Genomic DNA, 144179 nt, shown 5'->3' with positions numbered 1-144179 from the left:
GCATGTCCGGCGCTGTTCGGTTCTGTCCAGAGACGGATTCGTTCGGCCATGGAGACTCCCCGAACGGAGCAGGAAAGTGGAATCCCCGCTACAGATGTGAAACCACCCTAAAGTCTCCTGATGTTCCCAATCTTTGGTGGGCAGTGGCAGATTCCCAGAGTTACCGGGCACATACCCTGACTGGGGTCTTTATTGCTGCTCCCCACTTTGTCTTCCGTGTCCACCGGCTCCGAACAGTCCATGTCTAGTAACGGAGAAGAAACCAGAGCGTTCATCAGAAGGTCCCACCACACTCTCTGCTCCGAGATGCGTACCTACCGGACTCCTGGCTGCTGACGACGCTCATCATCTCCTGAGTGTTGCATCCTGCAGCCGAAAGGAGACAGCGCACATTGGGTTAAAACGTTTACCAATCCCAGAGTTCTTCATACTTAATAATGGCAAAGCAAAAACTTAAATTGTGCCATGAAACGCATTAGAAGGCTGCGAAGGACAAGACGGGAAAACTTATTTTGCACTTTCAAGGCGGAGCAGCTGCGAGCATTCTGCAGCTGAAGAGTCAAGAGTCAAGAAAAGCAAAAAAGTGGATAATTGACTGAAGCTTCATCACATTTGGGACCGGCTAGGAGAGGCTTCAGCTCATTGAGATAATACTTGGGAGGGTGGAAGGATAAAAACCACTAATGACAAGATAGAGAAGACAAATGAATGGAAACAGCGCCAGAGCGCCCCTTCTGGTACCGTGTTTTCCTGAATAGAAGACCCAGTCTTATATTAATTTTTGCCCAAAAGAGGCACAGGGTCTTATTTTCAGGGGGTGTCTTATACTCACATCGCAGTTGTCATTCGGGTCCCTCTCTCTGGGCTACGGTGCTCATGCAGACTTACATGTAGTCCTCAATGCCAACGGAGAATCTCTTGCTTGTGACAGGGCACCGCCTGAGCCAATAAAAGCCGGCGCTCGATGAACCAATCATAGACATTCAATGAATTGCTGTGATTGGTTCATCGAGCACCGACTCTAATTGGCTCAGGCGGTGCTCATGAACCAACCAGAGCAATCTCTTCCTGGAGGTGGAGTATTTAAGCCCCGTCACCAACAAGAGATACCCAGTCAACATTGAGGACTACATGGAACCCTGCAGGAGTGTGGCAGCCCAGTAGGGTACGGACCCGAATGGCAACTGCCAGGGGAGTATCTTTTTTTTTTTTCATGTAGTGTAGCTAGAGCCTATTTTCGGGGTAGGGCTTAAATTTCAAGCACACCTCCATCCCCCCCCCCCCCCCAAAAAAAAAAAGAAGAAAAAAAAGGGTGGGGCTTATTATTAGGGTAAGTCTTATTTCTGGGGATGCACAGTATTACCATGGAATGCACCCATCCATCTCAAATGGTGTCAGCCTTTTTCAAGGCCTTTTGCTATGGGACCCCCTATCCCACTCTGTTGAGTAGGTAAAACTAGTGGTGTAACTAGGGGGAGCAAGTAGGGCATGTACCTCAGGCGTGGTTAGGATGGAGGGCAGGGGGCACAGGGTTTTAGTTACTTTAAGATGAATGGACAATCTTTAACAGCCGCCTGGCACATACTTATAATTCACCGATATGTAGGTGTGCCGGTCCAACTGCCGCAGCAATTAGCTGTTTTCAGCATCTGAGAGTGATGTCACATAAGGGCATATTCACATGGCCATGATTTTGGGTTGGGTGCCGTCCGTGTATTTCATAGTCTATCAGGTTATGCACATGAGTTATTTTTCACACGGTCCAGGTGAAAATAGTCTCTGCATGTCCTATTCTTGTCTATCTTCATACAAAGTGCACGGTCCACGCAGGTCAGACAGCACATAGATGGGTGTCTGTATGCTGTCCGATGCAGGGTGCACAGAAAATTTTAGGATGCAACTCGCAACAATGTGAATCATGTTAAGGGGGCATATAACGATGGGAGGGCAGGACTGGCAGCCAAACGATGCCTCCTGTGTGTGTATACATATATATATATACACACACATATACATATATACACACACACACACATTTATCTGTGTGCATGTATATTAAAAGGAGGTGTTCCAAAATAGACTTATCACCTATTTATAGGTGTAATCCATGGGGCTCTTACTACTGAGACCCCCACCAATCCTGAGAAATAATAAAGTGGCCATTCAGCATAGTTAAAGAGCCAGACCAGCAAAAACACATTTTTCCATCCCTGCACCCCTCACCAGATCACATTCTGGAGGTTTCCTCTGTATTCCAGCCATTTATCTGAAGTACAGCTGCCTCTCTGATACTTATCAGGCACCATATTGATGGTGAGTTTTTTTGGTTTCACTTTCATATCTACCCCATAATGAATCAGGACAGCATTAGCTAGAGGCTATACCATTTCTGCCTACTGGAGGGACAGTTAAATTATTCACTACCTTCCTAAATAGGCTATTAACCATAATTATACAGTCAGGCTGATGTGATCTCCTATAGTATACCTGTGTGACAGGAGTTGTGTGATTATCAGCAGTAACTGTGATAGGCGTATTTGTGCTCCCTTCTAGATCGTTTCTGTGGTAGGGATCATGCAAAAGCATTACACAGACATTTATTACTTTCAGACAACATAAAGCCAAGTAAATCTGAACTGGGCTATTTGAGGAAAGAGGCCTGGAGTCTTAGAGAGAAAGGAATAACTAACCAAAGTAATACCAGCTGACATATTATATTATGATCTATATATACATATACAGAGTGATAGCTAGATTGTGGGTTAAAAACAAAATCACTGATGTGGCCCTTTAACTTCAGTTCCTGGTGTCTTATAGAGGCCAGGAATCATTTCTCCATAGTGATGTGTGTTCTGTTTAAGTGTTCAAACTCCTTGTGTTACTGTAGGTTTACGCGTTTTCACCATTTGATAAGACCCTTATTGATATCCACATAGCAATTAGAGTATTTGCAGAACTGGGGGTGATGTTTGCTCCCACAGCGGTCCCCATAGTTTACAACATTTTGTAAAAAAAATAAATAAAACTGTGGCAAGAATTGAATTTTTGTTTTGTTATCCTCCACAATTCCCTGATGTGTCTTCGGATCTTTAGGCATCTCAATGGTAATTTCAGCATTCTTTAGTTTAACTAACTGAAGGTCCTATTTACCTCCTGTGTGATCGCTGTACGCTTCTGAGCAATCCATCTCTAGACCTGTATGACAGATGAGCAAAAATACAACATGTGGTTAATAGCATCAGGTCCAACAGCTGGGAGAGTAACGACTGGGTAAGGCAATATAACATACTGGATGGAAGGCTGGCGCATGACTCTTTCGTCTCCTGGGAACTCTCCCCTTCTTCAGAGGATCTAAAGAAAATGGATAAAAACTAGAGATGAGCGTGCGTACTGGCTAAGGCAAACTACTCGAGTGAGTAGTGCCTTATGCGAGTACCTGCCCGCTCGTCTCTAAAGATTCGGGTGCTGGCGGGGAGCGTGGAGCGGTGAGCAACAGGGAAAAGGGGGGGGGGGAGATCTCTCTCTTACTCTCTCCCCTCCACTCCTCCCTGCTCACTCCCGCAACTCACCGCTCCCCCCCCCCCCCCCGAATCTTTTGAGATGAGCGGGCAGGTACTCGCATAAGGCACTACTCGCTCGAGTAGTTTGCCTTAGCGAGTACGCTCGCTCATCTATAATAAAAACCAATAGCTGGCAAGTCGTTAGGGAAAGTAACTGTTGATGGAGCGGTGCACAATAATGCTGTGTGTTACCGCAGCTCTACTCGTTGCTGGATGATGTTCTAATTAAACAAACTGGATCACAAAAGAGACTCTGCGACGCGTTCTTGTAGTTACTTTACGGGGTTTTTCCTCGTCCCTAAATAAAGCATAATCGCTCTATAATGATGAGTTCTACAGCTTTCTAATAGATTTCATGCTTCAGTTGCTCAACCTTTTCAGGAGATTTGCTTGCTGCCAATAAATGAGTTAACGGTTACCATTCAGAGACACTAATCCTGTATATATAAATTCTACTCTCAGCTGGGAAGTGGATAGTTAGTATCCAGTGTAGATAATGACCTATGAGATAAACATCCTGGACGACAGACTGATACATTGTAGCAAACTAGCACAGAGATTTGTCCAGCATCTGCTGAGCTCACAGAGCATTGTCTACACTGATACAATTGTATCCACTCAGCTGAAAGCAGGACCGGTTATGTATTGCAGGGTCTTCATTCATTCCCAACATGCACTTTTCTTGAAAATGTTAAGGAATTCAATCATAAAATATATAGGTTGAAGAACTTTTCATATATGTAGTGATCCCGGCCTACATGACCTCTGACTACACAATCTCAGACTACCTGACCTTATCTACACGATCCCTGAATACATGACCTCTGGACTATATGTCTTCTGACCCGTCCAGTTTCTTACTACATGATCTTGGACTTCCTGACCTTTAACTATACGATCTCTGACTACAACCTACAACCCATATGATTTCTAACTACGTAATGTCTATTTGACCTCTAATTACAGAATCTCTGACTACACAATCGCTAACTGTATAACTTCTTAGTACATGATAATAGACTACATGACCTCTGACTACATGATCCCTGACTATATAGTCAGTGATTATGTGACCTCTAACTTTATAATCTTTGACTAGATGATCCCCGACTACAATGATCTTTGACTGACCCCTATGAATTCTGACTATCTGAATTCTAATTACATAATCCCTGACTACATGATCTCCAGGTATATGATTTCTGGCTACATTACCTCTAACAACATACTCTCCGATTATATGATCTGACTACTTGATCTTTATTTACATAATCTTAGAAGATCTGACCTCTGACTACATGATCCCTGATTACATCATTGCTAACTACATGATCACTGACCGCATAATCTTTCATATGATCTCCAACTACATGATTCCCAATTACATGACCTCTAACTACATGATCACTGACTTCTACCACTCGTATCTTATATCTTGCACTCAGGAGGCTGAAAATTGTGAAATGAAGGGAATTTTCTAATTTTTTCAGGGGTTTCTAATTGTCCTGAATGGTAGGGATCAGCGGCTTCAGACCCAGTGCAAATAGTGTGAGAAAAGAGCCCAGGAGTCATGTCCTAAGATCTCAGCCGTTTTCTTCTCTCCCTGGCAGATTTATGTCCCTTTATGTCTACAATCCCAATTCCCAAAAAGTTGGGACACACTATATAAAATGTAAAGAAAAAAAAAAAAAAGAATACAATAATTTAGAAAATTCATCTAACCATATATTATTTACAGTCCAGTAGAACATTGAACACATCAGAAGTTTAAGGCCTCCTCATGTCCACGGCAAAATAACATTTAAAATCTGCAGCGTTTCTCCCGCACGCGTGATCCGCGCCCCATAGGGATGCATTGGACACCCGCAGGTAGTTAAATACCTGCGGATGTCATTTTCCCCTGAGGCGTGGATTGCGTGTGCGGGAAAACACCCGCAGCATGTCCGCGGGAAAGGAGGGACCCGCTGCGGGATTCTGCATAGAGAATCCGCGGCAGGCCTGATTTTCTCCGTGGACATGAGGCCTGAAGGGAGATATTTTTCCATTTCATCTTTTACAAAAGTAACTCATTTAGAAATTGAGGGCAGCAACACATCTCGCAAAAGTTCAGGAAAGGGTAACAAAAGGATGGAAAAGTAAGGGATACTAATGAAAAATAGTTGGAGGGTCAAGGTTCTACTAAGTCACATGACTGTGTAAATGTTAGAGAGGTAGAGTTTCTCAGAAGCAAAGATGATCAGAGGAGATGGATCATCCATTTTATCAGCCCACAGTTCAAAAGCCTGCATCTCTGATGGTATGGGTGGCATTCGTGCCTATGGTATGGGAAGCTTACACATCCTGAAAGGCACTATCAATAGTATATAGAGGTTGCAGAACAATATGTGCTCCATTCATCTCTTTCAGGGACAGCCTTTTATATTACAGCAAGACAATGCTAAACTATTTACTGTATCCATCACAACAGCATGGCTTCACAGAAGAAGAGTCCGGGGTGAACCGGCCGCCTACAGTCCAGACCTTCCACCAATAGAAAACATCAATTTCTAAATGAGTTCCTGTCTCCCTCCCCCCTCTGATGTGTTCTGTGTTCTCCTGTGGGTAATATATGGTTAGATGAGATTTCCAAATCATTGCGTTCTTTTGCTTTACATTTATTTACATGTTGCACAGCATCCCAACTTTTTTGGAATTGGGGTTGGACTTTGCTATTGTTTTTGTACGAGAGAGCAGCCGCTTATGGAAACAGACAGAATAAAGAGATCGCCAGTTTGGGTCTACAAGCGCTTATTTTTCTTATAATCTGGATGCAAAGAACTAAAAGTCTTCTGGACAAGAAAGGGTTAAACAGGAAGAGAGGTTTTGCTAAAAGCATATAGAATCAAGTTTCTATATGTGTAAGTGTGTGAACCAGGATGTGAAAGTGACATCTGGACAGAAGCTCTGAAACGCGTCTCAGCTCATGGCACGGCGGGGCCGGATCTGCATTTCTCTCTCCCAGTTCTTTTCTCTGTAAACAGGAAAGACGGCAAACTTCTTGGCGCCATTTTCAAATCCACAAGCGCTGCAGGTCACACGTAGCCGATGACGACTTTCATTTTACCACTTACCTTCTGTTGTGTTGCGCCAGAAATTCCAGCGTCTTTTACAGGCGAGAGAAGGGAATTTGGCTGGAGGTGCATTACTGCGCTCGTATCCCAGCGTCTATACCTAACTTGCAGTTACTTTCATTTTTGGGAAGATTTGTCTTCCAGTTTCCAGGAAGTCAAAACAATGCAGGCATGGACCGGGCACAGAGTAGCGATGTTAACCCTTTTTCTCCAGGTGCAGTTATTTTACAGCCAAATCACAGACAGGTTTGCAGGCAAATTCAAATTGCACCCAACTTGCTTTGCAGTTTATGAAGACAAAGTCACATGTGACTTGTGACCAACAGTTTGGGATTTTTTTTTTTTTGCAACTGTCATGTTGCGATCACTAGAACAATATGGGAAGGGAAGTAAAAGGTCAGGTAAATATACATAATTAAATTAATACATTTGAGAACCTTGCTATTAGAAGGGGAAAGAAAGAACAAAGACAGACAAAAAAAAATTCAGAAGGAAAGTAGAGGAGCAAGAGACCCCGATCACAAACTAACATGTTTTTACACAAATGCCCAGAGCATGGGAAACAAACAAGGAGAATTGGAGCTCCCTAATACAGGAAGAGACATATGATGTCATAGGCATCATGGAAACTTGGTGGGATGATACACATGATTGGAGTACAAGGCTTGAAGGATACAACTTACTTATAAGAAACTGACCTAATAAAGGGGAGGAGGTGTTACATTGTATGTTAGGAAAACATTCATCTCCACAGAGATTCAAGCTTCAGAGAATGGGTGTTCATGGGTAATAAATAATACAAGAAGAGAAGAACAGAAAGGATAACATTGTAGGCATTTACTGTAGGCCGCCTGGACAAGCAGAAGATATGGATGAACTCTTTCTACATCAGATGGCCAAGCTCTCAAAAAAGCACAACATAGTGATCATGGGAGATTTTACCGATCCAGACATTTGTTGGGAATCCCTCTCAGGTAAAAGTAATGGATCCAACAGATTCTTATCCGCTCTTGCTGACAACTTTATTTTCCAAAAGGTCAAAGAGAAAACAAGGGGATCTGCTATCTTGGACCTAATTCTTACCAACAGGGAGGAATGGTAAGAGTGGCTGGGACCTTAGGAGGCACTGATCATGCGATCCTTAGAGAAGGAAGACCTAAAAAGACTCAAAGGTTGAGGTTAGATTTCGAAAGGCAGATTTTAATGGAATCAGAAAAAGGGTAGGAAGAATCCAATGGCTGGATGCTCTTAAGGACAGAAATGTCCAAGAAGGTTGGGATGTATTGCAAAATGAGAATCTCAAAGCACAATCGTTAACCATCTCTAAAAGAAGAAATAATGTGAAGCATTTAAAGAGACCAAAAAAATAGGGTTATCAAATGGAAAGAAGGGGGGGGGGGGGGGGGATATCTAAAGAAGAATATAATGCGGTCTGCAGAAACTGTAGGGCAAGTTTCAGAATAGCTAAAGGTAAGAATAGGTTTGCAAGAGAGCCCAAAAGCAATAAAAAAGGATTTGGGGGTGTATGTCAAAAGCAAAAAAAGTCAAAGATGCTATAGGATGTTTACAAGATGAAAACAGTGAATTGGTCCAAAAGGCTGATCCTTTGAATTCCTATTTTGTATCTGTTTTCTCTCAGTAAATAGATGTAACATCACAGCTGATCTTCCCTGTGCTATTGGGGGAATAAAAGAATGCAGGCTATCTATAAGCAGAGAGATAGTGAGGGAACACTTAACTAACCTAAGTGAATTCAAGTTTCCAGGTACAGATGAATTACATCCTAGAGTACTGAATAAAGCAGCAGAGGCAACTGCTGAACCACTCGCCATAATCTTTGAAAATTCACAGTGAACATGAGAAGTCTCAGAAGATTAGAAAAGGCCAAATGTTGTCCCTATCTTCAAGAAAGGGAAGAAGGTGGATCCAGGAAACTACAGGCCTGTGAGCCTGACTTCTATACTGGGAAAGATTTTTGAACAAATTAGTAAACAGCATGTATGCAAGTACTTGGATGAAAATGGAGTAATTAACCAGAGTCAGCATGGGTTTGTAACAAACAAGTCATGCCAGATGAATCTAATTTTCTTCTATGACAGAATCACCGACTGGGTGTACCAGGGAAATGCGGTGGATATAGTATATCTTGACTTTAGTAAAGCATTTAACAAAGTATCTCATAGCATACCTATTGAGAAAATGACCAAATGTGGGATTGACAAGGCAAATGTTAGGTGTATTCACAACTGCCTGAGTGATTGTACTAAAAGAGTGGTCATAAATGGCTGCACCTCCAAGTGGAAGAATGTACCAAGTGGGGAACTACAAGGCTCTGTCCTAGGCCCAGTGTTGTTCAACATTTTTATAAATGATCTGGAGGAGGCAAATGAGGAGAAACTGATCAAATTTGCTGATGACACAAAGCTAGGGATAGCTAACAGAAGAGAGAGTAAAGATCTAGACAAGCTTGAACAGTGACGGCGACTAACAGACTGACATGTAACAGGGAGAAATGCAAAGTCCTACATCTGGGCAAGAAAAATTAAAAAAAGCACATACAGAATGGGAGGAATTGGGCTAAGCAGCAGCACATGTGAAAAAGACTTAGGTATACTAATAGATCATAGACTGAACATGAGTCAATAGTGTGATGCAGCAGCCAAAAAGGCAAACACAATTCTGTGATGTATTAAGAGAAGCATAGAGTCTAGATCACGTGAGAAGGAAATCTTTTAATAAAGTATATTTGGTCATATTAAGGTCTCAGCCCAATATGAATTATATTTTCAGAATCAGGCGGCCCAGCTGAATAAAACGCACCCACGCACTGTTTAGTATGGGCTGCTGAGCACCCTCAAACTGCGTATTACCATACCCGGTTATAATTTATAGGTCACAATATCAATAAATAGATAAAATCATGACCAGAAATATGACGGGCATATATTCCCGATGGGAGGACCTCATGCGAAGATATGGCCGAAATGGGGAATTATGGGTTTACACAAGTGTATATGCCTTTACCACACCCTTCTTTGAATGATCTCAGAGGGGGCGGGGGGAGGTGTGTTCCGGGAAAATGTTAAAACTAAGGGTGTCAGAGAGACCCAGGGCCAGACCACGGAGTATGCTGTTGCTTATAGACTGTCCTATTTGTTTCTAGGAACTCCGCCAATCAGACACTTGGGTCATGTATCCCAAATCTGGTATCTTTCTTTTAGGTTATTCCTATTTATTTTTACTGTTTTGTTGTGTATACCTATATACTCTTATACTCCCGTGTAACAACTTCTTTTGTATATCCTTGGTATATATATCTGCACTGTTGGTCTTTTTCTAGAATAAACCTACAATTTATTAGTCAGCCTTGTCTGTTTTAAAACGAATGATAACTCCGAAGATTGTGTTCATAATTCATAAGTCTGGGTTCAAGTTTACCTGTAACAAGCTGGTGGCAACAGCGTGCGTATTGTGCGCCGCATTGTAGAGCAATGGAGTGCGTTAGAATGGATCAGGTGGCGATTTGAGCTTTCACTTCGCAAGCTGGGTACAAATCAGCCTGTATTCTACCGACTCCAGGCTTGCAATCCCGCTAGAGTGATCGATCGCAGCTCGGCCATGACAAATTGGTAGCAGTGAGGCACCGTAATAGTGGATCTGGGAGTAATCGAGGACAGAGGCGGGATCGGTTGGGATTCCCCCTCTCCCTGTCCATGACAGTCTTCAAATCATGTCCTATGAGGAACGGTTAAAGGATCTGGGAATGTTTAGCTTGCAAAAAAGAAGGCTGAGAGGAGACTTAATAGCTGTCTACAAATATCTGAGGGGCTGTCACACTGCAGAGGGATCAGCCCTATTTTCATCTGCACAAGGAAAGCCTAGAAGCAATGGGATGAAACTGAAAGGGAGGAGACACAGATTAGATATTAGACAGGGAGGGTGATCAATGAGTGGAACAGGTTACCACGGGAGGTGATGAGTTCTCCTTCAATGCAAGTGTTCAAAAGCTGGGATGATTTAGTGAATCCTGCACTGAGCAGGGGGTCGGACTCGATGACCCTGGAGGTCCCTTCCAACTCTACCAATATAGGATTCTAGGTTCCTACTCTAGGTCATATTGCTGTGCTGCTGCAGCCAATGGCTCTTCTCATCCTCCTCATCCATTGGCCACGGCTCCTTACATCCTGCATCTGCTCTGCATGGCAAGAACAGCATTGCCTCTGTCACTGTCAGTACTCCACATAGGATGCATGCACAAGGCCGACCAGGCAATTAAAGGGGTTTTCTGACATTTTTTTTCTATTAGTGGCAGTTGGAGGAGGAGTTGCGTATAAAACAAGAACTCACCTACCACTGCACATTGCTCCCTGCTCACACTCCTATGTTTACATCAGCCAATGGGAGGGCGGCAGGTAGGTCATCGGTGACATCCTGTAAACCTTCATCGGGGCTTCCATATTAGAAGCCCATGTGCCAGGTTTACAGGATGTCATCCACTCTATTGGCCAGATGTTGCAGCGCCTGACTGCTGAACCGGCGCTCTGGCACTGTGGGGAGTAGATTTTCTTTATATAGTTTTAGGCAAGGGAAGCCCCAAACTGTATTTAGAAAAACTCAGAAAACCCATTTAAAAGGCCCTGTGCGCACCCAGCCAATCCGGATAATCCTTTGCTTACTTAAAGGGGTTGCACCACAATTGCAAGTTATTTTGTGTCCACAGGATGGGGAATAACTTGCTAATTGCTAGGGGTCTCACCACTGAGACCCCCACCGATATTAAGAACTGGGTTCCCAAGAATTCCGCCTGTCCTGATCCCAGCCTGTGTTATCGGCTATGACTCTGCCTGTCCCTCCGGTACTGCGCTACGGTGCTTCTGACCTGTCCGTGGTGGCTACCACTACACCGAGGCTACTCTTAGGGTAACGGCCTGGAGGCCCCTGCAAATAAGACCAGATTCCACTTGGAGAGGTGAAAGGGTGAAAACCAAGGGACCCCGGGGTCCGGCCTTAGTGACACAGCAGGTCCACCTTTATGAGTACACTTGGCATCCTGCAACACGGCGCACGGATCATTACGGGACTAGCTGATGAAGAGCGCAGATGTCATTAAAGGGTTAACATGAAGAAAAATTGAATACTCCCCTGTCTCATGTCTAGGGCTGCAGCCCCGATGCCTGCCACACGGAACCCGGAAGCAGCAGTGGTCGGTCACATGCCATACGTTGTGCACATAACCACTGAGCCACTAACAGATTTCTTCCACATCGGCTGAAGACCGTTAAAAAAAACCCCAAAAAAACCCACCATATATGCATGTTGCGTGATGCGGTTTCTATCGTTTCAGTTTCGCAGACGGATCTCGCGTGAATACACCCTGGTGATGTAGCGTTTACATAGACAACGCTTTCCCGCATGAGCAGCTACTCATGATCACTTACCCCATCCTAGGGTCACCCATCGGCAGTCTGCTCCCGCCTACTGAGCACGCACACATCAGGCGCACCATGTTCTGCGCGCTCCGCTCCGGCTCCAGCCTGATCTTCACCTTTACTTCTGCTCTAGCCATTTCTGCAGCCAGGAAGCACTATGGCGGTTAGTCAGAAGTAACTGTCATGCATGCACCTGCCAAGCAGCGCCAGGCGGGACCGATGTGGGGGTCTACTGTGCAGCTCCCTGCCAACATTACCGACCCTTGTTGACCCTTTTTGGTTTTTTTAACCTGCGTACATTTTTTACAAGAGTTAACATTTTTCCGGTATCTTTAAGGCGGGGCTGACGTCTCATCCTGAGGGCGCACTAACACAGGCGTATTACGCGGCGCTAAAAGCTCATTGATTTCTATTGGGCCCCTCCCACCTGCATTTTTCTGTTTCGAGCATGAGAAGAAAAAAAAAAAAAACGGTCCATTTTAGTGCATGATATACACCAATATATAATATCCATAGGCAGCAAATACGACTGTACGTGTGTATGTGCTGTGGACTGCGCACTTTACATGCATGAAGAACACACAGGGCATACACGCCCGTGCGAGTGGGCCCTAATACTCGTACACTGTGGTATGCCTGGGGCCTTACCTAGGACTCTGGCTACCACGGTTACCCATCGATATCCAATGATTGCATTTGCAGGGGGTCAATGGGGACAGAGGGAGCAGCCTCCCTCTGTCTAACCACCTAGATGCCGTGGTCACTACTGACTGCGGCATCCAGGAAGTTTAATGACAGGGATCAGAGTTTACTCTGATCCTGGCCGTTACAGCAAGAGCAACACAAGGCTCTTGCAGTGATCACGCGGGCACAAGAGCCATGATATAAAGGTCCATCGTAGAGGCTTAAGACAGTCCAGTGCATAAAGTTCATTTACATCATGGAGGCTAAACGGGTCAAAAAAAAAAAAAAAAGAACTAAATAAGTGGCACCTTAATGTTCCAGGCTTCATAGAAAATCTGCGGTGGCAAGCTGTGTGCCACCCAGGAGTCTCCCCTCCTACCACGGACAGTTCGCTGACCCCTGCCTACTTGTATTTGCCCCACTTGCTGCTGTTTCTTGGGCCCACCTCCAACATGGAACCACTTCGTAATTTTTTCCAGAGCCACTTTGGGTTTCCAGTCCGCCCCTGAGGAAGCCCCCTAGTAAGACATTTGTAACCAACGTCCTGGAATATACTAGCCATTGAAGACGGCTGAGCGCACTCTAGGCTTCTATCTACGGGGCCAATAAGGTGCAGCTGAGGGCCAAGTCCCACTTTGTCAGGGAAGGTGGCTTATAGTCAGGGTTAGGGGAAATTAGTAGACAAAGAGCAACATATGGGACCCGAAGCAATGCAGGTCGGCTCAAAGGGGGTGAAGAGTATGATTAACTCTTTCAGGACCAGAGATTTTTTATTTTTGTCCTCCGCACCTTCCAAAAGCCATAACTTTTTATTTTTTTAGTAGGGAGAAAAAAAAATTGCAATTGCACCATTTTTTTTCTGGGGGGGGGGGGGGGGTTATAAGAGTTTAGCTTATAAAGCATTCACAGTGCAGTAAAAAGAAATGCAATGAACTTTGTTCTGTAAATCCACAGTGATAAATTTACATAGTTTAAATGTTTTCCTACTTAAAGAGTATCTAAAAATTTCTCTCCATCACAATGTTCTGAGACCCGTAACTTTTTAATTTTTTTTTGCCAATCATGCTGTGCCAGGGTTCGCTTTTTTCCAGGGGTGAGCTGTAGTTTTATTTAGTACCATTTGGTGAAACATGTGTCTTTTTGATCATTTTTTTAATCTAATCCAGGAGGTAGAAAGATCAGCTTCATCACCAGCACGGAAAGGAGGGATCATCCTCATTATTTGAGCCATTTTCCCTGGATAGGACTGAAATATGTAAAGAAATGTAATACAGTAAATTGACCACAGGGTGGTGCCAGAACACCACAAGTTTACCATGTACTGTACTAGTTTAGCTGCCCAGGCCAATCTGCAGAACTATGGCGCCATCTACTGCTCATAGGGCTGCTTTGCATGTACTAATACCTAAAATTAAAGGGCTTCTCCAGGACTTGGCAATTTTTTTCCTTAAATGATGGCTGATCCTAAAGGTCATCAATAGAAAAACAAATCTCAAAGTCCCAGAGAACCCCTTTAAGACTGCAAAAGAGCTGCCGGCCCTTTAATAATAATAATCACACTGCATTATAATTTATGACCGGTAGATAATCTGGGGCTACTTACCATGTGATCAGGAGAGTCGATGTACAAGCATAAGACTTCCTGTTTGATCAGGGTGTCAGCACGGGGCCCTGGGCCCCAAACTGCTGGAGTGTAACCAGTTGAGTGCCAGGGATCCTGATGCACGTGCAAAATCTGTACTCTGGGGGCACTACAGAGCTGTTTTTTCCTGAACAGAATGCCAGAACTTCAGTGAATACTGACAGTAGAGCAGGAAATAACTCTGCGTTACACTAAGGCCTCATGTCCACGGGGAAAATCAAATCTGCTCCGGATTTGTAACGCGGATTTGGGCCGCGGATGCAGTGCGGATGAGCTTAAAATAGTATTTTATTGCATGCGGATGACACGCGGATGCGTTTTTTTTCACGCGTGTATGCACGCGGATGGCATTTTTGCATCTGCGCGTGAAAAAAAATGCAAGGCCACTGAAAAAGAAGCCAAACTTGTAATCCGCATGCAGATTTCACGCACCCAAATAAATGGCATTTAACACCCGCAGCGGATTTCCCGCACCCCATAGAGATCAATGGGGCCATCCGGAGCGTGATCCGCACCTAAATGGAGCATGTCCATTTTTTTTCATGCTCCATGATTTTTCTAATTCACATTTATTGACCATCCGCGGGTATTTAGCTACCCGCGGGTGGTCAATGCATTCCTATGGGGCGCGGATCCGCGCGCGGGTGATCCGCTGCGGATTTTAATTATTATTTTCCCCGTGGACATGAGGCCTTAAGCTAACTGCAGATGGGGGACCGCAAAACTCGGCTTGGTAATGCATTCAGCAATGTGCGTTTTACCCGCAAGAATGCCTCGCATCGCTTCTTTGACATTCCCATCTGCCCCGGCTGCACGTGCCCTTACAGTTATTTTCTGTGTTGTCCCTCATATAGCAAGAACCCATAGCTGCCTCGTTTGTGAATGTAATGCTAGAACAGTGGAGACTGACACACAGGCAGATAGATATACTATTCAGGGTTTGTGAAAAGCTGGGTGACCATCCGTAATACGTTATATCTGTTAGGGCCCTTTCACACAATGGAATTTTCCATGTGAATTCCGTCTCTAAAACCCGCGTCAAAGTCCACGTTTTATGGTGCGTTTTTTTGGCGCCGATCTGCACGCGAGTTCAGCCCTCTCAATAGGCAAAATCCGAATGCGAGGTTCTGATGCGGAAACCTACAGAAACGCATCCGATTTCTGCCTGTGGATTTTGCCCATCGATGGGTTAAATCCACGTGACGATCCACGCCAAAGAACGTAGCACAAAGCCGCGATTTTAGTGGCGGAATTCCCGTACTTGAGCGAGGCGCGGGCGCTTTGTCCCTCTGCGCTCCCTGTACATATTAACCACCTGAGCACTCAGATCGCGCCGGATGCCCAACTGACACGTAGAGAGGAAGTGACAGGATTTGCATATAGAGGAACATCTGTGGAGACCTGCGCCTCCGCCGGGTGACATATGCCGATCCCCATGGCTGCCCTCAAGACTCCGCCCACTATCTTCAATGCCAGGGGAGTTTACTAAGCAGAAACACCCGACAGACATTGCTCCAAAAAAGTCTCAAACACGCTGAGCGCCAAGTTTAGGCTTTTTAAGAAACTTTTTGCAACTTTGATAGTTTTGAAAAGTGATATAAAATGCATCTAATTAACGGGCTGCGCCATTTTCTATGAGCGCGGTACCAGATCGCCGAGGGCAAGAACAGCGCCAAACCAAGCGAGATTAAAAAATACGCACACACAGAAGCGTCATCCGAGTATTAAACTTTATGTTTCCTTCAATCACGATATATTAACTATAACGCAGAACATTAGGATTCGGCACGGATGCAACGGAGGCGCGAGGTGCACAGCGCCTCCTACCTCAGCGGCCGCAGCGGATGGCAATATTCGGTATATGCAGTCGTTATTCAGTATCCGTAAGCACCACAGATCTGATTGAGGCGTGAGGCACCGAATACTTGATACCTCCATGGTGTCACTACTTCCCACTACCCAGCTGGGTGACATTTGGTATGATATGCAGCATCAATAAGCACCCCCGATGTGACTGAGGCATGAGGTACTAGCAAATAATACCAGTCCTTCCATCACTATGGGCATAGCTGGCAGGAATGAGGCACGAGGTATGAGGCACGGAGGAACATCATGGCTATTCAGGGTCACCAGCAACTGGTGAATGATCAGGATTTGGTATTATGACTTTATGTTGCCTGCCGCCTCAATAGGCACCACCAAGATGACTGAGGCACCTAGTACCTCATGCCTCCGTGGATCACTAGCACCTGTTATAATAGTCCACATATAACATACAGCTTTTATAACAGATTATGTCTGAAGAACAGTCACCGGTTTTGGTGCGCCAGGAAATATTCAGTCTGTTGCCTCAATAGGCGCCACGAACAAGATCGAGGCATGAGGCACATGATGCCTCAGTGGTATCACAATGGCTAATGATCAGTCAGCATTTGGTATATGTAGTTACTGTGAAACCTTACAAAACAATAGGCCCCACTGACATAATTGAGGCACGAGGTACAGAGTGTGTAACGCCTCGATGGGGTCACTAGTTCTTACAACACAGACAGCAATATGGCAGGCAAGATTTGGCATGTACGGTACATATGCAGCATCAATAAGCACCACATTGGAGGCATGAGGCACCGGCAAATTGTATTTGTCTGGGCAGTTATCATGATTGAGGCATGAGGCACCAAGTAACCGAGTCTATACAGCGTCACCAGATAATGGAAAATGATCAGCAATGGTACGGACCACTGGCAGGACCGAGGCATGGGGCACACGGTACCTTATGCCTCAATGGTAGCACAGGCACCTGGTGTAGAACTTCAGCCCATCCCCCCAATGGGTACAGCCGGAGGCACAAGACACAGTGCCCAATGCCTCCACAGAGTCAGCATTTGGTATATAAAGTTACTATTGAACCCGACGTATCAATAGGCACCACCAACATGAATGAGGCACGAGGCACAGGATACCTCAACGGTGATCGCAGCATCCCATAAACAGTTTAGATTTGGTCTGTGCAGTATAGGAGCCACAGATACTACTGAGGCATGAGGCACAGCGTGCCATATCCCTCAGCAGTGCTGCCAGCTAACACTTGGCATATGCAGGGTGAGGCGTCACCTCCACCTACCCATCAGTCAACGTTAATGCCATTTTCTCCACCCGTACACGAGGTAGGAATGCTGATGGAGCAGCGGGTACTGCAGCTAATGAACTTTGTCACATAACCAAGGACAAACAAGCGGATTAATGCCCGCTCATTAATGCCCAAAAGTGGCACCAGATGGGAAAAGAAAAAAAAAGAATCACAGTCAATGTAACGGAACTGCCAACATGCCCTGACAGCAGCGGGCAGAGATATGAAGCAGAGACTGGCACAGTTCCTGACTCTTGACTCAGTCCTGGCATCAGATAAAGTGGGCATGCCACTCTTTGGACGGGCACTGCGCTGTAACAACCCAACGAGGTCGGAGTCATTAGAATTTACAATGGTCTCATTTCTTCTTCTTTACCCAAAAAAGAACCGATATGGCGGCTCCGGGCGTCGTCAATAAGGCACTTGGCATAATAAGCAGCAACGCAGGGAGCGCGCTCTTCCTTGGCACGGGGTGCCCCCCGCAGGGAAGCGGTTCCACAAGCAATTCCTGAGTAATTGGAGGTTTGGCGTTTTTTGGTCACTGCCAGGAATGGAGGCGAAGAAACGTCGGCATTGGCACTTTAGAGCCTGGCAAAAGCCTGGCACAGAGTGTGGTCCCTAATGTCTCCCCAGCCGCCGTTCTTCATGGGCGGTGGGTTGCGCACTTCCTGTTGCCGACTGGCGATGCTGATGGTCTTTGGGAAGAGTTGGCCGCTCAGTTCCCGCACTTTGGTCCGCAAATCCTGGGAGGCGGCATCGATGTTGGAGCAGGGTCCTGAGCGCCCGCATACGCCATCTCCCTCAGCTTTGGCAGGGAGCGTCAACACGCGTGGCAGGCGGGCAGCAAGCACCTTGAGTGGGTGTGCCAGGCAGGCGGCAGAGATGTGCTGCAAGCTCCAGTCCCAGTTATAGTCGTCGTAGGTGCAGAACTCCCCCAGGCAGCCCATCAGCTGGTAGTAAGTCTCTCTAGAGATGGCAATGGCGGCACGGTGCCGCGGAGCTACAAAGCCACTTAGTTCCATGTGCTGCGGGTCAGGTGATTGCTCCGGGGTACTGATGCCACCCAGGCTTAGCATGTGGCAGCTTTCCTCTTGACATCGTTTCTGCATGAGTCTGAGGACATGGAACCAGTCAGGGAGCAGGTAGCTGCCCTCCTCCAGGAAGAGGATGTGCCCACTGTGCCCGCTCACTTCCCGCACCCTCTCCCATAGGAAGTGCAGCTTCCACCACCAGTGGTGCTTGTCTTGGGTGAAGTCAGCCTCTCGGTAGTGCCCGTGGCTGTCTGGGTATTTGGCATTGGTGCACCCTTTCAGAAGGGCAGCCTCCTTGGGCATGTCCCGCGGGCAGTCAGCTGGGTCGCTGCCAGGGAACTCATCTGTAAAGAAGCTCAGACTGTACGGGAAGTAGACTGGCAGCACTTGGCAAAAGTCTATGGCTTTCATGGCCTCGGTGGCCTCCGGGCACGGCTGCGCCATGCTCAGCACCAGCAGTAGGCGGCTGGTGGCACCAGGTCCGGCGCTCTGCAGAGATTCAGCCAGCAACCGCAGCCGGGACCCGCTGCCCGATCCCCCCCGGACCTGCACCGCCACCACCAGCTCCGGGCGACCGGGAAACACTTCTGCGTTGATGAGTGGCTGCTGGAAGTTGTTGCGGTAAGCTGCCAGTCTCATCTGGAGCGGAGAGCCCTGCGGCAGCCGGAAGCCAGAGGGGTCCTTCTTGTCGGTGGGCAGCAAGTCTGTGGGCGATGGGTCAGCCGGACTGGAAGATGAGAGCAGCAGCCAGGTGCAGAATGCCAACCCCAGGAGCACCAGCAGGGCGGCGATCTTTTTCTTGTGCAGTGTCAGCCGCATGGTGATGTACGGAGCCCAACTGTACTACTTCACCCGACCCCTCATCACCCACAACTAATCCCTCTGTGCCCTACACACCCCACGATATGCCCCTGTGCCCTATGTACCACCCACTATATACCCCCTGTGCCCGATGTACCACCCACTATATACCCCCTGTGCCCGATGTACCACCCACTATATACCCCGTGCCCTATGTACTACCCACTATATACCCCCGTGCCCTATGTACCTCCAACACTTTACCCACTGTGCCCTATGCACCACCCACTATATACCCCCTGTGCCCTATATACTCCCTACACTATATCCTCTATGCCCTATATACTCCCCACTATATACCCCCTTGTGCCCTATATACTCCCCACTATATACCCCCTTGTGCCCTATATACTCCCCACTATATACCCCCTGTGACCTATATACTCCCACTATATACCCCGTGCTGTATATACTCCCTACTATACACCCCCTATGCCCTATATACTCCCCACTATATACCCCCTTGTGCCCTATATACTCCCCACTATATACCCCCTGTGCCCTATATATTCCCCACTATATACCCCCTGTGCCCTATATACCTCTCTACACACCCCACTATATGCCCCTGTCCACTATATACCCCCTGTGCTGTATATACTCCCTACTATATACTCCCCACTATATACCCCCTGTGCCCTATATACCCTCTGCACCCCGCTCACTACCTCTCCGGTGACACTATCTCTCCCGCCGGTGCGGTGTCTCCCTCCTCCGGGCTCCGCAGCTCTCGGTCGCCGCCATCCTGCAGGTACCTTTAACACCTGAACTGATCGAGTGGACTTTACCCGGCCATGGGGTGCGTGACGTCACGTCCAACAGCCAATCATACAGCACTGACGACGCACAGCACTGGAGGACCGCCCAGAGGGGAGGGCTCAACACAAACTTTCCACCAATAAGAAGGGGGGTGAGTGATGGGACGGCCACGTTTACTGAGGGCAATTCTGCCAGGACTTTGTTGTGCTCAGTCTATCTGAGACAGCAGAAACGGAGAATAAGGGGTTACTAGGGAAGAGGAAGAGTTCACGGTGTGTGTGCCTGTGTGTACATAAAACTGTGGACTTCAGTTCTGTCAGCTGATTCTGAGTGTGATTAGCAGAAACCAGGGAGCGGGCGGAAATGTGAGCGGATGAGTAGAGTACATAGCAAGCAGGAGCCCGAGGAGGAGGGGGTATAAGAGTAAGAGGGTAATGAGAGGACATGGTGATCAGGAGGCTGGTGCTGGTGAGGGTGAGAGAATAAGGAGAGGACCTGGTGATCAGGAGCCTGGAGAGGAAGTATAAGAGGATGAGGAGAGGGCATGGTGAGCAGGAGCCTGGAGAGGAAGTATAAGAGGATGAGGAGAGGGCATGGTGATCAGGAGCCTGGAGAGGAAGTATAAGAGGATGAGGAGAGAGCATGGTGATCAGGAGCCTGGAGAGGAAGTATAAGAGGATGAGGAGAGGGCATGGTGATCAGGAGCCTGGAGAGGAAGTATAAGAGGATGAGGAGAGGGCATGGTGATCAGGATCCCAAGGAGAGGAGGGAGAGGACATAGTGATCAGGAGCCCGAGGGGGAGATGGTATAACAGTAAGAGGATAAGGAGAGGACATGGTGATCAGGAGCCTGGGGAGGGAGTGTGAGAAGATGAGGAGAGGGCATGCTGATCAGAAACTCAAGGAGGGGGAGGCTGTGAGAAGATCAGGAGCCCGAGGAAGGGGGGTCTAAGAGGATGAGGAGAAGACATAGTGATCAGGAGCCCGAGAGGGAGAAGGTATAAGAGTAAGAGGGTAATGAGAAGACATGGTGATCAGGAGGCTGGTGAGGGTGAGAGGATGAGGAGAGGATATGATGATCAGGAGCCTGGGGATGGTGAGAGGATGAAGAGAGGACATGGTGATCAGGAGCCTGGAGAGGAAGTGTAAGAGGACGAGGAGAGGGCATGGTGATCAGAAGCCCGAGGAAGAGGGGTGTAAGAGGATGAGGAGTAGACATAGTGATCAGGAACCTGAGGACGAGGAGAGGGCATAGAGATCAGGGGCGTGAAGAGGGGATGTGAGAGCATGAGGAGAGTACATAGTGAACAGGAGCCCGAAGAGGGGAAGGTGTAGATTATTACTATCATCACCACCACCCCCAACATTCAGCATACTATCATCATACAATCACCATCATCCACTCAACAGTCATCACTCCACATTCCTAATCACTATCATCTTCTCCACAACATACTTATCATTATCAGAACTATCACCACCACCACCACCACCCCGCATTTATCCTTATCACCACTTCACTGCCACCTGGGGAGGATGACCTTGAAGATCCCAGGCATCCCCAGGATCATTAAATTGCTAGTTTGATGCACACCTCTAGAATACAGGACATGAAGTGCTGACACATGCTGTATAATGATGGGTGTGATATGTTAATTAGAGCATAAGCTCCTGTGCCTGACGCTGTAAATAATTATATATCTATACCATCCTACCAAAACTAGTGGAAAACCTGAGCAAGAATAAAAGTCCTTTTTTGTATATGTTACTACTAAGTGGGGCTCCTTGGCATACTTTCTACTAACGTTTGATACTTCAGACGGTATTTCCCTCAATTCATCCTGCAAACAACTGGCGAGTTCTCTCACAGGTGGACGTTGTTCATATTTCTTGACCAGATGTTCCAGTCCGTCCCACAGATGTTCAGTAGAGTTCAGATTGGGTCCAATCATGGAACATCCATATCTTCAAACCAACATAAACCAGCGTTAGCTTTATGACAAGGCTTGTTGTTTTGTTGGCAGTATGGCCGACCATTCCCAGAGTCGTGCCACATTGTCAGCAGCAAATAGGACATGCCGCAATTTGTTTACCGTGCGAGTTTTCAGGCGGTCAAATTGCGTCTGTCTGCAGAGGATTGAATTAGAATGCAATCCTATGGCAGTGGGCACGGGTGGAAATCCGGCCGTGGACGTTTCACCCGTGTGCATTTGGCCCATTTCACATAACCCATCCCCAGACCATAACAAAACCTGCGCCTGTTTGCACAACATACTCAGGCAGAAGACGTTCTCCAGGCGTCCTCCACACCCAGGTACGTCCATCTGATGGAGTAGTACAATTCATCACTCCATAGAACGTTCTTCTATTGTCCAACGTCCAATAAGGACGCTCCTTGTAGACGGGACAATGCATCTTCTTTGAGAAAACGCACTTGATGTTTGCAGGATGAATGGAGGGAAATACCAGCTGAAGTTTATCAGATGTTAGTAGAACGGATGGCATGGAGAAGATCCAATAGCATCAGGGCCAAGAAGCCCCACTAAGTATTACCATATGGAAGTAAATACGACTTTACCTGCTTGCTCAGAGGTAGGATAGTGTACAGCTGTTCAAGAAGTCGCTGCTTCTCTTTCTGAGCTGGAGTAGTGTCCAATTTTCCAAAAACCTAGAGTCAGCTTCTGCAGAGAGCATCATCCAGCTTTTCCAGTAGTCCGAAGAGCCGAGCATTCTAGTTGTATATTAATTTCCCTTCTGCTCCTGCAAAACAGGGCAGATTTACCATGCAGGACACTGGGAAAGCAACGTGATAACCTTGGGGGAGAGAGGATGGAGTTTGCTGTTCTGCCACATGAGGGGACACCCCAGGGTTCCCTTAATCCCCATGGAGACTAACAGGCGTTTACAGTGGGACATTTAAAATGTGCTTTTGCACAGCAAGTTTTAAATGTCCTGCTGTAAGCTGGGGAGAATTCCTCAAACCCCGCTGCTGGGCAATACCCGAGCAGCAGGGGGCAGTAGGGGAATCCCTCTACCTCTCTCCCTAGCATGGTGTTCCCCAAGGGATTTCCCTTTGGCAGGAAGAGTGAGGGAGGCGGAGTTAGAGGACTTCCCCAAGAGGGTGGGGCTAGAGGATCCACCCTCTAGCCCCACCCTCTCTACTTACTATGGGGAATCCCTGTGAGAAGCCTTATAGCCCTGCCCCTCTCTGGACTATGGGGATATTCCTCAGGGCTCCCCAGAGTAGGGAGAGAGTGGGCTATGAGGGATTAACCCAAAGCAGGAAGAAAGAGAGGGGGGCTTTAGGTCACTCCCCCATCACCCTGCTGTCTCTCTCCCTGCTATGGGGAAATCCCTTTTTTTTAAGCAACACGCTGCTCCAACGAGCGAGTGATTTTCACGTGCATGAAGTTCGGGTCTTCTGTGTGCAATAAAAAAAAACAAAAAAAAAACGCTCGTTCACGTAATATTCACCCGATCTTTTCACGCGCCTATTATGCGCTAAAACCACCTTCCTGGGAACGAGGGGGAGAGGGGAGCCGGGGAGGATTTGCCATGTGCATACTCACTAGTCCACTATATGCAGAATTAACGAGCTGTGCGCCATTGGTTGCGGCTGTTGTATAGGTACTTGTGGTTTCACGTGCCCCCATTATTTGCTATGGGCAAGTTAAAAATCATAATCTTTAATTTTTCTCTATTGAAACGAACAGATTTAGCCCGTGTGAAAAATCGTGTGTTCAGTGAAGCGATTTCCTTGCAAATTACATTGCACTCACATGTTAAAAAAAAAAAGTGATTTTCTAGATCGCACTATGAAGCTGCGTTTCTTAAACCAATATCGCGCTCGCCTGCGTGAATACGACCCGCTTTCACGCTATTTTCAAGCATTCAGTGCTTTTCTGCAGTAAAAACTCCATCAATTTATTTGCGGATTTTATGTCACCCATTGATATCGATGCATAAGATCCGCAGCAAATATGCGCCAATTACACAATATAAATAAAGATGCAGATTTCAAAACTGCACTGTTTTTTAAACTTCATACTTTTCCGCAGCAAGAAAAAAAAAAATCTGCGCCGCGTGAAGACTTGTTAAATCTCGTTCCCTTGCCTTGTACTATAAACGCTGTGGAATTTGCGCAGCGACTACTGCCTGAGTGAAGGCTGGCTTATGGGTGTCAGTTCTGTCAGTTGTAAACTCGGAAGGAACTTGAGTTTTAACCCTTTGCAATCTAATTTTGGATTCAGGGTTTCCTAGGGGGCATTTCTCTTTCTGCCATTATACAATGGTGCCATCTGCTGGCTAGAGCCAGTACTGCAGTACGTGACATGCTGGAGCCGCCCGTGACAACAGAGCTGCCAGTAATATACAGTAAGAATACCCTGCCGGACGTCTTCTAACATCGGAGCTGTACAGCCTTCAATCAGAATGTCTGAAGACGTCAGACAGTGGATTGGAAAGGGTTAAAACTCGCCCGTGTGAATAGACCCTAAAACCCACAACCTCTAACTCGGCACCCTTTCTTTTCCCATTACTTTAGCTCTGGGCTCATCAGAGCCGGCAATCCCTCTAGTGGAGCCTCCAGGACTGCTGTCACCGGCCGTCTCTCTCCGCTGGAGCCTCCAGGACTGCTGTCACCGGCCGTCTCTCTCCGCTGGAGCCTCCAGGACTGCTGGCACCGGCCGTCTCTCTCCGCTGGAGCCTCCAGGACTGCTGGCACCGGCCGTCTCTCTCCGCTGGAGCCTCCAGGACTGCTGGCACCGGCCGTCTCTCTCCGCTGGAGCCTCCAGGACTGCTGGCACCGGCCGTCTCTCCCCGCTGGAGCCCCCAGGACTGCTGGCACCGGCCGTCTCTCCCCGCTGGAGCCCCCAGGACTGCTGGCACCGGCCGTCTCTCTCCGCTGGAGCCTCCAGGACTGCTGGCACCGGCCGTCTCTCTCCGCTGGAGCCTCCAGGACTGCTGGCACCGGCCGTCTCTCTCCGCTGGAGCCTCCAGGACTGCCGGCACCGGCCGTCTCTCTCCGCTGGAGCCTCCAGGACTGCCGGCACCGGCCGTCTCTCTCCGCTGGAGCCTCCAGGACTGCCGGCACCGGCCGTCTCTCTCCGCTGGAGCCTCCAGGACTGCCGGCACCGGCCGTCTCTCTCCGCTGGAGCCTCCAGGACTGCCGGCACCGGCCGTCTCTCTCCGCTGGAGCCTCCAGGACTGCCGGCACCGGCCGTCTCTCTCCGCTGGAGCCTCCAGGACTGCCGGCACCGGCCGTCTCTCTCCGCTGGAGCCTCCAGGACTGCCGGCACCGGCCGTCTCTCTCCGCTGGAGCCTCCAGGACTGCCGGCACCGGCCGTCTCTCTCCGCTGGAGCCTCCAGGACTGCCGGCACCGGCCGTCTCTCTCCGCTGGAGCCTCCAGGACTGCCGGCACCGGCCGTCTCTCTCCGCTGGAGCCTCCAGGACTGCCGTCACCGGCCGTCTCTCTCCGCTGGAGCCTCCAGGACTGCTGTCACTGGGCGTCTCTCTCCGCTGGAGCCTCCAGGACTGCTGGCACCGGCCGTCTCTCTCCGCTGGAGCCTCCAGGACTGCTGTCACTGGCCATCTCTCTCCGCTGGAGCCTCCAGGACTGCTGTCACTGGGCGTCTCTCCGCTGGAGCCTCCAGGACTGCTGGCACCGGCCGTCTCTCTAGTGGTGCTTCCAGGACTGCTGGCACCGGCCGTCTCTCTAGTGGTGCTTCCAGGACTGCTGGCACCGGCCGTCTCTCTAGTGGTGCTTCCAGGACTGCTGGCACCGGCTGCTCAATGTGCTGACGAGGTTCCTGGATCAGCTTATCTGTAATTTCCTTCCTTGTTTGCAGGTTTTTCTAAAAATTCTGCAAAACTGTACGACACTTCAGAGAAGTAAAAACAACTTCTACAAAGTTTTCAGCTTAAGGGCTAGGGCCCACAGCCGGATCTCACGGGGCGGAAATCTGCGGCGTTACAACGCAGCTATTAGGTTCTGTTGAATCTAATAGCGCAATGTTCACGCTGCAGAATTCCGCAGCGTGAAATAAACCGCGGCATGCTCTATTTGCCACAGGAATACGCACGTCTGGCTTGCATTGTAGTCAATGGAAGTCAGCCGTCACGCTATACTTCCGCTGTCAGCACAGTGGAAGTATCGCGTGAATACACGACCCCACCCACTGCGCCATGCGCTGTACTGTGCATGTGCGCCAGGTGGAACGCACACAGTAGATCCAGGAGGCGAGTATGGGGTCTCTTTTTTTTTTTTTTTTTTTTTTTTAAGGGGGGAGTGCCATGACAGACTGCTGCGATATTCGGCTGGGGAAGCCCGTCACAGCCGTGGGCATGAGCCCTAAAGCGACCCTCTGGTTTGGGGACAAAATTCTGTCCTGAGTCTAGAGGGAGAGGAGGGCATTTATTAATTTAATATCTAAGTTGTTCTCTAGCGGCCCCTCTGATCCGATCGTTTTGGGCCACATTTTCATCCATCTAAGATGACTGCAGCAATTTTCTGACTACCTAATGCACACTGATTGGTCAGCGCTGATCACATGACAAACTTTGGCCAATCAGAGTAGGTATAGTGTATTAACACTACCAACATACTGTGGGGATTACGTAATTGAACATTAGGTTGGCCATATTGGACAGCTGAAAACAGAACCAGCAGAACAAAGGGATGGCAGAGAAGAACTTCAGGTAACATACCTACCTCTTCCCCAGCGGGGAATTCTGTCCTAAAACCGAAGGGTTACATTAACCCCCCCATCCCCATCGTGGTTAGGAGGCTTATAATTACATGAGCACAAACAGTAGGAAGGTAACAAGGCCGGGCGGACGGGAGATTTAGGTCCCGCAACTTTTCAGATGAGCCAAAGATAATACTAAGCCGAGCCAAATCAAAAGGCCATCGAGATAAAAGTGCAGAAACAGGAAGTTGTCCCCGGCGCTCCGATACGAGGATTTAGGACAAGTGCAGCCAGCGCTGACTTCCAGCATATGTAAATGCATTTTAGTGTTCTTATCAAGACCCCCAGCAACCGGACCCCCGTAGTTGTAATGATTGGGGCGATCGCCTGCATGCTTCAGTACCAGACAGTCGTTCCTACGCTGTCACACAGCAGGGAGGATCGCTCAGTGAATGGAGGCGGCGAGGGCTGGAGATCACTTCCGCCCGCCTCCATTCACAGTAAACAGGCAGTCGTTCCCAGATGAGCGACTGCCTGTTCATACGGGCCGATCGGCGTTTGATTTTTATGCCTGCAGAAACTAAACGACAAACGAATTATCGTTTCCCGTTCAGTCGCTGCCGGCATCCACATGATTATCCTTCCTGTGATCCAGGGAGACTCTGAACAGTTCTGGTTCGATGTAAAAAGGACCCCGGGGTCCGATCAGAGCTGCGATTTGTCATTTGAACGAGCGAATGATAGGTTCATCGTGGAAATCGTATATGTGTGTGCGGAAGATCGCGATGATTTTCCGCTCGTGTACATCGGGCTGCGCATTCCATAGTTTCCCTGTGGGAAGAGTTCGCTGTGTTACCCGCATGTGGATTATCGCCGCAGATCCCGCAATGATATATCGCTCATTTGTGGTCATCGCTGACTGAAAGTTAGCAAAAAAAAGAACCATCGCTGGCTTCACGTTACGTGTAAACGCTCAGAGCTCCACATAGGGGGGCAGAGCGCTGAGCGAGAAGCCCACGATCCAGCCATAAGCCTTTCAGTGTAAACGCTCTACACAAGCGCGAATGACCTTAGCGGCGACCTCAGCGCTCATGCAGTTGTTTGGACGACCATCGGCCCGTGTAAAAGGGCCATAAAGTGAACAATAAAATGTCCAACACTGATCTAAAAGTACAAAGGGGCATAATTACGTAAAACAGCGCTTCAGCAGCCATTTAAACAGGACGATTATCGCGCAATTTCCTTTGTTTGAATTTTGCACAATTGTTACGTCTAAATGCAAAATCGCGGCGCGCCATTCATTGGTCACTCACTTCAACCAGCATAAAAATCATCGCTGGTTCGCTGCGTGTAAACGCTCCCCACATACATAGAATACGAAGTGCTGAGCGAGAAGTCAGCGACACTCAGCGATGGTCTGCCTGTCTAAACGCTCTGCACAAGCAACGAGCGGGGACGTCAGCCGCCCGTGCAGATCATTTAGCAGACAGTCGTCCCATGGTGCATCCTGAGGTGCAGTAAGTGTACTTCTAGGCTTAAGACACGCAAGACACTGGTATGTATTATTCATGTGATCAACAGAAACCTCCAACTGCAGGCTAGAACTTCTGGTGTAAATCCCAGTATCTGTGACCGGCCCCGGAACCACGTCCGCTTTGTGCCCAGCCTCGCCCACTATTAGAAGAGTGCCAGGGGGCAGTGCAACGAGGCCAAAAGTTGTAAATCATTGTGTGCCGGCATTTGTGAAGTTTTTAATACACATCCATCAAAGTCTCGCGGAACCAGTGGAATGAGATGAGTGATGGAAGGAGGTCAATAGCGGTGGCAATATCACAGACATGCGGAGCTGAACTCCCAACGCACAACTCCACGTTTCTTGGCACGGATGGGCTATAACAGCAGCGGACCAGCTCCAGCGCCATTGTGTCCAACAGGAACAGAAAGGGGAGACTCCAGCGAAAAGCGCACAAAGCTTGTATTACCGAGCAGCGGAAAAAGATCACCTGGTGAAGAAAATCCAGATCTCTGTTGCATCACGTTGATGGGAGTCAGAATTTGACACAAGCAGCATGAATCGCTGACCCTTCCCGTCAGGCAGGTGGAGCAATGGTGTGGGGAAGGGTTTCTCGGCGCACCCCGTGTCCTCCGATAGTTGTGGAGGAATGCCACAATTGACTGCAGCGATTCTGAAGCCTATGGTTGGTTGTCCATCGCACTGCTAGATGGGGGGACTCTAATATAAAGTGGCCCTTCAGTGTAGGAGCCGAGCTTAGACATGCTGTAACACAACTGCACAGGATAGGGAATAACTTGCCGATCAGTGGGGGTCTCTCCATCGAGACCCCTGTTGATCTCGAGAGCAAAGGGTCCCTTGACGCCATTCTCCTGTCGGCCCACTGCACTCCCCCCACAGGGGAGAAGACTGAATAGCACGCTGGTCGCATTCACTTTGAAGGGGACTGCAAAGATAGCCGAGGGGCATCCGTTCAGCGATCCCAGTCAGACCCATTAACCCCTTAAGGACCAGACACTTTTTTAGGGATTTTACTGCTCCATTTTTTTTTTCCTTTTAGCTACCAAGATTATTTTTGCTGCGCTTTGTTTTCCGGGACATAGGGCTAATTTTTTTTTACATTTTTTTCACTACTTTAAAAAAATAAAAAAAAAAAAAAAAAATTTCTTTTAAATTTAGTTTTTTGGTTTTTTTTTATTACTACATTTACGCTAAAATAAAGTATGGGAACGGGTTCCTCATTTTGTTACGGATGTTTTGATATATAATATGTATCGTTTTGGATTACAGGACGCATATGGTAACGGTTTTGGTTAGCGTCGGCTTTGGGTCATTTTCTTTTGTTTGCGTATTTTTTTACTTTATTCTGTAATTTATTTATTTTTTTACTTATTCCTGTAACTATTTTTTTACGGTCCATGTCCCCCATAATGTCATGTAAGACCTCTGGGGGTCATTCGTATGGTCTTTTTTTATTATACACTTTTCCCCTGTAGCTGAGAACAGTCACTAGCAGAGCTGATCTTGAGCGCTGTGTATTCGGAAAACCACTCCTGCCTTCTTCAGGTTCTCAGCTGAGAACCCGACCTGCTTGATTGCAGGAACACAGGCTTTAATCCCATGCCATATTTCTGCTATCGGGTGGGATTAAAGCCCAGGACCAAGTGCAGTATATTTACAGGTCTTGGTCATTAAGAGGTTAAAGAAGCGCTGACCGCTCATGCTCGGCCAGCACGCTCTTCAAGCTGACGTCACTGCAAGGTGACAGAAGAGCAGCACACAGAAGTCCCGTTCTTGAGATGGATTGGGGGGGGGGGGGGGGTCTCAACCAATCAGCAAATCATCCCCTATCCTGTATATAGGAGATAACTTATAATTGTTGTACAACCCCTTTAAAAGGTAAAAATGCCATGTGACCAGATGTGCAGTCAGTCCTCTGAGGGAGGGAGAGGTGGACAGCGCTACTAGTTATATGGGTGGAAGCGGTCAGTGGTGCGGAGGGCTAAGCAATAGACATACTCGCTGCTTAGCGGCCCTGAGGAACATGAGACACAGCGAGTACGGACCACATCAAGACCCCCAAACAACTGATCATGGAGTAGAAGTTGTGCTCGTTTCCAGCCAGCGGTGTACAGGGAGCGGCCGTATGCACTTTACCTTTTGAGACCATCCAGATGGAATTCTGCATCCGAAGCACCAACAACACAGTGCTCCGCAGACAGCATTAATGACTGGTCACTTTCCAACAACCCCGTCTCAATCGTGTGGGTGAGGCGGGTGTTGGAAGTCTCATATTAGGGCGTTCTAAAACCCGTGCTCCTGTATGTAAGAGATTACCTGCTGCAAGACGGAGTGAAGAACACAGAGTTGCGCCGCTTCATCCTTTTTGAATTTATGGAAATCAGCTCTCTTTTTAGGTCTGTCCAGGACAACTGCTGGGTTCCTCCACAGATTAAAGTTGATCACCAAGGGTCTTGTGATCAATCCAAAGCGAAGAACTAAACATAGAAGGAGTAAAATCCCCCCGATCACCAGCCAGCGAGTCACATTCAGCAGTTTCTTGGTTCCGTTAGCCGAGGCACAACCAAAACATCCGCTGCAGGTCGCACCCAACTTTCCCAGATCAAGATGGTCGACCTGAAGCAGGACGCAGCGGCGATGCTACCGGACGACTGAAGACCCCCACAACTCGCTATTGAACAATTATGAACTTTATATTAACAGAACAAAATGTAAATCATATAATGGCGGACCCATGGCCGGTCCGATCCTGTACAGATACAAAATAAATAACCCTCTCCTGTAAGATTATCTTGGCCCACAACCTTAAGAAACCAACTCTCACCGAGTCCAGCAAATGGCTACAAGGGTTTAATATGCTTTCCTGGGGGCACTGATGACCAATCACATGAACAACAGAAGGTTGTCGTAATCTTCGTTGTCATCGTCCGAGAAGGGATCCCCCTGATCGTCAGAAAGCGGAAAATCCTCATCGACAGAGCGGAGATCCCCCTGGTCATCACTATCAAACTCTTCATCGGATGAGAAAAGGGGAATATCGTCGCTGCCAGACAGCAGGCCCTCCTCCACCTCGAATGGGTCGTCAAGGTCCTCACTACTGAAGGTAGAGATGTCAAAGGGGCTGAACTCACTGTCCGAGTGCTCCAGGATGAGATCCGGCTCCGCTGCCAGCTCTGTGGATGAGACAATGAGATTGAGTTAAGCATTGCAGATCCATGACAGAGTCATCCTGCACATCAAAGAGGTGCTCCTCCTACAGACACGGGTGACAACACCTGAATGATGAAGGCTCCAACTGCTGCGTTGCCTACAATGAAGGAGCGGCCACCTCATTGGCTTTTGTACTACAATATAAGTCCTCCTACACACAGGCGACAAAGTCGCACAATTTTCTCGCGTTGCGACAATGCTACACATTGCAGGTTAAGTCCATGCTTCCCTATGGGTTCCTGCACATATGCGAAGTTTTGAAACGTGCGACATTGTCAGGCTCCGCTAGTCTTCAGGCATGTCTTCTGGCCTGGGGTTTGGAAATTCCGCCTCTGGGAAGCGCTGCCCCTGATTGGCTGAGGCCGTGGCGCTCAGCGTATCCGAGGCAGCGATTTTCCCATACCCAGCCAAAAGACATGCCAGAAGACCAGTGCCATGGACCAGGAAAAAGATGCAACGGAGCTAGACAGCGCTGCCAGGTGATGTGTGATTTTTCTGCAGTTAGGGCTTACTTTTGGGGTAGGGGTTATATTTCAAGCCCTCTCCCGAAAACCCTCGCACGTGGTGCTGCGAAGTCGCATGACTTTGCAGCACAACACAATCGCGGTATCGCCACGAGCACGGGCGACCGATGCAATATCGCTGTGATTTTCTCCCGTCGATATCGTGTCGCCCGTGTGAAGGAGGCCTAAAGCAATTAGAAACCGATGATATATCACAATAAGATCTCTGCTTGCTGTCAGTGAATGGGAGCATTCTTGTTTATAACAAACTTTCAGCTGATCATGGGGCACAGTTTTAGCTTCTGGAGATAATAGAGCATGTTCCCATTCACAGGCAGCAAGCAGAGATCTTGAAATGTTGATGAATTGTAGTATGATCTACTACAAAGTTGTAGAATGACTGACCTTTACTTTCAGGAGACTGACACTTTTCTTTATAGCTTATCAGGAGACGTGTGTGTTGGTCATGGGGTCTCCCTCTTCAGCACCCCCTTTATGAAGCTGCTGCAGACAGTTCACTCTGGAGGACCTCTAAGGCTGCTCTCACTCTCACCACTTAGTACTGCGATTAGCACGGCGTCTCGAGCACCGCGGTACAACGCCACCATGGATTTCAATGGGACTTCGTAGACTAGCGCTGTCTGTTCTTTTTTTGTGTGTTTGGGCATTTTTAATGCACCCTGTCACCCAACACAATGATGGGGTGCGTTAAAAAAACACCGTCCAACGCCATCACATGCGCTAAAAACGCCACTTAAAATTGTGGTAAAATGCCGCGATTTTGAGCATCGTTTTCTGAATGCATGTGTGAGTGGCCTAACTATCCTTCTGCACTTGCCTCCTGATTTTAGTAGGTGTCGTGCCCTGCCCTGCTCGGGTCTCAACAACTATAAACCCATCAAATAGTCAGACGACTGCTGAAAGCTTTTCCCTCAGTAATCAGGCCCTGCCGGCCCTTCAGCAGCACAGAGATCAGCATTTCAGGCCCCGGAGGTGAACAAACACTCGTCAGATGTGCAGATGCAGGTGGGAAAAACAGTCACCCTCATAACAAACACTGATCGTTTATCTGTTCTTCGGTTACATCCATGAGTCGTATAACTTCTCACTCACTCCCAAATCACTGAGAATGCAGCCTATCCATCACTAGAGAGCAGCGGTAACATCACTGAGAATGCAGCCTATCCATCACTAGAGAGCAGCGGTAACATCACTGAGAATGCAGCCTATCCATCACTAGAGAGCAGCGGTGACATCACTGAGAATGTAACCTATCCATTTACTAAAGAGCAGCGGTGACATCACTGAGAATGCAGCCTATCCATTCACTAGAGAACAGCGGTGACATCACTGAGAATGCAGCCTATCCATTCACTAGAGAGCAGCAGTGACATCACTGAGAATGCAGCCTATCCATCACTAGAGAGCAGCGGTGACATCACTAAGAATGCAGCCTATCCATCACTAGAGAGCAGCGGTGACATCACTGAGAATGTAACCTATCCATTTACTAAAGAGCAGCGGTGACCTCACTGAGAATGCAGCCTATCCATTCACTAGAGAGCAGCGGTAACCTCACTGAGAATGCAGCCTATCCATTCACTAGAGAACAGCGGTGACATCACTGAGAATGCAGCCTATCCATTCACTAGAGAGCAGCGGTAACATCACTGAGAATGCAGCCTATCCATCACTAGAGAGCAGCGGTGACATCACTGAGAATGTAACCTATCCATTTACTAAAGAGCAGCGGTGACATCACTGAGAATGCAGCCTATCCATTCACTAGAGAACAGCGGTGACATCACTGAGAATGCAGCCTATCCATTCACTAGAGAGCAGCAGTGACATCACTGAGAATGCAGCCTATCCATCACTAGAGAGCAGCGGTGACATCACTAAGAATGCAGCCTATCCATCACTAGAGAGCAGCAGTGACATCACTGAGAATGCAGCCTATCCATCACTAGAGAGCAGCGGTGACATCACTGAGAATGTAACCTATCCATTTACTAAAGAGCAGCGGTGACCTCACTGAGAATGCAGCCTATCCATTCACTAGAGAGCAGCGGTAACCTCACTGAGAATGCAGCCTATCCATTCACTAGAGAACAGCGGTGACATCACTGAGAATGCAGCCTATCCATTCACTAGAGAGCAGCGGTGAGCTCACTGAGAATGCAGCCTATCCATTCAATAGAGAGCAGCGGTGACCTCACTGAGAATGCTGCCTATCCATTCAATAGAGAGCAGCGGTGACATCACTGAGAATGCAGCCTATCCATTCACTAGAGAGCAGCGGTGACCTCACCGAGAATGCAGCCTAACCATCACCAGAGAGCAGCAGTGACATCACTGAGAATGCAGCCTATACAATCACTAGAGAGCAGCGGTGACATCACTGAGGATGCAGCCTATCCATTCACTAGAGAGCAGCGGTGACCTCACTGAGAATGCAGCCTATCCATTCACTAGAGAGCAGCGGTGACCTCACTGAGAATGCAGCCTATCCATTCACTAGAGAGCAGCGGTGACATCACTGAGAATGCTGCCTATCCATTCACTAGAGAGCAGCGGTGACCTCACTGAGAATGCAGCCTATCCATTCAATAGAGCGCAGCGGTGAGATCACTGAGAATGCTGCCTATCCATTCACTAGAGAGCAGCGGTGACCTCACCGTGAATGCAGCCTAACCATCACCAGAGAGCAGCAGTGACATCACTGAGAATGCAGCCTATACAATCACTAGAGAACAGCGGTGACATCACTGAGAATGCAGCCTATCCAATCACTAGAGAACAGCAGTGACATCACTGAGAATGCAGCCTATCCATTCACTAGAGAGCAGCCCTGATATCACTGAGAATGCAGCCTATCCATCACTAGAGAGCAGCGGTGACATCACTGAGAATGCAGCCTATCCATTCACTAGAGAGCAGCGGTGACATCACTGAGAATGCAGCCTATCCATTCAATAGAGAGCAGCAGTGACATCACTGAGAATGCAGCCTATCCATTCACTAGAGAATAGCAGTGACATCACTGAGAATGCAGCCTATCCATCACTAGAGAGCAGCGGTGACCTCACTGAGAATGCAGCCTATCCATTCACTAGAGAGCAGCGGTGACCTCACTGAGAATGCAGCCTATCCATTCAATAGAGAGCAGCGGTGACATCACTGAGGATGCAGCCTATCCGTTCACTAGAGAGCAGCGGTGATTAGCATATTCCACAAGTATACTGGAGGCTTTTAGCCTGCTGTGTGTCTTGCCTGGGGTATTAGTAACATGAAGCTGTGGTTTGGGGCACCCACCTCTCACCTTTACGCTCTAAAATGAGAGCCAGGCGGCGGTCTTTCATTTCAAGGCTCAGCTTGTCCACCATGCGGTCAATACAATTGTCCAGGACTAGGGAACGTGTCTGGGATGTTATCTCCTGTCGGCAGATGGGGCACTCTTCCTTCCGCTTTCTCCACGACCCGATGCAGAAGGAGCAGAAGCTATGAGCGCAGTTCAGGGTCACAGCCTGTGGGGGCAGTAAATGCATAGTCATATACAATTTCCTTCTTCATACAAGCATATCAATGTCATACCGAGCTAACAGATAATCCAGACCATTGTGATCCTTATTAAACAGGAACGTTAGAGTCTGCAAATCAGGGATCCTCACAGGCGATTGGTTGAGGATGTATCCCACCAGTCCAGACTAGGACAAATATGTAGATATTCTGGACTATGGAGGTTAGTCAGCTGCCAGTCAGAGGACGGATGGTCCCTCACCTCTATGAAGTGTTCGGCGCAGATGCTGCACTGCAGCTCGTTATCCAGGACGTCGTTCATGTGATTGAGAACCTCCTCCTTCTGCGCCTCCATCTTTTCCTTCTCCTCCTGTAAAAGGCAGAAGTGTCATATCTTACAATGTAAGGACTACAACCCCCAGCGGAGCTGAAAGCATGGCCACAGATGTACAATACCGCACCTTGGTTTCCTGCAGCTCTTTATCTTTTGCTTCAATGATCTGCTTAAAATCCTGGTGACTGCGATTCAGATCCTCCATCAGCAGCGAGTGCTGGAAGACAACAGGGAGGTTCAGACCAAGGATCGCTGCGACACTGGAGCAACTCCGTAGGAACCCGCAGCCGCAAATCCCCTTAGTGGTTCTACTGAAAATTTTGACTTCCACACTGAGCTCAAGAAAATGTGCAACAAAGCCGTGACTAGTCAGAAACTGGCAACGCGGGCCAACCTCTACACGATGTGTTTCATCCACTCTCCCACTACTGTACAAATCCAGATGAGAAAGTCACAGCAATGCTGTTATGAGTGAAGCTTCCCTGAATCCCACCCAAGTCTCACAAATAGACAATATAACTGTAGGGCCCAGCGCTCCACGTCCCATGACTGCACCCTCATACAACCCTACTGTATATCCCAGCGCTCCACGTCCCATGACTGCACCCTTATACAACCCTACTATATATCCCAGCGCTCCACGTCCCATGACTGCACCCTCATACAACCCTACTATATTTATCCCAGCGCTCCACCTTCCATCACTGCACCCTCATACAACACTACTGTATATCCCAGCGCTCCACCTTCCATCACTGCACTCTCATACAACACTACTGTATATCCCAGCGCTCCACCTTCCACCACTGCACCCTCATACAAGACTATATAACCCAGCGCTCCACCTTCCATCACTGCACCCTCATACAACACTACTGTATATCCCAGCGCTTCACCTTCCATCACTGCACCCTCATACAAGACTATATAACCCAGCGCTCCACCTTCCATCACTGCACCCTCATACAACACGACTATATAACCCAGCGCTCCACCTTCCATCACTGCACTGTCATACAACACTACTGTATATCCCAGCGCTTCACCTTCCCTCACTGCACCCTCATACAACACTACTGTAGGACTCAGCGCTTCACCTTCCATGACTGCACCCTCATACAACCCTACTATATATCCCAGCGCTTCACCTTCCATGACTGCACCCTCATACAACCCTACTATATATCCCAGCGCTTCACCTTCCATGACTGCACCCTCATACAACCCTACTATATATCCCAGCGCTTCACCTTCCATGACTGCACCCTCATACAACACTACTGTATATCCCAGCGCTTAACCTTCTATCACTGCACCCTCATACAATACTAATACAGAGCCCGAGCTCTATCTTCACTGCTCCCACATACCATATTACTATACAGCCCTGATCTCCACCTTGTATCTCAGCACCCTCATATTATTATAAAGCCCAGATTTCCATCTTCTATTACTGAGCCCTCACACAATTTCACTACAGAGCTCCACCTTCTATTAGATCACTGCACCCTCCTACAATATTACTATAGATCCCAGAGCTCCACTATTATCACCGCACCCTCCTACAATATTACTATAGATCCCAGAGCCTCACTATTATCACTGCACCCTCCTACAATATTACTATAGATCCCAGAGCCTCACTATTATCACTGCACCCTCCTACAATATTACTATAGATCCCAGAGCTCCACTATTATCACTGCACCCTCATACAATATTACTATAGATACCAGAGCTCTACTATTATCACTGCACCCTCATACAATATTACTATAGATCCCAGAGCTCCACTATTATCACTGCACCCTCATACAATATTACTATAGATCCCAGAGCTCCACTATTATCACTGCACCCTCATACAATATTACTATAGATCCCAGAGCTCCACTATTATCACTGCACCCTCATACAATATTACTATAGATCCCAGAGCTCCACTATTATCACTGCACCCTTATACAATATTACTATAGATCCCAGAGCTCCACTATTATCACTGCACCCTCATACAATATTACTATAGATCCCAGAGCTTCACTATTATCACTGCACCCTCATACAATATTACTATAGATCCCAGAGCTTCACTATTATCACTGCACCCTCATACAATATTACTATAGATACCAGAGCTCCACTATTATCACTGCACCCTCATACAATATTACTATAGATCCCAGAGCTCCACTATCACTGCATCCTCATACAATATTACTATAGATACCACAGCTCCACTATTAGCACTGCACCCTCCTACAATATTACTATAGATACCAGAGCTCCACTATTATCACTGCACCCTCATACAATATTACTATAGATACCAGAGCTTCACTATTATCACTGCACCCTCATACAATATTACTATAGATACCAGAGCTCCACTATTATCACTGCACCCTCCTACAATATTACTACAGATACCAGAGCTTCACTATTATCACTGCACCCTCATACAATATTACTATAGATCCCAGAGCTCCACTATTATCACTGCACCCTCATACAATATTACTATAGATACCAGAGCTCCACTATTATCACTGCACCCTCATACAATATTACTATAGATCCCAGAGCTCCACTATTATCACTGCACCCTCCTCCAATATTACTATAGATCCCAGAGCTCCACTATTATCACTGCACCCTCATACAATATTACTATAGATCCCAGAGCTCCACTATTATCACTGCACCCTCATACATTACTATAGATGCCAGAGCTCCACTATTATCACTGCACTGTCATACAATATTACTATAGATCCCAGAGCTCCACTATTATCACTGCACCCTCATACAATATTACTATAGATCCCAGAGCCTCCCTATTATCACTGCACCCTCCTACAATATTACTATAGATCCCAGAGCCTCCCTATTATCACTGCACCCTCCTACAATATTACTATAGATCCCAGAGCTTCACTATTATCACTGCACCCTCCTACAATATTACTATAGATCCCAGAGCTCCACTATTATCACTGCACTGTCATACAATATTACTATAGATACCAGAGCTCCACTATTATCACTGCACCCTAATACAATATTACTATAGATCCCACAGCTCCACTATTATCACTGCACTGTCATACAATATTACTATAGATACCAGAGCTCCACTATTATCACTGCACTGTCATACAATATTACTATAGATCCCAGAGCTCCACTATTAGCACTGCACCCTCCTACAATATTACTATAGATCCCAGAGCTCCACTATTATCACTGCACCCTCATACAATATTACTATAGATCCCACAGCTCCACTATTATCACTGCACCCTCATACAATATTACTATAGATCCCAGAGCTCCACTATTAGCTCTGCATCCTCATACAATATTACTATAGATCCCAGAGCCTCACTATTATCACTGCACCCTCATACAATATTACTATAGATCCCAGAGCTCCACTATTATCACTGCACCCTCCTACAATATTACTATAGATCCCAGAGCTCCACTATTATCACTGCACTGTCATACAATATTACTATAGATCCCAGAGCTCCACTATTATCACTGCACCCTTATACAATATTACTATAGATCCCAGAGCTCCACTATTATCACTGCACCCTCATACAATATTACTATAGATACCAGAGCTCCACTATTATCACTGCACCCTCATACAATATTACTATAGATCCCAGAGCTCCACTATTATCACTGCACCCTCCTACAATATTACTATAGATACCAGAGCTCCACTATTATCACTGCACCCTCATACAATATTACTATAGATCCCAGAGCTCCACTATTATCACTGAACCCTCATACAATATTACTATAGATCCCAGAGCTCCACTATTATCACTGCACTGTCATACAATATTACTATAGATCCCAGAGCCTCACTATTATCACTGTACCCTCCTACAATATTACTATAGATCCCAGAGCTCCACTATTATCACTGCACCCTCATACAATATTACTATAGATACCACAGCTCCACTATTATCACTGCACCCTCATACAATATTACTATAGATACCAGAGCTCCACTATTATCACTGCACCCTCATACAATATTACTATAGATACCAGAGCTCCACTATTATCACTGCACCCTCATACAATATTACTATAAATACCAGAGCCTCACTATTATCACTGCACCCTCATACAATATTACTATAGATCCCAGAGATCCACTATTATCACTGCACTGTCATACAATATTACTATAGATCCCAGAGCTTCACTATTATTACTGCAGCCTCATACAATATTACTATAGATCCCAGAGCTTCATTATCACTGCACCCTCATACAATATTACTATAGATCCCAGAGCCTCACTATTATCACTGCACCCTCATACAATATTACTATAGATACCAGAGCTCCACTATTATCACTGCACCCTCATACAATATTACTATAGATCCCAGAGCCTCACTATTATCACTGTACCCTCCTACAATATTACTATAGATACCAGAGCTCCACTATTATAACTCTGCCCCCATACAATATTACTATAGATCCCAGAGCTCCACTATCACTGCACCCTCATACAATATTACTATAGATCCCAGAGCTCCACTATTATCACTGCACCCTCATACAATATTACTATAGATCCCAGAGCTCCACTATTATCACCGCACCCTCATACAATATTACTATAGATGCCAGAGCTCCACTATTATCACTGCACCCTCCTACAATATTACTATAGATACCAGAGCTCCACTATTATCACTGTACCCTTATACAATATTACTATAGATCACAGAGCTCCACTATTATTACTGCACCCTCCTACAATATTACTATAGATCCCAGAGCCTCACTATTATCACTGCACTCTCCTACAATATTACTATAGATCCCAGAGCTCCACTATTATCACTGTACCCTTATACAATATTACTATAGATCCCAGAGCTCCACTATTATCACTGCACCTTCATAGAATATTACTATAGATCCCAGAGCTCCACTATTATCACTGCACCCTCATACAATATTACTATAGATCCCAGAGCCTCCCTATTATCACTGCACCCTCCTACAATATTACTATAGATACCAGAGCTTCACTATTATCACTGCACCCTCCTACAATATTACTATAGATCCCAGAGCTCCACTATTATCACTGCACCCTCATACAATATTACTATAGATCCCAGAGCTCCACTATTATCACTGCACCCTCATACAATATTACTATAGATACCAGAGCTCCACTATTATCACTGCACCCTCCTACAATATTACTATAGATGCCAGAGCTCCACTATTATCACTGCACCCTCCTACAATATTACTATAGATACCAGAGCTCCACTATTATCACTGCACCCTCCTACAATATTACTATAGATCCCAGAGCTCCACTATTATCACTGCACCCTCCTACAATATTACTATAGATACCAGAGCTCCACTATTATCACTGCACCCTCATACAATATTACTATAGATCCCAGAGCCTCACTATTATCACTGCACCCTCATACAATATTACTATAGATCCCAGAGCCTCACTATTATCACTGCACCCTCATACAATATTACTATAGATACTAGAACTTCACTATTATCACTGCACTGTCATACAATATTACTATAGATCCCAGAGCCTCACTATTATCCATGCATCCTCATACAATATTACTATAGATCCCAGAGCTCCACTATTATCACTGTACCCTCATACAATATTACTATAGATAGCAGAGCTCCACTATTATCACTGCACTGTCATACAATATTACTATAGATCCCAGAGCTCCACTATTATCACTGCACCCTCATACAATATTACTATAGATCCCAGAGCTCCACTATTATCACTGCACCCTCATACAATATTACTATAGATCCCAGAGCTCCACTATTATCACTGCACCCTCATACAATATTACTATAGATCCCAGAGCTCCACTATTATCACTGCACTGTCATACAATATTACTATAGATCCCAGAGCTCCACTATTATCACTGCACTGTCATACAATATTACTATAGATCCCAGAGCCTCACTATTATCACTGCACCATTATACAATATTACTATAGATCTCAGAGCCTCACTATTATCACTGCACCCTTATACAATATTACTATAGATCCCAGAGCTCCACTATTATCACTGCATCCTCATACAATATTACTATAGATACCAGAGCTCCACTATTATCACTGCATCCTCATACAATATTACTATAGATCCCAGAGCTCCACTATTATCACTGCACCCTCATACAATATTACTATAGATCCCAGAGCTCCACTATTATCACCGCACCCTCATACAATATTACTATAGATGCCAGAGCTCCACTATTATCACTGCACCCTTATACAATATTACTATAGATCCCAGAGCTCCACTATTATCACTGCATCCTCATACAATATTACTATAGATACCAGAGCTCCACTATTATCACTGCATCCTCATACAATATTACTATAGATACCAGAGCTTCACTATTATCACTGCACTGTCATACAATATTACTATAGATCCCAGAGCTCCACTATTATCACTGCACCCTCATACAATATTACTATAGATGCCAGAGCTCCACTATTATCACTGCACCCTCATACAATATTACTATAGATCCCAGAGCTCCACTATTATCACTGCACCCTCACACAATATTACTATAGATCCCAGAGCTCCACTATTATCACTGCACCCTCCTACAATATTACTATAGATACCAGAGCTCCACTATTATCACTGCACCCTCATACAATATTACTATAGATCCCAGAGCTCCACTATTATCACTGCACTATCATACAATATTACTATAGATCCCAGAGCTCCACTATTATCACTGCACTCTCATATAAAATTACTATAGATCCCAGAGCTCCACTATTATCACTGCACCCTCATACAATAATACTATAGATCCCAGAGCCTCACTATTATCACTGCACCCTCATACAATATTACTGTAGATTCCAGAGCTCCACTATTATCACTGTACCCTCATACAATATTACTATAGATACCAGAGCTCCACTATTATCACTGCACCCTCATACAATATTACTATAGATCCCAGAGCTCCACTATTATCACTGCACTGTCATACAATATTACTATAGATCCCAGAGCTCCACTATTATCACTGCACCCTCATACAATATTACTATAGATCCCAGAGCTTCACTATTATCATTGCACCCTCATACAATATTACTATAGATCCCAGAGCTCCACTATTATCACTGTACCCTCATACAATATTACTATAGATCCCAGAGCTCCACTATTATCACTGCACCCTCATACAATATTACTATAGATCCCAGAGCTCCACTATTATCACTGCACTCTCATACAATATTACTATAGATCCCAGAGCCTCACTATTATCACTGCACCCTCATACAATATTACTATAGATTCCAGAGATCCACTATTATCACTGCACTGTCATACAATATTACTATAGATACCAGACCTTCACTATTATTACTGTACCCTCATACAATATTACTATAGATCCCAGAGCTCCACTATTATCACTGCACCCTCATACAATATTACTATAGATCCCAGAGCTTCACTATTATCACTGCACCCTCATACAATATTACTATAGATCCCAGAGCTCCACTATTATCACTGCACCCTCCTACAACATTAGTATAGATACCAGAGCTCCACTATTATCACTGCATCCTCATACAATATTACTATAGATACCAGAGCTCCACTATTATCACTGCACCCTCATACAATATTACTATAGATACCAGAGCTCCACTATTATCACTGCACCCTCATACAATATTACTATAAATACCAGAGCCTCACTATTATCACTGCACCCTCATACAATATTACTATAGATCCCAGAGATCCACTATTATCACTGCACTGTCATACAATATTACTATAGATCCCAGAGCTTCACTATTATTACTGCAGCCTCATACAATATTACTATAGATCCCAGAGCCTCACTATTATCACTGCACCCTCATACAATATTACTATAGATACCAGAGCTCCACTATTATCACTGCACCCTCATACAATATTACTATAGATCCCAGAGCCTCACTATTATCACTGTACCCTCCTACAATATTACTATAGATACCAGAGCTCCACTATCACTGCACCCTCATACAATATTACTATAGATCCCAGAGCTCCACTATTATCACTGCACCCTCATACAATATTACTATAGATCCCAGAGCTCCACTATTATCACCGCACCCTCATACAATATTACTATAGATGCCAGAGCTCCACTATTATCACTGCACCCTCCTACAATATTACTATAGATACCAGAGCTCCACTATTATCACTGTACCCTTATACAATATTACTATAGATCACAGAGCTCCACTATTATCACTGCACCCTCCTACAATATTACTATAGATCCCAGAGCTCCACTATTATCACTGCACCCTCCTACAATATTACTATAGATCCCAGAGCTCCACTATTATTACTGCACCCTCCTACAATATTACTATAGATCCCAGAGCCTCACTATTATCACTGCACTCTCCTACAATATTACTATAGATCCCAGAGCTCCACTATTATCACTGTACCCTTATACAATATTACTATAGATCCCAGAGCTCCACTATTATCACTGCACCTTCATAGAATATTACTATAGATCCCAGAGCTCCACTATTATCACTGCACCCTCATACAATATTACTATAGATCCCAGAGCCTCCCTATTATCACTGCACCCTCCTACAATATTACTATAGATACCAGAGCTTCACTATTATCACTGCACCCTCCTACAATATTACTATAGATCCCAGAGCTCCACTATTATCACTGCACCCTCATACAATATTACTATAGATCCCAGAGCTCCACTATTATCACTGCACCCTCATACAATATTACTATAGATACCAGAGCTCCACTATTATCACTGCACCCTCCTACAATATTACTATAGATGCCAGAGCTCCACTATTATCACTGCACCCTCCTACAATATTACTATAGATACCAGAGCTCCACTATTATCACTGCACCCTCCTACAATATTACTATAGATCCCAGAGCTCCACTATTATCACTGCACCCTCCTACAATATTACTATAGATACCAGAGCTCCACTATTATCACTGCACCCTCATACAATATTACTATAGATCCCAGAGCCTCACTATTATCACTGCACCCTCATACAATATTACTATAGATCCCAGAGCCTCACTATTATCACTGCACCCTCATACAATATTACTATAGATACTAGAACTTCACTATTATCACTGCACTGTCATACAATATTACTATAGATCCCAGAGCTCCACTATTATCACTGCACCCTCATACAATATTACTATAGATCCCAGAGATCCACTATCACTGCACCCTCATACAATATTACTATAGATCCCAGAGATCCACTATTATCACTGCACTGTCATACAATATTACTATAGATCCCAGAGCTCCACTATTATCACTGCACCCTCATACAATATTACTATAGATCCCAGAGATCCACTATTATCACTGCACTGTCATACAATATTACTATAGATACCAGACCTTCACTATTATCACTGCACCCTCATACAATATTACTATAGATACCAGAACTTCACTATTATCACTGCACCCTCATACAATATTACTATAGATACCAGAGCTCCACTATTATCACTGCACCCTCATACAATATTACTATAGATCCCAGAGATCCACTATTATCACTGCACCCTCATACAATATTACTATAGATACCAGAACTTCACTATTATCACTGCACCCTCCTACAATATTACTATAGATCCCAGAGCTCCACTATTATCACTGCACCCTCATACAATATTACTATAGATCCCACAGCTCCACTATTATCACTGCACCCTCATACAATATTACTATAGATACCAGAGCTCCACTATTATCACTGCACCCTCATACATTATTACTATAGATACCAGAGCTCCCCTATTATCACTGCACCCTCATACAATATTACTATAGATCCCAGAGCTCCACTATTATCACTGCACCCTCATACAATATTACTATAGATCCCAGAGCTCCACTATTATCACTGCACTGTCATACAATATTACTATAGATCGCAGAGCTCCACTATTATCACTGCACCCTCATACAATATTACTATAGATCCCAGAGCTCCACTATTATCACTGCACCCTCCTACAATATTAGTATAGATACCAGAGCTCCACTATTATCACTGCATCCTCATACAATATTACTATAGATCCCAGAGCCTCACTATTATCACTGCACCCTCATACAATATTACTATAGATACCAGAGCCTCACTATTATCACTGCACCCTCATACAATATTACTATAGATCCCAGAGATCCACTATTATCACTGCACTGTCATACAATATTACTATAGATCCCAGAGCTCCACTATTATCACTGCACCCTCATACAATATTACTATAGATCCCAGAGATCCACTATTATCACTGCACTGTCATACAATATTACTATAGATACCAGACCTTCACTATTATCACTGCACCCTCATACAATATTACTATAGATACCAGAACTTCACTATTATCACTGCACCCTCATACAATATTACTATAGATACCAGAGCTCCACTATTATCACTGCACCCTCATACAATATTACTATAGATCCCAGAGCTCCACTATTATCACTGCACCCTCATACAATATTACTATAGATCCCAGAGCTCCACTATCACTGCACCCTCATACAATATTACTATAGATCCCAGAGCTCCACTATTATCACTGCACCCTCCTACAATATTACTATAGATCCCAGAGCTCCACTATTATCACTGCACCCTCCTACAATATTACTATAGATCCCAGAGCTCCACTATTATCACTGCACCCTCATACAATATTACTATAGATCCCAGAGCTCCACTATTATCACTGAACCCTCATACAATATTACTATAGATCCCAGAGCTCCACTATTATCACTGCACTGTCATACAATATTACTATAGATCCCAGAGCCTCACTATTATCACTGTACCCTCCTACAATATTACTATAGATCCCAGAGCTCCACTATTATCACTGCACCCTCATACAATATTACTATAGATACCACAGCTCCACTATTATCACTGCACCCTCATACAATATTACTATAGATACCAGAGCTCCACTATTATCACTGCACCCTCATACAATATTACTATAGATACCAGAGCTCCACTATTATCACTGCACCCTCATACAATATTACTATAGATACCAGAGCCTCACTATTATCACTGCACCCTCATACAATATTACTATAGATCCCAGAGATCCACTATTATCACTGCACTGTCATACAATATTACTATAGATCCCAGAGCTTCACTATTATTACTGCAGCCTCATACAATATTACTATAGATCCCAGAGCTTCATTATCACTGCACCCTCATACAATATTACTATAGATCCCAGAGCCTCACTATTATCACTGCACCCTCATACAATATTACTATAGATACCAGAGCTCCACTATTATCACTGCACCCTCATACAATATTACTATAGATCCCAGAGCCTCACTATTATCACTGTACCCTCCTACAATATTACTATAGATACCAGAGCTCCACTATTATAACTCTGCCCCCATACAATATTACTATAGATCCCAGAGCTCCACTATCACTGCACCCTCATACAATATTACTATAGATCCCAGAGCTCCACTATTATCACTGCACCCTCATACAATATTACTATAGATCCCAGAGCTCCACTATTATCACCGCACCCTCATACAATATTACTATAGATGCCAGAGCTCCACTATTATCACTGCACCCTCCTACAATATTACTATAGATACCACAGCTCCACTATTATCACTGTACCCTTATACAATACTACTATAGATCACAGAGCTCCACTATTATTACTGCACCCTCCTACAATATTACTATAGATCCCAGAGCCTCACTATTATCACTGCACTCTCCTACAATATTACTATAGATCCCAGAGCTCCACTATTATCACTGTACCCTTATACAATATTACTATAGATCCCAGAGCTCCACTATTATCACTGCACCTTCATAGAATATTACTATAGATCCCAGAGCTCCACTATTATCACTGCACCCTCATACAATATTACTATAGATCCCAGAGCCTCCCTATTATCACTGCACCCTCCTACAATATTACTATAGATACCAGAGCTTCACTATTATCACTGCACCCTCCTACAATATTACTATAGATCCCAGAGCTCCACTATTATCACTGCACCCTCCTACAATATTACTATAGATCCCAGAGCTCCACTATTATCACTGCACCCTCATACAATATTACTATAGATACCAGAGCTCCACTATTATCACTGCACCCTCCTACAATATTACTATAGATGCCAGAGCTCCACTATTATCACTGCACCCTCCTACAATATTACTATAGATACCAGAGCTCCACTATTATCACTGCACCCTCCTACAATATTACTATAGATCCCAGAGCTCCACTATTATCACTGCACCCTCCTACAATATTACTATAGATACCAGAGCTCCACTATTATCACTGCACCCTCATACAATATTACTATAGATCCCAGAGCCTCACTATTATCACTGCACCCTCATACAATATTACTATAGATACTAGAACTTCACTATTATCACTGCACTGTCATACAATATTACTATAGATCCCAGAGCCTCACTATTATCCATGCATCCTCATACAATATTACTATAGATCCCAGAGCTCCACTATTATCACTGTACCCTCATACAATATTACTATAGATAGCAGAGCTCCACTATTATCACTGCACTGTCATACAATATTACTATAGATCCCAGAGCTCCACTATTATCACTGCACCCTCATACAATATTACTATAGATCCCAGAGCTCCACTATTATCACTGCACCCTCATACAATATTACTATAGATCCCAGAGCTCCACTATTATCACTGCACCCTCATACAATATTACTATAGATCCCAGAGCTCCACTATTATCACTGCACTGTCATACAATATTACTATAGATCCCAGAGCTCCACTATTATCACTGCACTGTCATACAATATTACTATAGATCCCAGAGCCTCACTATTATCACTGCACCATTATACAATATTACTATAGATCTCAGAGCCTCACTATTATCACTGCACCCTTATACAATATTACTATAGATCCCAGAGCTCCACTATTATCACTGCATCCTCATACAATATTACTATAGATACCAGAGCTCCACTATTATCACTGCATCCTCATACAATATTACTATAGATCCCAGAGCTCCACTATTATCACTGCACCCTCATACAATATTACTATAGATCCCAGAGCTCCACTATTATCACCGCACCCTCATACAATATTACTATAGATGCCAGAGCTCCACTATTATCACTGCACCCTTATACAATATTACTATAGATCCCAGAGCTCCACTATTATCACTGCATCCTCATACAATATTACTATAGATACCAGAGCTCCACTATTATCACTGCATCCTCATACAATATTACTATAGATACCAGAGCTTCACTATTATCACTGCACTGTCATACAATATTACTATAGATCCCAGAGCTCCACTATTATCACTGCACCCTCATACAATATTACTATAGATGCCAGAGCTCCACTATTATCACTGCACCCTCATACAATATTACTATAGATCCCAGAGCTCCACTATTATCACTGCACCCTCACACAATATTACTATAGATCCCAGAGCTCCACTATTATCACTGCACCCTCCTACAATATTACTATAGATACCAGAGCTCCACTATTATCACTGCACCCTCATACAATATTACTATAGATCCCAGAGCTCCACTATTATCACTGCACTATCATACAATATTACTATAGATCCCAGAGCTCCACTATTATCACTGCACTCTCATATAAAATTACTATAGATCCCAGAGCTCCACTATTATCACTGCACCCTCATACAATAATACTATAGATCCCAGAGCCTCACTATTATCACTGCACCCTCATACAATATTACTGTAGATTCCAGAGCTCCACTATTATCACTGTACCCTCATACAATATTACTATAGATACCAGAGCTCCACTATTATCACTGCACCCTCATACAATATTACTATAGATCCCAGAGCTCCACTATTATCACTGCACTGTCATACAATATTACTATAGATCCCAGAGCTCCACTATTATCACTGCACCCTCATACAATATTACTATAGATCCCAGAGCTTCACTATTATCATTGCACCCTCATACAATATTACTATAGATCCCAGAGCTCCACTATTATCACTGTACCCTCATACAATATTACTATAGATCCCAGAGCTCCACTATTATCACTGCACCCTCATACAATATTACTATAGATCCCAGAGCTCCACTATTATCACTGCACTCTCATACAATATTACTATAGATCCCAGAGCCTCACTATTATCACTGCACCCTCATACAATATTACTATAGATTCCAGAGATCCACTATTATCACTGCACTGTCATACAATATTACTATAGATACCAGACCTTCACTATTATTACTGTACCCTCATACAATATTACTATAGATCCCAGAGCTCCACTATTATCACTGCACCCTCATACAATATTACTATAGATCCCAGAGCTTCACTATTATCACTGCACCCTCATACAATATTACTATAGATCCCAGAGCTCCACTATTATCACTGCACCCTCCTACAACATTAGTATAGATACCAGAGCTCCACTATTATCACTGCATCCTCATACAATATTACTATAGATCCCAGAGCCTCACTATTATCACTGCACCCTCATACAATATTACTATAGATACCAGAGCCTCACTATTATCACTGCACCCTCATACAATATTACTATAGATCCCAGAGATCCACTATTATCACTGCACTGTCATACAATATTACTATAGATCCCAGAGCTCCACTATTATCACTGCACCCTCATACAATATTACTATAGATCCCAGAGATCCACTATTATCACTGCACTGTCATACAATATTACTATAGATACCAGACCTTCACTATTATCACTGCACCCTCATACAATATTACTATAGATACCAGAACTTCACTATTATCACTGCACCCTCATACAATATTACTATAGATACCAGAGCTCCACTATTATCACTGCACCCTCATACAATATTACTATAGATCCCAGAGCTCCACTATTATCACTGCACCCTCATACAATATTACTATAGATCCCAGAGATCCACTATTATCACTGCACCCTCATACAATATTACTATAGATACCAGAACTTCACTATTATCACTGCACCCTCCTACAATATTACTATAGATCCCAGAGCTCCACTATTATCACTGCACCCTCATACAATATTACTATAGATCCCACAGCTCCACTATTATCACTGCACCCTCATACAATATTACTATAGATACCAGAGCTCCACTATTATCACTGCACCCTCATACATTATTACTATAGATACCAGAGCTCCCCTATTATCACTGCACCCTCATACAATATTACTATAGATCCCAGAGCTCCACTATTATCACTGCACCCTCATACAATATTACTATAGATCCCAGAGCTCCACTATTATCACTGCACTGTCATACAATATTACTATAGATCGCAGAGCTCCACTATTATCACTGCACCCTCATACAATATTACTATAGATCCCAGAGCTCCACTATTATCACTGCACCCTCCTACAATATTAGTATAGATACCAGAGCTCCACTATTATCACTGCATCCTCATACAATATTACTATAGATCCCAGAGCCTCACTATTATCACTGCACCCTCATACAATATTACTATAGATACCAGAGCCTCACTATTATCACTGCACCCTCATACAATATTACTATAGATCCCAGAGATCCACTATTATCACTGCACTGTCATACAATATTACTATAGATCCCAGAGCTCCACTATTATCACTGCACCCTCATACAATATTACTATAGATCCCAGAGATCCACTATTATCACTGCACTGTCATACAATATTACTATAGATACCAGACCTTCACTATTATCACTGCACCCTCATACAATATTACTATAGATACCAGAACTTCACTATTATCACTGCACCCTCATACAATATTACTATAGATACCAGAGCTCCACTATTATCACTGCACCCTCATACAATATTACTATAGATCCCAGAGCTCCACTATTATCACTGCACCCTCATACAATATTACTATAGATCCCAGAGCTCCACTATCACTGCACCCTCATACAATATTACTATAGATCCCAGAGCTCCACTATTATCACTGCACCCTCCTACAATATTACTATAGATCCCAGAGCTCCACTATTATCACTGCACCCTCCTACAATATTACTATAGATCCCAGAGCTCCACTATTATCACTGCACCCTCATACAATATTACTATAGATCCCAGAGCTCCACTATTATCACTGCACCCTTATACAATATTACTATAGATCCCAGAGCTCCACTATTATCACTGCACCCTCATACAATATTACTATAGATCCCAGAGCTTCACTATTATCACTGCACCCTCATACAATATTACTATAGATCCCAGAGCTTCACTATTATCACTGCACCCTCATACAATATTACTATAGATACCAGAGCTCCACTATTATCACTGCACCCTCCTACAATATTACTATAGATGCCAGAGCTCCACTATTATCACTGCACCCTCATACAATATTACTATAGATCCCAGAGCTCCACTATTATCACTGCACCCTCCTACAATATTACTATAGATACCAGAGCTCCACTATTATCACTGCACCCTCATACAATATTACTATAGATACCACAGCTCCACTATTAGCACTGCACCCTCCTACAATATTACTATAGATACCAGAGCTCCACTATTATCACTGCACCCTCATACAATATTACTATAGATACCAGAGCTTCACTATTATCACTGCACCCTCATACAATATTACTATAGATACCAGAGCTCCACTATTATCACTGCACCCTCCTACAATATTACTACAGATACCAGAGCTTCACTATTATCACTGCACCCTCATACAATATTACTATAGATCCCAGAGCTCCACTATTATCACTGCACCCTCATACAATATTACTATAGATACCAGAGCTCCACTATTATCACTGCACCCTCATACAATATTACTATAGATCCCAGAGCTCCACTATTATCACTGCACCCTCCTCCAATATTACTATAGATCCCAGAGCTCCACTATTATCACTGCACCCTCATACAATATTACTATAGATCCCAGAGCTCCACTATTATCACTGCACCCTCATACATTACTATAGATGCCAGAGCTCCACTATTATCACTGCACTGTCATACAATATTACTATAGATCCCAGAGCTCCACTATTATCACTGCACCCTCATACAATATTACTATAGATCCCAGAGCCTCCCTATTATCACTGCACCCTCCTACAATATTACTATAGATCCCAGAGCCTCCCTATTATCACTGTACCCTCCTACAATATTACTATAGATCCCAGAGCTTCACTATTATCACTGCACCCTCCTACAATATTACTATAGATCCCAGAGCTCCACTATTATCACTGCACCCTCATACAATATTACTATAGATCCCAGAGCTCCACTATTATCACTGCACCCTCCTACAATATTACTATAGATCCCAGAGCTCCACTATTATCACTGCACCCTCATACAATATTACTATAGATCCCAGAGCCTCACTATTATCACTGCACTGTCATACAATATTACTATAGATACCAGAGCTCCACTATTATCACTGCACCCTAATACAATATTACTATAGATCCCACAGCTCCACTATTATCACTGCACTGTCATACAATATTACTATAGATACCAGAGCTCCACTATTATCACTGCACTGTCATACAATATTACTATAGATCCCAGAGCTCCACTATTAGCACTGCACCCTCCTACAATATTACTATAGATCCCAGAGCTCCACTATTATCACTGCACCCTCATACAATATTACTATAGATCCCACAGCTCCACTATTATCACTGCACCCTCATACAATATTACTATAGATCCCAGAGCTCCACTATTAGCTCTGCATCCTCATACAATATTACTATAGATCCCAGAGCCTCACTATTATCACTGCACCCTCATACAATATTACTATAGATCCCAGAGCTCCACTATTATCACTGCACCCTCCTACAATATTACTATAGATCCCAGAGCTCCACTATTATCACTGCACTGTCATACAATATTACTATAGATCCCAGAGCTCCACTATTATCACTGCACCCTTATACAATATTACTATAGATCCCAGAGCTCCACTATTATCACTGCACCCTCATACAATATTACTATAGATACCAGAGCTCCACTATTATCACTGCACCCTCATACAATATTACTATAGATCCCAGAGCTCCACTATTATCACTGCACCCTCCTACAATATTACTATAGATACCAGAGCTCCACTATTATCACTGCACCCTCATACAATATTACTATAGATCCCAGAGCTCCACTATTATCACTGAACCCTCATACAATATTACTATAGATCCCAGAGCTCCACTATTATCACTGCACTGTCATACAATATTACTATCGATCCCAGAGCCTCACTATTATCACTGTACCCTCCTACAATATTACTATAGATCCCAGAGCTCCACTATTATCACTGCACCCTCATACAATATTACTATAGATACCAGAGCTCCACTATTATCACTGCACTGTCATACAATATTACTATAGATCCCAGAGCCTCACTATTATCACTGTACCCTCCTACAATATTACTATAGATCCCAGAGCTCCACTATTATCACTGCATCCTCATACAATATTACTATAGATACCAGAGCTCCACTATTATCACTGCACCCTCATACAATATTACTATAGATACCAGAGCCTCACTATTATCACTGCACCCTCATACAATATTACTATAGATCCCAGAGATCCACTATTATCACTGCACTGTCATACAATATTACTATAGATCCCAGAGCTTCACTATTATTACTGCAGCCTCATACAATATTACTATAGATCCCAGAGCTTCATTATCACTGCACCCTCATACAATATTACTATAGATCCCAGAGCCTCACTATTATCACTGCACCCTCATACAATATTACTATAGATACCAGAGCTCCACTATTATCACTGCACCCTCATACAATATTACTATAGATCCCAGAGCCTCACTATTATCACTGTACCCTCCTACAATATTACTATAGATACCAGAGCTCCACTATTATAACTCTGCCCCCATACAATATTACTATAGATCCCAGAGCTTCACTATTATCACTGCACTGTCATACAATATTACTATAGATCCCAGAGCTCCACTATCACTGCACCCTCATACAATATTACTATAGATCCCAGAGCTCCACTATTATCACTGCACCCTCATACAATATTACTATAGATCCCAGAGCTCCACTATTATCACCGCACCCTCATACAATATTACTATAGATGCCAGAGCTCCACTATTATCACTGCACCCTCCTACAATATTACTATAGATACCAGAGCTCCACTATTATCACTGTACCCTTATACAATATTACTATAGATCACAGAGCTCCACTATTATTACTGCACCCTCCTACAATATTACTATAGATCCCAGAGCCTCACTATTATCACTGCACCCTCCTACAATATTACTATAGATCCCAGAGCTCCACTATTATCACTGTACCCTTATACAATATTACTATAGATCCCAGAGCTCCACTATTATCACTGCACCTTCATAGAATATTACTATAGATCCCAGAGCTCCACTATTATCACTGCACCCTCATACAATATTACTATAGATCCCAGAGCCTCCCTATTATCACTGCACCCTCCTACAATATTACTATAGATCCCAGAGCTCCACTATTATCACTGCACCCTCATACAATATTACTATAGATCCCAGAGCTCCACTATTATCACTGCACCCTCATACAATATTACTATAGATACCAGAGCTCCACTATTATCACTGCACCCTCCTACAATATTACTATAGATGCCAGAGCTCCACTATTATCACTGCACCCTCCTACAATATTACTATAGATACCAGAGCTCCACTATTATCACTGCACCCTCCTACAATATTACTATAGATCCCAGAGCTCCACTATTATCACTGCACCCTCCTACAATATTACTATAGATACCAGAGCTCCACTATTATCACTGCACCCTCATACAATATTACTATAGATCCCAGAGCCTCACTATTATCACTGCACCCTCATACAATATTACTATAGATACTAGAACTTCACTATTATCACTGCACTGTCATACAATATTACTATAGATCCCAGAGCCTCACTATTATCCATGCATCCTCATACAATATTACTATAGATCCCAGAGCTCCACTATTATCACTGTACCCTCATACAATATTACTATAGATAGCAGAGCTCCACTATTATCACTGCACCCTCATACAATATTACTATAGATCCCAGAGCTCCACTATTATCACTGCACTGTCATACAATATTACTATAGATCCCAGAGCTCCACTATTATCACTGCACTGTCATACAATATTACTATAGATCCCAGAGCCTCACTATTATCACTGCACCATTATACAATATTACTATAGATCTCAGAGCCTCACTATTATCACTGCACCCTTATACAATATTACTATAGATCCCAGAGCTCCACTATTATCACTGCATCCTCATACAATATTACTATAGATACCAGAGCTCCACTATTATCACTGCATCCTCATACAATATTACTATAGATCCCAGAGCTCCACTATTATCACTGCACCCTCATACAATATTACTATAGATCCCAGAGCCTCACTATTATCACTGCACCCTTATACAATATTACTATAGATCCCAGAGCTCCACTATTATCACTGCATCCTCATACAATATTACTATAGATACCAGAGCTCCACTATTATCACTGCATCCTCATACAATATTACTATAGATACCAGAGCTTCACTATTATCACTGCACTGTCATACAATATTACTATAGATCCCAGAGCTCCACTATTATCACTGCACCCTCATACAATATTACTATAGATGCCAGAGCTCCACTATTATCACTGCACCCTCATACAATATTACTATAGATCCCAGAGCTCCACTATTATCACTGCACCCTCACACAATATTACTATAGATCCCAGAGCTCCACTATTATCACTGCACCCTCCTACAATATTACTATAGATACCAGAGCTCCACTATTATCACTGCACCCTCATACAATATTACTATAGATCCCAGAGCTCCACTATTATCACTGCACTATCATACAATATTACTATAGATCCCAGAGCTCCACTATTATCACTGCACTCTCATATAAAATTACTATAGATCCCAGAGCTCCACTATTATCACTGCACCCTCATACAATATTACTATAGATCCCAGAGCCTCACTATTATCACTGCACCCTCATACAATATTACTGTAGATTCCAGAGCTCCACTATTATCACTGTACCCTCATACAATATTACTATAGATACCAGAGCTCCACTATTATCACTGCACCCTCATACAATATTACTATAGATCCCAGAGCTCCACTATTATCACTGCACTGTCATACAATATTACTATAGATCCCAGAGCTCCACTATTATCACTGCACCCTCATACAATATTACTATAGATCCCAGAGCTTCACTATTATCATTGCACCCTCATACAATATTACTATAGATCCCAGAGCTCCACTATTATCACTGTACCCTCATACAATATTACTATAGATCCCAGAGCTCCACTATTATCACTGCACCCTCATACAATATTACTATAGATCCCAGAGCTCCACTATTATCACTGCACTCTCATACAATATTACTATAGATCCCAGAGCCTCACTATTATCACTGCACCCTCATACAATATTACTATAGATTCCAGAGATCCACTATTATCACTGCACTGTCATACAATATTACTATAGATACTAGACCTTCACTATTATCACTGTACCCTCATACAATATTACTATAGATCCCAGAGCTCCACTATTATCACTGCACCCTCATACAATATTACTATAGATCCCAGAGCTTCACTATTATCACTGCACCCTCATACAATATTACTATAGATCCCAGAGCTCCACTATTATCACTGCACCCTCCTACAACATTAGTATAGATACCAGAGCTCCACTATTATCACTGCATCCTCATACAATATTACTATAGATCCCAGAGCCTCACTATTATCACTGCACCCTCATACAATATTACTATAGATACCAGAGCCTCACTATTATCACTGCACCCTCATACAATATTACTATAGATCCCAGAGATCCACTATTATCACTGCACTGTCATACAATATTACTATAGATCCCAGAGCTCCACTATTATCACTGCACCCTCATACAATATTACTATAGATCCCAGAGATCCACTATTATCACTGCACTGTCATACAATATTACTATAGATACCAGACCTTCACTATTATCACTGCACCCTCATACAATATTACTATAGATACCAGAACTTCACTATTATCACTGCACCCTCATACAATATTACTATAGATACCAGAGCTCCACTATTATCACTGCACCCTCATACAATATTACTATAGATCCCAGAGCTCCACTATTATCACTGCACCCTCATACAATATTACTATAGATCCCAGAGATCCACTATTATCACTGCACCCTCATACAATATTACTATAGATACCAGAACTTCACTATTATCACTGCACCCTCCTACAATATTACTATAGATCCCAGAGCTCCACTATTATCACTGCACCCTCATACAATATTACTATAGATCCCAGAGCTCCACTATTATCACTGCACTGTCATACAATATTACTATAGATCCCAGAGCTCCACTATTATCACTGCACCCTCATACAATATTACTATAGATCCCAGAGCTCCACTATTATCACTGCACCCTCCTACAATATTAGTATAGATACCAGAGCTCCACTATTATCACTGCATCCTCATACAATATTACTATAGATCCCAGAGCCTCACTATTATCACTGCACCCTCATACAATATTACTATAGATACCAGAGCCTCACTATTATCACTGCACCCTCATACAATATTACTATAGATCCCAGAGATCCACTATTATCACTGCACTGTCATACAATATTACTATAGATCCCAGAGCTCCACTATTATCACTGCACCCTCATACAATATTACTATAGATCCCAGAGATCCACTATTATCACTGCACTGTCATACAATATTACTATAGATACCAGACCTTCACTATTATCACTGCACCCTCATACAATATTACTATAGATACCAGAACTTCACTATTATCACTGCACCCTCATACAATATTACTATAGATACCAGAGCTCCACTATTATCACTGCACCCTCATACAATATTACTATAGATCCCAGAGCTCCACTATTATCACTGCACCCTCATACAATATTACTATAGATCCCAGAGATCCACTATTATCACTGCACCCTCATACAATATTACTATAGATACCAGAACTTCACTATTATCACTGCACCCTCCTACAATATTACTATAGATCCCAGAGCTCCACTATTATCACTGCACCCTCATACAATATTACTATAGATCCCACAGCTCCACTATTATCACTGCACCCTCATACAATATTACTATAGATACCAGAGCTCCACTATTATCACTGCACCCTCATACATTATTACTATAGATACCAGAGCTCCCCTATTATCACTGCACCCTCATACAATATTACTATAGATCCCAGAGCTCCACTATTATCACTGCACCCTCATACAATATTACTATAGATCCCAGAGCTCCACTATTATCACTGCACTGTCATACAATATTACTATAGATCCCAGAGCTCCACTATTATCACTGCACCCTCATACAATATTACTATAGATCCCAGAGCTCCACTATTATCACTGCACCCTCATACAATATTACTATAGATCCCAGAGCCTCACTATTATCACTGCACCCTCATACAATATTACTATAGATCCCAGAGCTCCACTATTATCACTGTACCCTCATACAATATTACTATAGATCCCAGAGATCCACTATTATCACTGCACTGTCATACAATATTACTATAGATCCCAGAGCTCCACTATCATCACTGCACCCTCATACAATATTACTATAGATACCAGAGCTCCACTATTATCACTGCACCCTCATACAATATTACTATAGATCCCAGAGCTCCACTATTATCACTGCACCCTAATACAATATTACTATAGATCCCAGAGCTCCACTATTATCACTGCACCCTTATACAATATTACTATAGATCCCAGAGCTCCACTATTATCACTGCATCCTCATACAATATTACTATAGATACCAGAGCTCCACTATTATCACTGCAACCTCCTACAATATTACTATAGATCCCAGAGCTCCACTATTATCACTGCACCCTCATACAATATTACTATAGATACCAGAGCTTCACTATTATCACTGCACCCTCATACAATATTACTATAGATCCCAGAGCTCCACTATTATCACTGCACCCTCCTACAATATTACTATAGATACCAGAGCTTCACTATTATCACTGCACCCTCATACAATCTTACTATAGATCCCAGAGCTCCACTATTATCACTGCACCCTCCTACAATATTACTATAGATCCCAGAGCTCCACTATTATCACTGCACCCTCATACAATATTACTATAGATACCAGAGCTTCACTATTATCACTGCACCCTCATACAATATTACTATAGATCCCAGAGCTCCACTATTATCACTGCACCCTCCTACAATATTACTATAGATACCAGAGCTCCACTATTATCACTGCACCCTCATACAATATTACTATAGATACCACAGCTCCACTATTAGCACTGCACCCTCCTACAATATTACTATAGATACCAGAGCTCCACTATTATCACTGCACCCTCATACAATATTACTATAGATACCAGAGCTTCACTATTATCACTGCACCCTCCTACAATATTACTATAGATACCAGAGCTCCACTATTATCACTGCACCCTCCTACAATATTACTACAGATACCAGAGCTTCACTATTATCACTGCACCCTCATACAATATTACTATAGATCCCAGAGCTCCACTATTATCACTGCACCCTCATACAATATTACTATAGATACCAGAGCTCCACTATTATCACTGCACCCTCATACAATATTACTATAGATCCCAGAGCTCCACTATTATCACTGCACCCTCCTCCAATATTACTATAGATCCCAGAGCTCCACTATTATCACTGCACCCTCATACAATATTACTATAGATCCCAGAGCTCCACTATTATCACTGCACCCTCATACATTACTATAGATGCCAGAGCTCCACTATTATCACTGCACTGTCATACAATATTACTATAGATCCCAGAGCTCCACTATTATCACTGCACCCTCATACAATATTACTATAGATCCCAGAGCCTCCCTATTATCACTGCACCCTCCTACAATATTACTATAGATCCCAGAGCCTCCCTATTATCACTGTACCCTCCTACAATATTACTATAGATCCCAGAGCTTCACTATTATCACTGCACCCTCCTACAATATTACTATAGATCCCAGAGCTCCACTATTATCACTGCACCCTCATACAATATTACTATAGATCCCAGAGCTCCACTATTATCACTGCACCCTCCTACAATATTACTATAGATCCCAGAGCTCCACTATTATCACTGCACCCTCATACAATATTACTATAGATCCCAGAGCCTCACTATTATCACTGCACTGTCATACAATATTACTATAGATACCAGAGCTCCACTATTATCACTGCACCCTAATACAATATTACTATAGATCCCACAGCTCCACTATTATCACTGCACTGTCATACAATATTACTATAGATACCAGAGCTCCACTATTATCACTGCACTGTCATACAATATTACTATAGATCCCAGAGCTCCACTATTAGCACTGCACCCTCCTACAATATTACTATAGATCCCAGAGCTCCACTATTATCACTGCACCCTCATACAATATTACTATAGATCCCACAGCTCCACTATTATCACTGCACCCTCATACAATATTACTATAGATCCCAGAGCTCCACTATTAGCTCTGCATCCTCATACAATATTACTATAGATCCCAGAGCCTCACTATTATCACTGCACCCTCATACAATATTACTATAGATCCCAGAGCTCCACTATTATCACTGCACCCTCCTACAATATTACTATAGATCCCAGAGCTCCACTATTATCACTGCACTGTCATAAAATATTACTATAGATCCCAGAGCTCCACTATTATCACTGCACCCTTATACAATATTACTATAGATCCCAGAGCTCCACTATTATCACTGCACCCTCATACAATATTACTATAGATACCAGAGCTCCACTATTATCACTGCACCCTCATACAATATTACTATAGATCCCAGAGCTCCACTATTATCACTGCACCCTCCTACAATATTACTATAGATACCAGAGCTCCACTATTATCACTGCACCCTCATACAATATTACTATAGATCCCAGAGCTCCACTATTATCACTGAACCCTCATACAATATTACTATAGATCCCAGAGCTCCACTATTATCACTGCACTGTCATACAATATTACTATAGATCCCAGAGCCTCACTTTTATCACTGTACCCTCCTACAATATTACTATAGATCCCAGAGCTCCACTATTATCACTGCACCCTCATACAATATTACTATAGATACCAGAGCTCCACTATTATCACTGCACCCTCATACAATATTACTATAGATACCAGAGCTCCACTATTATCACTGCACCCTCATACAATATTACTATAGATACCAGAGCTCAACTATTATCACTGCACCCTCATACAATATTACTATAGATACCAGAGCCTCACTATTATCACTGCACCCTCATACAATATTACTATAGATCCCAGAGATCCACTATTATCACTGCACTGTCATACAATATTACTATAGATCCCAGAGCTTCACTATTATTACTGCAGCCTCATACAATATTACTATAGATCCCAGAGCTTCATTATCACTGCACCCTCATACAATATTACTATAGATCCCAGAGCCTCACTATTATCACTGCACCCTCATACAATATTACTATAGATACCAGAGCTCCACTATTATCACTGCACCCTCATACAATATTACTATAGATCCCAGAGCCTCACTATTATCACTGTACCCTCCTACAATATTACTATAGATACCAGAGCTCCACTATTATAACTCTGCCCCCATACAATATTACTATAGATCCCAGAGCTTCACTATTATCACTGCACTGTCATACAATATTACTATAGATCCCAGAGCTCCACTATCACTGCACCCTCATACAATATTACTATAGATCCCAGAGCTCCACTATTATCACTGCACCCTCATACAATATTACTATAGATCCCAGAGCTCCACTATTATCACCGCACCCTCATACAATATTACTATAGATGCCAGAGCTCCACTATTATCACTGCACCCTCCTACAATATTACTATAGATACCAGAGCTCCACTATTATCACTGTACCCTTATACAATATTACTATAGATCACAGAGCTCCACTATTATTACTGCACCCTCCTACAATATTACTATAGATCCCAGAGCCTCACTATTATCACTGCACCCTCCTACAATATTACTATAGATCCCAGAGCTCCACTATTATCACTGTACCCTTATACAATATTACTATAGATCCCAGAGCTCCACTATTATCACTGCACCTTCATAGAATATTACTATAGATCCCAGAGCTCCACTATTATCACTGCACCCTCATACAATATTACTATAGATCCCAGAGCCTCCCTATTATCACTGCACCCTCCTACAATATTACTATAGATCCCAGAGCTCCACTATTATCACTGCACCCTCATACAATATTACTATAGATCCCAGAGCTCCACTATTATCACTGCACCCTCATACAATATTACTATAGATCCCAGAGCTCCACTATTATCACTGCACCCTCCTACAATATTACTATAGATGCCAGAGCTCCACTATTATCACTGCACCCTCCTACAATATTAATATAGATACCAGAGCTCCACTATTATCACTGCACCCTCCTACAATATTACTATAGATCCCAGAGCTCCACTATTATCACTGCACCCTCCTACAATATTACTATAGATACCAGAGCTCCACTATTATCACTGCACCCTCATACAATATTACTATAGATCCCAGAGCCTCACTATTATCACTGCACCCTCATACAATATTACTATAGATACTAGAACTTCACTATTATCACTGCACTGTCATACAATATTACTATAGATCCCAGAGCCTCACTATTATCCATGCATCCTCATACAATATTACTATAGATCCCAGAGCTCCACTATTATCACTGTACCCTCATACAATATTACTATAGATAGCAGAGCTCCACTATTATCACTGCACCCTCATACAATATTACTATAGATCCCAGAGCTCCACTATTATCACTGCACTGTCATACAATATTACTATAGATCCCAGAGCTCCACTATTATCACTGCACTGTCATACAATATTACTATAGATCCCAGAGCCTCACTATTATCACTGCACCATTATACAATATTACTATAGATCTCAGAGCCTCACTATTATCACTGCACCCTTATACAATATTACTATAGATCCCAGAGCTCCACTATTATCACTGCACCCTCATACAATATTACTATAGATCCCAGAGCCTCACTATTATCACTGCACCCTTATACAATATTACTATAGATCCCAGAGCTCCACTATTATCACTGCATCGTCATACAATATTACTATAGATACCAGAGCTCCACTATTATCACTGCATCCTCATACAATATTACTATAGATACCAGAGCTTCACTATTATCACTGCACTGTCATACAATATTACTATAGATCCCAGAGCTCCACTATTATCACTGCACCCTCATACAATATTACTACAGATGCCAGAGCTCCACTATTATCACTGCACCCTCATACAATATTACTATAGATCCCAGAGCTCCACTATTATCACTGCACCCTCACACAATATTACTATAGATCCCAGAGCTCCACTATTATCACTGCACCCTCCTACAATATTACTATAGATACCAGAGCTCCACTATTATCACTGCACCCTCATACAATATTACTATAGATCCCAGAGCTCCACTATTATCACTGCACTATCATACAATATTACTATAGATCCCAGAGCTCCACTATTATCACTGCACTCTCATATAAAATTACTATAGATCCCAGAGCTCCACTATTATCACTGCACCCTCATACAATATTACTATAGATCCCAGAGCCTCACTATTATCACTGCACCCTCATACAATATTACTGTAGATTCCAGAGCTCCACTATTATCACTGTACCCTCATACAATATTACTATAGATACCAGAGCTCCACTATTATCACTGCACCCTCATACAATATTACTATAGATCCCAGAGCTCCACTATTATCACTGCACTGTCATACAATATTACTATAGATCCCAGAGCTCCACTATTATCACTGCACCCTCATACAATATTACTATAGATCCCAGAGCTTCACTATTATCATTGCACCCTCATACAATATTACTATAGATCCCAGAGCTCCACTATTATCACTGTACCCTCATACAATATTACTATAGATCCCAGAGCTCCACTATTATCACTGCACCCTCATACAATATTACTATAGATCCCAGAGCTCCACTATTATCACTGCACTCTCATACAATATTACTATAGATCCCAGAGCCTCACTATTATCACTGCACCCTCATACAATATTACTATAGATTCCAGAGATCCACTATTATCACTGCACTGTCATACAATATTACTATAGATACCAGAGCTCCACTATTATCACTGCATCCTCATACAATATTACTATAGATCCCAGAGCCTCACTATTATCACTGCACCCTCATACAATATTACTATAGATACCAGAGCCTCACTATTATCACTGCACCCTCATACAATATTACTATAGATCCCAGAGATCCACTATTATCACTGCACTGTCATACAATATTACTATAGATCCCAGAGCTCCACTATTATCACTGCACCCTCATACAATATTACTATAGATCCCAGAGATCCACTATTATCACTGCACTGTCATACAATATTACTATAGATACCAGACCTTCACTATTATCACTGCACCCTCATACAATATTACTATAGATACCAGAACTTCACTATTATCACTGCACCCTCATACAATATTACTATAGATACCAGAGCTCCACTATTATCACTGCACCCTCATACAATATTACTATAGATCCCAGAGCTCCACTATTATCACTGCACCCTCATACAATATTACTATAGATCCCAGAGATCCACTATTATCACTGCACCCTCATACAATATTACTATAGATACCAGAACTTCACTATTATCACTGCACCCTCCTACAATATTACTATAGATCCCAGAGCTCCACTATTATCACTGCACCCTCATACAATATTACTATAGATCCCAGAGCTCCACTATTATCACTGCACTGTCATACAATATTACTATAGATCCCAGAGCTCCACTATTATCACTGCACCCTCATACAATATTACTATAGATCCCAGAGCTCCACTATTATCACTGCACCCTCCTACAATATTAGTATAGATACCAGAGCTCCACTATTATCACTGCACCCTCATACAATATTACTATAGATCCCAGAGCCTCACTATTATCACTGCACCCTCATACAATATTACTATAGATACTAGAACTTCACTATTATCACTGCACTGTCATACAATATTACTATAGATCCCAGAGCCTCACTATTATCCATGCATCCTCATACAATATTACTATAGATCCCAGAGCTCCACTATTATCACTGTACCCTCATACAATATTACTATAGATAGCAGAGCTCCACTATTATCACTGCACCCTCATACAATATTACTATAGATCCCAGAGCTCCACTATTATCACTGCACTGTCATACAATATTACTATAGATCCCAGAGCTCCACTATTATCACTGCACTGTCATACAATATTACTATAGATCCCAGAGCCTCACTATTATCACTGCACCATTATACAATATTACTATAGATCTCAGAGCCTCACTATTATCACTGCACCCTTATACAATATTACTATAGATCCCAGAGCTCCACTATTATCACTGCATCCTCATACAATATTACTATAGATACCAGAGCTCCACTATTATCACTGCATCCTCATACAATATTACTATAGATCCCAGAGCTCCACTATTATCACTGCACCCTCATACAATATTACTATAGATCCCAGAGCCTCACTATTATCACTGCACCCTTATACAATATTACTATAGATCCCAGAGCTCCACTATTATCACTGCATCCTCATACAATATTACTATAGATACCAGAGCTCCACTATTATCACTGCATCCTCATACAATATTACTATAGATACCAGAGCTTCACTATTATCACTGCACTGTCATACAATATTACTATAGATCCCAGAGCTCCACTATTATCACTGCACCCTCATACAATATTACTACAGATGCCAGAGCTCCACTATTATCACTGCACCCTCATACAATATTACTATAGATCCCAGAGCTCCACTATTATCACTGCACCCTCACACAATATTACTATAGATCCCAGAGCTCCACTATTATCACTGCACCCTCCTACAATATTACTATAGATACCAGAGCTCCACTATTATCACTGCACCCTCATACAATATTACTATAGATCCCAGAGCTCCACTATTATCACTGCACTATCATACAATATTACTATAGATCCCAGAGCTCCACTATTATCACTGCACTCTCATATAAAATTACTATAGATCCCAGAGCTCCACTATTATCACTGCACCCTCATACAATATTACTATAGATCCCAGAGCCTCACTATTATCACTGCACCCTCATACAATATTACTGTAGATTCCAGAGCTCCACTATTATCACTGTACCCTCATACAATATTACTATAGATACCAGAGCTCCACTATTATCACTGCACCCTCATACAATATTACTATAGATCCCAGAGCTCCACTATTATCACTGCACTGTCATACAATATTACTATAGATCCCAGAGCTCCACTATTATCACTGCACCCTCATACAATATTACTATAGATCCCAGAGCTTCACTATTATCATTGCACCCTCATACAATATTACTATAGATCCCAGAGCTCCACTATTATCACTGTACCCTCATACAATATTACTATAGATCCCAGAGCTCCACTATTATCACTGCACCCTCATACAATATTACTATAGATCCCAGAGCTCCACTATTATCACTGCACTCTCATACAATATTACTATAGATCCCAGAGCCTCACTATTATCACTGCACCCTCATACAATATTACTATAGATTCCAGAGATCCACTATTATCACTGCACTGTCATACAATATTACTATAGATACCAGACCTTCACTATTATCACTGTACCCTCATACAATATTACTATAGATCCCAGAGCTCCATTATTATCACTGCACCCTCCTACAATATTACTATAGATCCCAGAGCTTCACTATTATCACTGCACCCTCATACAATATTACTATAGATCCCAGAGCTCCACTATTATCACTGCACCCTCCTACAACATTAGTATAGATACCAGAGCTCCACTATTATCACTGCATCCTCATACAATATTACTATAGATCCCAGAGCCTCACTATTATCACTGCACCCTCATACAATATTACTATAGATACCAGAGCCTCACTATTATCACTGCACCCTCATACAATATTACTATAGATCCCAGAGATCCACTATTATCACTGCACTGTCATACAATATTACTATAGATCCCAGAGCTCCACTATTATCACTGCACCCTCATACAATATTACTATAGATCCCAGAGATCCACTATTATCACTGCACTGTCATACAATATTACTATAGATACCAGACCTTCACTATTATCACTGCACCCTCATACAATATTACTATAGATACCAGAACTTCACTATTATCACTGCACCCTCATACAATATTACTATAGATACCAGAGCTCCACTATTATCACTGCACCCTCATACAATATTACTATAGATCCCAGAGCTCCACTATTATCACTGCACCCTCATACAATATTACTATAGATCCCAGAGATCCACTATTATCACTGCACCCTCATACAATATTACTATAGATACCAGAACTTCACTATTATCACTGCACCCTCCTACAATATTACTATAGATCCCAGAGCTCCACTATTATCACTGCACCCTCATACAATATTACTATAGATCCCAGAGCTCCACTATTATCACTGCACTGTCATACAATATTACTATAGATCCCAGAGCTCCACTATTATCACTGCACCCTCATACAATATTACTATAGATCCCAGAGCTCCACTATTATCACTGCACCCTCCTACAATATTAGTATAGATACCAGAGCTCCACTATTATCACTGCATCCTCATACAATATTACTATAGATCCCAGAGCCTCACTATTATCACTGCATCCTCATACAATATTACTATAGATCCCAGAGCCTCACTATTATCACTGCACCCTCATACAATATTACTATAGATACCAGAGCCTCACTATTATCACTGCACCCTCATACAATATTACTATAGATCCCAGAGATCCACTATTATCACTGCACTGTCATACAATATTACTATAGATCCCAGAGCTCCACTATTATCACTGCACCCTCATACAATATTACTATAGATCCCAGAGATCCACTATTATCACTGCACTGTCATACAATATTACTATAGATACCAGACCTTCACTATTATCACTGCACCCTCATACAATATTACTATAGATACCAGAACTTCACTATTATCACTGCACCCTCATACAATATTACTATAGATACCAGAGCTCCACTATTATCACTGCACCCTCATACAATATTACTATAGATCCCAGAGCTCCACTATTATCACTGCACCCTCATACAATATTACTATAGATCCCAGAGATCCACTATTATCACTGCACCCTCATACAATATTACTATAGATCCCAGAGCTCCACTATTATCACTGCACTGTCATACAATATTACTATAGATCCCAGAGCTCCACTATTATCACTGCACCCTCATACAATATTACTATAGATCCCAGAGCTCCACTATTATCACTGCACCCTCATACAATATTACTATAGATCCCAGAGCCTCACTATTATCACTGCACCCTCATACAATATTACTATAGATCCCAGAGCTCCACTATTATCACTGTACCCTCATACAATATTACTATAGATCCCAGAGATCCACTATTATCACTGCACTGTCATACAATATTACTATAGATCCCAGAGCTCCACTATCATCACTGCACCCTCATACAATATTACTATAGATACCAGAGCTCCACTATTATCACTGCACCCTCATACAATATTACTATAGATCCCAGAGCTCCACTATTATCACTGCACCCTAATACAATATTACTATAGATCCCAGAGCTCCACTATTATCACTGCACCCTTATACAATATTACTATAGATCCCAGAGCTCCACTATTATCACTGCATCCTCATACAATATTACTATAGATACCAGAGCTTCACTATTATCACTGCACCCTCATACAATCTTACTATAGATCCCAGAGCTCCACTATTATCACTGCACCCTCCTACAATATTACTATAGATCCCAGAGCTCCACTATTATCACTGCACCCTCATACAATATTACTATAGATACCAGAGCTTCACTATTATCACTGCACCCTCATACAATATTACTATAGATCCCAGAGCTCCACTATTATCACTGCACCCTCATACAATATTACTATAGATACCAGAGCTTCACTATTATCACTGCACCCTCATACAATATTACTATAGATACCAGAGCTCCACTATTATCACTGCACCCTCATACAATATTACTATAGATCCCAGAGCTCCACTATTATCACTGCACCCTCATACAATATTACTATAGATCCCAGAGCTCCACTATTATCACTGCACCCTCATACAATATTACTATAGATCCCAGAGCTCCACTATTATCACTGCACCCTCATACAATATTACTATAGATCCCAGAGCCTCACTATTATCACTGCACTGTCATACATTACTATAGATCCCAGAGCTCCACTATTATCACTGCACCCTCCTACAATATTACTATAGATACCAGAGCTCCACTATTATCACTGCACCCTCATACAATATTACTATAGATCCCAGAGCTCCACTATTATCACTGCACCCTCATACAATATTACTATAGATCCCAGAGCTCCACTATTATCACTGCACCCTCATACAATATTACTATAGATCCCAGAGCTCCACTATTATCACTGCACCCTCTTACAATATTACTATAGATCCCAGAGCTCCACTATTATCACTGCACTGTCATACAATATTACTATAGATACCAGAGCTCCACTATTATCACTGCACCCTCATACAATATTACTATAGATCCCAGAGCTCCACTATTATCACTGCAGCCTCATACAATATTACTATAGATCCCAGAGCCTCACTATTATCACTGCACCCTCATACAATATTACTATAGATCCCAGAGCTCCACTATTATCACTGCAGCCTCATACAATATTACTATAGATCCCAGAGCTTCACTATTATCACTGCACCCTCATACAATATAACTATAGATCCCAGAGCTCCACTATTAGCTCTGCACCCTCCTACAATATTACTATAGATACCAGAGCTCCACTATTATCACTGCACCCTCATACATTACTATAGATGCCAGAGCTCCACTATTATCACTGCACCCTCCTACAATATTACTATAGATGCCAGAGCTCCACTATTATCACTGCACCCTAATACAATATTACTATAGATCCCAGAGCTCCACTATTATCACTGCACCCTCACACATTACTATAGATGCCAGAGCTCCACTATTATCACTGCACCCTCCTACAATATTACTATAGATGCCAGAGCTCCACTATTATCACTGCACCCTCATACAATATTACTATAGATCCCAGAGCTCCACTATTATCACTGCACCCTCATACAATATTACTATAGATCCCAGAGCTCCACTATTATCACTGCACCCTCATACAATATTACTGTAGATCCCAGAGCCTCACTATTATCACTGCACCCTCATACAATATTACTATAGATACCAGAGCTCCACTATTATCACTGCACCCTCATACAATATTACTATAGATACCAGAGCTCCACTATTATCATTGCACCCTCATACAATATTACTATAGATCCCAGAGCTTCACTATTATCACTGCACCCTCATGCAATATTACTATAGATCCCAGAGCTCCACTATTAGCACTGCACCCTCATACAATATTACTATAGATCCCAGAGCTCCACTATTATCACTGCACTGTCATACAATATTACTATAGATCCCAGAGCTCCACTATTATCACTGCACCCTCATACAATATTACTGTAGATCCCAGAGCCTCACTATTATCACTGCACCCTCATACAATATTACTATAGATACCAGAGCTCCACTAGTATCACTGTACCCTCATACAATAGTACTATAGATCCCAGAGCCTCCCTATTATCACTGCACCCTCCTACAATATTACTATAGATGCCAGAGCTCCACTATTATCACTGCACCCTAATACAATATTACTATAGATCCCAGAGCTCCACTATTATCACTGCACCCTCACACATTACTATAGATGCCAGAGCTCCACTATTATCACTGCACCCTCCTACAATATTACTATAGATCCCAGAGCTCCACTATTATCACTGCACCCTCATACAATATTACTGTAGATCCCAGAGCCTCACTATTATCACTGCACCCTCATACAATATTACTATAGATACCAGAGCTCCACTATTATCACTGCACCCTCCTACAATATTACTATAGATCCCAGAGCTCCACTATTATCACTGCACTGTCATACAATATTACTATAGATCCCAGAGCTCCACTATTATCACTGCACCCTCATACAATATTACTGTACATCCCAGAGCCTCACTATTATCACTGCACCCTCATACAATATTACTATAGATCCCAGAGCTCCACTATTATCACTGCACCCTCATACAATATTACTATAGATCCCAGAGCTCCACTATTATCACTGCACCCTCATACAATATTACTATAGATCCCAGAGCTCCACTATTATCACTGCACTGTCATACAATATTACTATAGATACCAGAGCTCCACTATTATCACTGCACCCTCATACAATATTACTATAGATCCCAGAGCTCCACTATTATCACTGCACCCTCATACAATATTACTATAGATCCCAGAGCTCCACTATTATCACTGCACTGTCATACAATATTACTATAGATACCAGAGCTCCACTATTATCACTGCACCCTCATACAATATTACTATAGATCCCAGAGCTCCACTATTATCACTGCAGCCTCATACAATATTACTATAGATCCCAGAGCTCCACTATTATCACTGCACCCTCATACAATATTACTATAGATCCCAGAGCTCCACTATTATCACTGCAGCCTCATACAATATTACTATAGATCCCAGAGCTCCACTATTATCACTGCACCCTCCTACAATATTACTATAGATACCAGAGCTCCACTATTATCACTGCACCCTCATACAATATTACTATAGATCCCAGAGCTCCACTATTATCACTGCACCCTCATACAATATTACTATAGATCCCAGAGCTCCACTATTATCACTGCACCCTCATACAATATTACTATAGATCCCAGAGCTCCACTATTATCACTGCACCCTCCTACAATATTACTATAGATCCCAGAGCTTCACTATTATCACTGCACCCTCATACAATATTACTATAGATCCCAGAGCTTCACTATTATCACTGCACCCTCCTACAATATTACTATAGATACCAGAGCTCCACTATTATCACTGCACCCTCATACAATATTACTATAGATCCCAGAGCTCCACTATTATCACTGCACCCTCATACAATATTACTATAGATCCCAGAGCTCCACTATTATCACTGCACCCTCATACAATATTACTATAGATCCCAGAGCTTCACTATTATCACTGCACCCTCATACAATATTACTATAGATCCCAGAGCTCCACTATCACTGCACCCTCCTACAATATTACTATAGATCCCAGAGCTCCACTATTATCACTGCACCCTCATACAATATTACTATAGATCCCAGAGCTCCACTATTATCACTGCACCCTCATACAATATTACTAGATCCCAGAGCTCCACTATTATCACTGCACCCTCATACAATATTACTATAGATCCCAGAGCCTCACTATTATCACTGCACCCTTATACAATATTACTATAGATCCCAGAGCTCCACTATTATCACTGCATCCTCATACAATATTACTATAGATACCAGAGCTCCACTATTATCACTGCATCCTCATACAATATTACTATAGATACCAGAGCTTCACTATTATCACTGCACTGTCATACAATATTACTATAGATCCCAGAGCTCCACTATTATCACTGCACCCTCATACAATATTACTACAGATGCCAGAGCTCCACTATTATCACTGCACCCTCATACAATATTACTATAGATCCCAGAGCTCCACTATTATCACTGCACCCTCACACAATATTACTATAGATCCCAGAGCTCCACTATTATCACTGCACCCTCCTACAATATTACTATAGATACCAGAGCTCCACTATTATCACTGCACCCTCATACAATATTACTATAGATCCCAGAGCTCCACTATTATCACTGCACTATCATACAATATTACTATAGATCCCAGAGCTCCACTATTATCACTGCACTCTCATATAAAATTACTATAGATCCCAGAGCTCCACTATTATCACTGCACCCTCATACAATATTACTATAGATCCCAGAGCCTCACTATTATCACTGCACCCTCATACAATATTACTGTAGATTCCAGAGCTCCACTATTATCACTGTACCCTCATACAATATTACTATAGATACCAGAGCTCCACTATTATCACTGCACCCTCATACAATATTACTATAGATCCCAGAGCTCCACTATTATCACTGCACTGTCATACAATATTACTATAGATCCCAGAGCTCCACTATTATCACTGCACCCTCATACAATATTACTATAGATCCCAGAGCTTCACTATTATCATTGCACCCTCATACAATATTACTATAGATCCCAGAGCTCCACTATTATCACTGTACCCTCATACAATATTACTATAGATCCCAGAGCTCCACTATTATCACTGCACCCTCATACAATATTACTATAGATCCCAGAGCTCCACTATTATCACTGCACTCTCATACAATATTACTATAGATCCCAGAGCCTCACTATTATCACTGCACCCTCATACAATATTACTATAGATTCCAGAGATCCACTATTATCACTGCACTGTCATACAATATTACTATAGATACCAGACCTTCACTATTATCACTGTACCCTCATACAATATTACTATAGATCCCAGAGCTCCACTATTATCACTGCACCCTCCTACAATATTACTATAGATCCCAGAGCTTCACTATTATCACTGCACCCTCATACAATATTACTATAGATCCCAGAGCTCCACTATTATCACTGCACCCTCCTACAACATTAGTATAGATACCAGAGCTCCACTATTATCACTGCATCCTCATACAATATTACTATAGATCCCAGAGCCTCACTATTATCACTGCACCCTCATACAATATTACTATAGATACCAGAGCCTCACTATTATCACTGCACCCTCATACAATATTACTATAGATCCCAGAGATCCACTATTATCACTGCACTGTCATACAATATTACTATAGATCCCAGAGCTCCACTATTATCACTGCACCCTCATACAATATTACTATAGATCCCAGAGATCCACTATTATCACTGCACTGTCATACAATATTACTATAGATACCAGACCTTCACTATTATCACTGCACCCTCATACAATATTACTATAGATACCAGAACTTCACTATTATCACTGCACCCTCATACAATATTACTATAGATACCAGAGCTCCACTATTATCACTGCACCCTCATACAATATTACTATAGATCCCAGAGCTCCACTATTATCACTGCACCCTCATACAATATTACTATAGATCCCAGAGATCCACTATTATCACTGCACCCTCATACAATATTACTATAGATACCAGAACTTCACTATTATCACTGCACCCTCCTACAATATTACTATAGATCCCAGAGCTCCACTATTATCACTGCACCCTCATACAATATTACTATAGATCCCAGAGCTCCACTATTATCACTGCACTGTCATACAATATTACTATAGATCCCAGAGCTCCACTATTATCACTGCACCCTCATACAATATTACTATAGATCCCAGAGCTCCACTATTATCACTGCACCCTCCTACAATATTAGTATAGATACCAGAGCTCCACTATTATCACTGCATCCTCATACAATATTACTATAGATCCCAGAGCCTCACTATTATCACTGCATCCTCATACAATATTACTATAGATCCCAGAGCCTCACTATTATCACTGCACCCTCATACAATATTACTATAGATACCAGAGCCTCACTATTATCACTGCACCCTCATACAATATTACTATAGATCCCAGAGATCCACTATTATCACTGCACTGTCATACAATATTACTATAGATCCCAGAGCTCCACTATTATCACTGCACCCTCATACAATATTACTATAGATCCCAGAGATCCACTATTATCACTGCACTGTCATACAATATTACTATAGATACCAGACCTTCACTATTATCACTGCACCCTCATACAATATTACTATAGATACCAGAACTTCACTATTATCACTGCACCCTCATACAATATTACTATAGATACCAGAGCTCCACTATTATCACTGCACCCTCATACAATATTACTATAGATCCCAGAGCTCCACTATTATCACTGCACCCTCATACAATATTACTATAGATCCCAGAGATCCACTATTATCACTGCACCCTCATACAATATTACTATAGATCCCAGAGCTCCACTATTATCACTGCACTGTCATACAATATTACTATAGATCCCAGAGCTCCACTATTATCACTGCACCCTCATACAATATTACTATAGATCCCAGAGCTCCACTATTATCACTGCACCCTCATACAATATTACTATAGATCCCAGAGCCTCACTATTATCACTGCACCCTCATACAATATTACTATAGATCCCAGAGCTCCACTATTATCACTGTACCCTCATACAATATTACTATAGATCCCAGAGATCCACTATTATCACTGCACTGTCATACAATATTACTATAGATCCCAGAGCTCCACTATCATCACTGCACCCTCATACAATATTACTATAGATACCAGAGCTCCACTATTATCACTGCACCCTCATACAATATTACTATAGATCCCAGAGCTCCACTATTATCACTGCACCCTAATACAATATTACTATAGATCCCAGAGCTCCACTATTATCACTGCACCCTTATACAATATTACTATAGATCCCAGAGCTCCACTATTATCACTGCATCCTCATACAATATTACTATAGATACCAGAGCTTCACTATTATTACTGCACCCTCATACAATCTTACTATAGATCCCAGAGCTCCACTATTATCACTGCACCCTCCTACAATATTACTATAGATCCCAGAGCTCCACTATTATCACTGCACCCTCATACAATATTACTATAGATACCAGAGCTTCACTATTATCACTGCACCCTCATACAATATTACTATAGATCCCAGAGCTCCACTATTATCACTGCACCCTCATACAATATTACTATAGATACCAGAGCTTCACTATTATCACTGCACCCTCATACAATATTACTATAGATACCAGAGCTCCACTATTATCACTGCACCCTCATACAATATTACTATAGATCCCAGAGCTCCACTATTATCACTGCACCCTCATACAATATTACTATAGATCCCAGAGCTCCACTATTATCACTGCACCCTCATACAATATTACTATAGATCCCAGAGCTCCACTATTATCACTGCACCCTCATACAATATTACTATAGATCCCAGAGCCTCACTATTATCACTGCACTGTCATACATTACTATAGATCCCAGAGCTCCACTATTATCACTGCACCCTCCTACAATATTACTATAGATACCAGAGCTCCACTATTATCACTGCACCCTCATACAATATTACTATAGATCCCAGAGCTCCACTATTATCACTGCACCCTCATACAATATTACTATAGATCCCAGAGCTCCACTATTATCACTGCACCCTCATACAATATTACTATAGATCCCAGAGCTCCACTATTATCACTGCACCCTCTTACAATATTACTATAGATCCCAGAGCTCCACTATTATCACTGCACTGTCATACAATATTACTATAGATACCAGAGCTCCACTATTATCACTGCACCCTCATACAATATTACTATAGATCCCAGAGCTCCACTATTATCACTGCAGCCTCATACAATATTACTATAGATCCCAGAGCCTCACTATTATCACTGCACCCTCATACAATATTACTATAGATCCCAGAGCTCCACTATTATCACTGCAGCCTCATACAATATTACTATAGATCCCAGAGCTTCACTATTATCACTGCACCCTCATACAATATAACTATAGATCCCAGAGCTCCACTATTAGCTCTGCACCCTCCTACAATATTACTATAGATACCAGAGCTCCACTATTATCACTGCACCCTCATACATTACTATAGATGCCAGAGCTCCACTATTATCACTGCACCCTCCTACAATATTACTATAGATGCCAGAGCTCCACTATTATCACTGCACCCTAATACAATATTACTATAGATCCCAGAGCTCCACTATTATCACTGCACCCTCACACATTACTATAGATGCCAGAGCTCCACTATTATCACTGCACCCTCCTACAATATTACTATAGATGCCAGAGCTCCACTATTATCACTGCACCCTCATACAATATTACTATAGATCCCAGAGCTCCACTATTATCACTGCACCCTCATACAATATTACTATAGATCCCAGAGCTCCACTATTATCACTGCACCCTCATACAATATTACTGTAGATCCCAGAGCCTCACTATTATCACTGCACCCTCATACAATATTACTATAGATACCAGAGCTCCACTATTATCACTGCACCCTCATACAATATTACTATAGATACCAGAGCTCCACTATTATCATTGCACCCTCATACAATATTACTATAGATCCCAGAGCTTCACTATTATCACTGCACCCTCATGCAATATTACTATAGATCCCAGAGCTCCACTATTAGCACTGCACCCTCATACAATATTACTATAGATCCCAGAGCTCCACTATTATCACTGCACTGTCATACAATATTACTATAGATCCCAGAGCTCCACTATTATCACTGCACCCTCATACAATATTACTGTAGATCCCAGAGCCTCACTATTATCACTGCACCCTCATACAATATTACTATAGATACCAGAGCTCCACTAGTATCACTGTACCCTCATACAATAGTACTATAGATCCCAGAGCCTCCCTATTATCACTGCACCCTCCTACAATATTACTATAGATGCCAGAGCTCCACTATTATCACTGCACCCTAATACAATATTACTATAGATCCCAGAGCTCCACTATTATCACTGCACCCTCACACATTACTATAGATGCCAGAGCTCCACTATTATCACTGCACCCTCCTACAATATTACTATAGATCCCAGAGCTCCACTATTATCACTGCACCCTCATACAATATTACTGTAGATCCCAGAGCCTCACTATTATCACTGCACCCTCATACAATATTACTATAGATACCAGAGCTCCACTATTATCACTGCACCCTCCTACAATATTACTATAGATCCCAGAGCTCCACTATTATCACTGCACTGTCATACAATATTACTATAGATCCCAGAGCTCCACTATTATCACTGCACCCTCATACAATATTACTGTACATCCCAGAGCCTCACTATTATCACTGCACCCTCATACAATATTACTATAGATCCCAGAGCTCCACTATTATCACTGCACCCTCATACAATATTACTATAGATCCCAGAGCTCCACTATTATCACTGCACCCTCATACAATATTACTATAGATCCCAGAGCTCCACTATTATCACTGCACTGTCATACAATATTACTATAGATACCAGAGCTCCACTATTATCACTGCACCCTCATACAATATTACTATAGATCCCAGAGCTCCACTATTATCACTGCACCCTCATACAATATTACTATAGATCCCAGAGCTCCACTATTATCACTGCACTGTCATACAATATTACTATAGATACCAGAGCTCCACTATTATCACTGCACCCTCATACAATATTACTATAGATCCCAGAGCTCCACTATTATCACTGCAGCCTCATACAATATTACTATAGATCCCAGAGCTCCACTATTATCACTGCACCCTCATACAATATTACTATAGATCCCAGAGCTCCACTATTATCACTGCAGCCTCATACAATATTACTATAGATCCCAGAGCTCCACTATTATCACTGCACCCTCCTACAATATTACTATAGATACCAGAGCTCCACTATTATCACTGCACCCTCATACAATATTACTATAGATCCCAGAGCTCCACTATTATCACTGCACCCTCATACAATATTACTATAGATCCCAGAGCTCCACTATTATCACTGCACCCTCATACAATATTACTATAGATCCCAGAGCTCCACTATTATCACTGCACCCTCCTACAATATTACTATAGATCCCAGAGCTTCACTATTATCACTGCACCCTCATACAATATTACTATAGATCCCAGAGCTTCACTATTATCACTGCACCCTCCTACAATATTACTATAGATACCAGAGCTCCACTATTATCACTGCACCCTCATACAATATTACTATAGATCCCAGAGCTCCACTATTATCACTGCACCCTCATACAATATTACTATAGATCCCAGAGCTCCACTATTATCACTGCACCCTCATACAATATTACTATAGATCCCAGAGCTTCACTATTATCACTGCACCCTCATACAATATTACTATAGATCCCAGAGCTCCACTATCACTGCACCCTCCTACAATATTACTATAGATCCCAGAGCTCCACTATTATCACTGCACCCTCATACAATATTACTATAGATCCCAGAGCTCCACTATTATCACTGCACCCTCATACAATATTACTAGATCCCAGAGCTCCACTATTATCACTGCACCCTCATACAATATTACTATAGATCCCAGAGCTCCACTATTATCACCGCACCCTCATACAATATTACTATAGATCCCAGAGCTCCACTATTATCACTGCAGCCTCATACAATATTACTATAGATCCCAGAGCCTCACTATTATCACTGCACCCTCATACAATATTACTATAGATCCCAGAGCTCCACTATTATCACTGCACCCTCATACAATATTACTATAGATCCCAGAGCTCCACTATTATCACTGCACCCTCATACAATATTACTGTAGATCCCAGAGCTCCACTATTATCACTGCACCCTCATACAATATTACTGTAGATCCCAGAGCCTCACTATTATCACTGCACCCTCATACAATATTACTATAGATACCAGAGCTCCACTATTATCACTGCACCCTCCTACAATATTACTATAGATCCCAGAGCTCCACTATAATCACTGCACCCTCATACAATATTACTATAGATCCCAGAGCTCCACTATTATCACTGCACCCTCATACAATATTACTATAGATCCCAGAGCCTCACTATTATCACTGCACCCTCCTACAATATTACTATAGATACCAGAGCTCCACTATTATCACTGCACTGTCATACAATATTACTATAGATCCCAGAGCTCCACTATTATCACTGCACCCTCCTACAATATTACTATAGATACCAGAGCTCCACTATTATCACTGCACCCTCCTACAATATTACTATAGATCCCAGAGCTCCACTATTATCACTGCACCCTCATACAATATTACTATAGATCCCAGAGCCTCACTATTATCACTGCACCCTCATACAATATTACTATAGATCCCAGAGCTCCACTATTATCACTGCACCCCCACACACTATCACTTTAGAGCCCCGTGCACCACCTTCTACTGTGACCTCATTGGATTTGCTTCGTATATATCATCATTTATCTCGTATCCTCATGTCTTTAGTAACACGGAGTACAGATATGGGTCACCTCTTTCAGCGCCTGTGTCAGCTGCTCCTTCAGATGCTGCTCTTCAGCCTGTGATGAATTCCGCTGTGAAAGAGAAAAAAGTTTTTGTGATCCCAAACAGTGGAAAAACCTATCATCCCCACATACCGCCCCATCGAACAATAAAAACACTATGACAAGGCAGAGGCCTCCAAACAAGAGCCCCAGGAGCACACGGGGACATCTGATGGGACCTTGCAGAGATGATGATGATGATGGGTCTCAACTTCGCAGCTTTTTTCTTTGTCTGAAGAGGTTGTATAATGAAGTTGTCTGTAGTACGATCGTCACATCAACGTTGCCAAGTATCGCCCCGAGTTGAATCAAGTTTAACCAAACCTAATAAAATGATCCTCCACTCAGGAGCTCAAACTGCTATGTAAGTACCTGATGAGAATGGCCACCCACTGTTTAACTTTCCTCAGATTTTACTCCTTGGCAGCTTTTTAGCTCCTATTAGGACAGGGCTGCCATCTGTGACTCTAGTTTGGCTACGATACCTGATCTGCAGTAGTCTGGGACACACCTCGGCTCATCATTGGTCCAATATGCAGAGGAGGCCGCTGAGGCAGGGGGTGTGTCCTAGACTACTGCAGACGAGGTAAACTATAGTCACAGATAACAGCGCCGTCCTGAATTCAGCTAAAAAGAGGCTATGGAGCAAGTATCTAAGGAAGGTAATCAGCAGGTAATCATCCCCCAACAGGTACTAGTACTAAGTGACATATCAATTTTGAGCTCCTGACTGGAGGGTTACTTCCCATCTTGCGCCTGGTTCTTCTGGGTGCTGCAGATTAACTGTAGCATTCCGGTAGTGGCCTATTTTTTTGTTTTTTACAGACAGATCAGCGGGGATCCGATTGCTGGGACCCCCACCGATCCCAAGAACAGGGGCTCCCGTTTGCCCCACCTCAGCACAGACCGCTGTGAATGGGGAGCTGGCTGCGCATGCGTATGTAACAATGTTGATTCAGAGGAAGGCAAAAAAAAAAAACACTGAGGCAGAAGCCAATATTCCCCATTTAAGGGAAAGGAAATTCCTTCCTTACTTCAATCTAGCATTAAGAATAATCCCCGGACCACCGACACATTGGGTAAGGTGATTCTATTAATTGACAGGAAGTTGTTACCTTTATGAGATCTGCAGGTTTCATCTTCCCGATTTATATCCAGATAGTAAAAGTCCCCCATAATAATTACCTTGTTGTGATTTGCGGCTTCATCTCTGCCTTAGGCCCCATGCCCACGGCCATGACGGACTCCACCGGTGGAATATCGCAGCAGAGTCCGTCACAGCGCCCCCCAAGGACCCCAGACTCACCTCTCGAATCCGCTGCGTGAATTCTGTTTGCCGGGCCGGTGCGCATCCGCATTACAGCGCATGATGCGTCGGCAGCGGCCAATGACACGGCTGGTGGTGGGCAGAAATGCGTAATCACGCGAAACTTCTGCTGTGTTCATAGTGGAAGTATAGCGTGACGGTCGGCTTCCATTGACTACAATAGAAGTCGGCTGCACGGTTTTCAGAAGCATGCCGCGGTTTCTTTCACGCTGCAGAGTTGCGCAGTGTGAACATTCAGCAATTAGGTTCAATAGAACACAATGGCTGCGAGACAACGCCGCAGATTTCTGCCGCGTAAAGCGCGGCAGAAATCCGTCCACGGGCATTAGCCCTTAGTAATAGATTTGCAGTGGCTTCTGTTATATTTGGTGGTCTATCGAAAACCCCGATGAGGATTTTATGGTCGTTTTCCCCTCCATGTATTTTCATTCATAGAGACTCCACGTGTTCATCTCCTTCACAAAGATCTTAGGGCTGCTGCACACTTGCGATTTTCTTGAGTGTTTTTTTTCACGCAATGGTCAAAAGGGATTTTCTAGTGTTAAAAACGCATCGCACAAAAATTGCAAAGCACCAACCTGCAATGCGTTTTTAACATTAGAAAGTCCGATTAACGCGTGAAAAAAACGTGCAAGAAAAACTCAAGTGTGCAGGAGCCCCTACCATAAGGTGGGATTTGAACCAGATCTTACGTGTCGACAAACCCCTCTCCCTTTCTGTTTTTCACAATCCCTTCTAAACAGACTAACCCTGCAAGTTCACCGCCCAGTCACAGCTTTCATCCAACCAAGTCTCCGTTATTCCTACTATATCGTAGCGTTACTCAGACATTATTACTTCTAGTTAGCCTATTGGCCAGACTTCTAGCATTAGTCACCATACAGTTGGTTTTGGTTATATTTGTAATATTACATGTATCCCTACTGACTGTTTTGCCAGTTCTAACTGCACTAGCCCCTCCCAGCGCTCCATCCCAATATTTATTACTTAGTCCCAGGTCACTGTCTACATGTTCTTTCCCCTATCTCTCTTGTTGCCTTCTCCCCCAAGTTCCTAGTTTAAACACCCCTCCAACCTTCTAGCCATCTTCGCCCCCAGCACAGTTGCCCCCTCGCCATTAAGATGCTGCCTGTTCCTTCGGTAGAGGGTGTAGCAGACAGCAAAGTCAGCCCAGTTCTCCAGGAACCCAAATCCTCCTTGTTACACTCTGAAGCCACTTGTTTACCCCCCTAATCTCCCGCTGCCTTTCTGGTGTGACAGGAGGTACAGGTAATATTTCAGAAACTACTACGTTGGAGGACCTTGCCCTGAGCTTAGATCCTAGGTCCCCCAAATCATTTTTAAGGACCTTCCACTTACCTCTAACTTTGTCATTGGTGCAATGTGCGCTCGACCACTGGGTCCTCACCAGTCCCTCCCAGTAATCTGTCAACCCGATCTGCAATGTGTCGAGTGCCAGGAAAACACCACACTGTTCAACGATCCCGGTTTTTGTGGCAGATTGCCTTGTCTGTCCCCCTAATAACTGAGTCCTTACTGAGGCAGTCATCTCCCTGGTGGTCAGAGGGCATGTCGTGCTGCAGCGGTGCTAACTCTGTAACGGCATCCCCCTCATCTGCCAACTTTGCAAACTTGTTGGGTTGTGCCAGTTCAGGACTAGCCTCCCTGGATCTCTTCTGTCTACCCCTTCTTCTGTCACTCAGCTGACTGCTTGCTGGTCTTGCTCTCCTCAACTACCATCCACCCCCACATCTACCCCGGCAAGTGCCCGCTAGTGTGCAGCAAACTACTTTCTATGGTGCCAATGGATCTCAGCAATGCAAGCCGCTCGTTCAGATCCAGGATCTGGGCTCCCAAATGCACAACATGCTCACATCTGCTACAGCAGCATGCACTCGCCTGTTAAAGGGCGGCACGCATGGCGCGCGAAGTGCACTGGACGGCACGCATGGCGCGCGAAGTGCACTGGACGGCGCGCGAAGTGCACTGGACGGCGCGCGAAGTGCACTGGACGGCGCGCGAAGTGCACTGGACGGCGCGCGAAGTGCACTGGACGGCGCGCGAAGTGCACTGGACGGCGCGCGAAGTGCACTGGACGGCACGCATGGCGCGGGAAGTGCACTGGACGGCACGCATGGCGCGGGAAGTGCACTGGACGGCACGCATGGCGCGGGAAGTGCACTGGACGGCACGCATGGCGCGGGAAGTGCACTGGACGGCACGCATGGCGCGGGAAGTGCACTGGACGGCACGCATGGCGCGGGAAGTGCACTGGACGGCACGCATGGCGCGGAAAGTGCACTGGACGGCACGCATGGCGTGGAAAGTGCACTGGACGGCACGCATGGCGCGGAAAGTGCACTGGACGGCACGCATGGCGCGGAAAGTGCACTGGACGGCACGCATGGCGCGGAAAGTGCACTGGACGGCACGCATGGCACGGAAAGTGCACTGGACGGCACGCATGGCACGGAAAGCGCACTGGACGGCACGCATGGCACGGAAAGCGCACTGGACGGCACGGGAAGCGCACTGGACGGCACGCATGGCACGGGAAGCGCACTGAACGGCACGCATGGCACGGGAAGCGCACTGGACGGCACGCATGGCACGGGAAGCGCACTGGACGGCACGCATGGCGCGGGAAGCGCACTGGACGGCACGCATGGCGCGGGAAGCGCACTGGACGGCACGCATGGCACGGGAAGCGCACTGGACGGCACGCATGGCACGGGAAGCGCACTGGACGGCACGCATGGCACGGGAAGCGCACTGGACGGCACGCATGGCACGGGAAGCGCACTGGACGGCACGCATGGCACGGGAAGCGCACTGGACGGCACGCATGGCACGGGAAGCGCACTGGACGGCACGCATGGCACGGGAAGCGCACTGGACGGCACGCATGGCACGGGAAGCGCACTGGACGGCACGCATGGCACGGGAAGCGCACTGGACGGCACGCATGGCACGGGAAGCGCACTGGACGGCATGCATGGCACGGGAAGCGCACTGGAAGGCATGCATGGCACGGGAAGTGCACTGGACGGCACTATACAAATGCGGCTGGCAGAAATAACCGTGCGGCAACGCTCATGTGCGACCAGCTCTCCAGGCACTCCGGTCGGTGCCGTGATGCAGCGCTTACCAGGAGTGGGGCAAACAGGAGCTCCCGTTCTCGGATCGGTGGGGATCCCAGTGGTCAGACCCCTACTCATCTTTCACCCATCCAGTGAAAAAAAAAAGGGCCCTTACAGGAACCCCCCTTCAAGACAGATGCTCAGACTCCTCAAAGTACGGAATTGGTGGGGCAATAGGTAAAGTGAAGTGGGGGTCAGATGGCGACATCAGCAGGCCGTAGCACTCTTAGGGTGCCCATACACCTTCAGTAACTGTCAACCGACAGCTCTATCACCCGACCCCTCCATACACATGAATGCTCGTCCTTCCGATTGTTATTACTCTTGACTCCTCCCCTGCGCACGACCGCTCATCTAACTGACCATTATGTCCTCTGACTCCTCCCATACAATGACCGCTCATCCAGCCGACAGCCATTTCTCCCGGCTCCCCCCCATACACATGAACACTAAGCTTTTCAATACGAAGAGCAAAGAAAGATGCGGTTGGAGAGCGTGGGCAGCAGCGAGCCTCATGGGGGGACGGAAGGATGGGGAGTTGAGAATTGGCAGGAGCTCGCCTAGAAGAGAGTCTGGTCCGGTTCTTCCAAAATCAGCATGTGCGGGAGCGTCCTGACCAATATATATGAGCTCCATCAGACCAATGGTGGGAAGCAGAAGGCAGAGTGTCACAGATTCCCAGGACTACTTCTGGGAATTCAGACCAATATCGCTCGGGCCTCACGGCATACTTCCCTGAAGGGCATCATTAAAGCCAGGTTTACATGTAGAAAAACCGCAGCGCTGGCGCAAATGTTGACTTGGGTTCAGCTGCACAACCGCAGCAGACTTAGTCCTGTAACTCCGCTCTGCTCCCCTCAGAATACGGTCACCTGGCAACTGCTACTGACCGCCGCCATCTTTCCCTCCGCTGACAGGCAGCCCATTTCCTCATCATTGGACGGCGGTGCTCCGTAGCTGTTGACAAGTGCGGAAAACCTGAAGCATTTCCACTCCGTGTGAACGTATCCCAAGACGACTTCCTAATTCTCTCATGACTCGCCCGCCCCTCATCTACTACTACTTCGTCTAATTAGAGTTTTCATCACAGAGCTTACGGCACCGTAACCCCTTTTAATTGACTTCACTAACGGGCCACCAGGATTTCTCCCGATGGACTGAACGGCCAATCCGCCCCCTGGTGCCCCGGTTGGGAATCGCTGGCCTGAAGTATTGTATAGCAGGTTTCTCCCTCTAAAAAACGTTCGCAATTTAAGAAGACAAAAGGTCAAACGTCTTCACATTTTTCAAGATTCTTCAAAAAAAAAAAAAGGGGGGGGGGGGGGGTTGTTGCAAAAATGTATACAAATGTTTAACAGATACATTGTCCTAAAAATAATAATAAAAATAGTAATAATAATAATATAGTACACTGCAAACATGGTAAACCCTTGCATTCAGTTTTAGGCAGGGTTCACACGGGGCGTATTCCCGTCGGAAATCTCCCGACTCTCCAATAGAGGAGAGCGCGGCCGTGACATAAATAAACAAAAAAACGAAAGCAAACAGACATGCTCCATCTTTGGAAACCGCAGCTGCGGCCGCCGCAGCCGCGGTTTCAACCGGATTTACCGCTGCGGATTAGCCGTCCCGTGTGGACGAGGTTTCTGAGAAACCTCGTCCACATGGCTGGCTAATCCCGAGATTAGCGGCCGCGGGCGGATCTGCTGCGGCAAAACCGCCCTGTGTGCACCCAGCCTTACACTCGTGACGCACACAGAAAACCCGGTGTGAGCCCTCCGTGACGGGGCCGACCTCCCATCAGATGACCGGAGAAGGACTAGTGGTTGTGGGCCATAAGACAACAACAGGCGGGGGTGTAAAAGTTGGAGATGAAGTAAAAAAGAGAAGAGGCAAAGGGTAGAGGAAGCACAGAGTGCATAAAAACATGACGGATATATTAATCCCTTAGTGACGGAGCCCATTTGTGCTTTAATGATCCTCTCGCAGTCCAGGAGCCACAACTGTTTAATTCCTCTGTTGACATGGCCGTATGAGGGCTGGATTATTTAATGGCATCTTTTTGGGATGCCATATAATATACTGCATAGCTTATATTTTTATTTTCCAAAGAGGGATTGGGTTAAAAAAACTGAAATTTTGCCATTCCTTTTTTTTGGGGATTTCCTCTTTATAGTGTTCGTGTGCAAAATAAGTCATGTGATAACATTCTCCGGGGCGTCACGATTCCGGCAATACCAAGTTTAGACCGTTTTTTTATGTTTTGCAACTGTTCAACACAAAACATATATATATATATATTATTTTTTTTAAATAAAGATGTGTTTTTGGGCTTCTGCATTCCAAGAGCCAGGGCATTTTTATTTTTCCATTGACAGAGCTCATTGCTGGATGACCGCTAATCTTCATTTATCTAAGTTTTGGGACATAACATTTTGATTACTTTTTATTTCATTTTTTTTAGGCAAGATTGAGGCCCAACGTCCACAGGCCGATTTTAATTATGAGATCCGCAGCTCCAGAAGCCAATAGGGCTGCATTAGCATCCACAGGGCAAATAAAAGCAGGATGCACGCTCGGTAAGAAATCGCAGCATGCTCTATTTTCCTGCGGCTTCCAACGAAATCAATGGAAGCCCTCCGGACCTGCGGCTCACCCGCAGCCGTCATTGTGCGGTGCCGTGGATCCGTGGGAGATTTAAAAAGAATGAGCACTGCGCATGCGTGCGGCGCGCTGCCAGCGTGCTGAGCACATCCGCTGTGCTGAAGAAAGAAGATCCGGCCGCGCCAGTGGGGAGACCCGCAGCGTCCGGCCACGTGAGTACGCTGTCGTTTTTGGCCTCGGGGCTGCGGGCCGGATGGAAACCGCTGCGGGATTTCACTGTTCGTGTCCGTGGACATGAGGCCTAACAAAATCTGCAATTCTGGCGTGTTTTTTTTTATTTATTTCAATTAGCGCTCACCATGCAGCAAAATTAAATATTAAATTAATTCTGCGGGTCCGTATGATTTTTTTTCACACTTTTTTTTCAAACTATATTTTTTGATTATCGCTGCATTCTAAGACAACGAACATTTTACTTTTTTTTGTCAGCAGTTTCTGTGAAAAGGGTTTTTTCTTGCAGGACGACTTGAATTATTTTATATGGTACTGTTTGTTGATCAATGCGATGTTTCTATTCTGTTTTTGTAAGGCGAGATAGGGAAAATTCACTATTTTCACCATATTTTTAAATTGTTTTTCACGACGTGCGCTGCGCTGGTTAAATAATGTCCCTTTCTCTGGGTCATGAGCGTACCACCACCACTTCTGATTTTTCTTTTGTTTTTACATAGTAAAGGGGGAAAGGTGGGAATTTGACATTTCTATTTTTTACTACTTTTTTTTATATACACTTTTTAAACTTTTTATTTTTGTCCCACTAGGGGACTTGAATATCTGCATCAATCATCACTCTAACACACTACTATACTTCAGTATAGCAGTACATTAGAAAGCCTATGAGGTCAGCCAGAAGATGAGCCTCATAGGCCACCGTAGCTAGCAGACCCAAACGTTATATCCAAGCCTTTAGGTGCCATAGCAACCCATCAGGACCCTGCAATCACACCGTTGGAGTCCGATGGGTAACAGAGGAAGTCCCCTTACAGCCAGCCTTTAAATGCCGCACTGACGACAGTGTATAAAGGGTTAAACACTGGGGATCCAAAGTTTTTTCAGTACCCGGTGTTAGAGCAAGTGCCTGGCTGTCATCCGACAGGCGAACACCTGTCCCACAGGCATGGGAGTCCCGAGCCGGGCATCTACTGCAGTTATGTCAAAAGACGGTGCTGCAGAATAAAGCCCCTTAATGTCAAAACACGAGTGGCCGTTAGGGGGTTAATATGATTCTAAAATACGTTTTGCGCTGTATTTCAGAATTTTATTAATAAACGTGCCTCATTATTATTCGCCCTTTTCGTCTACTCTACACCTTTACTCCAACTTCTACGCTTCCACCCATTGTTCTCTTACGTCCCAAGACTACTAGTATTTATCCAGCTGATGAAGAGGTCTGCGCTCCATGAAACGCGTTACCTGCCAATGTGGAATAAAGTGCTTTAAAAGAAAAGAATTCCATTGAAGGGTCATTTACACGGGACGATTGTTTGAAAGAATTTTGCGCAATAAACGAAAATGTGCGCTAATTGTTACATCTAAATGCAAAGCCGTCGTTTATCGCTCACTATCATCCACCCCTTAGGGGCGCTCTACCTAGCTTCTCTCCTTTGCCTCGCAGGTGATTAAGAGAGACTTCAGAAGTGATTTTAGTGTTGCTTTGACTCCTGGAAGGTGCGCCACGAGCAAGGACTGCGCCCCATCAGTAAGAGACGCATTCTTTCCTTCAAGTTGTTCCGGGACTTTTTTTTTTTTTTTTTAAGAGGTTTCAATAAATATGCAGAAGATACTTGGTGCTGAGAGGTCAAACTCCTCTTCTCCAATACAAAGGCTGAAGTTCATGTTCATCCTTTGCATCGGATGTAGGAGGTCCGGGTGCAGATTATTCTGTGGAGGTGAGCCGCTTATGTAGCCATCAGATATCTAATCAGCGCCTGTTACCCTCTACTCTGCCCCCTGCTGAACCAGGCTGGGATCAGTTCCTCTGCTTCCACCAGAGCTGCCCCTGCCTGGCTCCAGCCCTCTACCGCCTACCCCAAGCTCCAGCAGATTCTCCGGCTCCGTATCCGGCTCAGCTAAGGAAGGCTGGCTTTTAGAGTGGAGCAACTCAGGGCTACCAGCGGAGGTGGTTTGCTCTCAGCAATGGCTTCCTGTCCCGTTACAGGTAAAATCCCGCTTTATTCCCGTCCTGTATCTACACACTATTCTCCTCACTTACTACCAGCCACATCCTGCCCAATATCTACTAGATTACAATCCCCTGGGATCCAGATGGAAACCAAAATGGGATAGTGAAGCTCTGGATGCGATGAGACTGCAGCAGGGAGGGATAGTGAAGCTCTGGATGCGATGAGACTGCAGCAGGGAGGGATAGTGAAGCTCTAGATGCGATTAGACTGCAGCAGGGAGGGATAGTGAAGCTCTGGATGCAATTAGACTGCAGCAGGGAGGGATAGTGAAGCTCTGGATGCGATGAGACTGCAGCAGGGAGGGATAGTGAAGCTCTGGATGCAATTAGACTGCAGCAGGGAGGGATAGTGAAGCTCTGGATGCGATGAGACTGCAGCAGGGAGGGATAGTGAAGCTCTGGATGCGATGAGACTGCAGCAGGGAGGGATAGTGAAGCTCTGGATGCGATGAGACTGCAGCAGGGAGGGATAGTGAAGCTCTAGATGCGATTAGACTGCAGCAGGGAGGGATAGTGAAGCTCTAGATGCGATTAGACTGCAATGGACAGTAAAGCTCTGAATGTGTATATACCACCACAGGCGCTTTGGATGTGTGTAATAGGGTGCAGCACTGCGTATGTTATACTGGCAGCGCCTCACAGTGGAGGTGTAATTACTAGATGTAGCGCTTTTAACAAACTGTGTGGATCAGACTGGCGGGGGCGCCACTGACTGTGTATATGTAATTATGTAACTCACTACAGTAACATCATAACATGAAATTAAAACGGGTTGTATCATTATACAAAACGTTAATGGCTGGGCACGGGATAAAACAAAGCATATTCACCTCTCTTCTTACCCCTCGGGGCACAGCTGAGCGGCTCCCATGGCCGTCCCCGTTGTTGCCATCCACCAGAAGTCAGGTGACAGCTGCGGCCAATCACTGGCTGTAGCGTCACCGTCCTAAACGCCTGGTATCAAGACACTCAGTGCCAATACCACGAGTTCGGACAATGAAGCTGTGGCCTCCGGTTTGCTGCGTAGCAGTCACCTGCTTTCTGGCAGACATCCATGCCATGGGCCGTGGCCGCTCAGCTGTGTCCTAGCGGGCCAGGGACAGCTAAGTAAGCTTTCTTTTTTGGCTTAATCTCACACCCAGTAGTCAAAGACAATAAATGCTTCTTGAGTATTGGACTTAGATCCGCACTAAGTGGCTGCACAGGGATGCTTTTCTGTTAGGACTGAGGCTTTCTTCTCATCAAGTATAGAAAGATTCGGTCAAATAAGAATACTTCTATCTAGCGATATACAAGAGACCGAGCGAGCAAGAGACACATCACAGTACGGTGCACAAGGGAAGACTCCCCCGCCTCATACCTTGTTTCCCTGCTCCTCTTGGAAGATCTTCTTAAGCTCATCAACCATCTGGAGATGCTCCTCATGTTTACAGCTCAGCTCCTTCTGAAGGTCCTGCAGCGCCTGCTGTGAAGACAGCGACTGTTGACTCCCTGTAGATCCGCTCTGCTGTGGGGTCTTCAGCTTTTCCTGCACCTGAGCGTTAAGGTTCCTAAGTTCTACAATAGACTGTCTCATTTTGCTCAGGTGGAACGTGCTCTGAGAAGGTGCTTGGGTGCAGGCCACCAGGTCCCCATCCATGGAGCAGTCCGGCTCCCCTTCTGCCTCCACCTTTATTGTGGGCTGCTTAGACATTTCAGCCTTATGCGACTTGTTTGATTCGTTATCGTCTCTTAAGGGTCGGGGGATTTTGGGTTTGGACACGTTGGAGGTGCCCTCTGTCCCGGAGGCCTCAGAGTCTTCACAGTTTAGTTTACGTTTGGATTTGGTTGATTTTCTCTTCCCCGACTGTTGAGGCATCAGCAGCGGCCGGATCTGTTCTAGATTTTCCTCAACCAATTCATATTCAAACTCGGCCTTTTCTGCATCGGGCAGCACGACGCCCACCTGGATGCAGCTCCCTCTGGTCAGGACGTACGGCTTCTGAGGCTCCAACTTCTCCTTATTGAGGGTAACTCCGTTGAGGCTCTGCAAAGTTAGAGAAGAGAACAATAAGCAGCAAGTTTGAAAGTTGCCCCAAGTAATACTTCCTTAATAAGGATGAGCGAGTATACTCGCTAAGGCACTACTCGTCCGAGTAATGTGCCTTAGACGAGTATCTCTCTGCTCGTCCTTAAAGATTCGGGGGCCGCCGCGGAGCGGGGAGAGCGGGCAGGAACGGAGGGGAGATCTCTCTCTTCCTCTCTCCCGCTCTCCCCTGCTCCCCGCCGCGACTCACCTGTCAGCCGCAGCGGCACCCGAATCTTTATGGACGAGCAGGGAGATACTCGGCTAAAGCACATTACTCGAGCGAGTAGTGCCTTAGCTAGTATACTCGCTCATCCTTATTCCTTAATCACATTTCCTCCACTCATGGGCAATTTTTTGCCCAATTTGGAAAATCTGTTTAAACTTTTCGTTGTCAAAAGCCTTCAGCCTCATTACTATCCAATAACGCATCGCACGGTTAAAATATTTATGTCAAAAATTATATTCTAACGCAACAAATACGTCAATTTTCTTTTATTCTCTGTTTATTATAAAACCGATTAAAAATTATTGAAGTCAGGTTTTTAATTGCAACCTGATTCCACACGGCAGAATCCCTGCAATATAGGGACGGGTACTGCAGCTCACAAACGCCACAGTCACTAAAAACAGTGGATAGGCATGGGTGCCAGGTATCGGACCTCCACTCATCTTCTTTTAGAGATACGGAAAACGTCTTCAGGGAGAGCCTGCAGGTAGCGAAAATGCTGCGGATTTCCCACTGCATTTCTGCCCCACTGATGCAGATTTTGACTCAAATTCAGCTGCGGATCCGCAGCTCATTTCAGCCTTTCAGCTACCGTTATAGGACCACACAGGGGCATGTGAAGACACTTAAATAGCCACTGACTGCCTGCACCAAGAGCGCCGCACACTGCCTAAACCGCCAGTGAGCGCCGCTGCAAGCGCTGGTCAGGTGATGCAGAAGTGGGCTGCCTGTCGCTGGAGGAGCTCAGCAGTGGTTCTGGATGCAAGCAGTGAGCAGCGATTAGTTACCGTATTTTCCGTTCTATAAGACGCACCGGTCTATAGGACGCACCCCCGTTTTAGAGCGGGAAAATAGGGGGAAAAAAATTTTAACTCACCCAGGGACAGAGCAGGGTTAGTGCCGGGTGACGGAGCAGAGGGAGCAGCAGAGGTCTGAAAAACCGGAGCCCCATGTCACAGCGGCGCGTCTGTGCAACAGGAGGAAGGAAGGAAGCCGTTTGGTGGAGGCGGGGAGCAGCAGAAGTACCCGCCGGCGCCCGCGACCAATCAGAGGTAAGTATGGGCGGCAGTGGGGAGGAGAGAAATCTTCTAACTGATCGCACATTTGTTCGTGCGATCGCGAATTTAATGCACAATCGCGCTAAAGCGCGTTCGCACGTTAAATTCGCGATCGCGCTAAAAATGGCGAACGGAACGAATTTTCGGCACATTTGCTTTATGAGACGCGGGAACTCCCCCCCCCCCCCCCCCCCCCCGCTTTGGAGGCGGAAAAAGTGCGTCTTATAAAGCGAAAAATACGGTAAGCGCCGTTGCTTGCTCCTGTTAGGTCCTGACGATGGCTGAAATCCGCTGCTAAATCAGAGGTAAAGTCCGTACCAATAGTGCACATTTTGACACAGTCCTTGATGTGGAAATGCAGCAGATTCTGCCAATACAGAAAATCTGCAGCATTTTCCCTACATATGAATGCACCCTTGAGGACACTGTCACCATCGTTTGTCACCCCTCTCTAAGGCAGCACAAGGTAGTGACGGGCACTCCCATTACAGGGATATGAGCGCCGTGCGGATCTGTGCAAGAGATTTGGAGAAACCTGCCTTTTATCAGTGGCAGCACATGCATAGAGGACTACTGGAAGTAGTCCTGGATATTCATGAGCTGCAGGTCAGCTACACCCACCACATATATATTTTGTATATATGTATGGTTGATCCTACGTCCGCATGCTTCACAAAGGCCATGTTTGGGTCGAAACGTTGCAGCATATTTTACTGATGGAGAAAATAAAGCTACTTCTTTTACGTCAATGAAGATTTGATATTTCCGGAGTGCTGTTCCTCACCCGTGTTTTAACTAAAAGGAACCTGTCACCTGCCTAGAGCACCTTAAAAGAAGCAACGGTGCTTTTAGGGCACATGACAGGGAGCCGGGGGCTGTATCACCCGGTTCCCACTACTGCAGTCTGCACGCCGGCCGAAAATCTGACTCTTCACAGTCCTGTGCGCACGCTCTCCTATATACTTGTACAGGAGCGCACACGCACGGGACTCTGAATGTAGTTGGATTTTTAGCCGACACTCAGACCTTACAGGCGTGAATCACAGGAACTAGGCGAGTACAAGAAATACAGCCGCCAGCCATCTGCCCTAATAGCACCAGAAATTAATTCATAGTACTAGAGGGAGGCGACAGATTACCTTTAAAATCAGGTAATACAGCTTGTTATTTTCTTGAGAAGACGATTTAGGGTGCGTTCACACATTGAGGATTTCGACATGGATCTGCGACAGATTTCACTTTCAATTGAAAGGGCAAAATCCACTGCAAATTTGAGTCAAAATCCACACCAAACCTGCTGAGTTACATCCTGTATTATACTCCAGAGCTGCACTCACTATTCTGCTGGTAGAGTCACTGTGTACATACATTACTTATCCTGTACTGATCCGGAGTTACATCCTGTATTATACTCCAGAGCTGCACTCACTATTCTGCTGGTGGAGTCACTGTGCACATACATTACTTATCCTGTACTGCTCCTGAGTTACATCCTGTATTATACTCCAGAGCTGCACTCACTATTCTGCTGGTAGAGTCACTGTGTACATACATTACTTATCCTGCACTGATCCTGAGTTACATCCTGTATTATACTCCAGAGCTGCACTCACTATTCTGCTGGTGGAGTCACTATGTACATACATTACTTATCCTGCACTGATCCTGAGTTACATCCTGTATTATACTTCAGAGCTGCACTCACTATTCTGCTGGTGGAGTCACTGTGTACATACATTACTTATCCTGTACTGATCCTGAGTTACATCCTGTATTATACTCCAGAGCTGCACTCACTATTCTGCTGGTGGAGTCACTGTGTACATACATTACTTATCCTGTACTGATCCTGAGTTACATCCAGTATTATACTCCAGAGCTGCACTCACTATTCTGCTGGTGGAGTCACTGTGTACATACATTACTTATATTACATATAGGCTCTAAACAGTCTGATGTAGAAAAACTATAAAAAGAATTAACACTGCACAAAGTTTCAGACATATTATTGTTATGTGGCGCCATCTAGTGTCAGAACTCTCTCCTTTCCTGAAGAGGAGCCAGACGTGTAGATCACATACAGGCCACTCAAAGAGGTTGTACCAGAATTTGAGGTTATCCCCAAAATATGGGTATTTGGTATCTCGACAGTCTCGTTGAAAATGAATGCTGATGTGCGACCGCACTTCATTCAGTCTCCTCAAGGTGGAGGATGCAGTTACCCTGCAATGGGTCCCTGTTCGAGATCCCCCCACTGATCAGCAAGTTATGAACTATCCCATGCACAGGAGATCACGTCAAATTCTGGTACAACTCCTCTGAGCTTGAAATATAAGCCCTCCCTCGAAAATAAACCCTAGCTACACTACATGAAGAGGGGGGGACCAATGCTTACCTAGTAGATGGCGTTCGGGTCCCTCGCGCTGGGCTGCAGTGCCCTCCTGAACGCCGACAGAGTATTTCTTCCTGGTAACGAGGATTGAATACCCCGCCTCCAGCAAGCGATTGCTCTGACTGGTTAACTGAACGCCGTGTCAGCTAATCGGAGACGGCGCTCAATTAACTAATCACAGCCATTCAATAAGGTCATTCAAGGAATGGCTGTGATTGGTTAATCAAATGCCGCCTCATTGATGAATAGCTAAGCACTGCCTGTAATTGGCTGAGCGCCCAACAAATCAGCATAGTCCTTTCAGGAGGCAAGGATTTTTAAATCCCCGCCTGCTGAACGTGATGACAGCAGTGCCGGAGAGCCAGCTGGAGGACCTGCCTGAGCGGTGGAGAGGTGAGGAAAGATTTTTTTTTCCAGTCAGCTATGGATGATTTTCAGGGAAGGGATTATATTTCAAGCCCTTCCCCGAAAATCATACTGCGGGGCTTGCCACAAAACCACTGCTTTCAATGGGGCCGGCAGCAGCGCTGATCCCATTGAAAGTAATGGGATAGCATGCTGCACTTCTGCCACAGCTATGGCAGAAGTCCGTGATATACTCCATGTTTTCAATGGGGTGGGGGCTAGCGCTGCTGCTCCCATTGAAAACACTGGCGATATCACAGCGGTTTTCTTGCGCTGTGAGCGTTTTCACTCGCTCTCGCAGCGCAAGAAATAAAACCACCAGTGGGTGTGAGCCCTAACTCTGCCTGTCAATGAAGGTGGAGGTGGGAGAGACATTTGGTAGCCTAAGAATACTGATGTCTTTAAGACACTTTGACTTCGGTTTCTTTAACAGCGGTGTACCCTCCTGCAGGGGGCGCAGTCCTGGTTGGATAGGTATGGGGATGCAGAGTTACCGGAGGTTCAGCCACTACATCCCGCTGCTCCGGCGCGGTGACTTACGTTGTTATCGGTGACGGTCCACTGACCCTCGGCGTTCTGCTTGAAGATGCAGTGTGTGCGGGAGATCATCAGGGGGGACATCGTGGAGACCAGCTGGTAGGTGACACCGAAACCTCTCCCCAAGGAGACCTGTGGGGAAGACGGACAGCTAAGGTTGTATACAGACGAGGCAGGAAGGGAGCGTCCACACAGCGCCATTGTACAGGCGGCACAGGGAGGGGCGCAATCCTTGGACGGAGACAAACAGCGCCATTCGTGTCCCATACCGCGGTGTGAAGGCTCCCCGGTGGCGCGTTTATACGGTAAAGTATACAATTTCACACAGCAGAAAAACATGGATCATTATTGGCTGGTGGAAATCCCCTGGGGGGCGCCACTCGGGTATGCCCAGAGTCCTACAGAAGGGGACGGCGAGCCGGTGTGCTGGTATGACCAACGCTCCATTCAGTCTCCTCCTCGCAGGAGTGTGGTGGTTGTGGGGACAGGAGACCCCGTTTTCGAGATCAGCGGTGAGACCCCCAACAATCAGCACATCCCCCCCACCCCTCTTCTGTGGGCATCTAGGCACTGTGGTACAACCCCTTTAATGGCGGATCGCTGTCCTTGCCATGGAAGATTTAGCAGAACTTGGTTTTCAGTTGTCTTTTGGAGCCAGGAAGATGCCAACAACTAGGAGACCCGCGGCCATTCCTCACCCGCACGCTGGCGTCCTCTAGTGGATGACGGAGACATCAGATGAGAAGGAGCAAGATACCTGCAGCGACCACCATAGGAAGAGAATGGGAAGTGCTTGACAACTGGGAGGAGCTATTTGTTAGGAAGGAGATCTATGACTAGAAGGTTCCCGGACGTTCAGCTTCCTGGGCACAATGCCCCCATCATGCCACTGATTAGACAGATACTTCAGAATCTGGTGTCTCCACGACTATCAGTTGGCATCAGCTGGCAAGATGCCAAATACTACAGTCCCGGGTATGTTGGGGAAAGGAAAAACACAGGGCGGATGCCAGGTAGGTGATGCCAGGCAAGCACTGGGTACAGCAGGATAGGCACCCGATGTGTTGGGAGAAGCATAAGTGCAGGGCAAGTGCCAGGTACATAGTGCCAGGTACAGGCGGGGCTGGAAGAAAGTGCTGTGTACGCTGGGGGACAAAAAAAAAAAACGAACGTGGGGCAGACGTCAGGTGAAGCATAAACGGGGTTGGCATCGGGTACGCCAGAAGAATAATTGTGGTGGCGGTACGTCTGGAAGACATGGAGCGGGTAAGAGATGCAGGGCAATCTCTGGGTAAAACAGGGGAATGGAGGGAGGCGAGGCGGGCAGCAACTACAGAGAGCGGAGAGTACGGTGGGGTGGCAAGCAGCGAGTGTGCAGCAGGCAGAGGGTGACGAGGGCTGGAGGGTGCAACGGGCGGACAGTACGGACGGTGCAGGCTGCAGCGGGCGAACAGCACGGAGGCTGCAGGGCACAGCGGGCAGACCGCAGGGCACAGCATGCGGAGGGTGCGGGCAGTGTGGAGGGTGCAGCGGGCGGGCAGTATGGACGGTGCAGGCTGCAGCGGGCGAACAGCACGAAGGCTGCAGGGCACAGCGGGCAGGGCGCAGGGCACAGCGGGCAGACCGCAGGGCACAGCATGCGGAGGGTGCAGGGTGCGGACAGTATGGAGGGTGCAGCGGGCAGACAGTGCGGAGGCTGGAGGGTGCAGTGAGCGGACAGTATGGAGGGTGCAGTGAGCTGGCAGTACGGAGGCTGGAGGGTACAGCAGGTGGATGGCACAGCGGGCAGGCCGCAGGGAGGGTGCAGTGAGCGGGCAGTACGGAGGGTGGTGTTTGCAGCGGGCGGCGGTCAGGATTCATAACTTTCACTTAATGAGGTATTTTGTCTTTATTACAAACAGTAGTATATCTAACCCCGCCGCCGCCATGCTGGGAGTAGTAGTACACCCCGGGAGCTGTGGGTACAGGTATATACGTGTGTGTAGACATATATATCCGGGTGTGATGCGGCGCTGCTCTCCTCACCTCCTCCCCCTCAGCCAGTAATAACACGTCCGGGCTTTCTCCCATCCTCCGCAGACACCAGCACAAGCCGCGGTCGCTCCTCCCCGTCCCGGTCTCCGCCATCTTTACCGCCGACGGTCATCCGCGGCCTACTACGGCGGAGCGTCCAACCTGCAGACCTGACTAATCACGCGCCGAGCGGCTCCTCAGACATTTGTAATCAAACGCCAAACGCGCGCCTAGCGGGACCAATCAGCGTCCGAGCAGTGCAGCCTGGAGCCAGACGTGAAAAGCCGAATACCGAAGGTAACCATGGCAACGGAAAAGAGGGGAATTGCATCGTAATTTGACCATTTTAGAAGAACTCTTTATGTTACTGGTTAAGCATTCCTCATATCAGCAGAGTCCCCGTAACGTCAGTGAGCCGGACTAGTCACGGTGGGCTAGAATAGCCACAAATAGCCAAACAATGAAAAAATGTAAACATTCCATATGGGCTGCGGGTACCCGTATGGTCACTTCAACACGGACCCGGAGCAAAATATGCTTGATTGAAAGCGGCTGACGGCACCCAAAACTACTACACCGACTGTGCGAACCGCCCTTCTAATGATGATGGTTCTTACCCCCTTTGTGCCCCATTTTGTGCCTTTAGACTAGTTTCACATGGGCGAGGGTGATATCAGCCCATGATTCACGGCCCGATATCGCACTTTTCACCATGTAAAAATCCCCATGGATGCAAGGCGTTTTCATGTAAAAACGGCCTTGCATCCCTATGGGGAATCCCCTCATCCCCGCAGGCTCAAGGAATTCCCCCAGCTGCTCATGAAGGAATTCCCCCAGCTGCTCATGAAGGAATTCCTCCAGCCGCAGATCAGGGGATTCCCCCAGCTGCAGTTCAAGGGATTCCCCCAGCCGCTGATGAAGGGATTTCCACTGCAGCCGCTCATTTAAGATGCGCCTTATATATATATTGACGTGCGCCTCCTCATATATTGGGTGCAAGATGCGCTGGCAGAAATGGTATAAGGACCTATGTTTCAAATGCTGCTCCTAATCTATTCCCCTCTACGTGGACCCCAAAGTGGTGCCACGCAAGAAAAAAAATAGTCTTGCAAAGAACCATCTCTCATGTGATATGTCAATGGAAAGATAAAAGACTTATGACTCAATGGATAAAAAAAAAAACGCTCGGGCATTAAAGTCCGGTTTAACACGGGCGAGAAAATCGTGCGATTTTGGCGTGATGTGAGAGTGAGTAAAAAGGCAGAATTATGAAACCAATCATTTCCAATGGTTTCCATCACATTTGCGAGGCTCTCACTGATGCCATGTTGCGAGAAAAAAATTGAGGCAAGTGCTATGTTTTTGTGATATCGTCCATCGTTTTCAACGGGGCTGGCGGCGGCAGCGCCGACTCCAGTGAAAGCAATGGGAGAACTCCCTGTTCCTCTGCCGCGGCTGTGACAGCTATGGCGGGGAAATCCGTTCAGCAGCATCTGGGGTAATCCCTTCAGCCGCGGCTGGGGGAATCCCTTTATGAGGAGCTGGGTGATACCCCCAGCTGCAGCTCAAGAGATGCCAATATATGAGGAGGCGCACGTCTCTCTATATATAAGGCGCATCCTAAATGCTCCTCGCGCCTACGCAGAAATGCACACCGGGTCCGATCTGGCTAACATCTCTGGTATAATTCACACCAGTCTCTGGCGCAAATTCTATATAAATCTGTCGGTCCCCAGAGGCCATGCCTCCTCCCAACAAGCCATGCCCTTGTTCAGGGGTATGGAGGATAGCGGCGCAGCAGTTAAAGAGATGAAAAATTTTTGCGCAAGCAGACCTAGCAGCACATTTTTGGACATTTTTATGCCAGAAATTAGGGAAAGGGACTTTTCGAACGGGACAAATTTAATCTTGCGGCTTTGAAGTAAAACTTGCGGATTTTAACAGGTGCGGAATTCAAGCGCCATCGGGATAACACTGTGACACAGAAATGTCGGCGCGACCTGATTCTGCGCCCTAAAGGGTTTATGAATTTCTCCCATGATGTATTGTTTAACGCTCACTAATTTGTAAGGCGGAGAATGGAGAACAAAAGCTTGAAATTTGCTCATAATTTTTTCGGGTCTCGTTTTCACGTCACTCCCTGCGCCGTATAAATGACGGGCTAATTATGTCAATTTCAAATCTGTTTATTTGTTTTTCGTTATTGTACTTTAGCACAATAAAAACACTTAAAAATCTGTTTTTCTGTTGCTCCTTTCCGAGAACTCTAACATTTTTCTTCCTCCGTCAGCGGAGCAGCGTGGGGCCTGTTTTATGCAGGAAGACTTGCGGTTTCATTCGTATTTTGGAGTACTTGTGACTTTTTGATTACGTTTTATTTTGCAAGGCAGGATAAAAAAGAAACAGCAATTAGGAAAGGCCTAATAGACTCGGCTACATGGCAGACTGAGGACTCAGTCACACGGGCGTTTTGACGCATGAATTTTCGAACGCATCAGGTATGCGTTCAAAAATTCACGTGACCAAAGCGGGCATCACGGTGAAAAAAAACGCTGCTAGCAGCGTTTATCCGCTCAAAAAGAGGGCTGCCTGCTATCCCCTGCTGCACCTGTGACAGCTGCAGCAGGGGATTCCTTGGATGTGAAACCCCTGGATGCTGTTACATCCAGGGGTTTCACCTGTGGTCAGTGGGGCCGGCGGCATCTGCCCCATTGACATACAGAGAACATTGCGATCCTCTGCAAAAGCTGTGACAGCTGTGGCAGAGGATTTCTTCATCTCCGCGGGGAGTCCCATTGTCACTGGACACTGTGATGGCATGGTCACAGTGTCTAGTGAAAATGGGACTCCCTGCGGAGATGAAGAAATGCGCTGTCACAGCTGTGGCAGAGCAGAGTGATGTTCTCCCATTGAATTTAATGGTGCCGGCAATACAGCTGGCTCCATTAAAAGCAAAGGGCTGCCGGCAGCAGTGATGTTTGGGGAAGGGCTTCAAATATAAGCCTTTCCCTGAAAATCAATCCAAAAATCTGTAAAAAAATTTTAAAAAAGGATACTCACCTCTCTGCAGCTGCCGGGGCTCAGCCGCGTCCAGCTCATTAAGGCACAAACAGGTTTAGTCACTAAGGGGTTAAGTAAGAAGTAAGAATATTGTACAACTTAAGAATAATAACCCAATCAAGTTATTTGGTTTAGAAATGATAGAGTTGGGAAGGGCACACAAAAGAGCAAACAAACATACAAAAGGCCCATTTACACACAATGATAATCGCTCAAAAGATGTCGCTCAAGCGACTTTTGAGCGATAATCGTTGTGTCATTTACAGCTCAAGATGAGCGATCACATTGCGCTGCCAGCACAGGATGCAGAAGACAAACGAGGTGTCACCACTTGTCTTCTGCATCCGGCTTTTGCCCCGCTCCAAGCACCTGGCTGTTATACAGCCGAGTGCTCCATGCCGGGTATGGAGAACACAGCTGGACCGCTCTGTTCTTCATACTCAGCCTGTTATCAGGGATGGGATACAGCTGAAACAATAGTATCAGCTGTATCCCGCTGTGAATCCCTGATAAGGCTCATCGTCGTCTTTCAGCACGCTCAAAGACAACGATGAGTGACAGGAGAATGAAAATGGCATGATGTCAGTGCAGTTACACAACGATTATTGCTCAAAAGATGGCTTTTGAGCGAATTTTGAGCTGAAATCGTTCCATCTAAATGGGCCTAAAGGGACTGGGGCATGCACAAAACACACAGAGAAGGCCGGCGGGGGAAAGAAACAAGCCAAAAACACAAAAGGTAAAGTGGTGGATAAATGACATGAAGGGAAACCACAATAGATAGGCTGCCAAAATGATGATATAAACATGTGACCCAACTGGTTGGAATGGTATTTTGAAAAAAAAAACACCAATACAATAATTTAGAATACCAAATACATAAATAATAAACACAAATATCCTGTAAATAAACACAGGCGCTGCATATAACAAATATACTACAGATAAAGGAAAATAACAATGCACCCAGCAATAGTGGGGGAGCGGATCAAGAATAGGGCGGACCCAAAGAGGGCGGACCCAAAGAGGACGCCTCCTCACAAAGAAATATAGCAGCACAAGACATAATAGGAATTACAAAGTGCATGGATTACAAATGCCCCATTACACAAGTGGAACTCAATATTGGTATTAACTTTGAGGGCAGATGGAGTAAATCAAATAAGGCTGTAGAATCAAAAAAGCAAAATTTTAGTTAATAACATAAAGGAAAAAATGGAATTTATGTATATATGTACCAGCATCACAGAACCCATGGTGGATATAACAAGGAGAATGGCACAAACAGAAGGATCACCGATGCTAGATGGAACAGAAACAATAAAGTAAAGAATACAAAAAAAAATAATATTAATTAATGTAATGCAATGTCACTGTTTATAAGGGCCTGTAACAATAACTCTTCGTTGATGCCTATAGGGAATATACTATTAGTAAGATAAATCCATTTAGACTTCAATCGTAAAAGAGGAGAAATGGGTCACCACCTCGAATGTCAGTCTTACTGTATTCCAAACCAACTACCTGTGTTTTGCCTATTTCCCCTGATGTTGAACCAAAAAGGGGCCTGCTACAGATCTAAGCGGACACGGACAAAAATGTGCATAAACAATTCTCCTTATAAGTGCTTCTGATCACCGACTGTCTGGCCTCTGTCTCTAACACCATGTCCTCCTTTTTTCTCAGACCTCTCAAACTAACCTTCTGGTCTTTCCGCCTTCTGCCAGCCAAGCTCCCCCCAACATCTCCATATCAGTATTTGACACCATCATAACCTCCAGACAGCATGCCCTCTGTCTTGGGGTCACACTGGACTCTGACCTCTTCTTTACCCCCCACATCCAATCTCTGGCCCTAATATGCCACCTGCATGTCAGGAACATTGTAAAAATCCATCCATTTTTGACCAGTGTCGTGCTAAAGACACTAGTTGTCGCCCGCATGTATTCCTGAGGTCACTACTGCAAGTCGCTGCTCATTGGCCTTCCCCGCACCTGACTATCCCATCTCTAATCCATACTAAATGCGACAGCTAGACGCATCTTCCTATCCAGCCGCTTCTCAGATGCCTCTGCACTATGCCAGTCGCTGCACTGGCTGCCCAGACACTACAGAACTAAATTCAAACTTATCTCCCTCACCCACAAAGCTACCCAGGGCACCGCGCCACTCTACATTGCCTCCTTCCTCTCCGAACACCACCCAGCCCGGCGCTCCGATCAGCTAACACACTCAGACTAAACAACCCTCTAATATGAACCTCACACGCTCACCTCCAGGTCTTCTCTAGAGCTGCACCGATCCCCTGGAACGCTCTACCCCAAAACATCTGGACAATCCTAGATGCACGGAACTTAAAAACGCACCTCTTCAAAGAAGCATATCAAATCTCCTGATCTAATCCCCAACCCCACACAACGTGCCCCCTGTCTCTCCCTATGGCTCCCCACACTCTCCACTTTGCCTATCATGTACCTCTCCTGCTCCTGTACCTCCTTACCCCCCCACCCTGGTTGTCTCCTTATATTTCATTATCACAGTAATTGTCATATTGTTTGTTTTCCCCTGTGCTTTGTAAGCGCTGCAGAATAAGTTGGCGCTATACAAATAAAGATTATTACTATTATTGATCAATAGGGTTAATGAATCCTTTAGTTGGGACAACATATTTGTACGACGTGCTACCAAGCCTGGCCTGTCTGAAATGAGACTATGTAGCCTAGGGTCTGTTCTTGGGATTTGCCAGTTTTTATTTACAATGCTTAGGAGATCCCAAGGAGATCCGAAGTTTAGGTGTAAGCAACTGGCTTCGATCCATGTCTCTCGCTTGTCTAAAAGGACAGAACACAGTTATTTGGGGTAACCCTGTTCTTTGATCCTCTCTATTAGATCCAATGCCTGCTTCTTCAAGTCCTCCTCATAAGTACAATTACGTTTCAATCTGAGAAATTGACCGTATGGATTATTCCTCTGATCACGGGGGGAGAAAAGTCGAATAATGCCAAAGACTGTTGTTTGCTATAGTCTTACAATATAGTTCAGTAGACAAATAGACATCACGGACAGAGATTTTAGGTCTCATGTCCACGGCATAATTCTAATTTAAAATCCGCATCGTTTTTCCCGCCCGTGATCCGCGCCCCATAGGGATGCATTGGACACCCGCAGGTAGTTAAATACCTGTGGATGTCATTTTCCCTCTCAGGCGCGGATCCGCGTGTGGGAAAAAAAACGCGACATGCTCCATTTTAGTGCGGGACTCCCGGGCGGACGGCTGCCGCAGGCTTCTATTGAAGCCTATGGAAGCCGTCCGGATCCGCGGAACACCCGTACCTGAATTAAACTCACCTCTCTGGACGCTGCGGTTCTTCCTTACTTTGCGGCCGGATCTTCTTTCTTCGGCCCGGCGGATGTGTTCGGAGCATGTGCGCGGCACGCTACCAAGCCGAGCACAGTCACCGGGCCGAAGAAGGAAGATCCGCAGTGTCCGGAAAGGTGAGTTTATTCTTATCTTTATGCCTCATGTCCGCGGGGCAGGAGGGACCCGCTACGGATTCTCCATGAAGAATCCGCGGCGGGCCTGATTTTCCCCGTGGACATGAGGCCTTAAGGTCCAAAAAATTGGCTGAGTCTGTCGAGAAACCAGATGTTAGAACAATATTCCATGGGTTGGCATTTAAGGCTGTAACACATTCTTGTGTTGTAACAGAACCATTTAACAATTGATTTGTCAAAGGACAACATAGTTGTCATGTCCGCCGGACGCACCTCGCCACAGCACGGATGCAGGGTGACATTCACACAAAACGCAAAAAGAATACACCAAAACTATGCTGGACAGTGAACACCACTCCAGGAACACTAAGATGGAAAAACCTGTCTCTTACCTAACAGGGAAGTGAGGAGCCCTTGCCTACAAGCAGAGTAATTGCCCTGATAAGGACAGCCCGTTGTCTTCTCCTGGACCCTGACTATCTCTTGCAGGAACCCCTGGAGAAGTGCACTGACACTGCAAAAATGAAACAATAAAGGTAACAAAAAACAGAAATGACCACCAGTACTTATCTGTGTTTGGAAGTATTTCACCCAGCATAGAGGCACCAGCCTACTCCAGTCACTCCTCTAAAGAACTGAAATCAACAGCAAGCGGTAGAGGGCATGGTAAAATATAAAGCTCTCCACACCTGCTGATAGGCAGAGCAGCTAACAATCTCTGCACAACGTGCCTTAACTCTTGTCTTGCAGAATAACAGGGTGATGGGTCAGACCCTGTGTCGTGGCCACCATGCTGTTGCGACTGACAAGCCGTGACAATAGGGTACACATGTGCTTCCTCCCACCAACCAATGCCAAAAACATAGCAATAAAAAGTACGATCTAACACAAAGTTGTTGCTACATAAAATGAATGCCAAAAGTTTCAAAAGAAAACCACTGTGTGCTAGATCCAGCTGCCGCTGAGTTAAAACATTTTCAGTGGCCTGTAAGCCCAGACTCAGAGGTCAACGCACCATTCCCATTCAGCTGTCACTACGAGCGGGGCGTACGGGCTCAGTAGACTTTCTGTGGCGCCCGTACACCATTCTGAGCAGTAATAGAAACAACCGAACAAGCATGGCGCTCCTGCTTCTGCACATTCCTTTTAGCGATCGGCAGGATTCTTAGCACCCAAACCCCCACCAATCAGCACTTCACACATGTCACTGGGATGTGTCAGAAGTTTGAAAAATGTTTAGTTTTATTGTATCTGTTTGCTTATCTTTTAGCACTTCAGCTCCACAATCAAGCTTGTTTTTCTGCATTCCAGGCTGTCACGTTATGTCTCGCGCCTTATGGGATTTACTTGGATGTTACCTGCACTAAGACTTAGGGCTAATGCCCACGGCCAGATTTACGCTGCGGAAATCTACGGCATTGCACTGCAGCTATTAGGTTCTATTGAACCTAATAGCTGAATGTTCACGCTGCGGAATTCCGCAGCATAAAATACCCGTGGCATGTCCTATTTGCCGCGGGAATACGAGCGGCCGGCTTGCATTGTAGTGAATGGAAGCCAGCCGTCATGCTATACTTTCGCTGTAGCACAGCAGAAGTATAGCGTGAACACGCGCCCCCGCCCACCACCAGCCATGTCATCTGACACTGCTGGCGCGTCATGCAGGAGCTCCACAGCGGATCCGGAGGCGAGTATAGGGGCTTTGGGGCGGCGCTGTGACGGACTGCACTGCGGTATTCCGCTTGCGGAGTCCATCACAGCCGTGGGCATGAACCCTCATGCTTGTTTTCTGATGCTATATATTTATCTGTATTGTTGTGCAGCTTGATAAAGTCTGTCCAAATCCTCCCCATACTGCATGCATCCAGAGTTGTTCAATAAATCTCCATTATTTTTCCATCAAATACCTGAGTATGTGCTGTGCGGATTTTTTTTCATGTTGCACAGAATAAGGTTAACACGTCAGGTTTGCAGCATTCTGAACTGCATACAATAACAAATAAAAATCAATGTCACAGTAAAAAGTGATTAAAAACTCATCTGTACCCCAAAATGGTACCAAGAAAACCATTCGCTTGTCCTTCAAATTACAAGCAGCGTAGATGGGAAAATAGAAACGTTATGGCTCCCCGAATATGGTGACTCTAGTGAAAAGTTAGTAAAACACACAAAAACTATGTTACCGTAATTGTATTGACCTACACTAATGAACAGACAGAGAGGAACGTTTACACAATCTCAAAAAGACATTTTTAAATCAGGGCTACCATCCCACCTCAATTGATGACCAAATCACCAGAGTCACCAGGATACCCAGAAATCAAAAACAGCCGTGTGCCTCTAGTAGTCACCTACAATTCATAGCTAGAGATACCATGGAAGACTGCAAAGAAACTCCATCATACCCAACACAAGGATGACCGCCTGACCACCATATTCCCGTACCCTCCCCTTCTGTGTTACAGGCAACCTCCAAATTTGAGGAACTTTATAATCAGGAGTGCTTTGCCCCCTGACACATGTAGTTACCCCAAGGGTACTACAGGGTAGTCAGACACTCAGAGGTGCGTATACCTGTCTATAAGCTCCACCGGAGAGATAGAAGGTATCATACGAGAGAGAGACCCTGTCTTTCTCCTAAATGCATGGGTTAAATCTATTCTGCCCAGCAACAACTTGCTTCGGATTGGCTGGTTGTCATTAATTTCCCTGATTGGTCGAGGGGAAGGAGTTTTGAGAAGCCCTGAAAAGTGAGCAGGGTAAGGTAGGAAATGAGTCAGGGTCTGAAGGAGAAGTGTGGGAAACTACCGAAAATGAAGGAGTTAGGAGGAGTCCTTGTCAGGAGGTGGACGAGTGAGGAGGTGCAGCACATTGCTGCAGGATTTAACGAGCTTATCAGGTCGGAGTGAAGAGAAAACTAACCAGAATCAGCACAGAGTGAAAGAGAAGATTTAATTACAGTCTCCACAACAGTGTGTATGATCTGCCCCTGGGACTTTCAAGTTAGCGACAGTACAGGCGGTTGGGTCTTAATAAAGTTCAACAAAGTAATTCTTAAAGGAAAATCCCCAGATAACTGAGACTGGTGGGTTCATCTCTGGTAACTAAAGGAGAGAGAGAACATTGAAGAAAAGGAAATGTGCTATTTATGTTGCTGAAATGCTTGTTAAAGTGGATGCTAAGTGAAATCTGCAAACCGTGAACTGTATTTACTCATTTCTTCAATGAGCATTGAGTAAACTGTGTACTTTCGGTTTACCACAAAAGATAAGTGGAATCACCTCAATTATTTCACCACCATTTATCCAGGTTCACCCCCCCCAAAGGTACTGGCGTAATGTGACATTTCATTGTCGGACATGTTAGTTTGACATTGCCCCTGTGTGCGACCGAGTTAGGCCCAACACAGCCATTACGGGGTGGGACTGTAGAGCCACTGTTGACATCCATCTAGTTTTCCCTCGAGGTCTCTCCTATAACAGCCGGTGCCAACACACACATGCCCCACACGCAAAAAGGAACTTATCCCTGTAGGGTAAGTTGATTAATATGTGTTAGGCCCAATCGCTTCCATTTGTAGAGATGAAGATTCTCATTGACAGTTTCAAGTATGGCTATTTCAGCCTTAGGGTGCATTCACACGAACGTATATCGGCTCGGTTTTCACGCCGAGCCGATATACGTTGTCCTCATGTGCAGGGGGGGAGGCTGGAAGAGCCCAGGAGCAGGAACTGAGCTCCCGCCCCCTCTCTGCCTCCTCCCCACCCCCTCTGCACTATTTGCAATGAGAGGAGGCGAGACGGGGGCGGGGCTAAGTGCTGTGAATTAGCCCCGCCCCCGTCCCGGCTCTCCCCATTGCAAATAGTGCAGAGGGGCGGAGAGGAGGCAGAGAGGGGGCGGGAGCTCAGTTCCTGCTCCTGGGCTCTTCCAGCCTCCCCCCCCTGCACACGAGGACGACGTATATCGGCTCGGCGTGTCCCCAGATGAAGGCCAAAAGTATGGATTGAACCTGCACCTTTTATCTGCTGCTCTAGACCATCATCTTCATCCCGTGCAGTCGCTGATCTGTTGCTGCGTTTACATGCATCCCTTTTATAGTAAGCATAGCAGCAGTTACCTCCGATTTCCAGTGTTGGATTAAATTTAGAATCGGCAATTAATTAACGATGATCATCAGTGAAAGAACAAGAGACATCAATTGTGTGAAGTTACCACTGTGCTCTTTCTGAGGGGCTAGCTCAGTGTTAGCTTTATTAATAGCACAGATAGAACAAAGAAAGGTATAATATCCGAACATGGGAGACAACTCCCTAGAAGTAACAAATCATTACTAAGTCTTAGTGATGATGCATGCATACATAATGTGACATTTGCTTACATTACGTACACTAGCGATGTTTTGTATCCTGCTAGATTGCGAGAAAAAAAATCACAGGTTGCCATGATTTGAGATGTTTTGCAGCCCAAGTTTCCCTATGGAGCCTTCCTTTCTGTTGCATCACATCACACGAAAACGCAGTTTTCGTGTGGTGCAATACAACTTTTACAGAAGGAAATCCTACTGTAAAAGCCCTAAAATAAGGCCTAGCCCACAATACATTACCTAACAGGCACTGTCGGCTCAGCCAATCACTGCAGCGCTCGATGAACCAATCGCAGCCATTCAATGCGATGGCTGAGATTGGTTCATCGAGTGCTGCAGTGAGCCATGGCGCTCAAGAACCAATCAGAGCCAGCGCTTCCTGAAGGCGGGGATTTTGAACCTGCAAACCAGAAAGCGCTGACTGAAAACTACAAGCAAGTGTGCTGGAGCTGCAGAGGAGACGCACGATGGAGCTGACAGCGCCTGTTAGGTAATGTATTGTGTTTTTTTTTATGCAGATAGGCCTTATTTTTGGGGTAGGGCTTACATTTGTACAAAATTGACACAATATAGCGATATTACTCTGAGAAAATACAGCTATATCGCACAGGACACAGATGTGATATCGCTGCAATTTTCTCACAGCGATGTCGCTGTCACCCGTGTGAAAAAGGCGTAAACTGAACGCCTGAGCGAACGAGCAAAAGTACGCAGAAAATAGAACCCTTTGATTTTAATGGGTTGGTTCACAAATGCGTATTTTGTGTGGCAAAAGAATGCTCAGCATTTGAGACTAATTAGGCTAATTAGACAATTTAATGTACAGGACTGAATAGCAATACAGAGACAATAATGGCAAAATAGGTCATGCTGCATCAATACATACGTAGATTCACATCAGCTCTGTAATACGGTTTGCTAAACGGCCTTATAAGTAGAAAATGTAAACATTTGAATATTGCTAATTTTTCAACATTTTCTGTAAATTTAGGATTTTTTTTGGTATAACTAAACACAAAACGTATCAACTGAAACTGACCGCTAAGATGAAGTACAAGAAAACCGTCTCAGAGTCGCTCGGAGGAGTGAAAACATTCTAAGGTTATTACGGCATACAGTGACCCATGTCAGATGTGAAGAATGGGATCTAGTCTGAAGGTCGGGACTGGCTGCAGGCGGGAAGGGGTTAACAGAAAACCAGTTAAAACTGTCGGATGCATGTGACTGGCTTGGGGGTGATTGCGTGACCGGAGGGATTGTCTGCGGCTCTGTAATTATTGATCACACCCACCAAGGGTGGAGACGCTCAGCAATCCAAAATTCTCACAAGGCACCCAGACAGAAGTTGGAGACATGTGGAGACAAGTGCTGGAGAGTAGCAGGTAAGGGGGACCCCGATACCCCACATTATGGCCTGTGGGGGGCACTGTGAGCGCTGTGTGGTGCTGCTTCTTGGGGTCCCAACATAGTGAGAACATATAAGATTAGGGCAAACCGATGGTCTGCAGCTCTCTAGAGAGGTCACTGGTGTAATAATCTGCAGTATATGTCACTATTAGAGATGAGTGAGCATACTCGTTAAGGTCAGATACTCGTGCGAGTATCGTCCTTTTTGAGTACCTGCCTGCTCGTCAGAAATGATTTGGGTGCCGGCGGGGGTGAGCAGTTGGTTGCGGGAGTGAGCAGGGGGAGAGAGATCTTCCCCCCTCGTTCCCTCCCGCTCTCCCCTGCCGGCACCCGAATCTCTTCTGACGAGCAGGCAGGTACTCAAAAAGGACGATACTCGCACGAGTATCTGACCTTAACGAGTATGCTCGCTCATCCCTAGTCACTATGTATCTGTCAGGGGGTAGAGCGGACAGAGTGATGGTCTGCAGCTCTCTAGAGAGGTCAGTGGTGTAATAATCTGCAGGATATGTCACTATGTATCTGTCAGAGGGTAGAGCGGACAGAGTGATGGTCTGCAGCTCTCTAGAGAGGTCACTGGTGTACTAATCTGCAGGATATGTCACTATGTATCTGTCAGAGGGTAGAGCGGACAGAGTGATGGTCTGCAGCTCTCCAGAGAGGTTGCTGTTGCAATAATCTGCATTATATATGTATTTGTCAGGAGGTTTAGAGGACAGAGCGATGGTCTGCAGATCTCTAGAGAGGTCACTGGTGTAATAATATACAAAATATCTGTCGGGGTAGGGGAGATAGAGCAATGTTCTGCAGATGTCTACAGAAGTCACTGGTGTAATATTCTGCAGGATATATCACTCTCAGGCTAACTTCACACGGGCGAGTGATATTTTGAGCTGTGAAACGTGGCCCAATGTCGCGCTCACCAATGTGGGATTCCCTGCGGCTGCGGTTTTGTTTTCCTCCCATCACTTCAGGGAGGTAGCGATCCTCCACCACGGCTCTTAGTCACAGTGGAGGATCGTGGAGTGTTTCCCAGTGTTTTCAATGGGAAGCCTCGCATTGCACCTAGCACACCATGCAATGCTTTGCCAACCCTATTGAAAACAATGGGTGATGTGAGGGAACGTACAAAGATGGCAAACACCGCGAGAGCTTTACTGCGATGCAGAAGAGAATCGCTCACGTGTATGACCCCCATTCAGAAGAAAGGGTTCATATTCATGCGTCTCGCAACGCACAAATCTCGGGCCTTGGGAGGTTGCCTGCAGTCAGGGGATGCTATGCTGTGTTATTATTAAGCTCCATGTATACACTACATATAATAACCTCTTGAGCTCCCCCTACTGGTGGCTGCAGGGAGCAGAATTGTATCATATAATTATATGACTATGCAGTGGATTTGGAGCTTTGTGTTATATATTAATTCCTTAGTACAGGACATTTTACCCACTTGGATTCAGTGTTTTGGGGGACGGACAGTTACTTAAAGCTATCTTTTTTTTTTTTTTTTTTTTTTTTTCTGCATCTGTTACAAAAGCGCATTTGTTTCTCTTTCCCGCAGGTCGGCGTTCAATGACCACTGGCCGCACAGCGCTCTGGTTCCGGTCGGGGTTGGCGGTGCTGTACTTTGCTGGCTGCTATGTAGACGTAGAAAGCGAACCATAGACATGGGGGACGGGTGGTGGGGTGCCGGGGTGAAACCCCAGAAGACTGAGGACACCAGTGTGAGACCGTTCCGCATCGAGGTGTCTGAGGACGATATTAAGGTACTGGGGAGAACTTGGGGGTAACTGGTCACAGCGCCAACGCTCATGTATCATACCGCTTACTAGTGATACCACTGAAAATAATAATGCGCCTTTTTATACTATCAATATGACTAATCTAGCTTGGTCTCATTGGGCGCCATTTTTTTTGGTGTGTGCCAATACCTACCAGGGGCATCCCTAAAAGAATAAAGAAAACTATTTTGAGTAAAATTGCACCATGGGTCAATCTAGTTTATTAAGTGTGGGACTACCTCGATGATGTTCAAATGACCCAGTACTTCTCACAGCTAAGGGTTCGTTACAATGTGTCAGTCCAGACAATCCTCTGATATAAACGGCCTGGACCAAAGAATGACACATTACCTGAACTGATACATTGTAACAGACTATCAAGACTGGAGAGACTTTTGCTGCTGCTATTGACCTCACATGGGTTTGTGTGCACTGATACATTGTAACAAACCCTCAGCTGTGTGACCTGGACTAGTTTCAGTAAAGTGTCCACACCATGTTGTGTGATCTCCAGGATCTCCATGAACGTCTGGATCGGACCCGCTATGTTACCCCCCTGGAGGATTCACAGTTCCATTATGGCTTTAGAGGGACGGAGCTCCAGAAGATCGTCTCCTACTGGAGGAACACGTTTGACTGGGGCAAGCAGGTGGAGACCATCAATAGATACCCGCACTACAAGACCAACATCGAAGGTTAGTTCTACAGGGGCTGAGAGGCGATAAGAAATTGTATTACTACGTTGGGAAAGGTGGCGTTGAGGCTCCATTGAGATATATATATATTTTTTTTTTTTCTTTTTCAACAGGTTGTTCGTTTTTTTTTTTTTTTGTTTTTTTTTAACGATGCTCAACGCTGATCTACGTGTCTAAACAAGTTGCATGAATGAGTTAACAGTGACGCCACTTGTTCAAACGAGAATCGGCTCGTATAAAACTGCCATTATCTAAACCAGTCGCCTCCACCGCGGCCAAAAAATCCCAGCCCACTGGGTCTTCACAGATGTCAGTGTACTAATCTTTGAACCATTGTGTTTGGTTCCTGCAGGTCTGGACGTCCATTTTCTCCATGTGAAGCCCCCGCACCTTCAGCCCGGCCAGAAGGCCGTCCCCCTCCTCATGGTCCATGGCTGGCCCGGCTCCGTATATGAATTCTACCGCATAATCCCACTGCTGACAGAACCCGGGAAGCACGGACTGGACCCCAGCGTCACATTTGAGGTCATCTGTCCCTCTATTCCAGGATACGGCTTCTCTGAAGCGCCACACAAGAAAGGTACGTAGAGGGATGGACTTAAAGACGTCACACCCAGGTTCTTGTGCCAATGACTTGCCTGCCAGGAACGGTGTTCTAGAAATGACAAATAGGTGGACACTAGATTATGTCAGACATTATATTAATAATTATGTATCATACAGTATGTTACATTATACTACATATAGTACACTATATTATATTACATTTACTATACAGTACTTTATATTTTTTTGGGAGCTCACAGGTTCCTTTAACGGGAATCTGTCACCTTGGTTTTGCAGCCTCCGCTGGGGGCACCTTAAAATGGTGCCTGTCCCACTCATATGTCTGATGTATCTGTTCAGTATTTTGGGAGGAACTAGCATTTTATTAGTAGCAGCCAGACACAGAACTAGTCCTACATATTCATGAGCTGCAGGCTAGCCACAGCCACCCCGCCCTCTAGCCAATGATTGGCAGCTCTCTCACTATACACAGTAATAGGCAGACAGCAGTTGGAGTGCGGGATGGGTGTAGCTAGCCTGCAGCTCATGAATATCCAGGACTACCTTAAAGGGGTTCTGTCTTTAGAAAACAAAAATTCTATCAAAGTTCTAACAACCACCTGACGGTACCTGTGATGTCAGTTACTGGCTCCTAGCTCTGCCTCCCTGATCACATGGCGGTGATTTCATCACAGGTCCTTTATCCTTCTTGTGCACTGAATGAGGGATTATGGGCAGACTACATCCCCCCACAAACACTTGCTGCCTCAGTTGCTATGGATACAGCAGTACTCAGTCTGGCAGTTTATAGCTGGTTGTGAGACAGCTGCCCACCTGTGTGGAGACTTTCCTAAGAATGACTAGTCCTTCCCTATTCCTTCTCAGTCAGTGGTTTTACTGCATCTTCTCTCCGACGATCTTCTCCTGTCTCCTGCAGTTCCTCCAGGTCACCTCACTTCCAGCCGTCCGATTTTTCGTCTTCAGGTGATGAAGCGTCCATTGTCAGCACTCTCCTTCCTGCAGGGCAATGTACTGGTCAATAGTGACGTAGCGTTTATGGCCTAGCAGGGAGTGCCGAGCTACTGCCTAGGAAGGAATGCTGATCTATTGCTGAGACTGCGCATGTGCACTGTCTCCTCAATAGTATATGAATTCTCGTGGAGAGACAGCACGCATGCGCAGTTTCAGCAATAAATCAGTATTCCTTCCTAGGCAGTGAACATTGTCGCTAGTGACATAACCTACACTGACCTGCAGGAAGAAGAATGCAGAGAAAGAACACCCAATAACAAGGGAGGAGGATCTGGACTGCTTGAGGGGAGGTGACTCGGGGGACTGGAGAAGATCAGTGAGGAGAAGATGGTGTAAGAAGACGGCCTGGGGAGTATTAATAATTTTTTTTTTTAAATGGCAAAACCCTTTATGTACTCCTCTATGCATGTGCTGCTAGTGATAAAAAGCAAGTTTCACCCAAACTACTGCACAGATCCGAACAGCAGACATCTCTGTAATTAACCCCTTCACGATCAATGACATACCGGTACGTCATGGAGCGTCGGGGTATATATGAAGAGAGGTTGCGTGGCAACCTCTCTTCATACAGTGCGGGCGTCAGCTGTTTATAACAGCTGACACCCGCAGGCAATAGCCGATCGCGGCCAATTGCTGCTATTAACCATTTAAATCCCCCGAACGATGTTGGGGGGGTCCCGCACGGCCCCCCCCGCGGTGAGATCGGGGGAGCCGTGCAGGTGTCATGGCAGCCGGGGGCCTAATGAAAGGCCCCAGGACTGCCTATCAAGCCATCCCCGTGGGGTGGCTTGATAGACTGAATGTCAAAAAGCAGTATGACGTCATACTGCAGGAGCGATCAAAGCATCCCCAGGAGGACTTCAAAGTAATGTAAAAAAAAAAAATCAATAAAGTTTTTTTAATTGGAAAAAAAAAAGTTGTAAAAGTTTAAATGACCCCCCTTTTGCCATATGTATTATTAAAAAATCTAAATAATAAATTAAAAATATGTATTTGGTATTGCCACGTCCGTAAAAGTCTGAACTATCAAAGTAGTGCATTATTTTTCCTGCACGGTAAACGTTGTCCGAAAAAAAAATAAAATAAAGAACCCCAGAAATGCACTTTTTTAGTTATCCTGTCTCCCAGAAAAAACGCAATAAAAAGCGATTAAAAAGTCTTATGTATTCGAAACTGGTACTATCAGAAACTACAGAACATCCCGCAAAAAATGAGCCCTTGCTAAACTATGTCGATGGAAAAATAAAAAAGTTATTGCGCGCACAAAATGACGGCAGAAAATAATTGAAAAAAATCAAGTCTTTGAAAAAAAAAGAGGAGTATAGTAAAAAAAAAAACTATACAAGTTTGGTATCGTAGTAATTGTACCGACCCATAGAGTAAAGCTATCATGTCGTTTTTGTTGGCGTTTGTGCGTCGTAGAAACCAGACGCACTAAAAGATGGCGAAATTTCGTTTTTTTTGTTTGTTTTTTTTCATTTTACTCCACTTAGAATTTTTTAAAAGTTTTTCAGTACATTATATGGTACTTTAAATAGCACCATTAAAAAATACAACTCGTCCCGCAAAAAACAAGCCCTCATACAGCGACGTTGATGGATAAATAAAGGAGTTACGATTTTTTTTTAAAGGGGGAGGAAAAAACGAAAAAGGAAAAAGAAAAAGGGGCCGCATCATTAAGGGGTTAATATAGCCGTCACTACTTTGTGCTGCTCTTAGAGGGGTGCAAAAAAGAAGCTGACAGTCTTTTTTACATAGGTGTACGTGTGTTGCCCAGTGCAAGTTGCTCCGGAGAATCTCAGGCACACCTCCTGTGTAGAGCTATAGGACCAATCTCATGCAGGGCGTCAGCAAAACGCAGCGATTTCGATTGTGACGTTTTGCCGTGATTTTACCGCCATTTTCAGATGCAGGTTACTTCCTCCACCAGCGGGTTTTGGCGCACCCCATGGTGATGGGGTGTGCTAAATGCAGCAAAATGGAGCAGGCAGCACTAGAGAGCGCCGCATTCCAGTGCATGTCTGCGAGGCCCCATTGAAATCAATGGGAACGTTACACTATTTGCAGTAAAAAAAAAAAACAGGTGTGTGAGCGGCCTGAAGCCCAAGTGTGCAACACAGAAGAAGTGTTGCAGATTTTCTGCCGCGCAAAATCCGTACCCCGTAGTTAAGATTTTGACACGGTTATTGGTGTGAATATGCACCAAATTCCGCTATGTGTGATCATACTGTTACTGTCCTCTATAATACCCTTAGTGGAACTCGCAGGAGGGGATGCTACACCCTATACCAGTGATGGTGACCCTTTTAGTGACCGAGTGCCCAAACGAGCCAACTCAAAATAGATCAGGAGGAACGCAATTTAGTTTTTTTGGGTTTTTTTTTCCCCCCTAGCTGGAGTATTGGAGCAGATTTTGGCTGGATATCAGCTGCATATCCGCAGTTGATTTCATACTATCTGGCGCTCCCCCCTCACCTCCTCCGTAGGCTTCCCCGCAGTCAGCGCTTCCCGGTTAATGGTTCCTAGCAACCTGTGGTGTCCTCACCTGACCAGCGACGCCACACCTGACCAGGATGCAAGAAACCGGAAGCCGGGGAGCGCTGACAATGGAAAGCCTATGGAGGAGGTAAAGGGGAGCGCAGCATAGTATGACACTAGCTGCAGGTACGAGGCTGATTTCCAGTCAAATCCGCACAAATGGACATTCCGCAGCATTTCTGCCATGTGTAAACCTACCCTAAGTCAGCTTGAGGTACACTGCCAGGTGCAGAGTGGCCCCAGTAGTGATGGTGTCGCCCCCACAGTGGCCCCAGTAGTGATGGCGTCGCCCCCACAGTGGCCCCAGTAGTGATGGCGTCGCCCCCACAGTGGCCCCAGTAGTGATGGCGTCGCCCCCACAGTGGCCCCAGTAGTGATGGCGTCGCCCCCACAGTGGCCCCAGTAGTGATGGCGTCGCCCCCACAGTGGCCCCAGTAGTGATGGCGTCGCCCCCACAGTGGCCCCAGTAGTGATGGCGTCGCCCCCACAGTGGCCCCAGTAGTGATGGCGTCGCCCCCACAGTGGCCCCAGTAGTGAGGGCGTCGCCCCCACAGTGGCCCCAGTAGTGAGGGCGTCGCCCCCACAGTGGCCCCAGTAGTGAGGGCGTCGCCCCCACAGTGGCCCCAGTAGTGAGGGTGTCGCCCCCACAGTGGCCCCAGTAGTGAGGGTGTCGCCCCCACAGTGGCCCCAGTAGTGAGGGTGTCGCCCCTACAGTGGCCCCAGTAGTGATATTTTTGTTGGCCATTTAGTCATTCACGACCCTAAAGGCGAGCTTTCTCCATGTTGAATCATTTGAGAGCCTTTCCATAGAGCTTCCAAGGCGAGATTTTTCAACATGGTAGGTCGCCAGGTCTTTCCCTAACCCTCCATATTTATCCAGGCTTGGGAACAGCGTATATGGATGACTCCTACACGGCTGGGTTTCAGTAGTAATGGTGACCCCCACCCCCCTAGTGGCCCCAGTAGTATTACTATTACTACTCGGGCTGATATAGGGGAGAGACACTTTTACTAATCCGCTCCAGTAGTAATAGCGTCTCCTTGAAACCCATATATGTACCTCCTTGTCGTTGAAACGCTGTTCTTTCTCTTTTCGGTGCTGCTACGAACATCAGTGTCTGCTCCCAGATGCATTCTCCCTTCTCTCCTTCTATGGAACCAAGGAAGAGAGGTCAGGGGAGGAGGATCCTAGGTGCACATATTGACGCCAGAGTGCATCGGGATCAGCGCCACGAATGGCGTTGCTGAGTGATTACAAGCTGGGGGGCCGCTGCACCCCGGCTGGTTATCACTATCGTGGTGAGCAGCTGTCAGCTCTGCTTGTCCACATGCCATAGGTTCACTGCCACGGCCCTGTACTATTTCTTTTTTTTTTTCCATGTTATATCATACAGTATGTTGTATCACAGTATATGACCCCATACCATACAAGTATTTGTTGTGATATCGCCCTCAGGTTTCAACACTATTGCAGCCGCTCGCGTCTTCTACAAACTGATGCTGAGACTGGGATTTAGTGAGTTCTACCTGCAAGGAGGAGACTGGGGGAGTCTAATCACCAGTGTGTTGTCACAGATGAAACCGCAGTAAGTTGTCAGGCTGAATTGAGAAATCGCTCGCCCCAAGGTCTGTGGAGGGGTGGAGAAGTATCAGTGTGGCCCCATATTGCATGGTCCGTCACTGTACAAATACTTCTCTTACCTGGGACTGACCTCTCATTGTCACCCCCTGCCTGTTCAGGGTCTGTACAAGGCCTGTGCAGCTGTAGTGCATTGTGGAAGATGTAAAGCTGTTCTTTACTAGGAATTGGCTGCACTGAGGTCTCCTGTAAGAGGTGGGTGTTGCTCGCGCTCTGTAGCGTGGTTCTTACACCTGTAAGGCATCTTATTCCATCTCCTCTCTTTCTCAGGTCGGTGAAGGGTCTCCACCTCAATATGGTTCCTATGCGTATGGGAGGACTCAAGACACTTCTGTGTGTACTTCTTGGCCGTCATCTACCTTGGCTTGTCGGTTTCACAAGAGAAGACGTGAGACGTTTCTTCCCGTACCTTGAGAAGTGGGTGTACACCGTAATTCGAGAGACGGGCTTCCTCCATATTCAAGCCACCAAACCGGACACTATTGGTAATGAGTCCCCTGAACAGAAGACATTGAAATCTATGGCAGTGCCGCTGTTACTCTACGTCCTGCCGCTGTTACTGACCTTCTGTTCTGGGCAAGAAGTGGAATAATAGCAGGTTGTAGGATCAACTGATTGACTGGCAGACCCCATCCATGAACTACTGATGACTTGGGGTGAATTTGGGGTGGGTTTGAATTGTGGGATCTGGGGTGGGCATCTGTCTGCGGATTTCGCAGCAAATGCCGCCCATAACATGCAGTGCAAAAGTGATTCTTCATGCACACGAGTGGAAACCAATTGCGGTTTCCGCTTGCACATGAAAAACCGCATCATGCTCCATTTTCCTGCGGTGTCCGCGTGGATTGCTTCCATTGAAGTCAATGGAAGCTGTCTGACCCACGGCCCGTCTGCAATTGACATTGTGGACGGGCTGCAGATTCCACAGGAAAAGCAGGAGTTGGAAAAAAAAATCTGTACTGCGCATGTCCAACGGCGAGCCATGCGGAGCATTCGCCGTACAGAAAGAAAAAGAAGGCTGGTATGCAGACGCCACTGCTACCGTGGCTGAATTCCGCTACGGGAATCCGACCCGCCCGTGTGCATGCGGAGATATCCAGAGGAAATCGGGTCATCAGTTGAAAATTGGAGAAGAAACCCTTTTTAAACACAGATTATAGGGGGCTCCTCAGGGAACAACATGTTTTATATTTAAAGGCTGAAGACCCATCCTGACATAGCTGGGCGTTTGTTACAATGTGTCAGTTTATCTTTTGTGACCTAAACACATCAGCAGCACCATTTGGTGTCCTTTTCTGGACCTCCAGGCTGATGGCTCTACCTGTACTGTGTCAGCAGGGCTCTGGATGTGAACAATGAGACAAGCCATTCACTGACAGCAAGCGACTGGTTTTTATATCTCACTTCCTCTTCATCCTCAAAATATCAAAGTTGCAGAATGCTCCATTATCTGCGTCCTGTCCACTACCACTTTACCAGACATGCCTGTTAGAGAGTGTGCTGTTACACTGTGCCAGCCTCATGCATTGAGCCCTGACTGTTACTGTCACTGCCTGTTTCGTGTCCTGATGGCCATTCTTTAATCAGTGACCGTTATTGATCATGAAATGGTGATCAGAGGGACGGATTCTACCCCAATGGAAACTCCACAGACCGCATAGTAAAATATTGCGTTGCCAACTTTTCTCCCCCCAGTAGACTTGGTTGGAAGCTGCTGCTTTAGGAGCTATGACTGTAATGGGACTTCTTGTATGACCAGCTGTTCTCCTCTCCTTCTCCAGGCTCCGCTTTGAATGACTCCCCTGCTGGTCTTGCAGCCTACATTTTGAAGAAGTTTTCTACATGTACAGATCCAGACTTCATACAACTAGAGGATGGAGGCCTGCAGAGGTCAGAATATAGTAACATATGTCCATGCCATACGGCCAATTCTCCCACCCCCGTCTTCCCAATGTTGGTCCAGAGGAAGACAACCCCCCCCCCCCCCCCCAAAAAAAAAACGATTGGATAGAAGCCAATTTTCCCCATTTTTAAGGGTAAAAATTCTGGCAATCAGAATAATTCCTGGATCACCGATCGATCCTTCTGAAGTAATCAGTGATATAATAATACATCATATATATCGCTCAAGGAAGATGTCCAGTCTATCCCCCGCCGCCCCCCCAAGCACACTCTGACAGGAATGCAGTTACTCGAGAAGAGCGTGCTCACTCATCTCTAGTCCAGACCCTTTTGTACTCTTAGTTCTCCAGGCAAAGGGTTCTATAGCCTCATGCTCTAACAGTAAATAACCCCCTTCTATGTCGATGTAGAAACCTACTTTCCTCTAGATGTTAAGGGCGCCCCCGTGTCACAGTCCTGGGTATAATAGACAATGGGAGAGATCTCTGACCTAACCCCTGATATCTATACATAGTTATTAGAGCGCCCCCTTGTTCCAGTCCTGGGTATAATAGATGATGGGAGAGATCTCTGTATTGTCCCCTGATATATTTATACATAGTTATTAGAGCGCCCCCTTGTTACAGTCCTGGGTATAATAGATGATGGGAGAGATCTCTGTACTGACCCCTGATATATTTATACATAGTTATTAGAGCGCCCCCTTGTTACAGTCCTGGGTATAATAGATGATGGGAGAGATCTCTGTACTGACCCCTGATATATTTATACATAGTTATTAGAGCGCCCCCTTGTTACAGTCCTGGGTATAATAGATGATGGGAGAGATCTCTGTACTGACCCCTGAAATATCTATACATAGTTATTAGAGCACCCCCTTGTTACAGTCCTGGGTATAAATAGATGATGGGAGATCTCTGTATTGTCCCCTGATATATTATACATAGTTATTGGGTTGCCCCTCAGACGTTTTTTTTTTCTAACCTAAATAATCACAACTTTCATGACCTCTCTGGGTATTGTAGTCCACCAATTATGTTTATTACTTTAGTTGTCCACCTTTGTACCCGCTCAAGCTCTGATATGTCCTTCTTGAGTACCGGGTTCATTCACAGCACTGCGTTCCATTTTCTTACTCCATTATGCTCTCAGTGGCCGAACTGTACTATTTTGTACTGCTTTTTAGAGCAATTTAATGACTGAGGTTCTGAACAGAGGAGTCAGCCATAGCGGACAGTTATAATTGATTCCACCTGACTTCCATCCAACATTTGGGTGTTTTTTGCTTTGAAAGCCACATAGAAATTAAATATTGCAATTTCCATATTGACCACTAGATGTCAGCACAACTGAACACCTCTGGAAAACTATTGCCATTCCTATCCTGCTAAGCTGTTATCTCATCATCACTAGCAGGTGGTAATAACAGAATAACACGTGTAATGTACTGCCTGAGCCAGAAGGAGAGCCGATACATGTAACGATGGAGAACTGACTGCTCTGTCATGTTGTTATCACAGGAAATTCTCTATGGATGATCTTCTTACTAACGTGATGATCTACTGGGTAACGGGATCCAGTACATCTTCTGCAAGGTTCTACAAGGAGAATTTCACTCGAGAATTCCAAACTTCTCCCACAGCGAGGTAAATTCTGAAACTGGTTGTTGGTGGTCACATAATTATATACAGCAGATACCCAGGTTATACCGGCACGGTCCATATTACTATATACAGGGAGATGTATAACTTATATCTGCTATACATATATAATTATATACAGACTATACTCAGGTTATACCAGCATGGTCCATATCACTATATACAGGAGATGTATAACTTATACCAGCTATACATATATAATTATATACAGGAGGTACCCAGGTTATACCAGCATGCTCCATATCACTATATACAGGAGATGTATAACTTATACCAGCTGTACATATATAATTATATATAGAAGATACCCAGGTTATACCAGCACGCTCCATATCACTATATACAGGAGATGTATAACTTATACCAGCTGTACATATATAATTATATATAGAAGATACCCAGGTTATACCAGCATGCTTCATATCACTATATACAGGAGATGTATAACTTATACCAGCTGTACATATATAATTATATACAGGAGACACCCAGGTTATACCGGCATGCTCCATATCACTATATACAGGGGATGTATAACTTATACCAGCGGTACATATATAATTATATACAGATGATACCCATGTTATACCGGCACGGTCCATATCACTATATACAGGGAGATGTATAACTTATATCTGCTATACATATATAATTATATACAGACTATACTCAGGTTATACCAGCATGGTCCATATCACTATATACAGGAGATGTATAACTTATACCAGCTATACATATATAATTATATACAGGAGGTACCCAGGTTATACCAGCATGCTCCATATCACTATATACAGGAGATGTATAACTTATACCAGCTGTACATATATAATTATATATAGAAGATACCCAGGTTATACCAGCATGCTTCATATCACTATATACAGGAGCTGTATAACTTATACCAGCTGTACATATATAATTATATACAGGAGACACCCAGGTTATACCGGCATGCTCCATATCACTATATACAGGGGATGTATAACTTATACCAGCGGTACATATATAATTATATACAGATGATACCCATGTTATACCGGCACGGTCCATATCACTATATACAGGGAGATGTATAACTTATACCCACTGTACATATAATTATATACTGTCTTTCTTCTAGGACCCCTGTATATGTCCCTACTGGCATTGCTGCCTTTCCCTATGAGCTGACTCACACCCCCAGGGTATTGGCTAAAGACATATACAAGAACATTGTCACTTACACCTACATGCCGCGTGGAGGACATTTTGCCGCCTTCGAGGAGCCTGAACTTCTTGCCCGCGACGTCCAGAACTTTGTATTAAAATTAGAAAAAAACTAAAGAATAGAATATACAAATGGCGATATATTTCGGTAACAAGTGGGTAATGAAGTGTCAGACACAATCGCCCCAGCATTGTAGGAAGATTACACACAAGTGGGAGAGGAAATGAAAAGGCAGAAAAAAATAATAAATTGTCAGACCTCCCATTTGACTGCAGGGTTTGCGCCTGGAAAATCCAATGACTCCTATAGGAGGCCGCAAATTTGTTGTTACACACTTGGAGAATAGAAATAAAATTATCATCAGAATTGTGAAATTTAGAAAGGTTTATGCAAACAATGATCCTAAAGTCTTTTCTTTAGGCTGGGTTCACACAGGGCAGATTTGCCGCAGAACTGCTTCTGCGGCAAAACCGCTTTAAAGTTTAATTTGGGCTTGCGGATTTTGCTGCTTATTTTCGTGCGGAAAAATCCGCAAGCGGTTTTTTCCGCAGCGCTTTTTTACTTTTTGCCGCGTATTTGCTGTGGATTTAGCTGCGTCCATAGCGCTCTATGGACAAAAAAAGCACTGCGGAAATGACCAAAGAATGAACATGCTGCATCTTTGAAAACCGCGCTGCAGTTGCATTTCCGCACTGCGGCTGTGCGGGAAAAATCCGCACTGTGAGAACAGCTTTTTGGCAAATCTCATTTGTGCTGCATTGCACTGCAAACGCAGCAGTTTTGCCGCAGTGCGGATATGCAACGGCAATCCACGGCAAAACCGCAGCAAATCCACCCTGTGTGAACACAACCTTAATGCTGTGTATATATATGTGTTGACATTGCCTGCGACCAAGCTCGTGTGTGACTCTACCTATATACTGTACACAACAGGAACATTCAATTAAGTATATTACAATTTTGAAGTCCAACATGAAGACTGCTGGATGGAGAAAGTTCTTTCATCACTCCTGGATTGGAATGGTTTGATTCCATGCTGAATGTTAGAACAACATTGACATTTGGCCCGATTGCACCAAAAACTACCTATTACAGGTTTAAGAGGATGTAGGGGAGATATAGATATATCTATATTTGTTTTCTTAATTGACTAGTATATTTTTGAAAGACGGTGCTCTTCTATATATACACCGCTCCGTTTGGATGGCACTATATACTTTGATTGTGAATCTCTTTCTAGAATGTGTCAATGTCATTGGATAGCAACAAATAACATAGGGAATCAACCTGGACTGGGGACAGTCGCAGTAAGGGTGAATGCACATGGGCAGAAATTGGGCAGGATTTCCCGCCAAGTTTCTGCCCGTACCCGCTGCCATAGCATTGCCTTGGTTTATGCAATCCTATGCAGACAGCTGCGATTGTGCGTGAAAACTCATGCGGTAAACAAATCGCGGCATGCCCTATTTCTGTGCGAGCCTCGCAGAGGTCGGCACAGAAACGTCACCGCTGACACGCCAGCTCTGAACTGTGTATGTGCATCTGTGCGCCAGCCGGCACATCGCAGAGCGGAAAGAAGACACCGGAGGAGGAGAGCCGCGGGTCACTGCAGGGGTGCGGGATCCGACCCGGTCGTCTGCATTCTCCCGGCCGTGGTATAAGCAATGTGTTTTGGAAGCAATGCATATTTATTTTTAAGTAAACTTGTGAAATGAGGATTTTCACATATTTAGGCCGCCTGCACACGAGCGAAAATCCCGCCGCGGGATTTCCGCCGCTGAAAGTTTGCATAGGAGTGCATTAAAATACTCACTCCTATGCAGACGGCCGCGGTTTGGCCGCGCGAAATCTCGCGCGGCAAACGAACCGCGGCATGTCCTAATTTTCTGCGGGGCACGCACTCACCCGGCCACCGGCTCCGGTCTGCGCATGCGCCGGCTGCGCGGCAGCCGGCACATGAAAGAGCCGGGGCCGCCAGGCGCGGGTGAGTACGCGCTCGTCCCTGCAGGCGCTCGGGTCGGATCGCGCGGCGAGAATTCTTGCTGCCGGATCCGACCCGCTCGTCTGCAGGCGGCCTTACATAAACACATATGCTACTTTTGGGAATGCTCCACCTCCCAAGGTTTACCCCTGAAGGTGGAGCAACCAGAGGGACATACCCTTACGAAAAGGACATGATCTCGCTGGGTGAATAATTACAATTCTTGTGGGTATCTCACATGTGCATTGCTGCCACACATCTAATGTTAGAATACGATTAAAAATCCATCCAAAGGACTACCTTAGTCGGACAAATCCATTCCTCCTTCAGACATTGGTCCCCGGGTTCCTCTGTTCTGTGTAGAGTGACCCCCCGTCCCCCCCACACACACACACCAACTTCCTCTGAACCATAGTAAGCAACCTGCTATGTTCCTCTGATCCATGATGTGTGACTGCTTTGCTTCCTCTGAGCCGTTGTGGGTCCATTGTGCTCCATGGTCGCGGATATACCCACAGCCTATACATAAGTACGTTGTGCACGGGCTGCGGGTATCCGCGTCATCACTAAACGACAGCATGGGAAATACAAACAAAAAAAGGTGTACTGCGCAGTACATTAGACGGCCGTACGCAGGGCCATGGCCGGGCTCACCGCTGCGGGCCTCTGCAAATGGATTCCACATCCGGCAGTGTGAGCCCGGCGTTATTCAGACCGCTGCCTGTAATACATAATTTACAAGAAGCCCCGAGAACGCTCGCCTTCATTCAGTTCCAGGAGCAGCTTGTTGAGCGCCTTCTGTGTGAGACCGCCGCACCGCAGCAAGATTACGAAGACTCACAGAGCGCCACTTTATACTCCCCTTCCCTGCCATTGAGGTCAAGAAATGACCCCCAAAAAAGCATGGGAGGAGGACAGATCCTGATTTTAATGCCCCATGTACCCATCCCAAGTGGGCCTCCGTAATTACCCCTGTCTTTGGACTTACCACAAAGTTTACATTATTGCTTTTATCTAAGATTTAGGGAACGCCAAAAAGGGCGCGGAGGGGCAATAATTGTTTTAGGGAGTCAATTTTTTTCTGCACAAGTGAGCAATGGGGTCTAGAATTTAATCAGATGTGCCCTGAAATCCAATGCATCTTCCCTCCATACAGACCTAGCCATGTATCCAGTAAGTAGATTGGGCCACAATGGGTATGTTTCTGAACATGGGACAAATGGGGGTAACCATTTTGGGGTGAAAGTTTTCATTCCTATGTACACTGTACAAAAAAAACTGGTTTTAAAATTACACAATACCCATACAAATGAAAATAATTTTTTTTTCTGCTTTGCTTAGATTAATTAAAAAACTGTGGGGTCAAAATACACAGTACACCCCTAGATGAATTTGTTAAGGGGTCTAGTTTTCAAAATTGGGTCATTTGTGGGGGTTCTTTATCAATTTGGCTGCTCAGTGGCTCTACAAGTGAGCAACAGGGCCTGGAACCCAATGGGTGTTCCCTGCATTATAGGTCTAGCCATGTGTCCATGTAGCCTGTAAGTAAATTAGGGCCACAACGGGTATGTTTCTGAACAACGAACAAACAGGGGGATCCATTTTGGGGTGAAAGTCTTCATTCCTATGTATGCTGTACAAAAAAAAGTTTTTAAATTGACACAATTACCCCAAAAAATGAAAGTTTAATTTTTTTTCCTTCTGCTTTGCTCAGATTCATTCAAAAACTGTGGGGTGAATTAGATAAATTAATTAAGGGGTCTAGTTTTCAAAATGGGGTCATTTGTGGGGGATCTCTGACGTTTTGGGCGCTCAAGGGCTCTACAAGTGTGCAACGGGGCCTAAAACACCTTCAAGCAAAATTTCTGTTCTGAAAGCCACCGGCTGCTCCTTTCATTTTGCACCCCGTTGTGCATACGGACAGAAGATTAGGGCCACAACGGGTATGTTTCTGAACACTGGACACACAGGGGGATCCATTTTGGGGTGCAAGTCTTTATTCATATGTGTGCTGTACAAAAAAAAACTATTTTTAAAATGACGCAATTGGCAAAAAAAATGACAATCATTTTTTCCTTCTGCCTTCATTATGATGCTCTTCTATTGAGCTGTTCCAGCACGTTTTTATTTTTGGAGTTTTCCCAAACTGTCAGACTTGCCACTAATTTGACACCAGGATGTAAACTGCAAACATTGACAAAGGAAGAGAGAAACTGGAATCGCAAAACAAACTGCTCAATGCAACCAGCCGAAACCCAGGATCCAACCACGGGCCTTTTTATCTTCAGTCTAACACTCTTCCAACTGAACTATTTTGGCTGATATGTGCAGCTTTTTTTTAATATTCAAAGACCTTAGAATTAACTGGAAACTTGATGTACTGAAGGATAAAAACTACAAACATTGACAAAAGAAAATAGAAATCAATATAATACAAAAAACATGCTTAAAGGGGTTGTCTCGCGGCAGCAAGCGGGGTTAAGTACTTCTGTATGGCCATATTAATGCCCTTTGTAATATACATCGTGCATTAAATATGAGCCATACAGAAGTTATTCACTTACCTTCCCTGCGCTGGTGTCCCCGTCTCCATGGCTCCGTCTAACTTCACCGTCTAATCTCCCGATTAGACGCGCTTGTGCAGAAGGGTCTTCTGCCTTTGGGTCTGTCCGGCAGCAGCGGCGTTCTGGCTCCGCCCTCTTCTACGCGTCATCGCGTAGCTCCGCCCCGTCACGTGTGCCGATTCCAGCCAATCAGGAGGCTGGAATCGGCACACGTGACGGGGCGGAGCTACGCGATGACGCGTAGAAGGGGCGGGGCCAGAACGCCGCTCGTGCCAGACCGAGCCGAAGGCAGAAGACCCTTCTGCGCAAGCGCGTCTAATCGGGAGATTAGACGGTGAAGTTAGACGGAGCCATGGAGACGGGGACACCAGCGCAGGGAAGGTAAGTGAATAACTTCTGTATGGCTCATATTTAATGCACGATGTATATTACAAAGGGCATTAATATGGCCATACAGAAGTACTTAACCCCACTTGCTGCCGCGAGACAACCCCTTTAATAGAACCTGCCGAAAGCCAGGATTGAACCGGGGACCTTTAGAGCTTCCGTCTCCCAACTGAGCTATTTCATGACGCACTCATACTAGCATTTCAGCACATTCTATTTTAGAATTTTCCTAAACTGTCAGTTGTCACAAGTTTGACACTTTTGTAAGTCTAAATTTTCGCTAGTGGGTATGTTTAGAGGGGGCCAAATTAGGAGTTAATGGTCGAGCTCAAGAAAGCTTACAAATTACATGTAATTGTGAATGCGATAGGAGGTAGTCTGTCTTTATTAGCGCTGCATCTCAATTTATAGGGTTAAGAAAAACAGAACATATTCTTGGAAAACTGCTGCTGATAATCTCAAGGTTGCCCATCTCGATTTCTCGTACCACTTCAGCAAGGCTAAGATATTATAAGGGTAAGAGTGACCCATCCACGGTTTCCATATCAATCGGTACGGGTTTCAGCCTGGTGGCAATGTTTTTGTCAAAAGCGAATTTTAAGTCCATGAAATTTCCTCCTGCTCCTGAATTCAACATTACTGAGCACTGCGTCTTCTGATTACCTGTGAAGATCTCTATAGGGAGGACGAAAACTGTGAAGTGGGGGAAGGGTTTTCACACCATCTTGAACTACCTGTGCAAAGGTGTGTTTGGTGACATCCCTTGTTTTGCGACAGCTGGATTGGTTGTGGTTTTGACTTTGGCGAGGGTAAGAGTCCCTTGGGACTTATTTGGCCAGTTTAAGACATAATGTTCCGAGCTTCCACAATAAAGGCACAGATTCTCAGCATGGCACCTTTCTTTTTCAGTGATGGAGAGGGGTTTACGAATTGCGTCAAACCGCATTGGTTCTGCTAAGGCTTTAGTCCCCGGCTTGGGACTCAATGTGGATTGACTGAAAGATTAAGGGTTGTTGGTGCCCAAACCCCGCAGTCTCTCTTTTTGTGGCTCGGAGATACTTTGGTCAATTCTAATGCACAGCTGGATAAAATCTTCTCGTTTATAAGGCGTTTCCACTCTAGCAAGTTCATCTTTTAGCCACTGAGATAAACCCTGAGTAAATTGGCTCTGCCGTGCGGCAGGTTTCCATGTGGTATCATCCGCCTAGCTTTGAAATTCTACTGTATACTCTGCAACAGAACATCGTACTTGTCACATAGGCGAGGGGAGACTTTGATTGTGGAGTGATTGGTACCTAGTAGAGATGAGCGAACGTGCTCGGCCACGCCCCTTTTTCGCCCGAATACCGCGATTTTCGAGTACTTCACTACTCGGGTGAAAAGTACTCGGGTGCGCCGGGGGGCGGGGAGAGGCGTGGCGGCGTGGGGGGTAGCAGCGGGGAACAGGGGGGAGCCCTCTCTCTCTCCCTCTCCCCCCCACTCCCCGCTGCAACCCCCCGCGCCGCCACGGCGACCCCCGAATTTTTTCGCCCGAGTACGGAAGTACTCGAAAATCGCGGTATTCGGGCGAAAAAGGGGCATGGCCGAGCACGTTCGCTCATCTCTAGTACCTAGTTTTCCGAGAGTCTGCACATCAACTGGACAAGCAACCTTCGGCCACAATTGTACAGCAATCCGCCTAGCCCTGTACCCAATATTGATGACTGCAAGCTTGAAGTTAGAATACAGGCTGATTTGTAACCAGCTTTCCTGGGCTTCTGCACGCATGCAAAGCGAAAGATACAATAATCCACCTGATAATTCCACTGCACTTCAGAGCTCCACTATACCCACACGAATACACGCTGCCACGACCAACGTTCACGGACGTTAGACCTGAATGCTAATTACCCACAGTTATGTCTTTAGAGATATGGTTTTGTGTTAACACAGACGAGGTTCACTTGTTAAGTGAAAGTTTAGTTCTAAAAAGTAGCAGTGTTTATTTATAGAAAAATCTAAAAATGATCTTACAAGGTAATAGGCAAGAGGCAGAAAATATTAAAATAAATGTATTAAAGTAAGAGTGTCACTATTCTTCGTGTGGAGTCACATGGGATTATAGGTCAGTCCACACGCAAAGTATGCGCCATACTGAATGGGCTACCATAAAAATGGACGTTGAGACACAGAATGTCTGACAGCCTAAAATCTCTACATCCATCCATCCATCCATCCATCTATCCATCCATCCATCCATCCATCCATCCATCCATCCATCTATCCATCTATCCATCTATCCATCTATCCATCCATCCATCCATCCTTCCTCCCTTCAACCATGGCACAACAGTTCAGATCATCAAAGATTTGACCCATAGCAGTCGTGAAGGCATCGAGGCTGTTGAGGAGATTACTATTGGTCTCTATGTATGGTGAGGCCCAGAGGCGTAACTTGAAGCTTCTGGGCCCCAATGCAAAACCTGGAACGGGGCCCCCAACTATAATGCTTTATTCATAGTACTGGGCTCCCTATATGGAGAAGAGAGGCCTCATGGGCCCCCCAAGGCTCCTGGGCCCGGGTGCAACCGCATCCCCTGCACCCTCTATAGTTACGCCCCTGGTGAGGCCATGCGAGCGCCCCATCAGTCAGGTGGTTAATGATGAAAAACACCTTTTCTCTGTTGCTGGTAAACAAGGTGGGCTGCATCTGAAAAAAAAACCAGTATTGATTAAGGAAGCCTCTACACTGACAACGATCCCCACCGAATTTTGCATGCAGTGCAAATGCGGACATCAGAGCCTGAGTGATGCAAATCCATAAGTTGCCTCTGTAAGCTGATGATCTCCTTTTCTTGATCTAGCACCAGTGTCTGCAATCCAGCGAATTTCTCTTGGTAGGAGGCACAAAATTCCTGGGGTTCTGTAACTTGCTTCCGCAGGGTGGTCACTACAGGCTCCATGTTCAGGCAAGATTATTTTGTAACATCTTACTGTGGTGACCCAGAGGGTCCACTTGAGACACAAGGCCCACACGGAGGAGCTGAGAGGGTAAAGTTGGCACTTGTCACTGTGGCACTTATCAGGCTCCCTCCGGAGGACTAACATGGGACCTCGGCCCAAGCACCACTATGCCCATTCCGGACACCCCTGGATAGGGATGGCCAATAAACAGGATGTTAAGTTCAAAGTTGTCACGTGACGTCACCATTCCCTTCTCACTGGTGTAGGACTTCGGCGGAAGTAAGAAAGAGTCCACAACTGTGTAACATTTAGGTACCTCAGGTCCCTGGAACGGTCAGGGCCAGGTAAACTTTACTGAAGAAATTGGAACCAAGTACAAAGTGGAAATACACCAATGTAGGCAATATATTAGAAGGAATGGTCCGGGAGGAACTCAGGATGAAATGGGTCTCACAGTCCTCGTTATCTGTGTAGATCCGCTGCTGGAAGGGAGTATACTCAGGATGATGCTGGCCCTGCAGTCTCCGTTATCTGCAAGGTACTGCTCCTGGAAGAGAAAGGGGAACTCTCCACAGACACGCTTTAATTACCGCACCTCTGCAAGGTGGGTTGTATTTGCTCTTGCTCTCTCTCACTCGCTCGCCTTAATGGTTCCTGGCATAGAGGACCTTAGGAAACAGCTCCACTTCCTCCATCACACTTCACCACCTGAGGGTTGAAGTTGTCTCCATGTGGCGGGCACTCCACTCCTAACCGTTCAAGATGGTGAACTCTCTTTCCTGCTCATGGGCACTCATAGTTATAATCACAATCATACCATGTGACAGGACATGAATAGATACATTTACAGACATATCCCAGCCACTTGCAGACATTAACCCTACGTTTGCTGCAGCTGTGCAATACACAAAACAAAGACAAGACATTTTGCACAGTGCATCTACAAAAGACATACAGGTATGATATTAAGGCGTCCTTCACACAGGTGAAACGGCATCGCTGGGAGAAAATTGCAGCGGTATCGCATCGCTGCACCGTGCATTATCACTGCATCTTCTTGTGGCAACACTGCGATTTTGTAGCGCTACAAAGTCGCATGTGACGCTAACAAAGTTGCGTGACTTTGTAGCGTCCCATGCAAGGATTTTCAGGGGGGGGGGGGGGGGCGGCATGAAATATAAGCCCTACCCCGAAAATAACCTGTAACTGCAGGGGAAAAAAGGGTCCACGCTGCCGCCGCTTCTCCCCAGGACCCGGCACTGATCTTCTTTATCTTCTGGCCGGGGATTTAAAAATACCTGGCTGCTGGAAGCGCTGGCTGTTATTGGCTGCCGCTTAGCCAATCACAGCCAGTCCTCGAAAAATGGCTGTGATTGGTTCAATCACTGCCATTCACTCCAGGACCTGCTATATGTGCTATACATGCTGCAGGGCTCAGTGTGTAATGTGTCCTTCTCCAGGACCTGCTATATGTGTTATACATGCTGCAGGGCTCAGTGTGTAATGTGTCCTTCTCCAGGACCAGCTATATGTGCTATACATGCTGCAGGGCTCAGTGTGTAATGTGTCCTTCTCCAGGACCTGCTATATGTGCTATACATGCTGCAGGGCTCAGTGTGTAATGTGTCCTTCTCCAGGACCTGCTATATGTACTATACATGCTGCAGGGCTCAGTGTGCAATGTGTCCTTCTCCAGGACCTGCTATATGTGCTATACATGCTGAAGGGCTCAGTGTGTAATGTGTCCTTCTCCAGGACCTGCTATATGTGCTATACATGCTGCAGGGCTCAGTGTGTAATGTGTCCTTCTCCAGGACCTGCTATATATGCTATACATGCTGCAGGGCTCAGTGTGTAATGTGTCCTTCCCCAGGACATGCTATATGTGCTATACATGCTGCAGGGCTCAGTGTGTAATGTGTCCTTCCCCAGGACCTGCTATATGTGCTATACATGCTGCAGGGCTCAGTGTGTAATGTGTCCTTCTCCAGGACCTGCTATATGTACTATACATGCTGCAGGGCTCAGTGTGCAATGTGTCCTTCTCCAGGACCTGCTATATGTGCTATACATGCTGCAGGGCTCGGTGTGTAATGTGTCCTTCTCCAGGACCTGCTATATGTGCTATACATGCTGCAGGGCTCAGTGTGTAATGTGTCCTTCTCCAGGACCTGCTATATGTACTGTACATGCTGCAGGGCTCAGTGTGTAATGTGTCCTTCTCCAGGACCTGCTATATGTGCTATACATGCTGCAGGGCTCAGTGTGTAATGTGTCCTTCACCAGGACCTGCTATATGTGCTATACATGCTGCAGGGCTCAGTGTGTAATGTGTCCTTCTCCAGGACCTGCTATATGTGCTATACATGCTGCAGGGCTCAGTGTGTAATGTGTCCTTCCCCAGGACCTGCTATATGTGCTATACATGCTGCAGGGCTCGGTGTGTAATGTGTCCTTCTCCAGGACCTGCTATATGTACTATACATGCTGCAGGGCTCGGTGTGTAATGTGTCCTTCTCCAGGACCTGCTATATGTGCTATACATGCTGCAGGGCTCGGTGTGTAATGTGTCCTTCTCCAGGACCTGCTATATGTGTTATACATGCTGCAGGGCTCAGTGTGTAATGTGTCCTTCTCCAGGACCTGCTATATGTGCTATACATGCTGCAGGGCTCAGTGTGTAATGTGTCCTTCCCCAGGACCTGCTATATGTGCTATACATGCTGCAGGGCTCGGTGTGTAATGTGTCCTTCTCCAGGACCTGCTATATGTGCTATACATGCTGCAGGGCTCGGTGTGTAATGTGTCCTTCTCCAGGACCTGCTATATGTGTTATACATGCTGCAGGGCTCAGTGTGTAATGTGTCCTTCTCCAGGACCTGCTATATGTGCTATACATGCTGCAGGGCTCAGTGTGTAATGTGTCCTTCTCCAGGACCTGCTATATGTGCTATACATGCTGCAGGGCTCAGTGTGTAATGTGTCCTTCTCCAGGACCTGCTATATGTGCTACACATGCTGCAGGGCTCAGTATGTAATGTGTCCTTCGGGACCTGCTATATGTACTATACATACTGCAGGGCTCAGTGTGTAATGTGTCCTTCTCCAGGACCTGCTATATGTGCTATACATGCTGCAGGGCTCAGTGTGTAATGTGTCCTTCTCCAGGACCTGCTATATGTGTTATACATGCTGCAGGGCTCAGTGTGTAATGTGTCCTTCTCCAGGACCTGCTATATGTGCTATACATGCTGCAGGGCTCAGTGTGTAATGTGTCCTTCTCCAGGACCTGCTATATGTGTTATACATGCTGCAGGGCTCAGTGTGTAATGTGTCCTTCTCCAGGACCTGGTATATGTGCTATACATGCTGCAGGGCTCAGTGTGTAATGTGTCCTTCTCCAGGACCTGCTATATGGGCTATACATGCTGCAGGGCTCAGTGTGTAATGTGTCCTTCGGGACCTGCTATATGTACTATACATACTGCAGGGCTCAGTGTGTAATGTGTCCTTCTCCAGGACCTGCTATATGTGCTATACATGCTGCAGGGCTCAGTGTGTAATGTGTCCTTCTCCAGGACCTGCTATATGTACTATACATGCTGCAGGGCTCAGTGTGTAATGTGTCCTTCTCCAGGACCTGCTATATGTGCTATACATGCTGCAGGGCTCAGTGTGTAATGTGTCCTTCTCCAGGACCTGCTATATGTGCTATACATGATGCAGGGCTCAGTGTGTAATGTCTCCTTCTCCAGGACCTGCTATATGTGCTATACATGCTGCAGGGCTCAGTGTGTAATGTGTCCTTCCCCAGGACCTGCTATATGTACTATACATGCTGCAGGGCTCAGTATGTAATGTGTCCTTCTCCAGGACCCGCTATATGTGTTATACATGCTGCAGGGCTCAGTGTGTAATGTGTCCTTCTCCAGGACCTGCTATATGTGTTATACATGCTGCAGGGCTCAGTGTGTAATGTGTCCTTCTCCAGGACCTGCTATATGTGCTATACATGCTGCAGGGCTCAGTGTGTAATGTGTCCTTCCCCAGGACCTGCTATATGTGCTATACATGCTGCAGGGCTCAGTGTGTAATGTGTCCTTCTCCAATACCTGCTATATGTGCTATACATGCTGCAGGGCTCAGTGTGTAATGTGTCCTTCTCCAGGACCGGCTATAAGTGCTATACATGCTGCAGGGCTCAGTGTGTAATGTGTCCTTCTCCAGGACCTGCTATATGTGCTATACATGCTGCAGGGCTCGGTGTGTAATGTGTCCTTCCCCAGGACCTGCTATATGTGCTATACATGCTGCAGGGCTCGGTGTGTAATGTGTCCTTCCCCAGGACCAGCTATATGTGCTATACATCCTGCAGGGCTCAGTGTGTAATGTGTCCTTCTCCAGGACCTGCTATATGTGCTATACATGCTGCAGGGCTCAGTGTGTAATGTGTCCTTCTCCAGGACCTGCTATATGTGCTATACATGCTACAGGGCTCAGTGTGTAATGTGTCCTTCCCCAGGACCTGCTATATGTGCTATACATGCTGCAGGGCTCAGTGTGTAATGTGCCCTTCTCCAGGACCTTCTATATGTGCTATACATACTGCAGGGCTCAATGTGTAATGTGTCCTTCTCCAGGACCTGCTATATGTGCTATACATGCTGCAGGGCTCAGTGTGTAATGTGTCCTTCTCCAGGACCTGCTATATGTGCTATACATGCTGCAGGGCTCGGTGTGTAATGTGTCCTTCTCCAGGACCTGCTATATGTGCTATACATGCTGCAGGGCTCAGTGTGTAATGTGTCCTTCTCCAGGACCTGCTATATGTACTGTACATGCTGCAGGGCTCAGTGTGCAATGTGTCCTTCCCCAGGACCTGCTATATGTGCTATACATGCTGCAGGGCTCAGTGTGTAATGTGTCCTTCTCCAGGACCTGCTATATGTGCTATACATGCTGCAGGGCTCAGTGTGTAATGTTACCTTCTCCAGGACCTGCTATATGTGCTATACATGCTGCAGGGCTCAGTGTGTAATGTGTCCTTCACCAGGACCTGCTATATGTGCTATACATGCTGCAGGGCTCAGTGTGTAATGTGTCCTTCCCCAGGACCTGCTATATGTGCTATACATGCTGCAGGGCTCAGTGTGTAATGTGTCCTTCTCCAGGACCTGCTATATGTGCTATACATGCTGCAGGGCTCAGTGTGTAATGTGTCCTTCTCCAGGACCTGCTATATCTGCTATACATCCTGCAGGGCTCAGTGTGTAATGTGTCCTTCACCAGGACCTGCTATATGTGCTATACATGCTGCAGGGCTCAGTGTGTAATGTGTCCTTCCCCAGGACCTGCTATATGTGCTATACATGCTGCAGGGCTCAGTGTGTAATGTGTCCTTCTCCAGGACCTGCTATATGTGCTATACATGCTGCAGGGCTCAGTGTGTAATGTGTCCTTCTCCAGGACCTGCTATATGGGCTATACATGCTGCAGGGCTCAGTGTGTAATGTGTCCTTCGGGACCTGCTATATGTACTATACATACTGCAGGGCTCAGTGTGTAATGTGTCCTTCTCCAGGACCTGCTATATGTGCTATACATGCTGCAGGGCTCAGTGTGTAATGTGTCCTTCTCCAGGACCTGCTATATGTACTATACATGCTCCAGGGCTCAGTGTGTATTGTGTCCTTCTCCAGGACCTGCTATATGTGCTATATATGCTGCAGGGCTCAGTGTGTAATGTGTCCTCCAGGACCTGCTATATGTACTATACATGCTGCAGGGCTCAGTGTGTAATGTGTCCTTCTCCAGGACCTGCTATATGTGCTATACATGCTGCAGGGCTCAGTGTGTAATGTGTCCTTCTCCAGGACCTGCTATATGTACTATACATGCTGCAGGGCTCAGTGTGTAATGTGTCCTTCCCCAGGACCTGCTATATGTGCTATACATGCTGCAGGGCTCAGTGTGTAATGTGTCCTTCCCCAGGACCTGCTATATGTACTATACATGCTGCAGGGCTCAGTATGTAATGTGTCCTTCTCCAGGACCCGCTATATGTGTTATACATGCTGCAGGGCTCAGTGTGTAATGTGTCCTTCTCCAGGACCTGCTATATGTGTTATACATGCTGCAGGGCTCAGTGTGTAATGTGTCCTTCTCCAGGACCTGCTATATGTGCTATACATGCTGCAGGGCTCAGTGTGTAATGTGTCCTTCCCCAGGACCTGCTATATGTGCTATACATGCTGCAGGGCTCAGTGTGTAATGTGTCCTTCTCCAGGACCTGCTATATGTGTTATACATGCTGCAGGGCTCAGTGTGTAATGTGTCCTTCTCCAGGACCTGCTATATGTGTTATACATGCTACAGGGCTCCGTGTGATCACGTGACCCTTTCCTCCTCCTCCCACCCATGTGACCGCTCACATGACTATGACATCACCACAGGTCCTGTAAGTACACGGCTGCTCCAGGTAAGTACGATATCCGTCTCCTGTAATGTGCGCCATGTAGCTAATGCTGCGTCTCTGCAGTGAGCGGGGGTCTGTACTAGGGTCCTATAAGATGAGGGACCCCAAGTTACGTGTAACCCCCAACTATGTCCCCTACACAGTAATAATCCCCCCTACACAGTAATAAGCATTATTTGTGCCCCTGACAGGGTGATGGTCTTCTCTCTGCCCCCCTCCCAAATACTGGTGCTTCCCCCCACCAACTTCCAGCGCTCCCTCTGTTTTTCCTCCTAAGTAATAGCGGTCCTTTTGTACATCTACGCCCAGTAACAGTATGTAAAGCCGAGAGAAGCCCCCTGTGCATCCAGGTCAGCCTATTACCCCCCAATGTTGGGGAAGGCAAAAAACCCCAATGAGATAGAAGCCAAATGTCCCCATTTAAGGAAAAAGAATTCCCTCCTGACCCCAATCTGGCAATCGGAATAATCCCCGGATCACCGACCCTTCTGAGTAATCAGTGATATAACGTAATATTGTATCGCTCAAGAAAGACATCCTGGCTCCTCTTGTACTCTTTTATCACATTTGTCATCATCTCGTCTTCATGCAGAGAGTTCAATAGTCTCACTGCTCTTACAGTAAAGAACCCCCTTCTATGTCGATGTAGAAACCTTCTTTCCTCTAGAAGTACAGGGTGCCCCCCTTTTTACAGTCCTGGGTATAATAGATGATGGAAGAGATCTCTGTATTGTCCTCTGATATATTTATACATAGTTATTAGAGCGCCCCCTTGTTACAGTCCTGGGTATAATAGATGATGGGAGAGATCTCTGTATTGTCCTCTGATATATTATACATAGTTATTAGAGCGCCCCCTTGTTACAGTCCTGGGTATAATAGATGATGGGAGAGATCTCTGTATTGTCCCCTGATATATTTATACATAGTTATTAGGCCCCCCTTGTTACAGTCCTGGGTATAATAGATGATGGGAGAGATCTCTGTATTGTCCCCTGATATATTCATACATAGTTATTAGAGCGCCCCCTTGTTACAGTCCTGGGTATAATAGATGATGGGAGAGATCTCTGTATTGTCCTCTGATATATTATACATAGTTATTAGAGCGCCCCCTTGTTACAGTCCTGGGTATAATAGATGATGGGAGAGATCTCTGTATTGTCCCCTGATATATTTATACATAGTTATTAGGCCCCCCTTGTTACAGTCCTGGGTATAATAGATGATGGGAGAGATCTCTGTATTGTCCCCTGATATATTCATACATAGTTATTAGAGCACCCCCTTGTTACAGTTCTGGGTATAATAGATGATGGGAGAGATCTCTGTATTGTCCCCTGATATATTTATACATTGTTATTACAGCGCCCTCTCAGCCTTCTTATTTCTAAACGTAATAATCCCAATTTTGATGACCTCTCTGGGTATTGTAGTAACAGCGGTCCCTCTGTGCTCCCCTGGTTCTTCCCCCTAAGTAACAGCAGTCGCTTTGTTCATTTCCTCCAATAACAGCAGTCCTTTGTATGTCTCCACTAAGTAAGTATGGTTGATCTGTGTGTCATCAAGTATTTGTGGTCCCTCTATGTGTAACCACAAATAAAAGCATTCCCTCTGTGTTCCCCAAAAATAATGGTGGTTCTCCCAGTACTGATGTATCTTGTCTCCACCGGAAGCAAGGTTTTTGGCTGCAGGTAACGCCCTGGCAAGGTCCCTCATTGCCGATTGACTACGCTGTAGTGTAACAGCAAACCAACTGACAGGGGAGCAAGTTTTTTCGCTGCTGTCATCCTTCTGCTGGGGAAATGTGCGGGCAGCTAGTGTTTCTGTCGGCCTTATAGCATGTAAGGTCCCGAATGGGCTTTTTTGTCCACTACTAGTGTGGATTTTATGAGCGGGGCTGTCTGACTTCTGACATGTAAGCTCCCTCCTCGGCTTGTATCTCCAGTGTGGGCGCGCCAGCCTGCAATCTCTGCTTGAGAAGCCGCTGTGAATGTCACTGCCGGCCTCCCTGCAATGTCCCCTGCTGTCACACTCACCGCTGGCGTGCGTGCGGCCTCCCTGCAATGTCCCCTGCTGTCACACTCACCGCTGGCGTGCGTGCGGCCTCCCTGCAATGTTCCCCACTGTCATTGTCTCTGACTGTCTTCGTGTGTTCCCGTCCGCCGCTGTGACTTGCACTGCTGTTCTCCGTGCATTCCCGTCCGCCGCTGTGAGTCTCACCGTCGGCCTTCATGCAATGTCTCCCACTTTCACTCTCAGCGCTAGTGTTTTTGTGGCCTCCCTGCAATGCCTCCCGTTGTCAATCAAACTGCCGGCATGCATTCGGCCTCCCTGCAATGTCCCCCGCTGTCACTCTCACCACCGGTCTCTGTGTGCTCCCATCCGCTGCTGTGACTTGTACCGCCGGCCTCCATCCAATATGCCCCGCTTTGACTGTCACCGCTGGCATGCGTGCGATATCTCATGCGTCCACCCGCGCACCACTAGCCGACCAGGCTCTGTGTGTCCCCACCGCCCCACAAGGCGGCCCACTCTCGGTCTCCCCCTTCAGCGCAAGGTGTCAGGCACTTCATTCAACCTGCGTCCAGGCGGTGTCTTGCCTAGGCAAGAATGTATGATATCCGGCAAGTGACTGACAAACAGCCAATCGGAAGCTAGGCGCTTGACACAGTGCATAAAATACAGGAAACGCCAGGTCAGCCGCCAGCTTCCGGTGGAGACAAGATACACCAGTACCGCTTTTCCCTGTATAATAGCAGTCCCTTTGTACATGTACACCAATTAGTTGCGGTCCATCTGTGCATCTCCCCAAAGCACTAGCGGCCCCTCTATGTATGACAACAAATAATAGCCGTCCCTCTGTGCTTCTGCCCTCTTAGTAATAGCGGTCCCCTTGAGTGTCCCAAAGTAATGATGGTCTCTGTGTGTGTGTCCCCCTTGTGTTTCCCCCCACGTAATAGCTGTTCCTTTGTATGTTTCCTCCAAGCACTAATGGTTCCTTTTCATAATCACTATTAATGGTGGCCTCTGTACATTCCCCCAATTAAAAGCGCTGCAGGCTGTAAGAACCCCATAAATCTATAATAAGAGAGAAAACAACATCTACACTTCAGTGTCTCCTAGAAGGTTTCTCTATTAACAATATTTTCTTTGGTTTTTACATTTGTTCATCTTCTTCCCATTCAGGCTCCGGCATCCTAGTTTCGTCTGTTGGGATCTTCCATATGAGAGAGTTTTTCTGATGAACCTGCCAAGGATGGATGGGAAGAGGAAGGAGATGGCAGAGAGTCTATTACATCTCACCCTAGAGATCCTCTATCAGCTTACTGGGGAGGTGAGAGATTCTGATGACGTCACATGACATCACTCTTCTCTATGATAACAGATGGACATGACTGAGAAGCTGAGGGATCTGTAGATGTATGTAACACCATTTATTAGTCCGTCTCTCATCAGGATTACACAGCAGTGCAGAAGACCTCTAGTGAGCGCTGGCAGAACTTTGTGTCTGAAGGTCATGGAAGAACCCTGAGCCCAATAACGGGGCCTTCAACTCACTACCCGATACATGAGGACTTCAATGGGCAGAAGATCCTGGAACATGTCTACAAGATGACTGAGCTGCTGACAGGAGAGGTGACACTGCGGGGAATGGGGGACATTATACAGTAACAGGAGGGCTGTGGAGGATGACTGTATATTGTGTTGTCAGGTTCCTATAAGGTGTCAGGACGTCTCCGTCTATTTCTCCATGGAGGAGTGGGAGTATTTAGAAGGACACAAGGATCTGTACAAGGAGGTCATGATGGAGGATCAGCAGCCCCTCACATCACAAGGTATTAGACACATAGAAGTACACATGACCTTAAGTACTTGAAGATGGAGTCCAGTCACTGTATGTGTGTCTTACAGATAGATCCGGTAAGAGGACATCACCAGAGAGCCGCCCCAGTCCTCTCCATCCACAGGATTATCCGGTACGTGGAGAACCTCCCTATAATC

The 144179-nt window shown here is 45.2% G+C and overlaps 4 protein-coding genes across 9 annotated transcripts in view; 2 read left to right on the top strand and 2 right to left on the bottom strand.

Moving 5' to 3' along the window:
* Nucleotides 1-16138: 16138 nt before the first annotated feature.
* LOC136620491 (alpha-1,6-mannosyl-glycoprotein 2-beta-N-acetylglucosaminyltransferase-like) lies at nucleotides 16139-19795 on the bottom strand. Its single transcript, XM_066595287.1, has one exon. The coding sequence runs from the start codon at nucleotides 19403-19405 to the stop codon at nucleotides 18137-18139; it is 1269 nt and encodes a 422-aa protein (XP_066451384.1). The 5' UTR covers nucleotides 19406-19795; the 3' UTR covers nucleotides 16139-18136.
* An 11304-nt stretch (nucleotides 19796-31099) lies between these two features.
* RNF8 (ring finger protein 8) lies at nucleotides 31100-108089 on the bottom strand. Of its 5 annotated transcripts, none has more exons than XM_066595284.1 (8): nucleotides 108066-108089; nucleotides 98486-98614; nucleotides 93157-93822; nucleotides 82451-82513; nucleotides 36121-36210; nucleotides 35922-36029; nucleotides 35463-35667; nucleotides 31100-31600 (listed from the first exon to the last, which is right to left on the bottom strand). In XM_066595284.1, exons 1-8 carry the CDS (start codon nucleotides 108072-108074, stop codon nucleotides 31311-31313), a joined length of 1560 nt encoding a protein of 519 aa, XP_066451381.1. In that variant the 5' UTR covers nucleotides 108075-108089; the 3' UTR covers nucleotides 31100-31310. The 5 variants fall into 5 exon arrangements, with proteins under 5 accessions (XP_066451381.1, XP_066451382.1, XP_066451380.1 ...); XM_066595285.1 differs by lacking the exon at nucleotides 108066-108089 and adding an exon at nucleotides 107443-107576; XM_066595283.1 differs by lacking the exon at nucleotides 108066-108089 and adding an exon at nucleotides 103556-103617.
* Nucleotides 108090-112689: 4600 nt separating this feature from the next.
* LOC136620489 (epoxide hydrolase 1-like) lies at nucleotides 112690-126198 on the top strand. The gene is made up of 9 exons (XM_066595281.1): nucleotides 112690-112795; nucleotides 114382-114586; nucleotides 115116-115296; nucleotides 115649-115876; nucleotides 120869-120998; nucleotides 121322-121536; nucleotides 122833-122941; nucleotides 124474-124599; nucleotides 125738-126198. Exons 1-9 carry the CDS (start codon nucleotides 112767-112769, stop codon nucleotides 125937-125939), a joined length of 1425 nt encoding a protein of 474 aa, XP_066451378.1. The 5' UTR covers nucleotides 112690-112766; the 3' UTR covers nucleotides 125940-126198.
* A 17148-nt stretch (nucleotides 126199-143346) lies between these two features.
* LOC136620475 (zinc finger protein 665-like) overlaps nucleotides 143347-144179 on the top strand; it is a 20254-nt gene continuing 19421 nt past the window's right edge. Inside the window, exons 1-4 of one of the 2 annotated variants that reach the window (XM_066595267.1) lie at nucleotides 143347-143511; nucleotides 143634-143813; nucleotides 143890-144013; nucleotides 144090-144154. In XM_066595267.1, coding sequence (XP_066451364.1) covers nucleotides 143419-143511; nucleotides 143634-143813; nucleotides 143890-144013; nucleotides 144090-144154 — 462 coding nt within the window. In that variant the 5' untranslated portion in view covers nucleotides 143347-143418. Of the gene's footprint in view, nucleotides 143512-143618; nucleotides 143814-143889; nucleotides 144014-144089; nucleotides 144155-144179 lie in introns of both variants that reach the window. The other variant, XM_066595266.1, reaches the window with a different exon arrangement.

This window comes from Eleutherodactylus coqui, chromosome 3, assembly GCF_035609145.1.
Source record: "Eleutherodactylus coqui strain aEleCoq1 chromosome 3, aEleCoq1.hap1, whole genome shotgun sequence".
In the NCBI taxonomy this organism is placed as follows: domain Eukaryota; kingdom Metazoa; phylum Chordata; class Amphibia; order Anura; family Eleutherodactylidae; genus Eleutherodactylus; species Eleutherodactylus coqui.
Note: the sequence above shows the minus strand (reverse complement) of the source record. Positions and strands in the feature narration are given on the sequence as shown.

Bases quoted from the DNA above. Each gene is read 5' to 3' on its own strand.
- RNF8 (XM_066595282.1), bottom strand. From the start codon at position 100,609: ATGGCGGAGACCGGGACGGGGAGGAGCGACCGCGGCTTGTGCTGGTGT. The intron at 93,823-98,485 runs GTAAGTCACCGC...CTAACTTTGCAG, and splicing joins GGACCGTCACCGATAACAAC to AGCCTCAACGGAGTTACCCT. The intron at 36,211-82,450 runs GTGACCCATATC...GTTGTCTTCCAG, and splicing joins TGACACAGGCGCTGAAAGAG to CACTCGCTGCTGATGGAGGA.
- LOC136620491 (XM_066595287.1), bottom strand. From the start codon at position 19,405: ATGCGGCTGACACTGCACAAGAAAAAGATCGCCGCCCTGCTGGTGCTC.
- LOC136620489 (XM_066595281.1), top strand. From the start codon at position 112,767: ATGTGGAGACAAGTGCTGGAGAGTAGCAG. The intron at 112,796-114,381 runs GTAAGGGGGACC...TCTTTCCCGCAG, and splicing joins CAAGTGCTGGAGAGTAGCAG to GTCGGCGTTCAATGACCACT. The intron at 121,537-122,832 runs GTAATGAGTCCC...CTCCTTCTCCAG, and splicing joins CACCAAACCGGACACTATTG to GCTCCGCTTTGAATGACTCC.